The 144,179-nt window shown below is 37.4% G+C and overlaps 2 protein-coding genes across 2 annotated transcripts; one reads left to right on the forward strand and one right to left on the reverse strand.

Annotated features, from left to right (window-relative positions):
- The first annotated feature begins 5,021 nt into the window (after window positions 1-5,021).
- Window positions 5,022-19,783, forward strand: LOC134535384 (dual specificity mitogen-activated protein kinase kinase dSOR1). Its single transcript, XM_063374461.1, has 8 exons — window positions 5,022-5,375; window positions 8,223-8,454; window positions 10,364-10,476; window positions 10,600-10,711; window positions 11,429-11,605; window positions 12,819-13,017; window positions 14,959-15,140; window positions 15,944-19,783. The coding sequence occupies exons 1-8, from the start codon at window positions 5,266-5,268 to the stop codon at window positions 16,058-16,060; spliced, it is 1,242 nt and encodes a 413-aa protein (XP_063230531.1). The 5' UTR covers window positions 5,022-5,265; the 3' UTR covers window positions 16,061-19,783.
- A 1,914-nt stretch (window positions 19,784-21,697) lies between these two features.
- On the reverse strand, window positions 21,698-91,541 carry LOC134535395 (lachesin-like). Its single transcript, XM_063374472.1, has 10 exons — window positions 91,435-91,541; window positions 59,194-59,354; window positions 55,240-55,447; window positions 49,011-49,181; window positions 41,384-41,512; window positions 36,193-36,331; window positions 27,377-27,525; window positions 26,891-26,953; window positions 26,736-26,801; window positions 21,698-25,552 (listed from the first exon to the last, which is right to left on the reverse strand). Exons 1-10 carry the CDS (start codon window positions 91,514-91,516, stop codon window positions 25,395-25,397), a joined length of 1,326 nt encoding a protein of 441 aa, XP_063230542.1. The 5' UTR covers window positions 91,517-91,541; the 3' UTR covers window positions 21,698-25,394.
- Window positions 91,542-144,179: the final 52,638 nt, after the last annotated feature.

Genomic DNA, 144,179 nt, shown 5'->3' on the forward strand with positions numbered 1-144,179 from the left:
TGTATTGTGTACGTAACACTTGAAACAAGGCAGAGAACTCTGTTTCATCTGGAACACTATTAGCACCGCCTGAAGTGTCCTGCAAAACATAATTTTGAAATGCAGCTTCACCTTTTTCTTTTCCACTCAAGTTAGGACAAACTCTCTTTAAATGACCAACTTGTTTACAGTTGTAACATCTGTAACCTTTGAACCTACACTGCACTGTTGCATGATTAGTGTTGCCACAACCCTGACACAGGGACTGACCAGAAACCTGATTTCGGGACTGGCTATGCTCCCTGTTCGATCGACCCCTTTGGGTGCGTACTTTCTCAATGTGAACAGAATCATGCTAATTACGAACGACACACGATCGTGAGAGATCAAGCTTGTCTTGCTCCGATCCCCCAAGAGAAGCATTACCTACCACGGCTTCGTAGGAAACTGCCAGCGCAACTGCCTTCTCGAAAGTTAGGTCATCTGATTCGAGGTACAATATGTGCATAATGTTTTTGTGTTTCAGCCCAACAACAAATTGGTCATGCCTACTGTAATACTTGAAATATGTACGATTTACTATCCCTTTCAGAGCGGTTACTGTCGGTACAGCAAAACACGGTTATACAGTATACATTACACTGAAACCAAAATGCATTTTCCAGTTTACTTATATACTGCAGTTCTTCAATGCCAGACAACTCGCTGTCCCTTTCAGAGTGATTTCTGTCATCATTGTAGCTATCGGTGTCACCTGAAGTGTCAGTTTCTTCGCCTAGGTTAATAATCACTTCCTCCACACGGATATCAATTGCCCCTTCCTGTGTTCGATATCCGTTTTCAATTGTTTGTACATGTGCACATACTGATTTCTTTTTGTCCTGATCTATCTCGGAGAACCGTTGACTGTATAAAGCGATTGCACTTTTAATGTTAAAATCAACATTTTGTTGCGCAACCCATTGTTTAACATCCGCCCAGATGAGTTCAATGGGATTTTAATCAGGGTGGTATGGAGGAAGATGTAAAACCCGGTGAGAGTGCTGTGTCGAATCGGTGGCTGAATGTCATGGCGAAGTCACTCCACTGCATTGCGAATCTGCCCCACATGCTCCACCAGCTCCGGGCGGTCCCTTGCAGCTGCTCGCTAACCAGCTCTATCCATTTGGACTGGTGCGTCCGGCACCCGATTAGGCGCGCCTCACACAGCCTCAGGAATTCCCTCGGGTCCTCATGCGGGTCTCAGGCGATTTTCGGCAGAGTCACTCTGCTGGGTAGCAGAGTTCGTGCCAGGTCCTCCAGGGCGGGTCACACGCATTTGGCCTCGGTCGTCCCCGGCGCGTGCGACGTGTGGTCGGTGCGAGAATTCCAGTCGCTGGCGTGGGTTGGCCGGGGGAGGGGGGCAGTGATCGCCGGTGTGGTGTGGACTAGCAGGGGGATGTTGTTCTTCACTGGTGGTGTTCTCGCCTGTGTATGCATCTCCGTGCTGTTGTGCCACAGTTCCAGGAGCGGTGAGTTGATGTCCAGCACACATTTGCATGTCTGCAGTGGATTAGCCTTTCTTGTCAGCAGGTCTCTGCCCTGTGGCCAGTAGCAGACTCCACAGTTATTCGTTTTGAGCCTGTCTGCCATCGCGTTGTGTGGTGCTTCGGTGTCAATGTTTACTCTGCGTGCGCACGTGGCTCTGTTTATAATCAGCTCCCGAGTGAGGGTTGGAAGAGGGGGGAGGGGGGGCTGGCGGGCGCCCTGATGTGTGTGAATGGGAGGGGAGCGTTGGATACAGGGAGTTGGGGGAGTTGCGCGGGCAAGGATGCTCGCTTATGGCCGGGAGGGGGTGGGGGTGGCGGTAAATGTGAAATTTGGCAGAGAGGTAGCGTGGGCGGTGACGCGCTCTTTGGCGCCGACTCACAAAGGAGGTGAAAGATTCCCTCCCTTGCGAGGCGGCCATGTTCGGCCTTCCACTTTGTTACACCGATCGTTCATTCTGTAGTCACTTTAATATATAAACCTTTTCTTTTTACTTCATTGCTCGACTCGGCGTGTATTTTGCGGGCCCGGGCTTATCCCGACCGCCTTTGTTAGTGGTTCCGCACCGCATCGCGGACCATGCTACGTACGGCACTGGCGAACTCCAGCCAACACACTTTCGATAAACTGCCGCGCATATGCCTCCCGGCTGGAACCACAAGTAAGTGTAATTTAAGGTCATGCTCACTGAGCCACCCTAAGACTTTAGGTACTGACCGTCTCCAGAACACTCGTAACCGCATCCCGTGAGACTGCAGTGTCGAGTTCATTGTGTGATATTAGTGTCGTGTTTTGTTCTGTAAGTAATGTTTGTTCATGTAACTGTACAACGGCTCAGACACCGCATAGCACATTCGTGTAGTGTTTGTAGCGGTTCCGCCACAGCGTAGAGTACGCATAGGGAGTACCGCGTACCCATGCGTACCACCAGAGAAATTCGTTAATTAAACGTAAATCAACATAAGCAGTGTCACTTACAATTATTTCGCGCCACCCGTCCTCCACACAGCTGAGCAGCCTCAGGGGATTTCAGGGTAGACTTCAAACCGCGTACCTGGCGGGGCACGTGGGGGCAGAGTTACCACGACCCACAATCAACGGCTTAGTGTCTCACTAGTCTGGCGCCCCCCGGACAACAGCAGCACCGCGACACCTGTAGCGCCCGTCAGGTACTTCCCGGGCCCTCTACAGAGGCCTGGTGACAGCAGTATCATGAAAATTGTAATACCACAGTTTTTTCTTATTAATATTAATGTGTACTTGACATCACGAATAAAGGTTTAATTTTTTTCTGATAGGGATACATACATCATTACCAATCATTAAATGAATTGTCTTCCATGAATTATGGTGGGGGGATAGAAAAATAAAGGCAGAGAAGAAGTCGCTGGGTAAGAACTGGGGAGAAACACAAGAGAGGCAAGGTATGCGTAAATGGAAAGGCTAATGGACGAAGGGGGAAAGGAAATGGATCAGATCTGTACTGCTATGTGCGAAGGGTGAAGGGAGAGGAAGGAATACGGGTTCTCAGGGGAAGAGAGGGGTAGGAATATACGAAGGACAGGGAGAAGGCAAATTTGCAACAGGAGCAGTAGCTATCTGTATTAGTAAAGGGGGTAGTATGCGAGGATAAGAAAGTAGCAAACATGGTATAATGGTGAGCTTTAGAGATAAGGATTGAAAAGGTGCGAAAGGGGGTCAGGTGTTTGACTGGGAGGAAGGCATTTGGGCCAGAAAGGATAGGGAACATTCACCTTAAATTGGGAATGAAAAGGTATGGAGATACGTAACAATGATGTTCCAATAATCCCTGGACGAAGGGAGTTTGCTAAATCAATAGAAAGAAGCTGTGGGCTCAGTATCATTGCTTAATGAAGCAACCCCAAGCAGCCATCACGACTGTCTGACAGGAATTTCATCATATCCAGTGCCGGCTTAAGGGCCGAGTACCGGAACTTGGCATCGAACCCCGAGGCCCGTGTAGGAGTACCAGGTCGCCTGATAAGACTAACCTCCTGATTTAGTTCTTGTAAGTTTCATTTTGGCATTTTTGTATACAATATTTCTGAAAATATTGCTGCGAAGCACTGGGGATTGCAAATGGCAAATAAAATTTAATTTAATTTCGTGGGATGAATTAATTTTTACTTTAAGATCGTTGTGTTGTCCAGCCCAACCCTTTAAATGTAAAGAACCGCCGGGAGGGGGGGTGGGCTGAATTACGTTTTAGCTGAGCAGCTGGCTTTAGCTGCTCAGGCAATCTTGGTGACATTATTTACTAGCAATTGCTTTGGTATTTTAAAATTATTTTGCTTGTGGGCCAAGGCTGGACTAATTTTATGTGTTTAGCTAGGTTTTGTGTGTTAGGCGAGGTTCCTGAGACCGTGGGCCACTGACCCCCTCCCTTGAACGGGAGAATGGGCAGGCCGGCGAAGGGGACAATTCCCCTCGATCCATAGCTGTCTCGCTGTATACCTAAGGTGGCTCAGCACTGCATCTAGCACTTCTGCCAACTGCAGCACCATGCCGCATGGGACTGGCTGCAGTTCGGTGCGTCCCCAGGCACTGGGGAGTTGCGGACAAGTGTGGGCTGGTTCAGCTGCAAGGTGAATGCCCTGGGTGTCAATCCCGGCCTCCAGGAGTCGAGTGGCCCCTTCTGAGATAGCAAAAGCCAATCGGTGGAGGCTGGTAATGCGCCCTGTCGCTCGGCTGCAGATGTGCCAGCAAATAGTCGGCTTGTGGCTGGCTATGCGCAGGGCAGCCTCTACTTCCTCGGTCGGTACCCCGGACCCTATATCGCCCCAGAGGACAACAAAGTGCCAGGGCACTCGTTTCAGTTGCTGAGGCCACTGGCGTCGCTCCTCAACTGGCTGTGGATCCCGCACAGCTGTGGCCGCCTCCTTCTTCTTGACAGGGGCGGCCTCTGTCGCTGTGCAGGCACTCGGTGTAGGTTGCTGTTGTTGAGGTTCTGTAGCGTCGATGCGAGTTGTGTTTGTACCTTTCTGTGCCGGAGCAGTGCTGGTACCTTTCTGTGCCGTTAAAATGGCTGTTTGAGTGCTCGAGTGTTTCCACTGGGCTGGGACGGGCATTTGATACGGTGTGTGTCGGAGCTTCACTGGCATGTCAGTCTGCTGGGCGTCACGAATGTAGATTTAATTTTTCTGATCGTTTATTCTCGTTTTGTAATCGATATGTAAATAAATGGGTCTGTTTAGTACTTGAAAATGTAATCACTTGTCTTGAACAAACACTAAACTCATTAATCAAATTGCTTCAGCACTTTATACAGGATTAAAAATAACATTATATGGTAGAGAAATTAAGACAAATATATCCCAAACGGCTCTCAAAAAATGTTAAATACGTTTACTGAAAAATACAATGAAAAATACCAAATACAATTTATACTTAAAACTTGTTGAATTGATTTAAAATATTTATTTATTATTTTTTTTGTTAAGTTCAGGAAATAGTTTTTACATAAAATTGGAATATTAATCGAAAATGATGGTTAGTCTTTGATGTTGGTGTTATTGTTATGTTTTTTGTATCTGATTAGCAATTGAATTTATCGAGTGTTTGTTTATATTGTCACAAAAAAATGCTTGGTGTTTCATGTTGGTGACTTTTTTAAACTGTGCTTTATTTTTTAAATTGAAATGAAATTGTAAAGCATTGTTTTTGTACTTTGATAGGGTCTGGAAACATTATTTCACATTGTGTACTAAGCTGTCACCGGCAGAAACCTTGAACTGCAACATGTCGAAAAATAAGCTTAACTTAACACTTCCTCCAGGTTCAATAGAACCCATTCAACCTACTACTCCTTCGGCAGTACCACACCATGGCGATGCGTGTGTTACTACTGAGTAAGTAATTATTTTCCAATGTGGTATTAAGTAAGTATGTAATCTGAGTACAAACTAGCTATTAGAATATATTTTTTGCAGATATTTATTTGCATCTATTATTCATAAAATATCTTTATGGTACAGGGTAGGCTTTTCCTGAAACACCCCCCCCCCTCAAAAGTAGTTATTTTTTTTTATTGTTTTGTCAAGACATACTCCACATTGGTCAGGCCAATGATGGAGTATGGGGCTGTGATCTGGCACCTATACCCAGTGACTGAGGTAAGGGAGCTGGATAAGGTGCAGTGTACAGCAATGAGGTGGGTGATGCATATGTGGAAGAGAAGAGACGGTCAAGAGGGGTATTGCATAGTCCGACTGAAATGATTAAGGAGCCAGGGTGGGAAGCATTACAAGGAAGGAAAGGGGTGGAAAGGCTAGTCAGACTGTATAAGGTGATAAAAGGGAGAGGGGGCTGGGAGCAGCTTGGGACTAGGATACACAGATGTGGGTTTAAAGGGTGGAGAGATCACGGGTGGAATCTCCAGAGGGACTGGAGGTGAATGGAAAGGGTTAGGAACGTTTTTCTTGGTAGGACAGGAAGGGAGTGGAATGGGTTGGATGAAGTGATGCTAAGGGTGAAAGATGCAAAGGATCTGAGGAGAAAGCTAAGGCAGGGAAGAAAGTCAGTGAAAAGGGAGGACTCCTTGCCACTGGGTGAAAGCCCAATTACAAGCATAATATTCAATTCAATAATTCAATTCCTCATTATTGGATTGTGGGTAATTATTGGAAGTCATGGCTTGTTAGAGCAGAAAGAAAAAAATAGGGAAGCCTGGTTTTTCTCATATTACACTCGTCCTTCAATTTACCCCCAAGGAATGGTTTTGTAATTCCAACTAGTTTGTATAAAGTAGGCTTGATACTGATGGCATGATCCTGTGGTAAATGAAAATTTTGTCATATAATAATGAATAATGATTGTAAGTCAAATGAAAAGGATTTTTTTTCCAACTACAATCATAAATCTTTCTTATTTTGCAATTTATTTTATGCACAGTCTCAGAAGAAAGTAATGAAACTGAAGGGCTGGTTGAAAAAGTAATAATAAAACCTTGAAATAAAGAGTAATGGTGCTAGATGTCATGGAACAAAAAATAACCATCAGCTTTTTGATTATTTGCATATTGTGTTTTTTGATTACTCACTTCAGTTTATAGTTGCATATTTAATATAAATATTTGGAGACTGAACACTTTAAACATGTGGAAGTTAACTTTTTCCAAAAGTTTTAGTTTTCTAACCTAAAAATCGACATGTTCCTGCAAATAGTAGATATATTTTGTACCTAATATGTTTAATTTCACTTATTATAATATATATGGATGATCCTGTGATATAAATAACTTGTAAGAAAATCGATCACTCTTACAAACAGGCTTGGAAAAATATTGGTTAAAAAAACCGAAACAACTTTTTTTTTGGTTGAACCATGTTTTTTTATGTTTAGATCATCATTTTGTATTACGTTATTTTGGTTCTGAGAATACAACATCAATTTTCAGCAACTCATTTTGAACCAGAAAAGTTAAAACGTCAAAGAACTGAAGTCTAGCAAATCTGCACATCTGACTGGGACTTATCACAGAAAGAGTATCTCCCCACAGGAAGAGTATTCTTCATAGAATGGGTGTTTCCCACATAATGAGGATTTACAGCACAGTTGTGGATTTCCCACGGAATAGGAATTAACTATTTAATATTATTAATTTCAGAGTAGTATTTCGCTGTGTATAATTTACAATTTATTAAGATAATATAAATGATAAAAATCTCGATTAGTAGCCTATATAATTTTTTGTTCCTGTAAATCATAAGAAATATTAATGCGAAAACTTTTGTTGTTATTAGAGTGGAATTAGACCTTTCTTTATAAAAAAATAGTGTTATGATTTTATAATGTGGGGAGAACTGGATTTGTAAGAGATAGACCCATTAGTTTTTATTACAGAGTAATTGATTACTAATATTTACATCACTAACAAATAATCTTACATAAAGAGGCCTAATCACCAATTACTCACACTTAAAAATGTTTATTCTCAAGTCGCTCAGTATCTGTCAAGTTCCACAGTCCGCACTCACTGGGCTGCACTCCTCGCGGAACTCGTCGTGGAACTTGTGCGGCACACCCCGCGGAACTCTGTCACCGAACTCACCGTGGAACTCCGTCCCGGCACTCTGTTGCCAAATTCTCGCTGCACTCACGGCACTCACCGTCGCGCGACTCTGTTGCGCGACTCTGTTGCCGAACTCTTTCCGCACTCGCGGCACTCGTCGGTCCTCACTGTCCCGAGACTCTGTCGCCCCAAAAACTCTCGCGGAGGCTGGCGTCCATGCTCAAGTAGTCTGTGGCACCCTTATAGAACTGACGAGAGCAGCTGGGGCGAGTCGCGTCATCCCGCACTGACCCGATGCCCGAAGCGTTATGGATAGCGTCACTCAGTCACGCCACGGCCCGCGGAATTCCCAAGGCCGCTCAGCAGTAGATGACAGCGCAGACGCAGGGCGTCGCTTCATGAGCCGGGGAGGGGGGGGGGGAATGTTAGAGACGACCCTCGTAATCCGGCCAGGCTTGCATCGGTGTGCCTTACGTCAGTGGGCCGCACGTGACACTGCGTATGACACCTGCGGCCTGGCAGGGCCGCCAGCCAGCTCCGAACCTCTCGCGCATCGCGGTCCTGTCTGTGTTCGTGACATTAGGATATTCTATTTGAAAATACATTAGGTTTTTTGTTAAAAAAACATTGTTTGAATGAGCCGACCCTGACCGCGAATGAGAAGGACGTGCTGTAACGTTGCCAGGCGCAGCACCCTCGCGGGCAAGACGAGCATAGAGCTGATCCAGGAGCGGCTGGAGGAGCTGGAGATGGACGACAACCAGCGCAAGCGCATGGAGTTCTTCCTGTGCCAGAAGGAGAAGATCGGGGAGCTGAGCGACGACGACTTCGAGAAGCTGGGGGAGCTGGGCGCCGGCAACGGGGGCGTCGTCATGAAGGTCCGGCACCGCTCCAGCGGGCTCATCATGGCCAGGAAGGTGCGTCGTCGACAGGGGGAACTCGGAGAATTTTAAAAACCTGGATAACACAGGGAGGGGTCTCACTATTTAGACATAACATATCAGTAATTTTTTCATAATTTGCAGTATCTAAAATGTCTCACGGCTAGCGGTGGGTCAGATCCCAGTTTTCTCGAATCATAATCTTGAATTCTAATCCCTGAGAATACTTCCAGCATACCCCTCAAATCCAAATCTAGATGTCAAGTGTCAAAAATAAAATAATATATAATAAATGAAAAACTATGGTGTTGACCTTTTCAAATGGTTGTTTCACAAATTAAGTTTCGAGAATCAATACATACTCTAATTTTATTCATATAATTACACGTTAAAAGTAAAATATCTTGGGGAATTGTAACAGGACAGATATGAAGGAAAAAAAATTGGCTTAGTAAATTTTTTAAATTTACTTTATTTCCTTCGAAAATTTTTGTCGAATATAGAATCCCTTTGAACATTAAGGGTTTGATGGTATTTGAGGATTAGACTGGCCCATCTCTACTTAAAACCAAATGTCTTTTAATCATAAATAAATTTGCTGTTAGTAATATGTATCACATTTTCAACAACATTAATCAAGTGTAAGTGATACAAACAACTTACTGTGGATTAGTTTGGATCAGAATCAAATATTAATAGGTGTGGTCTTAAGTTAAATCACAGACGATAATGTATCATTTCAAAATTTGATCAAACAAATGTAATTGTTGTATTCATCAGACTGGCTTTATTGTTTACGTAGTGTTGATCAAGACAATAACAACGCAAATCATGTATTATGCAGCAAACCATTTTATAATCAAATGTTCATGATTTGTAGGTATGTCAAAATGTGTTTGGTTGCAGTTTTTACTTTAGTATATCTGTTATTTTGTTGGATATACTGATGTGACAAGGAAAAAAAAAAAATTACGTGGAACAGGAAAAACTCGGGGAAATGAACTGAAGTAAGAATTTGGAAGCGATTTAATGTGGACATTTTTTTATGTTTTTTTAGGCTTCAATATGCTTTCTTCATGTCTGCATTAATACTTTATTGCCTCTGTCCAATGAAAGAAGCTTGTATGTATCTTGAATGGACCAATGAGAATACAGCAATTGCATTACAGACTGTCTATAATTTGGCTCTGCCATATTACAGACTGTCTATAATTTGGCTCTGCCATGCTGTGGTCTGGGTGGAGAGTGCAGCTCAGTACAGCTGCTACTCGCTGGCTCTGTTGTTCAGTGCTCTGAGTGGGGAGAGTTACACGCCCCAGCTGCTACTTGCTGTCTCTGTCATGCTGTGGTCTGGGTGGTAAAGTGCTACTAACCCCAGTTGTTACTTGCTGGCTCTGTCGTGTCATGCTCTTGATGGTGAGTGCAACTCACTCTAGTTGCTACTCGCAGCTACACTCGCTGGGCCGTCTTAGGTCTCTCCAAGGGTTATCCGTCACCTGCATACAGTATTCGCCACACACTGCACTTGTTCACTCAGCAACTCGCTTGGTAGCCCTGCTGGTCCTGGACTCAAACCAGTGATCTGCTCGGGTGTCAAGGCTTGATGTCACGCCTGGACTTCTACAGTGGAGACCCCTTCACCAGGTGACAACTCTAAGTTCATGTTGGTGGGAACTGGTTCATGACTTACAGTGACAGCGTGTAGCTCCTTGACTCGACTCAAATTCGAAATAGATTGATAATGGGCCACAGTCAGGTTTAATAGCAAAATGTTCCAGGAAAATTGTAACTACAGTGAGCGCCATTAAATTTGTATTTATCTCTTAGAAGCAAATATTAAAGTCAGACGCACAGGTGTATTTCTATGCTCATTACATGTTGATAAGTACTGTGTTCAAAATAGTGTTATGCAGCATTTTGAAACTTTGAAATTGTGTCCTTGCAGCTTATTCATCTGGAGGTGAAGCCAGCAATAAAGAAGCAAATAATTCGAGAATTAAAAGTTCTGCACGACTGTAATTTTGCACATATCGTGGGTTTCTATGGAGCTTTTTATAGGTATGTATGTGGTCCTTCTTTGGCAGTTTTATGTGCTATGTGCATGATGGCATGTATTGTATGCAGTTCCACTAATTTCACATCACTCTTTTAATTCTTCACTGTTCCCGCTTGTCTTTTCAGCGATGGAGAAATCAGTATTTGCATGGAGTATATGGATGGAGGCTCTCTGGATTTAATTTTGAAGAAAGTTGGAAGAATACCTGAATCTATTTTAGGAACTATAACTGTGGCAGTAAGTGTGTACTTATTAAGGAATTCTTTGAATATGCATGTATCAATTTTTTTGGTATTTAAAAAATTAAAATAAAAAGTATTAATAAAATTATAACATATTATAAATGTTTGTTTTACCTATGTCTTCGCTTTATTTACGATTTATTATTTGCTAGTACTTACCTATTTTTTTTTAGTTATTTAGATATGAATTTCATTTTGCCTAAATCAGACACAGCAACAGCATTTATCAAAACTGGGAAAAAAAATTACGTCATATGAGATTTTTGTACTACTCTATAGGAATGGTTGTTGTGGCTGTCGTATTAAGTGTTGAAGTTGTTTAATTTGGTATTTTCACCATGGTGTATTCACATTTTTATTCTTAAATTACCATCCTAAAAATATAAATACATATTCTTTAGGGGAAAATGCGATAAAATTTTTGCTAAGCTTAATTTAACAATTTGATCCAGGTTATTTAAAATTAGTTTTGATTATAATTATCTTTTGCTTTTGATCAAGATAATAGCTAAACATATTTTATTGTAATTTCTTTCAAAGAGAATGCGTAAGATTAGAAGTTTGTAAGTATTATGTATCAACAGTATTGTTTATGAAGAAATACCAAATTGGGTAATTATCAGGTATTCTAGTACTGTTCCACATCCAATCAGTAATGGGTTGGGGATTTTGCTAATGGTTGTGTTTATGTTGATTTGTGATTTGCAAATAGGTGCTGAAAGGCCTCAGCTACTTGAGAGATAAGCATGCCATCATGCATCGCGATGTGAAGCCTAGCAACATTCTAGTGAACAGCAATGGAGAAATAAAGATCTGTGACTTCGGGGTTTCTGGCCAGCTCATTGACTCAATGGCGAACTCGTTCGTTGGTACAAGGAGTTATATGTCGGTGAGTTTTATTTACCAAGTTTCTAAAAACAATAATGGAAGTACTGTTTTACGATATTACTCTATGTCTAAAACTAAATAAAATAAATGATGACGACTTTAAGTTAAACATAAAATTTACTTGTTTGTACATAATAGCTTTACTGTGTTGGTAAGCATTTGTTTAGTGTGACTTGTCTTACATTTGAATTACAGTGTATGCCAATTACTGCATGTTGTAGAGAAAATTGAGTTTTAATTGGATAAAATGCCTTTTAAATTAGTTTCTGAATGTGTATTTCAAATATATTACTTAAGTAAAATTGCAATTTTTCAAACAGACACACTTAATATATGAAGCAACATTCTTTGTTCACTCAGCTGTTAAATGTTGCTATCCGTTGTCTGTTGCAGTTTCTGTCATCATCTCGAACACAATTAGAAAATTACTGTTTGATTAAAATTACAAGATGTGACATTTTGCAATTGCATCTCTTTGTTTTGCGCAGAAGTACAGATTGCATCATGGTAAACAAGCATCATAAGGCCATGAGATAGCTTAATGTAGGATGAGACTGTTTAGCCTCCCACCATTGTTTATAGTTGTGACCTAACCTTAGCAGAGAGTCCTTTATGGGGCAGGTGGTTGTATGTAGATACGCAAATATGTACTGCAAATACTGGTTTCTTCTGTAGATTTTTGCTATTGTCATCCACAGTAATACAATATTTTGATCACCAATTCAGTGGAATACAAAAATATTTTAATTGTCAAACATTATTGACGTGATAACGTCTTATAAATCGATGAACGTCGGCTGCACGCACAAAAAAGTGTCATGTTCTGCCTAAGCCGAGCGTGCAAGAACCGGCCAACCACCGTGCGAGAAAATCTTCTATAATATCAAACAGGTTAAGGTGGGCTTCTTAACTAATTGTTCGTGATTATATTGAAACAAATAATTTAAATTAAATTTGCAAAAACTGTAAATAATATTTGAAAATTAAAAAGTATGCTATTTTTCATCAATGTTTTCTTATGACGTTATCACGTAAAATTATTGTCCGTAAACCGACTTTACAGACAACCCCCTTTTTTACTATAATGCATTTTGTAAAATTATATTTTTATTGTGGTTGTAAATATATATTAATATTCCTTGAAATGTATAATTAATTTAGCATTAAATATGAAATCATCTTGTATTTAATATTAAAGTTTTTTTTTTTTACAGCCTGAAAGGTTACAAGGCACACACTACTCAGTTCAAAGTGACATTTGGTCTTTAGGACTGTCTTTGGTCGAGATGGCTATTGGAATGTACCCTATCCCTCCGCCCGATGCTAAGACACTTGCGGCAATATTCGGAACCTGCGGGATGGAAGAATATGACAACCATGGCCACATTCACCCACCATTGTCACCAACACACAGTAAGTGTACTCTTTAGGCCAATAATTAAAATAGCTTGCATGTTTTTGCTATTAGTGTTTCTGCGTGCATTGTGGCCAAACATTAATTAATATTATCAGCAGTATTTTCTTCACCCGTGTTTATAATTATTTGAGGACAGTTTGAGAAATACCTAATTTTTGCACATAATTAATATTACATTGAGTTGCACCAGTCCAAAAATATGTTTTGAGAAATATAATTTAAAAAAATACAAGGGAGTGTGTATCTTTTGTATACCTACAATGTATTTAATTTTTTTAAAATTTTTACTTTTAGTTAGTCCTTTGCTGTCATATTTTGCTTATTATGGTTCCAAGAAATAATTTTTACATTAAAAAAGAACTTTTTTGACTTTGGCTTCTAGTGTAATGAAGGTTTTGTGTTTGCTTTGCATTTCTAGGGAAAAAAAACTTTTTGGCACCATTCTGATTATATGATTTCCAAGAAAACATTGTTGAGTAAACAACATTGGCTGATATTCTCCTTAAATGAACAACATAAATATAAACAAACCGATTTTTAAAATTTATTTATGCAATATATTCTGTTATCCTTTTGTTATGTAAAAACCATAAGGCTATGCAACAAGTCAAATTTCCATAAAACCACATGGCCATGTGTCATTTTGCTTAAAGATGTTTTGCCTAATTTTAGGCCAAACGCAGTTAGGAAAATCGCCGTTAGGCAAAATGCCGTTGGCCAAATAGGAGTTAGGCAAAATGCTGTTAGGCATAATGCAGTTAGGGAAAATGCCGTTAGGCTAATCGCCATTAGGCAATTCGCCGTTAGGTAAAACACTTTTTCCTCTTTTAGGCAAAACGCCATTAGGCAATTTGGTATTAGGCAAAATGCCGTTAGGCATATCACGGTTAGGCAAATCGCGGTTAGGCAAATCGCTGTTTGGCAAATCGCCGATAGGCAAAATGCCGTTAGGTTAGGTTAGGCAAAACACCGTTAGGCAAATTGCCATTATGCAAAATCCCGTTGGCCAAATCGTAGTTAGGCAAAACGCCGTTAGGTAATTCACCGTTAGGCAAAATGCTGTTAGGCGAAACAAGGTTTTGTCATAGTAACATTTTAGGCAAATCACCGTTAGGCAAAATGCCGTTTGGAAAATTGGAGTTAGGCAAAATGCAGTTAGGCAATTCGCCGTCAGGCAGAACTCCGTTAGGGAAAAGCCGTTAGGCAAATTGCCTTTAGGCAAATAGCCGTTAGGCAATTCGACGTTAGGCAAAAGTCTTTAGGCGAAATGACTTAGGCAAATTGCCTGTTACTCAACCACATTATAATGCAACAACTAGCAATATAACCTGTGAAGACACCAATGTCAATATCTGAGAAGGCTTTCTTGTCGCATATAGTATTTACATTTACATAAAAAAAATATCAAATTAAATTTTTATTTTAAAAACTGAAATAAGGCCTAAATGAATAATATTTATGTACCGTCAAACAATGCTCATTATTACTTTTAGGCATCTATAAGTTCCATTAGAGGATAAAATAAATTAGGTAAACAATAATGTCTTATGCTTGGTTGAAAGTTTAATTTTTTTTTTAGGAAAATTCCTGTAAATGGTTTTTAATTTAGTATCAACACATGTGACTATATGCAATCCTCTTTTCTGGCTCTTCTTCAGCCAAGCTAGGGATGTGTGTATATTATTATAATATTTGAAGCTATGTTTTATGAGAGTAAATCCTCAAATTTTTAATAATGTTTCTGGTATTGTACAGCAAGATTATAAGGAATAATTTCATTATGTATTGTTAAATTTTTATTTGATTTTAATATTTATTCCTTAAAATAATATATAAAAATATTTCCATAGTTTTTTAAAATGTGTTATATATATAGATGTTGTGTAGTAAAACTATATTTTTTACTGTAATTTTTTTTATTTGATGTTTGTTGTTAGGTAACTATCAGCAAAACTCAAATGGACCCAGACCAATGGCCATATTTGAACTGTTGGATTACATTGTGAATGAGCCACCTCCAAAACTGCCAGGTGGTATATTTTCAGATGAGTTCAAGGACTTTGTGGACAGCTGTTTGAAGAAGAACCCAGCTGAGAGGCCCGATCTGAAGACATTGATGGTCCGTACCACAGTTGTATACAGTGAAACTTCATTAATTGAAACCCTGTTAATATAATACTCCTATTAATACAAAGTGTTTTCACAGTGCCTAGACATGAGTATTAACACATGAGTATTAACGCTAACCAGTTTGTTAAAAAAAAATGTTATTATTATGTGATATAAGGTTCTTTTTTATCCCACATTGTGTATTAAAGAATAGTTTTTACTAACATCATAGGATGATGAAATAAAAAATGAGTATTAACTAAAATACTAAAATAATACTGATTCTATTTCTTTAATGTAGGATGGAGAGTACAACTAAGAAAATACATAAAATTTAATTAAAAATTATGGTATGCCACCTTTTAGGTAATTTATGAAACTTTGGTGCATTCTGTTATTGTAAATGTTTGTTAAGAGTTAAAAATGTACAAACATTTTGTCAGAACACTGTTGTACTCAAAAAAAAATTGTATTTTACTATAACTGAAGGAGAAAAAGTCTAGACTGTAAAGGTTATGTGCAAGTTATCTATGAGCACATTATATAATTTAGGGAGACTTATGATATTAGTCAAAAAGGGAAAAAAAAAAAATATTAATAGCTTGAGTTCTTGTTGGAAATTATATAAAATTGGTGATTAAACTAATTGTGTTATAGTTTGGTTAGTACAAACCTCGTTACAAAGTGATTAAATAATGGTCCTTTTATGTTTGTATAAATGAGGTTTGACTGTGTTGTTTTTCTATAGTTTGCGCATCTGTACGTTTTTTTTTCTTAGTAATTTTTGATGAGCGAACGTATTTGTTATTGCAGAACCACCCGTGGGTTCGCAAGGCAGAGATAGAGAATGTGGACATAGCCTCGTGGGTTTGTCGCACCATGGAGCTCCAAGCTCCCAGCACTCCCACACGACCGGCGCCCAACTACTGAGGCTCCTTCTGTTTGCCAGCGCGACTATTTCACTCGTGTGCAGCGCCAGCTCACTTCCCGCTGGGGGTCGTGTGTCTGCCACGTTGGTCCGTGCAGTGCCGGTTGAAAGTTTCAGCCAGTTGGCGAGTGGCGAGCGCAGAGACGGTAGACAAGTACGTACGAACATCACGTTTATCAACATTTTTTTCCTCTTCCTGTGCAGTGGTCTTCGCAATGCACGTGAAACGTAAATGGAAACAATTATGGTTGCATTAATCAATACGAACATTCATAGCTTCAATATTTTATTGTGTATCGGCTTTCCAATTTATAATGAAATGATGTTGGAAAATTGTGCAATGTTTGCTTTTATTTGTGTCACTGGTTTAAAAATCTTGAATATAGTTATATCTTTTTACAGTGTCTTATATTTATTGTACTCTATTAATTTTTTTTTAACAATATCATGTTATCTTTTATCTGTTTGCTGAATTAAATTCACCCACCAAAGTTATTCATTTTATAAATGGCAGAAGGTCATAATGAAAGAACATACTGTGTAAAGCATAAATTTGTATGAACAGTGTCTAGTAGCATTGGTTTTGATGCATGTTGGTAACAGAGTGGTAACTTGGTATTAGTGACCGACCTGAAATGACGTGTTAGTAAAGTTCAAAGAACTGGTCTGGCTGAAAGAGTGTTGTGTAAGGCAGCAGGTAGATAGTTTATGGTGGGTAAACTTGTGTCTACTTGTCACTCAGAAAAGTTACTAAATGTCACTGTACAGTGATTTTCAATACTGTTTTAAGAACCAGCATGTACCATTAAATGGAAACAATGTGCAATCAGTTGTTGATAGTGACAAGATTTTTTTTTGTTGTACTATAAAATGGAACAGATAACATTAACTACAGGCTAAGAACTGTGTATAATGAAATTTATGTTTCCATCAAGCTACAGTAATATTCAAGTCAGTGATGCATAGAGTTCCCTTTCCAACATGGGGATGACATTGTCGCTACATTCCACCAGTTGTATGTTCACACATGCAGAAATACACAAATAAATAATGGTTCAATCAGTGCATGGCTGGATATGAAAATTGAATGTAGTCAATGCATCTTAAAATCATTGTTGTCGAAAGTGATTTTTGTGAAAAGGGAATTTGTTTTGAATGAAGGATGAGGTGGAGGGGGGTTTAGGGAACTCAAGCTACTTAATCGATGAATAAATTCCTGTTAAACTTAAGATTGTAGCTTTATTACACATACAATCGTTACTTTTGAGGTACTGTCAGGTATTAAGTATTGACTTTTCGTGTATATGGACACGGCAAGCTCAATTATCAAATGTTCCATTATTTTAAATAGTTATGTCATCAGGATTACAGATCTGCTTTGGGTTTGGCATTAATACATTTCTTTACAAAAACTTTACACACAGAGAAGAGACACGCTGTTATCTATTATTTTAAAAATTACTTAAATTGATTGTCTCTTCCAATCAAAAATATCAGTGTTTTAACAAAATCCTTACTTTCTTAATCATTTTCACAAAGAGTGGTATCTATGCAGAAGCGGATCCAAAAGGGGGCTTAACGGGCATCTTTACACTGTGACTAGATAAAATTACATTAGCTGGAAAAAACCTTCACGTGCTTTTGGATTCACCACTGTATATTTCTTAGAAATAACAAACTTTTTTTTTGGTATTGTTTGTAGTCTTTTTAATCCCTTGGGTTCACAATTGCAGATAGAATTTATAAGGTTATAACATGGACAGTGGCGGATTTAGATGGGGGGCACTTCCCCCCTCCTCCCAGAAGGGTAAAATATGCACTGGATAATACGACTTCTGAAGTAATAAGCAGGTATTATACTAGGTCCAGACTACCAGTGCCCCACCCATAAGTCAAGTGAAAGATAGGTTTTTTTTTTTTAAATTCCATTTGGAAACCATGGGGTTAAAATTTCAGCCTTGACCCGAAACATATACCTAACACTTCTGCTTGTAAATATGTCATAGAATCATAATTTATTTAAATTCTCAAACTCATAGCATTTTTCCATTAGAATAAAGTTATGTGGGGCAAGATTTCGGCAGAACTAAACGGTCATGTTGGACTGTGTTTGACAGTAACCACTGTTTTTACAGATTCAGTAGAAAACTTGGAAGTATCTCGGAATGTGATTGAGGTTTTTGTATGGCTGCTGCATGTCATATAGATGCCTTTATTTCAGCATGAAGTTATTCTTTCATTTTTGATTTGAGCTGCATTAAGATTTATAGTGTTCACTGCTATATGAAAATGTGTGTTTAGAAAGAAAAACAAATTTGAAGAACTTTTTTGTATCGTTATCATTTCATGCACATTTTCTTCTCACCAAATAAAAGCTGAATGTAATTTTTTATTATTAAAAAATAACCATTCACAACTATTTACTGATCTAGTTCAACCAAAGTCTGAAAGAAAGACTGTCATACCTTATTGCATGCACTCACTATTGTTTATAATCACATTGTTTTAATCATTTATATGTGTCGACAAGTGTACTTTAAGTATAGTAATTTTGTGAACAATTTATTATTTTTTTATGAATCTAATAATTACTTGGTTTTTATAATTGATGCTTATAATTTTTTAACTTTGTTACAATTATTGTGTGGGTTTATGAATGAAGTTAATTGCTGTAATTTCTCCCTGCCCCATCTTCTGCTTATCTCACACATGTACTTTTTAGTGAAGTTTTGTGCAGTGACTATTTTTGGGGGGGTTTTCATTCCATGCTAACTTTTTTACTGAAAAAAGTATTTGTACTTAAATTAGATTTGTATGTACGTATAATGTGATAATTTGGAAGTCATCACAGACTTTTGAGATTTTGCTTAGAATTATTTGATTAATTTGACATGATGTGACTATCTATAGGAATAAGAATATGAAATGTATGATTAACGTATGATCTTAGTCAGTCCAAAGTCTTTTAAATTACAGTAACTATTCAGCTGTAATTATTTACATAAATATACTTATGGTTCAAGACAATCATTTATCTAAATGTAGATTATTAAATTACAAATTTTGTTTGTGAGACTAATATTTTACATTGTTCAAATACTACATAGTATATTTTTCTCTTTGCCCATATAAGCAATAAATTATCTCTTATTCATGTTTATGATGGTCATTTATTTAAGTTTTAAAGTTTAATGTTTGAAAAACAAATATTTTTGCTTGTAAAGGACCATATTTCATGGTCACTTCCATGCCAGTTAAGGTTCAAATTTTTTTATGGCTTTGCTATTAAGACATTTGTAAATAAAAATTTGTCATAAACTGACAAATGTATTTAGTCGTTCACTGTTTTTTGAAATGACATCTAGGAAGATGATTAGTGTACTTGATGTAATTAGATGACCATTTTTATTGTTTTTTTTTTACTTTAGAGAGTTCCTACCATCTTTTTTTTTTTTTCTGTGAGCCAAATGCAAATTATGTGGCCAAAGATTTTTTTTTTGCTAATAATGTAGTAACAAAAGATTCTTTCATTTCTTTACTGAATACATTTGAATTCAATCACGGTAATACAATACATAATTTATCAACAGTGGTCATCTATTTAAATATTTGTAATTTTATAGACTGTATTGTTTTATCATTTATGTTGTTTTATTGTTATGTTTGAGAATTTTGTTTAAAAACATTGTACAATCCTATATTAAATCTGTAAATAATGTACAAAAGCTACCTAGCATATTTTTTTTTGTTTGCTATTTTAACGTCAGCAAATGTTGGGTCCACCAACTTGTTACTCCCATCTATTCTGTGTGCTCTACTTTCTGAATTGAGAAGCCGGGGCTTAACGGGGAACAGTTTTTTTCATGGCTTGCTTTTGTGCCCACTGCAAGTTTACTAGAAGTTATGCTATTTGTAGAGACAAGATACGGTTTTATTATTAATCCAATTTCATTTTTAAAACAGATGATTTTGGTGTTATTGTTTTTATTTTTTATAAAAGCTGTTTTATAATACCTACTTGCTCCACAAAAATATTGGTAAAATTTATATGGTGCATTTTTACAATAAAATAATTGATAATAAATTGGTCCAAATAAATACATTCAGGACAATAAAAATAAATTAGCTAGGATTTGAGGTTTATAAAAATGGTTCAATTAGAGATGCTCGATAAAACAAATGAAATTTTATGATCCATGCACTTTGGTATAGTTCTTTTTTGTCTGAAAATGACATTCCTTGAATTACAAACATTAAAAGATTACTTTTATAATGATTTGAATTAACTTTGGGTTAAGTGCTGGTTAATTCCATGATATAACTTGCATTTCGGTGCTGTATGGTGAATTAACTTGCATTTTGGTGTTGACATGCTTTTAGGTGTTATTTCGGTTTTATTGCAATCGACCATATAAATTTTTCCCTTGCTATTTGCAGTTTTTTTTTGTTCAGTTAGTTTCGAACACAGATGGAAGGTTGTCCTTGCCTCCGATCGTCCCCTGCAAGGCTCGGAAAGTCTGCGGATGATTCAACAGCTGTTGGCTGGATCTCTGGGGCCGGCGGCAATGATTAGTCCAGCCCTGGACCCCGCCCAACCCTGCTGCCACCGTCAAAATGGTGAAGGCAGGGTTTTATGCCACACAGTATGCACAGAGGCTTTAAAGCATGGTTTGAAAAAAAATTAAGTTTTTGTTTTGTTTAAACCAGCTGTTTTTATTATATTACGTAGTTATTTTGGTTCTCAGCATGTAGAACTGAAATCCATACAACATCCTTTCTGTTACTCATGTTGAAACAGAAAAGTTACATCAAAGTACTGAAGTCCATCAATCTGCACATCTGACTGGGACTTCACCGCAGAAACAGGTATTTCCCCACAGGAAGAGGATTCTCCATAGAATGGGTGTTTCCCAAGAAAGGGGATTTCTAAAAAATAGGAAATGTTTTTTAAAAATAATAAATTTATTTATTTCCCCCCTTTTTTTTTCTTCATACTTTGACTACAATTAACTAATTAATTTAATTGTAGAGGAGTTTTATTAGAGTGGAAGTAGACCTTTCATTAAAAATATTAAGATATTCTATTCTAAAAAACATTATTTAAAAAAAAATTATTAGAAAAAAAACATTTTGTTTTTAATAAAAACCACTTGCTTTTAAACTATTCTGGTTTAAATTGGTTAACTCTGCTTTAAAGTGATGGTACCTTTGAGATAATCACAAACGGTGGCTCAATTGGGTACGGACTCTGCGTTCGTTATTTGTGTTGTAACAGAGATTGGTATCGTTCGTTATTTGTGTTATAACAGAGATTGGTATCAAACATAAAATCCTACCTGTTACTTTTACCAGCAGTGATTCTCTGTCAGACAAGAGTAATCTGTACCAGTTCGGAGAATCTAATGCGCAGTAGTTACTGCATTGCCTGCACACGCCTCACTCCCTCGTAGCGGTTGGAGACCTGACTCCCATAGTAAGCTCATTCCTCTGTAGTTCTGTTGCCTTCATTCCATCTTCCCTTCTCTCACTCACGTCATTTAGACGTACCAGACGGTGTTAAAATTATTGTGGTAGTTTCTGGAGGTTTAGGCAGTGGTATATGCGAGATTTGCCCAAGATGGGTGGTTTATATATTTTTTTGAGCTTAATGTACAAGGTGTCTATAAAAGAATATCCTGTTTCAATGGTATATTGTAAAAATTTAATATAGACTATTTACACCAAATCATACATCAAGTTGAAGTTAAAATGACCTATTTTTTTTATAAATACTATTCAATACGTGCACCTTTAGTTATACAGCACACATCCTACCTAAAGTCAAATTCTTAGATTCCAACTACACTTTGGTTAATAGGTCTGAATTTATCGAAGCAATAGCCACTTCAATTCTGGTTCTCAACTCTGGAAAATCATTCAGAAACGGTGGAATGTAGACACAATCTTTTATAAAGCCCTGAAGGAAAAAAAATTGCATGGCGTTATGTCATTTGAACGTGGAGGCCAGCGAAAAAGAGCTCTGTCGTCTCGACCATTACGACCAGTCCAGCGGTCAAGGACTTCGACGTTCAACCACTCTTGTACAAAGAGATTTCAATGGGGAGGGGTTCCGTCTTGTTGCCAAATAAATTTTGTAGGTTCACCCTCTACTAATTGTAGTAAGAGCTATTTGTTTGTGCTGTGAGTGAGAAAACAACAAAGCAGTATTTGTGCATGCTCTTATCTAAAACTGTTTGAGTTGCTCTTTAATTGTGACCTTGAACCACACTCTACAAGGCTTACATTTGATACTATTAAATTTTATAACTGGGAAATTCTTTTATGGACATACTGTATTTTTTAATGAGGTTCTAAATCATCTGCTGAACTAAGACTTTACTTTTGACAGTTTTTTATGACGTGTCATATAAATAAATAAATGCACACACACACTTACACTTATATACATATAATAATCTGGATAGTTGGTATACAACAGTGTAATGTTATGGTGGGTAATTGTCGAAGGAGACTGGGAAGAAAAGCTTTTGACCCCTCAAACCAACTTCTTGTATGCTTTTAGGTGTATTTGGAATATCCTAGGAGATCTCTGTATTGTTTTTGTATATTTTTTATTTATTTGGCACTGTTATGTTGATGGCTTACCTCTTTTTAATGCAGTCAAAGGAATATGTTTGATTGCTTGTAGTATTTTTTTTATGATGGCGGAAATACCACTATCTGTACACTTGAAACTGGCTGTTCATTTTTTTTTTCGTGCTGTCATCCTTTGTTCATGACTCTATGGTGTGACTGAACTCGCTAGATTTTTTTTCTCACAAAAACATGTTAAAATTTCTAAATTAATTGGGAGATCACTTCATGAAAGTAACAACCTAAACAGTAGTTTAAAATTTTGTGTAAATCTGATAGAATCAATTGCATATAATATAATGCATAATGATAGGTGAATTAATTAATTTTCTTGAAAAAAACAATATTTTCATACATTCATCTTGACTTTTGCTGATTACTCCTTACAAGAACATAAAACAAGTAAAATAGTTGGGAAATAGCCTAGTATCAAATCTCTCTTTGCTTTATATTTTCATATCATTTTGAGTTTCAAGTTTTTTATTTAATTACTTATAGTTTGAATTACACTAGAATACACATACTTGTAGTCATTTTCTATATAAACATAACATAAATGAAATATGTATATTTCTTTACTTAACAAAATAGGTCATTTTATCATTAATTACCACATTTTGTTTACAAATTTTTCTGTTAAAGATCAATTAATAGTCATAGGATTTTATTAGGAATCAATTTTTGGGATGTTATTTTGAAACTATTTTTAATTGTTGATGTAGGAGTTGTGAATGGAGAGAGGTAACAATTTGATTATAGACATAAAAAAAAAATCAATTTTTTTTTTAAAAAACAATTTATTTCAGTCCACAAATGAATTATGCTACAACAACAAATATGTATTTTCATAATGGGTGGCCATTCGACTGCAACCACAATGTGATAAGCATTCTGTGGCCAGTGTCGCCGTTCATGTTTCGGTACAAGTCAAGAGGGTTGACATCAGTATGTTGGAAATGAAATATCTTATTAAAATAATTTTTTTTTGCCTGAAAAAAAATTAAAAAGTTATTTGGCACTTTATTAAAATGGTTTGAAATGTTGAAGAGTAAATTAACTGCAGGCTATGTACCCTAAGACTGGTTTTGCATGCCATGTTGATATTTTTTTGGTTTTTTGTTATTACTTTTATTTAAATTTGTAAATTTTAACTCAATGACTTCTTTGCTTTTGTTGTTCTGCCACAAATAATTTCAACAGATAGTCATTAAGTGTAATATTGTGGGTGTAAGAAGTTGTGCACGTAATGATGTTACAAAGACTTGTACACATTTTAACAGCCAGGGTATTACACTATGTGAATATCTGTTGAAATTATTTATGGTGGAACAAAAAAATGCAAGGGAGTTGTTAAGTTAAAATTTAAGAAACATTTAAAAAAAAAAAGTAATGAGGAAAAAAACAAAATATATCAACAAGGTGTGTGAACTCAAGCCTGAAGTAACAGAATTTGAGTTTTGTATGACAATGTGGTCGAATGTGATGTCAGCGTGTGGCTGCTCTGCCCAGGAGCATGTTCCTTGTTGTGAGGACGCAGTATCAACGTCCGTTTCAAGTGCAAGACGTGGAGGTTACAGTAAGTAGGAATTTTAACAGTTTATAGCTCTGGGAAACATGCCATGTTTTGTCTCACCCGGGCACATTTTCACTGCTGTGCCCAAAGAATTTCACACTCAAACAGTACTGCAAGGTCACAGTGTCTCATTGAAATGGGTTATTTAAACTGAAGTAATAAGAAAAAAAAAATTTAATGTTTGTGTGTTCCTCCATTCAGACGTGATTGGACCTAAATATAAGTAGTTAGGTCCACTGCCACGATAATGAATATTGATATGTGTCGGATAGGTAGGCAAAATGCTGGAAGAAACAGGATTTCGGGAAATTTTCAGCTTAATGCTAACTGAATGCTCGAGAACTTTGCATATTTCCACAGCTATTATCTAAAGTTTCATTCTTGACTTGTAGGTTTCAGCAGTATCAAGAGTGGTAAATAGCAAGGACTTTCCGGTCATAATTGTAATCGCGTCTTCAGCAATGTGTCTGCTGAGAGATCAGTGAAGTCCATAAAGTCAATAATTTTCTTTTTTCTTTGTTTGTTTTAGTCATTAAAGTATGTTTCACACATGCACAAGCAAAATATTTTTATAAAGGGGTAGGTCTAGCATCAATTGCAGATATTTGTTACATTCTAGTAGTTTATTCATTTTTCAATCATTGAAGTACACAAGGTGGCGATCAAGGGCAGCTCCAGAAAGAGTTTTGGAAGGGGCTATCTTACAAAATAAAATGATGCAGTTTAAAACAGGATATTAAATAAGTCAGATTAGCCTTGGAATATTTAGAATATTTATGGTCTTAAATACAGAAAATTAATATTTTCATAAAATCTTTTGATGAAAGAAAAGTTTAACACATATTTAAAATTAAATATACCTTATAAATAAAATAAAATTCAGGCTTGGGATGGGCTATTGCCTCTACTCCCCTGCCCTCTTCCCAAGACCCTCTGGAACCATGCTTGTGGCAATAGATTTTGCTGATACTTAAATCTGCAGTTTAGTAGACATCCTGTACCAGGGTCATTAGGAATTGTTAGTCTGGAGATGCGCAGACATTATGACTTGGAGGTGACTGAAACCTACAAGCCTCAGTACGGGGCTCACGCTGGTCGACACAGGAAGGGGGAGTGGCGGCTCAGCGGTATCAGCTGAGCAACAGCAGGAGAGGGACGAAGAGGCCAGCCAGGGTCCGGCAGGCAGCCCCGGAAGCCACGTCCGCTGCCACTTCGTAGCTGAACTCCGGCAAGAGATGGTTCTGCTCCGGCGAGCCTTCCGTCGTCGTCGCCGCCGCCCGCCGCGGATCTGTGCACATCAGGCCCCATCGCAGCGCTGACCTTGATCTTGACCAGGCTAAGTCCTCCACAGCACGGATTCTTCACATTTTTGGCATAACAAAGCATAAAATAAGCAGGACTTTCGTTTTCGGTTCTAATCTGGTATTTGCCAACATGCTCTTGTATGTAACCGCATGAATGAAATAAAAGCTTTCACTATGTTTCCATTTATTACGCTCAAAATCATTAAGTAATTTTTTATTTGTCCTAGTGACATTATATAATTGAACTTTTTTTTTTTCCAGCTAACAACCTTGAATTTTGAAACCTCTTGAGTAACTTATTCACAAGCATTTATCTGTACCTGAATATATTTCACATGGGAGACTACAACTGGCATAATTACCACACCAGTTCACGAATGTTGATTTGAACAAGTTTCCATAGCTATAAGTAATATGCCAATTCGAGCTAAAACATTCAATGTTGAAGTTATGTCGCAACCTGTTAAATAAAGTTTGAAAATCCAAGATGACCTTTGGGGAAGGGGGGAAATTCTAATCTTCTAATCTCCCTTAAACTCTCATTAAGAGGCCATGAGGAAAGTAATGATTTTTTGTCTAGTTCATTTTATAAACATTTTTGACCTTTATGTTAGGATTTGGCTTACACATTTAGCAGTATGAAAACAGGGCCATGAAAATTATCTGTTCCCATTTTGAATCTCACCCATGCACGCTTGTTCACAGAATGGTTTTCCTAATATCTATATTTCTGTTTTTTCAGAGTTTCGGGGTAAATCCAAACCCTAGAGATTTATGAGTTAAAACTAAAATATAAACTGTTCTATGACAAAATGCTAAATACAACAGTTAATTCAAAATTATGTAATGCATAAGTACATCATTCCCTAGTTAATATTAGAGCTGAAATTTATATTGGTATGCATAGTTTCTAAAGCTACTAAAATAAGCAGTTATAGAATTTATTAAACCATTTACAAAAATCAGGCATCGTTATATTATGAATTTAATTTTAATCATGTACAAAAAAAATTATAGAAGAAAATAATGTAGGAATGTACTAACACAATTTCTGTCCATATATGTTCAGTAGTGATTAGAGGTAGGTACCTACTTGAAACAATGTATGAAAAAAGATTTGTAACTAGGGAGATGTTTTGAACCAGTACTCAATAAAGTGATATTTACCATTCGTTGTGGTTACGAAACTGTTGAACTCAAATGAAGTGTAACTCCTGTTTGGCACAGTAAATCCTGTGGAGGAAAAAAAAGAAAAGAAGGAAATTTGAAAATATGTACAGTTTGTGCAACAAAACAGTATTCTGAATCAATTTTATACTCACCTGGGGTTGTGATTGCTTGCTTTGTGTGAGGGATGATTGGCATTCGAGTAGAAACTTTGATTTCTGCAAGCAAAAAAAAAGGCATGGAATTAAATACTTTTTGTAACTTTGTTTTGTTGTTTCTATTTTTACCACTCATGACAATGCAATCCATACTATGTCAGGCTCTAGGATATGAGATAAATGAATAGTGCTTAGTTCTTTTAAGGGGTATAACATACTTACAAAACACAAAGAACAAATCAATCTGTTACTAGCTGTACCTGCACTTTTGTTCCTGTGGAATAGATTTACAGCAATATTTTGGTCTGTGGATCTCAGCAAATGTTAAAGTTTAAATCTTTTACTCCGCTAATATTGAATGTATTTAAAAAAAAAAACTTATATTTGTACTGTTAATTCCTAGTTTTCAGACACACAGGCTTTACTAGTAATGCAATACATGCATGTTTAGCTTTAATTCCAATATCATTTTTCACTACTTACCGTAGAGTCTAATTGTTCCGTCCGCATGTCCTAAAGAATTTGTTGAGACACAAGTGTACGTGCCTAGGTCACTTTTCCCCAATGCCTTGATGATGAGTTTCATGTGTACTTTGTAAGAGCTGCGAATCTCTTCTATCATGTGCTTTTTTCTGTAACAGTAAGAAAACAAAACCTAGCAGGTAAACCAATTACTAAAACAATATTTTAAGGCTAAGCTAAAATTGATTTAGAATAATAAAAAAAAACAAAAACATGCAAAATGTTATACATATCTTGCAATAGTATTTATAGAACTTGTACAGAATTAGCATGATATCAGTGCTCAGGAAGTTTGACACTATACTATAATTCATGTGTGTGGTGTGCTGTTCACCGTGCATAGCCAGTCAAGATGAGGATGAGGGAAAGAGGATATGATATGACTAGTTGAAAAGTTTTAACAAAAATAGTGCAAATGTATGCGAACCAAACACTGTAATATTGCCAGCAGTAAAAAAATTAATTCATTTTCAGTTATATAAATGCAAACATGGTGAGTTGTATCAATAATAACAAAAGTAAGAAAAAATTCAATGTTTTTTTTTCTTTTTTAAATAACTTAAGGATGCCAACTCATTCACGCACAATACATTGTTACGAACGCAAGGGCCTGACACGCGCCAGATTCGGAGCTGGCCGGCGGCCCTCCTAGGCCACTGGAGTCATGCGGAGTGTCACGTGCAATCCACTGATGTAAGGCATGCCACGCGTTCCTGGCCGGATTACAAGGGTCGTCGCTACCTCCCTCCCCCCCCTCTCCCCGCGCACGTCATTCGTCGGCGCTGTTATCCATCGGTGAGCGGTATTGGGTATTCCGCGAGCGGCCGCGCGGAGTGGGGTTGAACAAGCGACGCTATTCTCGATGTTTCAGGCGTCTGGTCGGCCCGGGATGTCGCGACTCGTCACGGCCGTTCTCGTCGGTTCTGGAAAGACGGCCCTCAGGTACTTAAGGGGATTGGTGCAGGACAAAAAACAGTCATTCGTCAGAATTTGTTGGAAATGAGCTTAAGTATTTCATAAATGCTTGTTTATTACTACTGTAAGGCCAGCCAGCACGTATATAAGCTAGCGGGTGAGATTTGGCAAGTTAGTGGCGAGAGAGCTTCTGTGAGGGGAGGTTGTCGAATGTTGCAGCTCTGAGGCCTGCCATCTAGCGGGAATCTTTCGAAGGTCTTCCACAATATCGCCTTTCTCTCTCTCTCTCTCTCTCTCTCCAACACGGAAGGAAAGCGAACCGCGATAACCAGCTTTTATCTTCGCTTCCCATCTCGCCCTATCCTTCATTCTCGGATCAGGTAGCCGCCCTTCCCCGTGTAGACTTTCGTTTTACTCCAGATTTTTGTACTCTGGTAGAGTTGACTGTGCTTAATAACATACCGAAAGTTTACCGCTGTAGACCTTGTGCGTTATAACCGAAAATTTGCATTTAAGTCCTAGGTGACAGCAAATTAAAAACATTAAAATGCTACCCATTTATACAGTTTTTAATTTTGACTGTCCGTAAACTTACCAAAATAATCGAGAAACTGTAATTCACCCATTAATGTAAGAAAAAATTAAATTTTTAATATTTAAGATATGATATAAAGAGATTAATTCACGACATATTTTTTAAATCTTTGCCACCCAGATAAAAATACGATTTACACCGATTTGAAGAGCCCAATGCGATAAAATGTCTAAATAAATGTCTATAATTATACTTTTAGCTTTAAGATAGTATATTTATAAAGAGTCTAGCATAATTAGTTGCCTCATTAAAGCTGCCCGAGCGTTGCAGTGTACTGCGGCCGTACTGATCTTTCACGGTCGGCGTGCTTTGAAACACGCTGCGTACTGCGACACTCAATAAACTTGGTCTTATTTAAGGATTACTTAAAATATATTTAATGCATATGATAGGGTGTATTCATGTTACATCTATTGAGATATACATATTCTTTTTTCTTATATGAATGATTTTTGATACAATAAAATTAACAATAGCTAAACAATTTCTGCTTGGAACTTGTAAATAAAAATTCTAGAGGACCTCTAGTTTTATATATGTGTGTTCGTATTTTGTTACAAAAATTTTATTATTAAAAATTATTTTAATACCAAAAATATAATTATTTTTTATTTCTAATACATTATATTATTTTAGATCAGAACTATGCAAAATTTTAATGTGGCCTATATTATAAAAAATATATATTTAATTGTATAAAATTAGTTTACTACATAACAATTGAAAAAAACGATACACCGTAAATTTACTTATTGAGTTTTGTCACTTTTATAACATAATTCGTATGATAATATTATTTTTTCCAGAAAATAAATAAAACATAAGTTGTGTTGTAAAATGTATTGATAGAATTACATATTTAGTATTTTTTTTTCTAAGTTAATTTATTGGAGTGCTGCGCCTAGCTGACTTCGTTAAATTGCTAGTGGCAAAGAGCGGTGGTGGATGTTTTTGCAAGAGTTTGACCGTATTTTATGACCCTAGCTGTGAGAGGGTGTTTGTCCCAGAAATCTTAACGGTCAAGGAAAATAGCCTTTCTCTGTAGTCACGCACAGGTCTGCTACTCGCGCAATATCGTCAGTTTATCACAACTTTCTGGGAAGTTCTATTGTTGTTATTTATTTATAATTTAGACATTAAAGAGTCGATCATACTAACATTTTTACCTAAGCAAATCGCATCCTGGAAGATTTTGATCTACGTTTGCAGCAAAAATCACTTGTAGTTAGGAAACTTTTATTATTTCAGAGTAAAATTCAGTCTGGAATTACCATACCTTCCTGGCAGTTTAGAACAGGCAACATTAAAGATGTAAACCAGTCTTCAAAAGCATGCCCATCAAACCAACCAGATTTAGTTCTATTGTATCGAGTACCCGAGGGTCCGTTTTCAGTCCAAGTTGTCCAAATCTTCTCCGTCTTATAGTTTACATAAGGTGGTGCTACATCCCCTGCTGCATTTCCACAAACAATTATAGATGTGCACGCTTTAGACAAATTTTGTATCCTCTCAGGCAGGAGCGCAACAATAGGGGGAGGCAAGGGTATTTTGCCCCCCTCCGAAACCTTGAAGTGGGGGCAAACGGGGGCAAAGAAAGTGCTGTGTAATCAATTTTTAGATAATAAAACTGCTTAAATAGCACCATTTTCCACCTTGAAATACAAATTTTCCCGGGGGAGGACCCCTGGACCCCCCGCTTCAATACGGGGGATTGATGATTCTTTATAAAAAGTTATATTGCCCCCTCCTTTGGAAATTTAATTGTTGCACCCCTGCTCTCAGGGTACTTAATTCCCCTCTTCGTGATTATATTTCTGGTTCCAGAATTGTCTACAAGATTTGTTTCGTCGTAATTCCAAATATTCACTTTTGGAATTCCTATCAGCTCCTTTTACAAATTATCAAAAAACTTATTCACAACCTTTTCTTCTGTTGTTGCTCTAGCGTAAGAAATTTATTTGCTGTTCTCTGAGTTAATATTGCTTTGTGCCGTCGCATGAACCCTTCCGCCCAATCATTTCCTGGTAAATTGTTTTAAAAACGTAGCTCCTTTCTTCCACAGCGGTCCAGGTAGGACTTGACAACACATCGAAGGTCAAACATATCCACAGGAAATCCATAGTTAGACACGGCTACAATGTGACTTACAAATTGCAACTACTCTTCATTTGTGAAAACAGGAGCTCGGTCGACAGCTTTAAAATTCTTTTCCTGGTTTTTTAGGTGCAAAGTGTTTTTTGGAATACCATATTTTGTTGAAGCTTTGCGAATCGACAATGTTTTGTTCCGTACAGCTTGCAAGGCTTCATTCAAGTTTTCCTCTGTGTAATTTTTATATGGCCGTGTACCAAGAGCATGTTCGGGATTTATTGGCATGGTTGGTCGCTTTATTCTGAAAAATATGAAGAAAAAATGCAGTAAAACATATTACGCCAACTTTGGGGCAACTTTGGGACAGTTCCAAAGTTACCCCACCAAGTGATGAAAATTTACTATTTTGAGGTTATAAAATAAAATGCAAGTATCAAAAACATTAGCATCACATTAAATGGATGTCAAGGCTTGTACTTCTTCAAATACATACCTGTCTTTCGTGAAGTATTTGCCGTTTTTAAAGTGCGTACGAAAGTTTACACAAAAACAAAAATATTAACAACATGTGGTTGAAAACATATCCACTGCCTCTATCCCACCAGTGCAACTACAGCTTCAAATAAATGCCATGAGATAGTAGCACATACCAGCGAATATAGAAGCGGTGATTGCTTACCACTTCTAAATACATTGCCTTGACAGGAAATCCTAAAGCCAGAACTTACTCACTGTCCCAAATTTACACCCCTAGTCCCAAAGTTACCCCGGTTTACGGTACTGATTTTCGAGTTGTGTTGAGGTTTCACATGCCACTTCGTGTACACCTGCTCTGGTAACAATGACTCATCACAACCGGTGCCGTCTGTACGAGCGTCTTCACAAGTTATCCTGAAATATGTTCTTAAATATTAATTCAAGTGAATTCTTAAAATCCTACACAACTTATTTTAAGTGTCGTAAATGAATCGTTATATTTTGTAAATCCATAATAATATAGGAGCCAGCATGGCGCGAAGCGATGGACGCGATACGAATAATATTTTTTTTTACCAACCACTACATCAGTAAATATTTGTGGTTTCCATTCGCTATGAATTCAAACATGTAACATTTGTACTGCTTCTTCAATTCGGCTACAGTTAAATGGGAGGATCTGAATCACTGAAAACTCCTCAACAAAATCAACGATGAATCACAGGCATTACAACAAACAGTTGTCACAAGTCAAGTAGCCAATGAGCAGGTGACATTTTTCGAGTCCGTAGAGCATTGTTGAGACTATCGTACAGGTCATTGGCAACGCGCCCTTACGCGCATGGTTAATACCCGCATGAGTAGAGTGTAAAGGCGTAAGCATGAGACACATCTAGGTCCTCATCTAACCACGCACACTTAGATTTAACTCAGGATAGGGTGAAAAATGTTTACTAATTTTGCAGTCCTAACAGTCACCAACGAAACGCCAGCAAAATAAATAAATAAAGCCACGAATATTGTTCGTGAATGAAGACAAAGCTGATACTTTGGAAACGTTACCAGCAGATATTAAATTATGTTTAACTATTATTTACGTAGCTTACTTCTTAAAACTGCATTCATGTAAACTGATTTTGTGTGAGACTATGTTGAGTGTTTTCTGCTACACTTATTTTTCTGAAAAAAAGTCTATTGTGGCTTAATAAACTTTTTAACATTGATGCCTGTCATAAAAAAAATTCAAACGTAATTATACGGATACATGTTGAGTATAGTTTATGAATGGTTCACGCATGCTGAAAAAAAAAAAGCATGTTTACAATTTCACACATCTTATTGTTGTCGCATCGCGTCCATCGCGTTGTACATACGCAACTCTGAAAAATAAATGTATGTTAAAAAAGCTATAATAAAATAATCTCTTATCTTTCTTTATTCTTTTTTCTAAGCGCTCTAATGGCTTTCGATAGTTTTGTTCTTTTGTGTACTCTGCTTGGTGGAGGTTTCTTCGGCATTTTATTCCTGAATAAATCTCACGCTTACAACAAAAAACATCTCGCTAAATCACTGTGCTAAATAATAACAGGGAATAACCATTCAATTATACGCCGAGATAGACCAAACACGTTCTCTTATCTACTGAAAATGAATACGTTGACCTTCATATCAGTTTCGCGCGAAATCCCGTCTCCCCTTCGTAAACAGCAGACAGCTGTGGCTGGGTGGGAACGAGAGAAAACACTGGCTGCAAACAGTTGGGGAAACTGTCGCAAGGTGTCACTACTGTCCAGCGCGCTCCATAATTTCTCGTATCCGAGCTTGCACGCTGCTCAAATTTCTACAGCTACATTTTTACTTTAGGTCCGACTGCAATAAGCTAAAGACTAAAATAAAGTCAATCATTCAGCCGACAGATATGTTGGCGTTTGAATTACAAATGAAAACGCGAATGTTATTAAATTCGCAAATGAATATCACGCAATTTCGTAGCAGCTCATTTATTAAAATTCAAATTGTAAATACGTTAAATTAATAATGATTACAGATAAAATAATGGTCACAGTCATATCTCCCGTGTCTGAAAATTTATCTGCGAAAGTTTTACCACTGAATTCTTTATAGTTTATTAATAAAGCTTGAATTTAAAAAATTCCCGAAAATCAGCAATAACTTAATTAAAATAAAAAATAAATAAATAAATTTTACACCAGAATGGTTCAAATCTTCTCTAGCAGCTGAATCATCAACAAATATATTGTTTTTTTAAATACGATGCTGGTGCACCAATCCCCTTAAGCCGCGACGCCTGCCTCCGCGGCAGTTCCGCGACAATTCCGGAGGTCCGAGAGTTCGGAGAGTTCCGCGAGCAAAGGGAAGTGCGACATCGGCGAAGAGAAGAGAGACCCCCCCCCCCTCTCTCCTCCATACGAGAAGGCGTGACGCGCAGTTCGACTGGATCGTGAAAGTGCGGCGCCTGAGTTGCGCGAGACTGCGTGCGTGTACAGGTGCGTGGTAAGGGGCGAACCACTGTTGAGTGCAAACTCTGGAACTGGACAAACATTCAGTGACTTGAGAATAAACAATTTTAAGTGCCAGTGATTCGTGCTCGGACATTTTTAAGTATAATTATTTATTAATAATGTAATAATTAGTAATCAATAAAACTTAATTGGGCTATCCCTTACGAACCCAGTTCTTCCCCACATTAAATCGCATTCTTATCACCCCTCATCACCCCTCATCGTGACTGGTATATACGCCTGACATTGAACATGACTTGTTTCAAATGTTGGTCGCGTATCAGCGAATAGCGCCTCTTGGTTCGGAAACGCTTGGCCTATGGGCATGGTTTTTTACATGTTCTGTTTAAAATATTTGCCGAGTATCGACGAAAAATACCTATAATATTCATTTCCTTTTATTTTCATGATGGTGCCAAACCATCCATCATTCCTGTGCATGTACTATTTTATTTCGTGTGTTTGTCTTTAATATAACAAGAGGCCATGGAGGTCCAGTTGTGAGATTACTTGCCAGATCGAGTATGTTTCCCGGTGAGGGCATACCCGGATTATTCTCAGGTGAGAATCGTTGAGTCGGGAGGGTTTTTATCAGGGTCCTCCCGGCACCCCCATCAATGCCTTCTGGCAATTGTCCACTTCTATATCACGTATCTATTGTCTCTAACAACAAGATCTTCGATCAGGAGCGTATGCAGAATTTTATTTCATGAGGGGGGCATAGAACCTCTTTGCCTGCTATTTGCTTTCAAATTCTTTTATTTTTTGGTGGTAATGTTAAATTATGTACGGATTGGGGGGGGGGGGGACTTGCATATATCCCCCCACGTCTCTCCAATGCCAACGCCCTTGGCTTCGATGCAGACGAGATAAGGTCCTAAAGTTTGTTCTACAATGATACGGATAAAGGAGACGGACTTCACGGATAAGTCGGATATTGACCAAGATATTCAGATGTTTGACCGCGGCCACCTTGTGGAGGAAGGGGGTGGTGGGTTGAGTTCCTTTTTATGTTGACTAATGTCAGGCCAAGGACAAAAATTACATTTTTTTAAATATTACACTACATTATTACATTATTTAAATTGGAAAATTAATTGGAAACCTTACAAACTTATGTAATTTTTTCTAAATGACATATGCAGTTATGGCCATGTAACTTTCAGTTTTATATTTTTACTGTGGTGTTTGAAAAAAAAATTGTATATTAAGTAATGGGGAGGGGCCTGATGATATTATTGGCTCCCGAACGGCCTTGGTTGTCGACGATGGCGGTGGAGCCATAAAGCAAGGAAGTTAAAGAATGACAACTCAACGCTAAAACTAACGTTATTATTTTCTTTGGAAATCAGCGAACTGTGCGGGATTTAGAGGCAACCTAACAACCTAAAAGGTGTAATCTTTTCGAAAGTAAATGTTACTGTTTTTGTGGTCGTTCGTTGCTGGTAATATTAAAACGTATTGCGTTATTACGCATTGGACAAATTATTTTTCAATAAAGAGCAACTAATAAATTTGGTTATAATGCTTTATATCTTGTTTCAAATATTAAAAACTGTAAGGCCGGAAAGTTTTATTTCTATTGCAAAAAATACACACGAGCAAAAGCAAAGTACACACAAGATTTTGTTTTGAAGACATGCTTAATTCATTTCTACCAAAATTATTTAACATAGGCAAAAACGGTTCCAAAATTTAATATTTTGACATTACGATCAATAAGTACGCTAATATACTAATACACCATTCCATAACTTCTGAACTAAGAAAGCTCGTAAAAAAATTATTATTTTTTATTTATATTATGTTTAAGAAATTATATAAAGTTTTCTCTCATATTTAAAACTTAAAATTTTTGACGTTGGCATTTTTTCAACCATACAGTTCTTTTTTTAGCGGCTCCTGTCAAATCTCCGTAACGTAGTCGGATGCACACCCGGCAAAAAAAAAAAAAAAGCGAGGGAGTCGTGAGTTCGAGTCCCGGGTAATGCACATGGGTGTAAAAATTTTTGAATGCCAGTATTTGATTGACAACGATGTGATAAAGAGATTCAAATAACGAAAAAAAAAGAAAAAGAAAAAAAAATTAACCACTGGCCATTGGCCCAAGATGTAGATGTAGGTAATATAGTCCAGAGAAGAAGTTGCCCCCTCCCCCTCAAATGCGGGCGACGTACTCGCTGAGCAGCATCTCCTGCCTGTTCTTGAGCCAGTAGTTGATGGTGTTGGGGAAGGCCTCCACGTGGCACTCGAGCTGCACGTCGGTCCCGAACGGCGCGCCCAGGAGCTGGTTGGGCACCTTCACCACCGGCGGGACTGCGGCCGCCGGCGAGCAAACACACACACACACACACACGCGCGCGCGCACTTGGTTAGTCCACGTCCTGACAAGAGTCTGCGAGACTGGTCAGGGTATCAGGGGGGTCGCGCAGGGACGTCGGAACAGGGGGGGCAGCAGGGGCGAGTCGCCCCCGTGCTGTTAAGCATGCTGGGGGGGGGGCGAGGGGGGGGGGGGGCGAGAGTAGCTATTTCTCCCCCTTCCTTTCCCCAGAATAAATGTTTGGTCCTAGTAGTATATTTCTCAACCAGTAGTTACAAACGTTGCATTGGTGATTACATTGATTAGAAAATCAAATTTATGATCGTCAATATACTGTAAAATGATTGAAAAATTCCTGGATGGCATTTATTATATTTTAATTGTACTACATGTACTGTCAAGAGTATCAAGCCATTCCATGGCCCAGAACAACAGAGAGGCGATTTGTCGAGAGGTCAAGATCTAGGAATGAGCGTTAATATTTATTACATACTACGTCATCAAATTCTTGGAATGGTATATTTAATATTTTGGTTAGGAAACTCATTAAATAGCACAATTTTGCATCCAAAATTCCAAATTTTTCCGGAGGAGGGCTCTAGGACTGAGCAAGTGTGATACATCTTTTCGCCCCCCCACTCATGAAAACGTTCCGACGTCCCTGAGTCGGGTTCAACAGTAGCCCGACGCCTCACACCTCCCCAACCTAGCGATTCACAACATGACTTCATCCGTCCGTCAGAATGTCCACCTAAAAAATAACCTTTGCCAAATATCCGTAATCATCTCTCAGAGACTTATACCAACGCGTTTTAATGTTATGTCGTGTTCCTGCACGTATGTATCTTGCCAGCAAACCCTCGGAAAAATTCAGAGTCGTGATTGGATTGACTGGACGTGAGTTTTAACAACCACAATGTTTTACACTATGCAAAACATCTGAACAAAAAAAATATATATATATACAAATCACACAGGTTAAGAGCTTGCCAGGCTTTCGAGGACGGGTGGCTAGGATTGGCCCAGGTCACGTGATCGTTGGACGATGACGGAAGGACGGAGGGAGGCGACGGGCTATTATTGTATTTACAGCTGAAGTCAGGTAATCAACTTTGGAATCCTGGAAAAATCATGAAAATTCTCCAGTGATGATAATTTGAGAGAGGAAATGTACTCTGCCATCAAGCAGACTGTGAAAGGATGTTTTTTTCAAGATGGTTATTTAGTGTTGTCTTACGCACTATAACATGACTTAAGCAAGGTTCCATTTGGATTTTCATATTTTAATATTATTCTAGGCCAAATATGGGGACTGTGAAGGCTTGATTCTATGCATTTATATAATTAAATAGCAAATACGTAAAGTATTAAAAGCGAGCGATTATTCAAGAATTCGTCAGTGATATATAACATATAACCTTGGTAACGAGCAAATTCATGTGTTATTATGTTGAAAATACACTTATAGCTAATACGAAACTCGAGCACGAAATTTAACGTAGAATTCTTTCAAATAATGCCGACTGTGATAAATATACGGAAACTGTGTTTTCAACTACGTTTCTGGACTTGGTTTCCGTACCCGTCGCTCTAATTCGCTGCCAGAGAAGCTACGTTGACTATCAAATCATCCGATTTGCAGAGCGAAATTTTAAACTATATAATAAAATGGCTTGGACAAAGGAAAAAAAAAAAGTAGAATAAGAATAGCGTTCCGGGCACATGGATTCAAGTGGAGGGGTCAATGACCCACCACCCTGATATCACGATGACCACAAAATTACTCAAAATTTCTAAAAAATTATTCAAAATTCCTAAAAATTTCCCTATTTTAAAGGAAAAAGTCTTTTTTTAAGGAAAATTTCCCCTTTTATTTCCCGAAAAAAATCTGGAGAGGCAAAAATTCCTCGGAGAACAATACTCCTAGGAGATAGGCAATACTACTCAGACCTCTACCTTGACCGTAAAATTTAAATCTTTAATTTTCAACCGAAAAATGACGAAATATTTTATAAAAATATAAAAAAATTGCTTACTTCATAAATTTAGCTACCCAATCCACCCCGGTCCTCGGTTAGATTCCGGGCGATAAAACTTTAATTCGTATAAAACATTAAACAAATTCTTAAATATAATTGAAATAAAAATTTAAATAAAAATGGCTTATGTCATACCCACCATATTGGATTATAGAAAATATGCACTTTTCGTTACGCTCGCTATCTTGAAAATCCGTAATTTTTATTCTGTAAAATCGGAAAAAAAAAGAAATTAATAAAAAATTTATTAATAAAATTTTTAATTGAAATTTTTGTCTTCCTGTGATCACTCCGTGTGTACTGTGTGTTCATTGCGTGTGTAACATGTGTCCTGTGTGTATATTGCGTGTCCAATGTGTGTACCTGGTCTTCAATGCGTGTGTACTGTGTGTTCTTTGTGTGTGTACTGTGTGTCCTGTGTGCATTGCGTGTCCAGTGTGTGCATTGCGTGTCCAGTGTGTGCATTGCGTGTCCAGTGTGTGTACTGTGTGTTCATTCCTTGTGCACTGTGTGTTAATTGCATGTGTACTGTGTGTCCTGTGTGCATTGCGTGTCTAGTGTTTGTATTGCGCGTCCATTGCGTGCCCAGTGTGTGTACTGTGTGTTCATTCCTTGTGCACTGTGTGTTAATTGCTTGTGTACTGTGTGTCCTGTGTGTGTATTGCGTGTCCTGTGTATGTCCTGTGTGTTCATTAAGTGTTGTGTGTGTGTATTGTATGTCCTTTTCTTTTGTCGAATGTGCTTCCTTTTATAAAGTTTTTCCTTTTTGTCGAATGAACATCGACAAGCCTGTACACAGTAGATGATTGACCTCGTGTTTAGGAAACGACTGGTATATACGCCTGACATTGAACATGACTTGTTTCAAATGTTGGTCGCGTATCAGCGAATAGCACCTCTTGGTTCGGAAACGTTTGGCCTATGGGCATGATTTTTACATGTTCTGTTTAAAATGTTCGCCGAGTATCGACGAAAAATACCTATTGGCCACTGACTGGATGTGTTTGACCACCTACTGGATGAGCCTGGCTACCAACTGGATGTGGCTGGCCACCTACTGGCCATGCGTTCCTGACCACTGTATAGACGTATCTGGCCACCGTATTGGCGTACCCATCTGGACGTGATAAACTTTCCAACCGACTGGTATATGCCTGGTCACCGTCTTTACATGAATAGATTACAACAAGACGTGGCTGGTTAAACGACTGTCATGTGGATGTGTCCTGAAAACACATGTCAAGGCATGCACTCGCTTCGCCTTCTAAGACGACTAAAGACTTCGAGAAACGGTTGTAATTTTTTTTTGCCCTTGTAGAATTTATGTAGTTAATTGTTTTTGTAATTTTGTGTTTTTCCTTGAATTTCCTGTCATTTCCAGGTATTTTAATTAAATTATCTTTTTTTTTTTGCATTGAGTAAGGATCGAACCAAGTACAGATATCGATCGAATCGCTCAGCAAATAAACAAGTATTTTTTGATTTTTTTTTGGAATTTCTTGCTTAATAATTAGATAATTTCAAGATGGCGCCAAAATGACAAGATGACAAACGCCATGTAATAAATGACTCCTGTACTATAGCGGTCAAAATTTAAACTAATGTGTCGGTAGCGCACTCTAGCAGACGAAAACATAATCAAATATGGCGGCCTCCAGAAGGCGAAAACAAGATGGCTGTCATGACGTTACATGGCGTAATATCTATCTTGGCATTAGTGGTGGGAGGTCAGTCTGTCGGGTGTCTTCCCTGGAGGAAGGGTCCGTTGCGATTTTTAATTCGCCCTCACCAGGTTCAAACTTAGGATGCAAATATATTTATTATTAAAATTAAATTAAAATTTTTATTAATTTAAATTTTTTCTCGTTAAATCGGATAATAATTACGGATTTTGAAGAGGGCAGCCATAACGAAAATCGTCAAATTCTACAATCAAAATGGCAGTCGTAACGAAAAGTGCAACGATATAATACACATCCAAGATGGTGGGCATAACCAAAAGAGTAACGTTACTAGAATCCAAACTGGCGACCATAACTAAAAGTGTAACAGTGACGTGTTAGTTCAAGATGGCAAAAATTTTAATTAAAATTTTATGAAATAATTTTTTTCATGAAATTAATTTTTTTCCTATTTTTCTAGCATGAAAATTACAGATTTACCATATTATGGGTTATACCCAAAAGTGCAACTTGTTTAGAATCCCAGATTGGGGGTGTGACATAAGCTATTTTTTATAAAAAATTTATTTAAATTGTAACTAAGAATTTTTTAGTTTTTTATACTTACATTACAGTTTGCTATCCATGGGAATCAAACTCAGAACCGGGGTGGATTAGGTAACTAAATATTTGAAGCAAGCAATTTTTTTTTATAATTTTTGAGCTTTTTCGGAATTTTTTTTATCGAAAATTAATGATTTCAAGTTTATGGTAAGGATGGGGCTTCTGAGAAATTTTGCCTCTCTCCGAGGAATATTACCCCTCTCTGAAGAATATTGCCCCTCTCTGAGGAATTTTGGCCTCTGGCCTCTTCAGAATTCTTTGGGAAATAAAAGGGTAACTTTTCCCTAGAAACGGGAATTTTTAAAAATAATTTTTAAGGAATTTTTGTGATGTTTTGAGTAATTTTGAGTCCAAGATGACCGCAGTGACGTCAAGGTGGTCGGTCATTGACCCCACCTCACACCTCCTCCAGACTCCATGTGTCCGGACCGTCATTTTTATACTACTAATTCCTATAATACTAAACTCCGGCTTTGGACCTGATGTTTGCCAATTTTTTTTTATTAAAATAGTGCCCATCTTGTTAAAATTCATTAAACAGTTAATACTATAAAGTTTTGCTTTGTCTTTGTGTACTTTGGTTCGCGCTATCAGCCACAGATGGCAGCATCGTGATTGCACATTTACGCTTCATTCACGAAATTACTCCAACCAAATTTCATGTACCGAGACCTACGATGTTAACTCATTAAAAAAAAAAAAAGAAAGATTAATTCTTGCTTACAGTTTATGTGGAGGGAGATTCTCTTGCTGACCGCCGGCGGGATGTCGTTCGATGCTATGCACATGTAGGCGCCCATCTGGGTGCGGTCGATCTTCATGAGGAACAGCGTGTCTCCGCTGAACATGTCGACTGCAACAAGGACGTAGTAGGTGCTGGCAACCATTCAAAATGGCAGCCAGTGTTAATTAGAAAGTGTTGGTGCACGTGCAACACCACGGGGCTGGTAGCTGTTACGACCACCTAAAATTAAATACAGTGGTGGACCCAGGTCAGAATTTCGGGGAGAGAAGGATGTGGATGGATGGCCATTCACCTACTGCGGACCAGCTACGACCACCCATAGCGAGGTTTACTTAGGCCCGTTCTGCAATGGCTCGGAAAAGGATACAGATCTCCCGGACCATTTCACTATCGCGTCTGCTGCTTACACAATTCACGGAAACGTAAAAAAATGACATCCAATGAGAGTGCATTGCAAGGTTAAGGTTACGAAATAATAATGTAGAAAATATATAATATGCTTTGAAATCATAGCATGGGCAGAATTAACATAAAAAATAAAATAATAAACTACATAATAATAATATAACACTATGTTCTTGTACTTGAATTTTTTTTTATCGTATTTAGAACATAAACAAATACGGATACCACTGCAGCCAAGTACTCTGCTTCTATTGGTCGCACGGAGCAACGTAAAGGGAAGAGCTAATCCGTACGGGTCCGTTTTCGTCTGCGTGCTATTGTAGAAACTCTCTTCCGTGAGATCCGTCGCCGTTTATGTGATCCGTCTCAGTTTCCGTGTCATTTTAGAATGGACCTAAAGGTAGTCAGTCAAATTTAAAAGCTTTATTTTTGTCCACAACAAAACACGTAATCTTTATACACTTAAACTATGAAAAAGAATAATATTACCATTAAAAATTTATAAGTAAAAAAAATCGTCATTTTATCAGACTTACAATACAAAGTGTGGGTGTTTATCATTTTAATTAAATAACTAAAATACCCATTCATAACACTCTCAGCAAATTAAAAAAAAATATCAAAATGGCAAGAATGTTTACGACTACTTCGAAAATTCTTTTTACGGGTCAAACCCGCCTACAGATCCAATCAAAGGTATTTGTGGGCCGTTTCACAAAAGTCGATAAAAAATAGGGGCCAAATAGATTCATTTTTGAACCTAGATAAAGCTTTTAACGTATATTTTTTATCCGAATTATGTGGCGTTTCGCCGACAGTTAAAATAATAATTGGTTACTGAAATAACAAATGAAGTGTGTGTGAATAAATATATTGTTACAAGTGGAGAAACCAGGTCCCGAAAAGATAGCCCAATTAATAATTAATTTCAATTTTATTTATTAACTAAAAATACTTTATTCCTTAAATCACAAAAACCTTAAGTCCATTTACAAATCAACCGCACCTTCGTAAGGACATCTTTTTTACTCTTTACACTGGAGCTCGGTGTGACTGTCGCTATCTTTCCTGTTCGTCTCGGTCCCAACACTGCCTCACACTACTCACTCGTCCGCGGACACACAACACCGTGCCAGATGCTCCGGTCCCCGATGATCCAATCTTTGTGTACGAAGCCCGTCGCTCGTCGCCCGCTATCGCTCGCCAAGGGACCGCTCACCCTCTTCACGTCACTCCTTCGCAGGTAGGCCTCGCCGTTTGAACACGTCTCAGCCCCGCGCTAAAAAGGTCTCGCAGCCCTCCGAAGTGTCGCGTCGACTTAACACCCGAAGTTTCGAGAATAATGGCGTCCGTAGTTAAGTAACTTCACGCGGACGGGGCTCTGAGGTCGTGCCGAACGCCCGAAGAGGGACATACAGGCGCCGCTCTAATAGGTTTACCATGTAGCGGGGTGAAGAACGTTACATGTGTCCACTAGGTGGGGCCTCCCCTGTTGGTCGGCGGGCTTGGTTACGACTGGCCTGCCTCTTTGTTTCGTCTCTAGCATCCTCGTAACAGTATTAAAGCCAAGCGTATTTTTATGCATTCAGGCCGTAAGGGACGATGAGGGGTGATAAGAATGGACTATTGAAGAAATGAACGGGCTGGGGAAGGGGAGTATTACGAGAAAACCCAACGTCTTGTGGCAACGTTTGCTAAATTCTAAATTTACCAATTATGAAAAATCCGGGTTTCACCTCACCGAGAATCTAAACCGTTTCGCTTTGGCGGGAGGCGCGTTTTGATCACTCGAACGATGGCCTTATAAACGAGCACCTGACCTCTGGAGCTTCATAACGTGAAAATTCAGCAGATCAATATAAGGAATATCTGATGCAGTGCTGCCAATTTCCAGGCACAAACATCAGTAATCACATCCATGCATACAATTCAACACGCGCCAAACAAGCGCTAAACGGCGATATCTTCTCCTTCGACGCGGCTACAACCCAGAAGCTAAGCAGCACCAGACAATGGCCTCGAAAGCCTGCGATCTTTACAAACGCTATTAAGTTTACGTTGAATACTAACTCTACAAAAAAGCTAACACCACTTGTATTCAGTAACTAGATAAACCATCCATCAAGTATTTTAAAAAATTACATAGGGATGGAAACCCCTTAGTAATTCAAAAGCAAAAATAATTTTCACGATTCATACTTATTTTAAGCACTTCATAAAATATTTACTTTCTTTATCACAATAGATAAGACTATATGAGCGATGTTTATGGTACGAAACAACGATTTTGAGCAGTCCTTAAGTTTGTATGTTTTTTACATAACACTACGTAGTTACGTAACTGGACATAAGTAATAATTCCTGAAAATCCATAATATTTGGTAGTACCTACTGCAGGCAATGGCGAACATCTGGGGTGGAGGGATAGGAAGAATTACGTTTATCTTTCCAGTTTCAGTTACAATTTTACAAGCGCAAGCGGCCAGTCACCCTAAATGAGGGACTCTCAACCGGCTCCAATTTGTTTCGAATGCAAATGCAAGTTGTTCCAAGTAAAGTTCACGTGCATGCGATTGTAATGAAAAATAAAATCTCAACTTAAATATATTGCGGTAAGAAATACGATCTGAACTGATGATTTAGAATAGTAGAACCAAATGAATACTTAAATATAAGAAGAAAAAAGGTTTTCTGCGGTGCAGAATTTCGTTGAATTAGGAAGGGGGGGGGGGGCACAAGAAATTCTGAGACCTAACTTAAAAAAAAAGAGCAGCTTTCTACTCAGAAAATAACGTTCAATTTCTGTGTTTAGTTTTCTTTTTACAGTCGCTCATTTGCAGAAAGGAGAGGCTTTCGCCGAGTTTCGCGCGGAGAATACAGGAAGAGAAGAAAGTACAAAAGTTTTGTAATTTTTTTTTCTCCATCCCCGCGGCATGGTGACGGGTTGGGTGAAGGGGGGGCGGAAGGGCGAACGCTCTCACCGGCATATAACGAACGACCTTCTCTTCACAGCCGCGAGACCTCCCACAATTCATAACACAATTTATAATTATTTTTTTTTCTTTTCGTCTCATCTCCCTGCCCACGACGTGGACTCGGAGCTCCGTGAGCGGACGAGCGTAAGTGAGAGTTCACGTTAATTATTTTCCCCCCCTTCGCAACTGTGCTTCCTGCTGCCTTTCAAGAGTGCACCGCGTCACGGGCATAACTACGGGAGCGGCCCAGCACGCGAACGGAACTCAATAAATCGATTTATTCAAACGATCGGGTAGAATCATCACGGTGCGACTTCCAGAAAAAGTGTACGTAGTTTTCCGCTCCGTGGTCCCTAGACCTTAACACCACCGGCAACTTTATGACGTGTAAACGTCTTAGCTCTCGGTACACGGCATTTAATAGGAATAATTTCGTAAAAATGGAACGGAAGTCGATGAACGGAAATGTAACACAAAGATGGCAGACCCATGTGTAGCAACATAAACCCGTATAGAGTCACTTTCGTAAACATTAGTGTGCATACCAAACTTACTGGCATGCCAAATGAAACTTTATGATAGCGAAACTACCCTTGAATACATTTGGCAGACTGAAATAGCCATAGAAAAAAGGAATCTCAAGTTTTAAAATACTAAGAAAACTGGCTGAACATAATAAATATTCTCATTTTAGTAGAATATAAAAGGGCCTACTACTACCGGAGTCGGAGTATGGTGCGTGGTGCCGACCGCCATCTTGTATTGTGACTTCACGGTGGCCATCTTAGCCTTTGACCTTGACCTTTAACGTGTAACATTTATTTTTGATGTGAAATATCTGATCTCTCGACATATGGCATGTGGTAGGAGTCATTTAGTAATTGGAAAAGAAGTCGCATGAAACGAAAATGTGTAACCACAGTGCGGCCAGCTGTGGCGGATGGCGTGAATAAAAGTTCACAACGACAAAGGGAAACTTTATAGGATAAACTGTTTAGTGAATATTATCAATATGGGCAGTATTTTAATAAAATTCCATGTCAAAAGTTAGGTCTGAAACCGGGGGCTAGTATTTTTTAAGTAATTTTTGTTTTATCGGAGTCGTTTCACTATATAGTTTAAAACTTCGGTCTGCGAATCGAAAGATTTAATAGTCGAAGTAGCTGCTCCGGTAACGAATTCTAGCGGTGGGCGCGGAAACTACGCGTGATTCGCGTCAAGAAATGTAGTTTAAAACACAATTTACGGAATAATTTTTTTCACGCTCAGCATTTTTTCAAAGTATTATAAGTGTATTTGCAACATAAGAACACATTAATTTGCTTGTTACTGAGGTAAGATGTTACACATCTCTGGCAAGTATTGAAAGATTAGCTCACTTTTTTTTAAAGAGATAAATTGCTTGAATGAAAGTAGTTTCAGATATTCGATAAACGGTGTTATAAAAATTGATCATCAAATAAGGAAAAATTGTAAATGTGTTTTTAATGTATTTTTTTTGCCACGTAATCACCTGCAACGAGTTTTCGACGTAGTACTGAATCAGTCGGTATCGCGAAACATCCGCGGTGATTGAAATCAAACATCATCATCGACGTGGGAAATCAATAAATGAACCCTCACGAGAACAGCATGGAGCCAAGAAGGCATTGGCGTGACGTGTCTGTGATTGTAGGCGCCATTATGGAAATACTCGCTTTATATATATATTATTGTTTGCAAGAATGCATTTAGCCCTTTGTTAGAAATCACTGACTTTCCAACGAAGAATGCACAGTTAATTGGATCTCCGTGGAAACTACACTTTGTTGCAACCTCCAGAGTTGCGCGGCCCATTGAAAACAAAGTAAATTTAAAAAGGGGAGTTGAAGAAGATATTTTGCTTTGGACTGAACAAGTTATTGAAGGTTGTGTTTACACCCCAAGGATGATTTTGCACGTTTATGTTGAAAGAAAGAAAACACTTTATCAAGGAATGTACGAAGATCCCTGAATAATTAAAAAAAAAGTGTTCTTTTTAAAAATTATGACCGCCGTTTCAGAATAATACTTAATGAAAATAAGCTGACCCTTCTTGGCATTCGCCTTACCTTTAGTAGATATAATTTAGACGGAGGATATGTGATACGCCACAGCGGCTCAAACTCTAAGCCCATAGCCTGAACAACTCTTCCAAGCGAAATGCGGGTCGCTTCAACGTTTTTCCCCTTCAAGTCGGCCTGAAGACACGTGGACAGTCTCTCACAGATGAATTATGATTCGTCGTACACACAGGAGTTTACCACAGCCTGCGAGGACTTAGAACGGGAAGTGACATGGGCTGCCAAGTTGGATGTGCGCTGTCTTCACCAGTCCCCCTAACATACCTGTAAACTAATTTTATTTGGGAGTTTGTCTATGTAGGCAATACTGTGAGTGCGTCTCAGGTCGAAGCATTACATGCCTAATCATGCAGGGTTTCTTCTGTGTAGGAGGGGATTGGATAGCCATGGCAGCAATTGATACTGTGAATAACTCCTCTATCTTAACTGTAGACAGTAATTAGTTAATTCGGGCCCAGGTGAACCTGCGTGGACACATGTGGGGTGCCGAAGTCACGCACTAAGTAAGCAAGTTTGATTACAGGAAAAAAGAGGTGGGAGCTTTTTGTCCGCATTGGTTTTGGGCTGTGCTGGATTTCGTCGTTTCCTACCCGGCTGCCAGCCAGCCAGGCCCAAACATCACGTAACCCGATTACTTCCCAGACCTTTTGTTGCTCAATCTCATCGGCTAGAAACCACCTGTCCGTCTGGGAAGATCATTTATCGCCGGAAGTGCTAAGGGATACTGAAAACAGACCAGAGGTTCTTTCCTTATCGGAACCAACCAGACAAATCGCTCCACCAACTAAGAACGGCCATGCACCGCCACCCGCCGAATTAAGAAAGAGCTGTCAATCCTCCTGGTGTCTAGGCCTGGTGATGTTTCCTGTGTTGAGTCAACCTACCCTGCAGGCTACACTCCTGGCGATGCCCTTCTGTCAATTCCTTTAAGTTTCAGCTTTGCAACCGTACTTCACTCGGAACTCAAAAGTATTATTTACAAATTTTTGTTTGTTGTTTGTATGTTTGTTTCGGCAATAATCTAAAAATACTTTAGGTATTTTGATGAAACCTTTTGTTTATTAGTTAAGACGTAATTACACTAGACCGTCGCCTCCGTCCGTTGGTCATCCGTCCTCCAGTCTCGTGACCGCAACCAATCGGATGGCCTGAAAAATTATATCAGTCGCTCCGTCAAAAGCCTGATGATATCTATGGTTTTAGTTGTGGCAGTCAATTGTTACCAGAACGCAGGCCTGTGGTGTTTGTATTGGTCGTTCAGATGTTTCGTGTGATAACACTGCGGTTCTTAAAACTCACGTCGAAACAAGTTAATTACAACTGAATTTTTCCGAGCAAGTGCTAATACAATACGTACATAAATAGCAAACAAGCAGCAATTATTTGAGAAAATATTCTGACGGATGGATGAAGCGAAGTTTATAAATCGATTTATCGATTTGGCTAGATGTAAAGAGTGACGGGCGGAGGAATGCCGGACGGTGGCGAAGGGGGATTAGGTCCCGCCATCTTGGAGTTTACAAATTTTTTTCTAAAATTCTAATTTGATATTTTTTCCCAAATTTTTGCATGTCAAGGCATGGATCGTACATCTCAGACCACACATCCACCATACAGGCGAGGGAATGACTTATTATATAACGCGGGCGACTACAAATGTCACGATGACGACACCAACGTGTGGCCAAAGCAGTTACGTGCTGTGTAAAACCACAACAAAAAAAAGAAAGAGCTAGCAGAGAAGCTTCATCGCAAGCGGCACCTCGATGCTCGAAACGTCGAGATGGCGAGGCCCGAGTGAGCCGGAAGGGAATCCTTCTTTTCACAGACGAGAGAGCCAAATGCCCGATCGTGCATCTTCAGTTTTTTTGTTCATTGCAAAATAAATATGGCGGTGTTGATAAAGGGATACGAATGGTCAATTAGGTTAGGTTAGCTACATTATAAATACTTCAAAAAAATCGTGGACGGTTTAATTGTTAGGATAGCTACATTTAAAGATACCGAAAAAAAAAAATGAACTTCGGGGAACTTCGGGTTTTGGCTCTCTCGTCTGTGAAAAGAAGGCTTCCCGCGCCCTGAGGAGGGGTGGATGGAGGAAGGGGGAAGGGGCGGGGAGCTCACCCTTGGCCACGTCGCGCGGGCCCTTCCTCAGGGTCAGCAGCTCGCCGTCCTCGCGCCGCCACATGATGCGCGGCGGCGGGCGGCCCTCGGCCCGGCAGCGCAGGGTCGCGTTGTCCCCCTCGCGCAGCGTCGCGTCGCTGCTCGACTCGGCGTCCACGATGCCGGGCGGCACTGTCGGCACCAACCACGTGACCCCCGCTCCTCCCGAGCCCACCGGAGATCCCTCTGGGAAAAATGGCCAGGGCCGCAACTAGGGGGGAAGGGGGCAAGCGGGGCATACGCCCCGGGCGCAAAGCTGTGGGGGCGCCGAAATCGCTTGCATTGTAATTCCTTCCTACTACAACTGGTAACTGGTAAAAAGTTTTTTTTTAACTTGTGTGCGAGGAATGTCTAATCTGATTTACGATATAACGTTTCAACATAGCACCATTTTTCCGTGGGAGGGCCCCCGGATCCCCCGCTTTATTGGTGTGGTATGTCCAAAAAAGAAGGGGGGGGGGAGGGCGGCGCATGAATCCATTCATGCCCCGGGTGCCAGAGATTCTAGTTGCGGCCCTGACCATGGCTCACAGTTCTGCAATTACACTATGGCTAGATTATCTTTTTATCCATTAAGAAAAAATAAACTCACGAGAAAAAAATAAAGGTTTTTTATTGACAGTTTTAGTTTACTACATATCCACTTCACTCACCCGCTTAATAGCCGTTCAGTCCTGAGAACCTTTTTTGTAACGATGCTACAGTCACACCTTTTTTAACACCTCTCCATGAAGTTCTCCGCCTGGGAATTAAACTACGCGGCTTCTCGCAGTGCAGACGAGTGAAGCGGGAAGCCCGCACACAGGGGAATTTTTTTTGTAGCAAGCCTATGGCATCTTTGAGAGTCGCACTCCTGGCAGGCATGGCTTCTCGCCGGCGCGGCGACCACAGGTGACAAGGCCACACGCACTTACTTGAACCTGCCACTCTAATGTTAAATTAAATTAAATATATATTTTTGACCTGAAATTATATATATATATATATATATATATATATATATATATATATATATATATATCTATCATCGAGCAAGGGTTGAACAAAAAACAGGAATCAATCGAACGAATCAGTGAATTAATATTTGATTTTTTTTGAGAATTTTTAGATTTTTCCAGAATTTCTATAGGTACCTATTAATAATTACGAATTTACTAGATGGTGGGTAAGATAGGATCAACAGCTTATTGGTTGGTGGATGATGAATCTAAGCAGTTTTTATGGTTTTTCACAATGTTTCATTAAATAAGTTTTTTCTCTAAAACAATATATTTTTTTTTTGTATTTACCAAGGATCTAACCAAGGACAGGAATCGATTGAATAAATCAGAAGCTGGTAGATGAGGAAGTTTAAGCCGATTTTAGGATTTTTCACCATATTTTATTAAATTAATTTTATTTGCCTAAAATCAATTTTTTTGCATCGATTAAGTATCGAAAAAGCGATGGAAATCAATTTAATAAATGAGTAAATAAATAAGTGATTTTGTGATGAACTTTTGAATTTTTTTTATGAATTTATAGCTTAATAATTACGGATTTTCAAAATAATGGATTCCAAGATGGCGGACGTGGAGTCATCTAAAATTGCCGCCGACCTCCTGATCATAGGCAACGAGCGGTGGAAATGCCGACATATAGCCTATACCTCACGATTGGCAAACCACCACCAGCAAGCTACCACTAAGCTGTAGACCAATAAGAAATACATTGTCCCACCTTCGGAATATTTCATCTACTCATACGTAATAGAAGAAAAAATATGAAGTAACATTTGTTTCAACGTGTATTATGTTATTTACTGGGTATATATAATTTTTTTTTTAGTTTACGATTTTTAAGTTGTCTTAAACCATACTTCATGTTTCCATATAAAATCTTATTAAAATTACATCACATGTTAATAAAGAAGCTCGCTATAAAAGAAACCTTTTAAAGGAGGTGACTGTCAGGAGATAATGCGATATTGATTATCAGGAGGTAGGTAAAAGCTTTTAGATGAAAGGGATATTACCACTTGGGGCTGTTATTATCATCTCTTCTTTGTCAAACTTTTTATGAACACTGAGATTAAAAACCTCCGTACGTCCATCGCAAAAGTTATGTTCCGTCAAGTACAAAACGATTTAATCATAAACGCAAACTTAATTTTTTTTAAATTTAATGGCGATAATTTTTCAAATTAAAAATTTAGTGGTAAATATTAAAAATATTTAAAAAATGGAAAAAAAATATAATCAGTTTTACTTTAAACATGCAATGGAGGTAAGTGTTACATTTTATAAACAAATTGCATTTTGAGTCTGACATCAACTCTTTTCACTTGTAAACTTTAGCACAGTGCACAAAAAGGCATATAAAATGTGTTTCTCATCGGGTTCAGCTGCCTGTGTAAAATGACGTTAAACTTGCTGCTTTGTTTATCTCGATTTCATCTGTTCGTTAACTGACTATTTTTTATGGCGACAATTCTGGGTCGCATACCATTCATCACTTCTTTGGTCGTAGATGTGTGATTGGCTAAAAAGATCTTCAGGAGATGAAACTAAAGTATGGCCCAACTGCTGAATTTTCATTGACACGAAATTACTCCACTGTATGGTTTTATGTTCATGTGACTAAACGAATCAAACATAAGTGAACCGCCAGTATTATTACGGAAAATTACATTAAATGCATTATTGGATACGTGAAATATGAGAGGGCATTTATATAACTAGCCGTGTGCCCGATGGGAAAGTATTTGATCCTCATTTTTGATGAATTACCTAACACACTGATACAACTGAGTTTTATTTACAAAGCCTGAACACAAATCTCCATATTTATGACTTCAAAAAATGAAAAAATTCCATACACATTTTCAACATTTCTTTCTTAATGCTCACCTACGTTACATAAGTTACTCCTCTGCAAAATTTCATGCTTATAGATCCACCGGTTTAAGGTGTACGTTGTCTGTCATTCAGACAGTGTTAGAGTTTTATTAAGAAGATAAATAAATACTAAACAAATAAACATGCTAGTAAATTCCCAGATGGTTTCATTCCCAAGGTTTACGAATCTTGAATATGATGGAACACGAGTTCAAAAATCAGTAGCTTGAACCACTTTGATATAAGTTCCATACGGAAGTGTGATAACGAGAATAATTAATATTTATAAAATGGATGGTTTGGTAAAGAAAATTTTCTAGAGAAAAAAAAATTGAATGTTGCTGCTTTGAGAAAAATTATTTGAAGGAACCAAAATTATGTACATGTTTTCCTCTCAGATTGATAATTTAGATATAGCAATTAGTTGGTTTGGAGGTACCTTATAACTGTTCCTGGAAATGATATAAACTATAGTATAGAATACCGGTGGCTAAATTCACTCTTTTCTTATTTTTGAAACTAATCCGATTATTAGATTTTTTACAAAAAAATATTTTAATGTCGCATTATGCTGAAGGATAATCAATAAATACAAAAAATGTGATATTTGCTGAAGAAACAGTAACCATTCTCTTAAGCAGGTATAATAATTAGAAAAACTAAAAAAAAAAAAAAAATAGAATTCCATGAAACATTTTATATGCGAGGTTATAAATTTATATAATATTATTCAGTATTTATGTGAGATTATCATGGCTTCGGAACAGTGTATGTGAAAAACTTGTTATACATGCATGCTAACAAAGACGGCTTGCACACAACAGTACATGTGATAATTTTGTTTATTTCGTTGAGTGGGTCCTAGTGAACGATACCAGTTGATCATCGCTGGTATAGAATGTCTTTCGTATGGATCATTGTGTTTCTGGTTCTGAAGTTTGGTTAGTGCTAAGAGGTAAAGCTATTATTTTCTTCAGTTATTCCAGATCAGAATAACTACGTATGCATGAACTATAGGGGTGATACAGGTATGCGCGGGTCACCCTTCAAGTCTAACAGGTGACACTATTGCAGTTTACACAAGAATGCCGAAGTATAGCGCGCGGGCGAGGCTGTGCAGGACCGAATTTCCGTGGCAAACATTTACTGTTCCTGCAAGCACGTGGCACAGCCTTTGACTAATCAGTATCAAGGATTCGTGCCGGAAAATAAAACGGTGGCGCGGATTTTTTTTTTTGGACGTGTAAAAATCTTAGCTCTTGGTCTACGGAATTTAGTAGGAGTACTTTCGCGAAAATGGAACGGAAGTGTACGAACGGAAATGCGTCGCAAAGATGGCGGACCCACGTGTAGCAATATAAACCCGTATATAGTCACTTTCGTAAACATTAGGGGACATACCAAACGTATTGGTGGGTCAAATGAAACTACCCTGAAAAATATTTGGTGAAATAAAATAGTCATAGCAAAAATTAACTACAACTTTTAAAATACATAATATAACTGGTATTACACGCATTATAATACACATTCTTCTTCTAAATTCTTAAAAGGCTTAGCAGTGCAGTGATAGGGCGCGCGTTTGAATACTTTGAGGGGCGAGGCTCGAATCTCGTCACTGGAAAGTAGTTTTTGCTTTTTTTGTATAACATTATAATATAATACTACTGTTTGATCAGATCAAAAATGTTCATTATTTGTTTGTAGGAAGTATTTACAGGCTGATTTAAATTGTTTAAGCAAATATAAGTATTATTTTAATATGTGTTTTAAATTTTTTCATGTTAATATTATAGTAATTATAAAAAAGTATAACTTTTTAAGTTTCAGAAACTTTAAAGTATTAACTGTTTAGTGAATCAACAAGATGAGCAGTATTTTAATAAAATTCCTTGTCGAAAATCAGGTCCAAAGCCCAGGGTTTTATCGGAGCCACTGCTAATAGCTAAAAATTTCCAATGGTTTCGGGCTGCTAATTGCTAACTGCGTTTGACAGTAGTAAGCAACGTTTACTATTTTAGCAGCCAGTTCTAGCGGCGGTCGCACAAAGTTTGTGTGATTCACATCCAGAAATTTTGGTATTTGATTAGCGGCTATTTTTATTTATCAGTTAATTTATCACGATCGGCATTATTTAAAAGAAATTCTAGGCTAAATATCGTGTCCAAGTTTCGTATTATAAGTTTATTTACAACATGAAAAACATGAAAACGCACGAGTTTGCTCGTTAACGAGGTTTGATGTTTACACATAACTGGTGAGTACTGTAAGACGCACTCATTTAATAAATCAGGGGGTTGTAATCTGGGTGCTGCAATTAAAACCATCCATTACCAGAATACTAGCCCCACCTGTGATGTTTGGGTACTTTCTCTGCACATAATTCTCAGCGTCAAAGAGCATCGGCAGAAACCTAGGGTCTGGAAACAAAAACAAATTGGTCGTACCCCCTTTCCCTATTATCTAATGTACACACAAGAAGTCCGTCACTGTGCCCATAACTGTAAACGTGATCTGTGGAAAGTTTACAACACTGTAAACGTTTTTGTAAATGGAACAAAAATATTCATGTCAAATTGCATATATTTATAGATTTGTACATTTGCATGAAAACAACTGTATTACTACAAAATCGTGTTCGCAGTAATACTGGGTTCGGATTCTTACCCGGCCATTTACGATTTGTGTTGTCCAAGTATCTCCAATAGTTATAAAGTTATTTGTAAACCGTTCCCTGAATACTTTCCAGTATTAACTGTACTACTGTACATATTTAAAAATCATAATAAAACAAAATAAATTATAATCAATGAATATTCTAATACCTTTTAAATGGTTTAAAATAAATATTTTTGAATGAAACATCAATAAAAGTATAAAATTAAACGGCAATTTTCGTAAGCCGATAGACGTATTCCATATATGCAAAAAAAAATTAACCATAGCCATGAGTTGTTTACAATAATATCTTTCTTGCAGTATTAAATAATTATTGGCAACTGGTAAAAGTACAGGATTTTTTTTTGTCTGTGTGTGAATTCTGTTAAAAAATAGACTTGTCATGATCGCCCTACAAGTGTAAACACAAGCATAAAAAAAAATCTCGAAACCCAACCGGGGACCCCCTGGTGCCCTGGCCCCAGAAATGTTGTCCCCCGCCCCCTCTTCTTGACGGCCCTGCTCAGTGTGCGTACTACCAAAAGTGAAAAGTAAAAAGTTTAAAGTGAAAAGTGAAAAGTGATAAGTGAAAAGTTAAAAGTGGAAAGTGAGAAGTGGCGGTGGTTCCGGACAGTGGCGGAGGACTCGGGACTCACCGTGCACGTCGACGCAGCCGACCTGCTTCTTCATGACGCTGGTGTTGATCTGGCACATGTAGCAGCCGCGGTCCGCCTCCTTCACCTGGCGGAGGTGCAGCCTCCAGGTGTGGTCGCCGTCGCGCGACACGCTCACCCGCGAGTTGTGCGTCACCACCTTGTTGTGCAGCGTCAGGATGGTCTGGTCCTCCGCCTTCAGCCAGCCCACCTGCACGGTCACCGCCCCGTTGATCGCGCGTCATCGTGTCTACATTTTAGCTCTCGGCGTACCGCTTTGGTGGCTGTTAATTCCTCGAGAAAAATGGACTGGAAGCTGATGAACAAGAAGGTGACACACATGCAGCAACTTGAACCCGGATATAGTAACCTTCGTAAACATTAGGGGACATACCAAACGTATTGGTGTGCCAAACGAGACATTATGATAGTGAAACTACGCTGGAATAAATGTGGTAAAATATAATAGTCATTATAAAAAATAATACCATGTTTTAAAACATTTTAATGAACATTCTCCTACCAAATTACCAAAAGCTTACTAGCACAGCGGTAGAGCGCGCGCTTTTTAACCTCAAAGGACGTGGTTCAAATATCGTCCTTGGAAGTTTTTTGATTTTTTTAATAATATTATAATATAATAACGCGGAATCAGCTCAATAATGTTGTTTGTTTACAGGAAGTATCTACAGACTGATTTCAGTCATTTAAGCTCAAACACTTGATGTCGCTGGGGCTGGGTGGTAGAGGGGTTCGAGCCTCGTGGCCTCTGGGATGACCTTGATCTTACCCTGGCGGCCTTCTTGGATCCGCCATATTGGATACGCCATCTTGGATACACCATCTTTAAATCGAGCGCCCCACTCATGATGGAATTTTCGTCTCTGTCGCCATATTAATTTTTTTCTGTTCCGCTGAGGCCGCCATATTGGATACCATCGACATAATAGCTATGGTAGGTAATGGAACATCGACGTTATGTGATGAGACAGAGCGACGCTGGCGCTCTCTATGAACAAACAGCAGAAACAAAGTCGATGGTATCCAATATGGCGGCTTCCAGCGGAACAGAAAAAATAAATATGGCGACAGAGACGAAAATTTCATCATAATGGGTGGGGAACAGGATTTAAATATGGCGGATCCAAGATGGCGGATCCAATATGGCCGCCGGGTCAAGGTCAAGGTCAAATTTCAAGGTCAAGGTCATCCAAGATGGCCGCCGTGACGTCAGAGATGGTCGTGACGTCACATTCAGAGATGTGGCTCGGCACCAGGCACCGGACCCTGGACCCTGGCGCCAGAGCCCCCAAACTATACTACTCATCTTAAAAATTTTAAGCTGTCTGTTTTGCTTAAAAAATATCGTTTTAATGAGTTTATATTTTTTAATATGCTGGGAGAGGACCCTCTATTCTTTGACAAGACACCCAGAGCCATCGGTTAGGATACCAGGTAACCCCCCCCCCCTCCGCCTTCAAGAGTTTTAGGACAGTCATTGTTCCTACCCCCTTCCCCTCCTTGGGGTCTCCGGCGGCTCATGCGGGTTCGATTCGATCCTACTAACCGGGCATCACTCATAATTCATGAGCACCGATTCGGTAGGCCTACCCAATTGTGTCAGCATGCACAATAATTTCGACGGGTCGTGCGTAACAGTGTGACGTAAAACAATGCCAGCTTTTATTTGGCTGTTAGGGATATTATGATTTTCAAAAATTTCCGAACACCGATCTCAGTGCGTACAATCTTAGCGGGCACCACTGCATTATCATTTACGTTTCAAGTAGTGAGAAAAAGGTAGCTTGGTGTGATGTGTGATTAATAATTTCCTACGACGTACTTAACTCATTCATTTGGAAAATATAGACAATGAAATAAGAAAAAAAAAAACAACAAAATACTTCAACAAATCAAAGTGAGAAACATCCTTAGGCTCTAACTTGACCGTAAACTCTACTCTGGAGTGTTGATTTTATGACCCAGCACAGAAACTACTACCATGGACGTTATTAGCGTCACTGCTGGCAGTCACTGCCAAACATAGCGGTCGGTAGTTCCAGTAACATAGTACCTTAAGTGTGAATGACTTTTCACAATCATACATGTATCCATGGTACACGTTAAAAATTTGGGTAAAAAAGCAGAACATGTCGAAGAGGTCGAAATGTCCACGATCATGTAACCAGAAATGCTTCTGATGATTGCTAGGTACACTGGATTCGTGTTACGTAAATTGCCGTATCGGTAAGATACGTACGGCGTGTTGTGTACCGTGCACACGATCGCCTATCACTGCATTCCTCACGACACGACAGGGATCCAGTGAATCCCATCGCACACTTGAAGGCTCTAGCAATAAACATAAACATTTACTGACGCAAGTTCATTGATATCTTTACCTACTCTACATGCCCTGTGCCTGTGCCAAATTTTTTTGACTTTATTTGGTAAATAAGCTGTAATAACACAAATTATGCTAAAAAAAACCCTTATAATATTATTGAGTTTGAACAAACATTAGATCAAATATAGTTAACAATTTTTGGTTCTCTAAGTCATTACGAACGGAACGTTATCTTTTAAGAATTTCTTAAACTAAAAGTTGCAGTCCAATATATATATAGGCCTATATATATATAAATAAACGCGAAACATTAAAAAACCCATATTATAACACTAAGTATATGTATATATATGGTTTTGCTTAAAAGACAGAAATCAGTTTGTAAATACTTCTTACAAACAAACCTTAACCTTACTGAATTGGTTTTACATTTAAGATTTAACAGTAAAAATTTAATCGCGAACTTTTTTTAATAAACATGGCGTTGAATATATTTAGGCTAACAATTTGTTGTGTTTCTACAACATGACGAATGTTGCGCCATCTCAAAATTGTAATGCGTATATTTTAAGTAATTTCTTTTTAAGACTACAAATTATAACATTAATTATTAAAGCATAGTTGTACTATTAAAAAGTTTAGTTTGGCACACCGATATGCTTAGTTCATCGCCCAATGTTCTCAAAAGTTAATACAAACAGATGAAACACGTGGCTCCGCCATCTTTTCGAGATTACTGTGACTTCTACAGATGGCAGCACAGTGTTGACACGTTTCCGTTCCAATCTACTTCCATTCCATTCACGAAATTACTCGTACCAAAAGCCGTATCACTAGAGCCAAGATGTTTACACATAAAAAACAAGAGACAAGTGTACAAGGTGTACGCATGAAGGACATGCATACTGCAAGTATACTACATGGGTACTGCATGGATGCTGCGTGAAGACGCTCTTTGTCCAGAAGATGATCTGCGCCATGCTTGCGCGGGGCAACCAAACATCGGGTGAAGTGCAGCATTTGGATTGTGGAAGAAATATATATATGTTTATATGTATATCTGTATTTATATGCAGCGACCTTGCTTAACGACGAAAAATATAATAAATATTTTAAACCATCATCAGACGCCGTAAAGCCTCACTTGCTCAATGTTTTAGGAGTTGAGGTATGGCGATGGCGGGGTGAAAAGTGACTTCAATTCAAGCGTGTTACCACAATGCTGGGGGGAGGGGGAGATTTATAGCTTCTCCCGAGCCTGATTTTTCTATCGATTTTTTGATAGTACATCCTATACGTTTAGTTAAATTAAATAAATAATTAAATATTTGTGTTGCGTGGGGGGGGGTTGGGGGGGGGGGGTAAAGTGGTTTTATCACATTATCCCCTTCTCCCCGTCCGAAATGAAATTCTGCTTACACTCGTGAAATAATAAAACCGTTAAGGTTTAGTGTTTGGCGCCATGAATAAGTAAATATTCCCAGGCCAATCGCTGACTTATTTAACGTCACGTCTCGAAACTGCAGATTTTTCTCCCGGGAAGCGTCCCTGGAGCCGCCTATGCCTCAACAACTAAGCGCCAGGTTCCAACTCCGAGCCAGGTCGAGGACCTTGTAGTTGCCGAGATGAGCGACGGAGCAGGTGAGCACCGCCTCCCTCCCCAGCGGCACGGTCACGTTCCTGATTGGCTGGCTGAAGTCGGGGGGGTCCCCGCCGGCCGCGGAAAGGTAGGGCTGGCCTGGAGCCGCGGACTTCAAGTCCACGACGGCGTCTGCAACACAAGCCAGTCCGCCAGTCCGCCTTTCTGTTCATCGCAGTCTTTCGGCCAGGTCTAAGGCAAAAAAAAAAGGTTGTCTGTAAAGTTGGTTTACGGACGATAGTTTAACGTGACAACGTCATAACAAAACATTGATGAAATGATTGCATACTTTTATGAATAAAATTGAATAATTTTTATTGAATTATCACTATTTTGTGTGGATACATAGGAGTGAAATGAAATCTACAATTTAATCGATAAATTGACTTTTAAATGCACTCATTAATTCAAATATGTTCATTAATTTAACGAAGAGATTATTTTAACTATAACTTTTATACATGTTTGCTATTTAACTTCTTCCAATCTGTGTTATTCTGTTAAGGATAGGACGATGATAGGAAAAGTAGGAAACGAATGGGAGTGTTTCAAGTTTAACGTGCCTCGAAAAAGTAAACTCGATGGTTGTTCCAATCGAGTGGAAGAGAGATAGACGCAGCGCAAGCGTACAATGAGCGTAACGGGACAAAGCGTAACGGGACAATTTTTCGTGCGTGCAGCCGGCGTTCATCGATTTATTAGACGTTGTCACGTCAAAAAATAATAATCTTAGCGACAACACACAAAAAGCTGTGGCGGAGGAATATTTTTTTCCTGTAGCGTATTGGGAATATATATATGTATATATGTATATATAAAAGATATCCCAAAACTCAACGTCAAGCCGAGAACAGTATATAGAACAAATTATTGTGATTATGAATCAAAAACTAAAATGTAAAAAACAGTTGTAGTTTTAGAGTTATAGTTATATTTATTTAAAAGTTTTTAAATCCCAAACCTCACCCAATTTATTAAATACCACGACTAAAATATTTTGCTATCAAAAATAATCCTACAATTGATAACAATTAAAAATAGAATAAAAAATGCTATACTTAAAAAAAAACAACCAATTCTTTGCATGACTTATGAGGCAAAAATTTTTAATCGGGTAATTTTGACTATTTACACCGTAAAATTATTACTTTGCTAAAAGTTACTTAAAAAGTTAATTGCTGTATTTCGCCATATTTTTAAAATAAAATGCTAAGTTAGCAAAGTAATATTTTTACAGTATGACTAGTCCAATGAACCAGATTAAAAAAGGTTTGCCGCATAAGTTTTCCAAAAGATTTTTTTCTTAAAGGTATACATAGAATGTTTGATTTTATTTTGAATTGTTATTTATGATTGCGTAAAAAAGTAGTGTATCTAATACATTTGTGCATGTTAGGGATTTAAAATGGTTTTAAGAGAAATGCCTATAAACGACACTTTTATAATTTTGGTATTTTGTTTAAAAATAGTAATTAATTGGCCTATCAAATGTTCTGGATTTTACTTAGAGTTCTGGGACATTCTATAAGTATAGTTTGTGTATTCAAAAAACATGTCAATATGAGGTTTGGACAATTACATTATCATTCTGAACTTCATATCTTCGTGTGTGGTTTGTAGTTCCAGGTGTTTTAACAGCAACCTTGCATCACCAAAAATAACAACTGCCTTCACCGAGAACTCGCAAACTTATTCATAAATTCAAGGGAGATATATATATATATATATCTCCCCCCCCCCCAAGCGACCTCTACCGCAAACATGGTTCTAACAATGGCAATTATTAAAGAGCGAGAATAATATCTAAACAGTGAGAGCAAGGTAACTTGTTGTGATAACTAATTACCTACTACGTACTTAAATCATTCATATGGAAAAAATAGACCATAAAATAAGGAAAAAAAATTTCTAAAATAAATCACGTGAGAAACACACATAGGCTTTATATTGACCACAAACTTTATACAGGGGTGTTGACTTTATGATCCAGCTCAGTAATTATTACTACCACGGGCGTTATACAAGCGATATTATTACCACAAACACAAATAAAGGTTGGCCAAACTTAATATAACTTTATTAAATTTGCTAGAGGATTTCAATGTTAAAGAAAAATTGTAGTTTTTTCATAATAGTTTCTCTTACAAGAATGATTAGGACGACCTGGTCTACAATACTACAAAGGTTTAAGAAACACTTATGCTTTAAATCAGTGCTCATAAATAAATTAGTCATGCGGGGTATTGGTATCAAACCGCAGACCAATTTACCGTCAAATGAACGCGGACATCTTTAATAAATTCGCGTACAACGATCAGCGGCAGTGTAAGTTAATTAGCGTTACTTCAACTAATCAGGTAAACCACTAACAGTCTGTGTGCCTGCTCGTAGATCTTCTACCGAGCTAACAGCCAAAACAAATTTATTATTCACCACTTAGTAAATTCACCATGCCACGTGTTTAGTAGTAAAAACAAACTGTTTTCACAGTGACCTATTACTTATTTGCTAGTGATAAAAATCTTATGTATCAAGCACAAAGCTGTTTCAAGGGGATCCTACTGTTCTTTGAACCCCAATTTCAGTCGTTTGGATAAAGCGTGTTCATGCACATTTATATTTGTTTTTGCTACTGCAAAGGTAAAAAGCTTCTTTTAAGGTTAGGTGGGTTACATAAATAAACACCCCATAAGAATTAATTCTTTACGCCTTCCCCGGAGGTACGGCATTCGCACGTCCAGGTGATAGTAACTAAAATGACAGGTTGGTCAGGTTACAGGTCAGGTCATCGAGATTTAAAATACCTTAAAATCGTGGCAATGCATGACATTCCGCTAATATTATTATTATTTTTTACTCTAACCGCAAAGTTGATCGAGCAAGAGGAGAACTTTAGAAATATGTTAGGTCTGTGAAACTAAGCTTATCGTTTTAAAAGTTGTGTACGATGAACAGGTTTAGCAATTAAAAAATATTATATAGGCTACAGAGATACTTGTGAACTAAAATGCTTCCCAAGTCTGAAATACGTTTTGAAAGTTGGGGCTGAACAACATATATTATAGGTAGAGTCCCGGAAATTTCGCGGATTATTCTGGCCTCAGGATAGAATTCAAAGTTATAGGTGTGATCGACACATGTTTACTTTCCCATTGGTTGATTTCTTAGCGAGAACATTTTTATCCTTGTTATTTGGCACTAACTGATTCGCTTACTTCTCTCCTAGCTGGACATCGTTGGCTTACGATCGTAGAGGGGCGTGTCCAGATAACTGCGGTCCAATCATGAACACAGTGCGACAGTGTGGAGGTTTGCATTCTAGCTTGCGACTAAATGAATCCGCGAAAATTCCGTGGCTCTAATTATAGGTAATAGATAAAATATTGTTACGAACGCGAGAGACCAGACCGCGATGCCAGGTTCGGAGCTGGCTGGCGGCCCTGCACAGCCACTGGAGTCATGCGCCGTGTCACGTGGCCGCCACTGACGTAAGGCATGCCACGCGCACCTGGCCGGATTACAAGGGTCGTCACTACCCCCTCCCCCCTGCCGCCCAGCCTCGGTGCTGTTATCTATCGCTGAGCGGCCTTGGGAATCCCGTGGGCCGCCGCGCGGAGTGGCGTGAACGGGCGACGCCTTTATCGATGTTTCAAGCGTCGGATCGGCCCAGGATGACGCGACTCGTCACAGTCGCTCTCGTCGGTTCGAGAAGGGCGCCTCAAGTACTTAAGCAGCGACGCCGGCCTCCGCGGCAGCTCCGCGAAGGGGAAAGCCGCGAGAGTGCCGCGACAGTTTCGAGCGAGTTCCGAGAGTTCGGAGAGTTCCGCGAGCGAAGGGATGTGTGACATCGGCGAAGAGGGTGAGAGACATCCCCCTGAGAGTGGCGCGACGCGGAGTTCGACTAGATCGCGAGAGTGCGACTACTGAGTGGAGAGAGAGTGTGCGTGTTTGGACAGGCGCGAGGTAAGGGGCGAACCACTGTTGAGCCTAGCTCCATCGAGGAGTGCGAACTGTGGAACTTGACAGACATTGAGTGACTTGAGAATAATCATTTTTAAGTGCCAGTGATTTGTGCTCGGACAGTTTTAAGTACAATTATTTATCATTAATGCAAATATTAATAATCAATAAAACTGTAACAAAACTTAATTGGGCTATCCCTTACGAACCCAGTTCTCCCTCACATTAAAAATCGTAACAATATTTAAGATGGCACACAGAGCGTCTGAATTATGTTTCATGAAACGAAGTTCTGCATCCATCGTGAATTTTGTCGCTGTCGAAAAATTGTTTCATTGAAATAATTGAGGATAACACCTTTATTTTTAACATACTCTTGAGACGTTTTAGTATCTTCAATGAAATAATTTGCTACAGCCACAATATATGCGGTGGTTGTAGAATATCGTTCAATCAAACGCAGTTCAGACGTTCAATGTTCTAAATAAAATATTTTTTCTATTATATACGATCAAAATGTGGTTCAGCCCCAACTTCATATACATTTACCAGACTCTGGAAGCACTTTATATGTCGTGTGCAAGTTTTCAACTTATTTTGTCGTGATGAACCTGCAGCCAAAGTTTGTCGGTCGAATTCAGACTCACCTCGTACATTATAAATTACTGGATGGCAGCGACAAAAACTGTCATTTATTTAGTTATTAACTTTTTCTGTGTTAACCTAGCAGAGCGAATAAGCACTACGCAATTCGCACGAGTTGATCGTAAAGCAAAGTGTTGGCATCCACTGGCAAACCTCGCTAACCCCCCTCCCCATCCCCCCTCTCATGGGCCAATAGTCACTGCAATGAGTTTAGAGACCTAGCTGCGTGTACGTAATTTAAACAAATGGAAAATAAAAGGGACTAGTTCGCCGAGCGAGCTTTTACGTCACAGTGACGTTCATTAAGTAACCTTCGCGTGAAAAATTGCTTAGTCGTTTTCAGATAACTGTTTGACTGCACTCCAGCGTGTGATTAAGATTAAGTGACTATTTCACACAAAATGATCACGGTATAACTTTTGTAGCTCTCGTATCTGTGTTTTAAAAAATACACTATAATTAGATTTAAAATAAAACGCAGTATTATCTATATACATCACACAACATTTTTTTATTTAAATTTAAATACCGTATAGTTATACATAGGGTATTTTCAAAATCATTTCGATAGGGAAATGATTTTAACTTTTTACTAGAAAAAGTTACATCCAAGAGAAAACCCTAAATGATCTGAATTCCTACAATATAGACACATCAAGTACATTTATGAAAAATACACAAATTTCAGAAAAAAAAACTTATTTATTATTGAAAAACTTCATTCAGAGCTCCGCCTACCTGACGCCTATTAGTATTATTGAGGAAAAAAAATCAATTATTATTTAAACAACTGACAAGGCTGAAGCGAAGCTCTTCATAGTTTCGCAAGTCGGCTCATGATATGGTCGGTGTCACACGCCGAGTTCTTTATATTATTATCTTTTCATTAATATTATTTCATGGCTTTTCCTGTAAATTTATCACAATAGTTATCTTGCATTTTGTGTTCAGCCTCCAAATTTCTGAACAGATATTTACTACATATAACATAATAGCGGTCAAAAGTTACTAAAAGCTCATTATTATAATTACTTGCGTGACCTGTTAAAGTTTTAAAATAACGTTTAGTAAAAACCTGGTGAGAAGTATTGTAGTCCAAAAGGAAAATGCATTAATAAAAATAAATGTAAATTAAATTAAAAAAAACAACTTGGCTTATGATACTGAGCCTTAAGAAACAGAATCCTAGTTTCGAAATGCATTTGTCTATGCTAGAGGTCTACAGCGTAGTTTTTATATTATTCATAAAGTCACAAAAGGTAAATTTGTAGTGTTCTGAAGAAACTTTCCAGGTGATTTTAGAGAGAATTATATGCACACTGCACGATCATTGCGGTTAAAATGATGACAGAAACTTTGATAGAAAAAAAATTAGATATAAAACACGTTTATTTCTTCAGACTACATAACTTAAGAATGAAGAGTGATGTAAAAAAATATTATTATTTAATCAACAACATGTTGTTTATTTCATTTTATTGTAATTGTTATTATCATTCATTGAGACGGTTTTCTGTAAATTTATCACGATATTTCTCTTGCAGTTTTCGTTTCGTCTAAAATCTTTCAACATATATGTACTAAATAATATCAAATAGCGTTAAATATTCTCGCAATCATAATCACTTGCTTGGCTTTTTTTCCAGCTCGAAAATAACGTTAGAAAAATATTAGAGAGTTGTTGATGCAACAACAAATGCAAGAACACTATCAGAATTAATTTGCAGTGAAATCCCTTAATTTATAGAATCGACAAGAAATGAAATCACCAAAAATGCGCGTGAGAGCGAAAGTTAAGTGAAATGATGATTTTTTATTAAAGCAGAATATTATTTTTAATTATTCGCTAAAAAAAGGAAATTAACTATATATGTTTTAACATGGCAAGAAATTCGACTGCTCCCCGCACGCTCGTATAGTATGATGTGCGACTAGAGACGATGTTTCCACGAGGAAAGACGTTAGGAGAAAATAAGGACGACGTCTTCCTCAACCTTGCAATTTCTGAAAACTTCTTCCATTTGTTCCCGTAACCCCAATTCCCAAGGTTCACATTGACTCGCAGACAAATGAACAAGCGCGCCTCCCTCAGAGGTCCTTCGCTTCCTCCCTCCCTCCTTCTCTTCCTTAACGGACCTTCCTCTTCGCCCGAGCCGTCGCTGAAGAATAGGCCAGCCGCTTCTTGCAGGAGACGTCGTGTCCTCGCAGTCGGGAGAGACGTTTCATTAAAAAGAGGACATGTTTGCGCAACAATCGAGGGAGAAATTTCAATAGAGAAAACTTTTTAGTGAGCTTGTATTTTTATTTTTTTTTTAACCAAACCGCTGGCAGGGTTGTTATTACAATGCCTGGCACTGAAAAAAATTCCACGTTAAATTTACGAAGAACGCTGGTTACGAATTATCCAAGTATGTTAACGAATTTGACGAATTTATCGATATCTTCGTAGATTTACGGGTGCTAAGCTCACCTACTTCGAAAATGAATACAAAATATTTCAAGACAAGCAAAATATTTCAAAACTGGTAAAGACTACTGTAAAAAAAGGGTGTTGTCTGTAAAGTCGGTTTACGGACGATAATTTTACGTGATAACGTCATAAGAAAACATTGATGAAAAATTGCGTACCTTAACCTGTTTGATATGATAGATTTTCTCGCACGGTGGTTGGCCGGTTCTTGCACGCTCGGCTCAGGAGGAACGAGACAATGAGTCATGCTTTTTCGTGCGTGCAGTCGGCGTTCATCGATTTATAAGACGTTATCACGTCAAAAAAAAAACACGAGTATTTATTCCACTGCATGTCTACCCTATTTATAACAAAAATTACTAAGTCGAAAAATACGGCGGGGTGGCTATAGGTATTTAATTACGAAGAATACTCAATTCTTCGTTTCAATGCCTGTAAATTTCCCGATATTTTTCACAGTTTAACAGCGCCGTGTGAACTCAAAAAATAATCAGCAAAGTTGAATATATATACGAGTGAGTGTTTTAGAACTAACCAGTGATGTTTAACATCTAACCTCGGTAACGAGTAATTTCATGTGTTCACATGTTGTTCATGTTGGAAATAAACTTATAATACGAAACTTTGACACGACGTTTAATGTAGAATTTTAAAAATAATGCAGAGCGTCATAAATATACTGATAAAAATATTCGTTTTTCAAGTAACAAAATTTCTGGACGCCAATCATACACATGCGTTCTGAGCCTGCCGCTAAAATTCACTTCTGGAATCAATCGTAAACGTTGCTTGCCACCATTACGCGCAGATAGCAGCACGAAACAAGGAAACAGCACGAAAAATACTTAAAAAATTCCTAATCCTCGGCTTTGGGCCCGATTTTCGGCACTGAATTTCGCTAAAATACAGTCTTTATTGTTGAAATTCATTAAACAGATAATACTATAAAGTTTACGCACATGATAGAAGTTCTACTTCTGTGGAATTACTAAAATATTAACCTGAATAATTTTAAAACACATAATATAACACTAAGTATATGTTTGAATATTTGATTTTTGCTTAAACGACTGAAATCAGCTTGTAAAATACTTCCCACAAATATACCTTAACGTTATTGAATTCATTAAACATTATTATATAATATTATAATGTTATAAAAAGTAAGAATAAGAGTTTTTTTTACCAATGACAAGATTCAAACCACGTTTTTTGAGGTCATCAAGCGTGTGCTCTGTCGCTGTGCTACTGAGCCTTTTGTAAATTAAGAATGAGGTAAAGATCGCAGGCTTTCGCGCCCATTGCTTGAAGTTGCTTGGCTTTTGGGTTGTAGTCACGTCGAAGGTAATGATGACTCCATTGACGTTGCAGTCGACATCATCAGGAAGCAGTAGGTATACTGCCTTCGCAGCAGCTACAACCCAGAAGCCAAGCTATTTCAATAAATTAAGAAGGAGAATATGTATAATTACATTATAATGCCAGTTTTCTTACGTATTCTCAAATGTGAAATTAATTTTTACTATGACTACTATAGTTTATAAAATATATTATAGGGTAGTTTCACTATAGTATAGTTTCGTTTGACACACCAATATGTTTGGTATGTCCCCTAATGTTTACGAAAGTAACTATATACGGGTTTATGTTGCTACCATCTTGTTAACACATTTACGTTCATCGACTTCCGTTCCCTTTTCCCGAAAAATATTTGTACCAAATGCCGTATACCGTGTTCTAAGATGTTTACACATCAAAAATTAATGTTTTGTGTCTTAGAGAATCATCGCATTTGACAGTGGCACACCTCATTAGCATCAACTAAGCTGGTTGTATCCTCGGAGGCAGTGGTTATTATGACTGCGTTCATGAGACGTGCACGTCACTGAAATTCATGGAGGTATTAGTCTATGGATTTAGAGTCTGATCTAAACAGGGAGTGACCACGTCTGCACGATTCAATGATAACCGGCTGAAGCAATTATTATATTACACCTAATAGTCTGCATCATGTTGGCTAGACGTCCAAGACATATGCTGAAGTGTAGTGTCTGCATTGCGGAAACGGTTTTGAATGAACCTACCTAGTGGAATTGACTGTGTTTAACGAAGGATATTCTAGTTCATACTTCAGGTATACGTATATCACCAGACGTGGTAAAGCACCATTTCCGGAATGTATTTGGCGTGGCAATATGGCAATGACGAGGTAAAAAAAAAAGTGACTTCAACTATGTTACAGCATGTCGTCTCTTGACAATTCCTAACTTAATGGTCCTGATGCTGAAGTCACTCTTGAAAGGAACTCACTAGAAAGAATCGTAAAAATACCATCACGAAGTGATAATTGTATGTTATGTGTATATATATATATATATATATATATATATATATATATATATATATATATATATATATAACAACAAAACAGCAAGGAATCAGCATTAAACTCCTTTATAAGGATGCAGAGGGGTCGTTATCATTTGACTTTAGTTATTAACATAGCAAAGTTTTCCGTAGAATCTTCAGCACACTTAAAGCCTATGAGTTGAAATAGTCATTCTTACACAAAAAGTTAATTTATGACCAGATAGTCGTAACATTTTCTCGCTCTTATGACTGGAAGAGTTATTTTTAATTGCACGATGTCGTCTCCCGGTGAATCACGAACGTTAACTTACACAACACCTACAGAAGCAGCAGCAGTAGTAGCAGCAGCAGTAATCGTTGTAGTAATAATTTTAGTAGTAGCAGTAGTATCAGGAGTAGAAGTATTAGCAGTATCAGTAGTAGCAGTAGTACACTGTTAAATATATTCACCTTAAATTTGCGGCGAATGCTGGTTACAAATTATCCAGGAATCTTCGAAATTGTACGGGTATCTTCTTTAAACTACGGGTTCTAAGTTTACTTACTTTGAACATGAATCCACAAGGATAATTTTGGTATAGTAGAAAAACATTCTAAAAATTGTTAAGATTCCTACAAAAACACTTATTTCTTCTGCGTGTTTTCTTACCCCATAAACAGAACTCGAAAGTCGAAATACGGTGGCGTAGAAGATACAGTTATTCGTTTATTTGAGGTAGAAAAGTCCGTTAATCTACTGTAATTTCTAACAGTGTAGCAGCTTTCTCACTGACACAATCACGGGCGTAACGAGCTTATACCGCCAGTCGGAGCCAGCAAGAAGTCTTCTTCGCAGACGCGAACAAAGTGCATACATCGAAGCCTTACTAACAGTCAAATTATCTCGCGATGAATAGCTCTTCTTCACTAATGAGCTCTGATTCTGGTTGGAATCCCGGCCAGATCTACTTCCGGGTGTTACGAGGTTTCCCGGAAATGGGTCAAATGCTGGGGTGGTTTCTGACAACAGGCCGGACATCTTCCTTCCACAATTTTCGTGCTTTATTTTTTGCGTTTCCGTCTCAAATGACATCGTTGTGGAAGAGGGGTTCAGCTCAATGAATAAATTATACATACAAACACACAGACGCAGCGATCTGCAAAACTCACTTTGTTTTGGGTGAACCATCTGGAAAGTAAATATGTGTACCCCTGAACGACACTTTTCATTGGATCAGGAGCTATTTAACACACCTCGGAAAAATTGCTTCCAAGGAAAGCTATGGAAGCATCTGGCCCAATCATATGCGACCCGGAGAGAAAATGGAATATTCCAGCAGCCAATGAACACACGACATCGATTTATCATGTAAATGTTTGTGGATTCTAAACTGGCTCCAGGAAATAACATGAATTTTTTAGCTCTCTCCTGATTCGGTGACTACGGGTCTGGCGTCAACAAACTCAAGCCTTCAGACGGTACAAAAATCATAAATAATTATTAAATTTTTTCCTTATTTTGTAGCTAGGGAATTTTTTTTGGATGTTTAAAGAGAAGGCAAAGCCAAATGTAAGAACATTAATTTGACAACCATAGCGATAAATAAAGTAAACTTAGGCCTATATGTAGAGACCCGGAAATTTCGCGGATTCATTTAGTCGCAAGCTAGAATGCAAACCATCACACTCTCGCACTGTGTTCATGATTGGCACGCAGTTGTTTATGACCGTGAGCCAACGTCGCCCAGCTAGGAGAGAAGTAAGTGAATCAGGTAGTGCCAAATAACAAGGATAAAAATGTTCTCGCTAAGAAATCAACCAATGGGAAAGTAAACATGGGTCGAGCACACCTATAACTTTGAATTCTATCCTGAGGCCAGAAGAATCCGTGAAATTTCCGGGTCTCTACCTATATGTATATTTGACTCAGTGATTCATCGGTAGGGACATATATTTTTCATGATAATATTTCGAGACAAGCTGAGAGTTAAAACACTGAGTTTATTTCAGGTACATAATAACAGTTCACACACGAAAAACAACCATTCAGTGTGTAAGCAAACGCGTCCAAAATAATTGTCTGGCCAAATAAGGCACTGGTTTCTCTTGTAGAAGGTCACCAATTACAAGGAAGAAATTGGTGGTGTGGCGTAGATATACCTTATTGCAGTATAATAGCGTTTCATTTAACCTAACTCGAATCCAGAAGACTGTGTTATTCCTAACTAATTTTTACGCGAGTATTTTCTATAAAAAACGCAATAAGAAAAATTATCAGATAAATATCTTGAGATTAGAAATTAAATTTAATGCCAGCAATAATCTGAAATGAATACTGAACACTGTACACCCCAGATTATAGTAACAATTACGTTGTGACCCCTAGTCACCAGTGGTCGCTAGACATGAATGGTTTTAGACTTATAAATTGAACGTTATTTAAATTATATTATTTTTAACGCAACGGCAACATATTAAAAAAATATTGTGGTTATTATTTTCATGTAATTAAATTTCAAAATTTACTGTAAGTTACGAGTCTTACATTTCGTTAAGTTGGCAAACAAGTTAGGCGTTGGTTACTTGTGTAGGTATATTCTATAAATATGCACATTCATTAGTTTTAAACATTTGTTATGAAATGTAAGATAAACATGGCAACGTAAAATTAGATAGGATCTGGATTTGTTTTAAAGGCTTTATATTTACGCAGCCACTGAGGTCCGCTTATATGCCGCTAGAGGTGGGGACGTGAGGAGCAGTGACGTCACAGAGTGTCAGCTGTGAGCGAGTGGGCTATGCCATAGGCAAGGTGCTGTGGCTTGTATGAAGTCCACGAGCATCCTCTACACGAGCAAGCCCGTCTACAACAGTCCGAACCTGTGGGCGGTCCGTTTCCTTATCCTAATGGGAAACACGTCTTTTTGTCTACAATTGTGACGTCCGATGTCCAGATATGCTGAATTAATTACTTATTTAATTTTATAGGAATTTTATTAGCCATTTAAATTATATTTTTAATATGTTTGTTTGTACTATTTTTGTCAACGTACACGCTAGTAAAGTTACTGTATTTGAATGTTTCTTTTTAGATATATTTAGCAATTTTTATGGTCAAGTAGATTCGTTGCCTTATAATGCTCAAGATCTTGACATTAAAGTTAACTTTGTAAATTTTCATTCTAATAGTTTGATTTCGCCCCTTCTTCAGGTTTGTTTAACGTCTTTTAACACCTTGGTTTTTAGGGCATCCCTTTGAGATTAGATGTGTATTTAAGAGTTATTTAAGTAAGTATTTGAACACGTAGACTCTACTCCCAGCGGGATGTTCAGAATGTGCTTACTGTCTCCGGGAGCGAATCGTGACCACAAACTGCGCCACCCTGCTTGGAGGAGTGTATATGGGTTAGCAATAATCGCGGTGCTGCAGTGGCAGCTGTTTGTTACCTCGGGTTACCACAACTGTAAAGCGACCTTCACGGTGTCCGACTGCTACTCGCACGTTCCCGCGCAGTTTCCCCGGCTTCACCTCCGCGCGACAGTTTCCAACAAACTATTCAACGGACCCGAGGATCGGACCCCACCCGGCGTGTCCGTGCCCACACCGTCGCGAGAGGCGCGGTTCGCGACGGGTGTGTTTGATGTGGTCGCGCCACCGGAACTTCTCGCGCGCACGCCGAACAAGGCCGCAGCACGGAACAAATCACGTCACAGGGAGCGGAATGACCTGGCGTATCCTTTGACGCACGCTCGGCCGTTGGTTGGCTGCGTGGTTACTGTGTCCGGCAGGTCACTTCCACCCTGCGAAACTCCCCTACATTTTAAATAAATATATATTTTTTTTGCACGAGCCAAACTCCTCGAAATGTTTGACGCGTGATCACCTTAGCTCTCGGTATACGGAATTTGGTGGTACTGATTCCGTGAAAACGGACCGAAAGTGTGTTGTCACAAAGATGGCGGACCCACGTGTAGCAACACAAACCCGTATATAGTCACTTTCTTGAACATTAATGGACATACCAAACGCATTGGTGTGCCAAATGAAACTATACGATAGTGAAACTACCCTGGAATATATTTCGTAAACTATAATGGTCATAGTAAAAAGTAATCCGAAGTTTTAAAATACCTTTTAAAACTGGCATTACAATGATTATAATAAATATTCTCACAACGGTAGAGCGACCGTTTGGTAACTTCAAGAGTATGGTTATAATCTCGTCACTGGAAGTTTTTTTTAATTTTTTCAATAATATTATAATATAATTATAATGTTCAATCAAGTCAATAAGGTTAACGTTTTTCTGTAGGAAGCATTTACAGATTGATTCAATTCGTTTGATAAAAACCAAATGTACAAACATATACTTAGTGTTATAACATGTGTTTTAAAATGTTCCAGGTAAATATTTTAGTAATGCCAATATAAATATAACTTTTAATGTGTGCGAAAACTTTATAGTATTAAGTGTTTAGTGTTTCTTACACGATGGACAGTATTTTAATAGGTGAAAAGCCGGGCTTTTATCGGAGCCGTTTCTAATAGCATAAAACTTTCGGTTCTTTCGTAGTGCTAATTTCTATTTGCGTTTGATGGAGGCAAACAACGTTTACGGTTTAGGCAGTGAATTGTAGCACAGCTGGCGCAGACATTATGTGTGATAGCCTATAAGCATACCAATGTTTTGGTATTTGGAAAGCGAGTGTTTTATTTATCAGTTTATTAATCACGCTTTGCATTAGCTTAAAGAATTCTAAATAAATTTAGTGTGTAAAAAAGCGGTAATCTGAAAGATTTAAAATTACGTATTATACCACTAATTATTGGTATGTATATTTGTTTTCGCTTAAACGACAAAAATCAGTCTTAAAATACTTCCTGCGAACGAACTTCAACCATATTTACCTGATTCAACATTTAAAATTTAACAGTAAGAATTAACTACAATTTTTTTTCTTTTATTAAACATGGTGTCGAATATATTTAGGCAAACACTTTATTGTTTCTCTATACAGTATGACGAACGTTGCGCTACATCTACTTTTCAATGATAACTAAGAATTGTCAAAATTGTGTTACGTGTATTTTTACGTTGTCATTTTTCTTTTTATGACCATAAATTATAACTTTAATACGTTTGGTATACCCCCTAATGTCTACGAATGAGACTTTATACGGGTTTATGTTGCTACACGTGGGTCCGTTATCTTTATAACACATTTCCGTTCATCAACTTCAGTTCCACTTTCACGAAATTACTACTACCAGATGCCGTATACCCATATGTTTATATATACATATTATATATATGTATATATGTATATATATATTATTGCTGCGATCCTTTCGTACCCCTTCCTTCAAAGCAAAGTGTCGCCACCGCGCCGTAACGGCGTGGAATTGCGAAAACGATGAGGTAGAAGGGGGGGGGGGGGAAGCGAGCTGGCTGGTGGCGCGATCAGGTGAGAGAGTTGGAAATCGATACCCTGCTTCTAGGAAGTGGCGCGCCTACGCGGTGAAAGCGAGGAACTACGCGGCGTAGGCGCCGGCAACTTCGAGTTCACGCCTACCTTAAGAGAAATTATACTTCGCCTTGGTATTATTTCGGCTTTTTTTCTTAGTTGGATACTATTCCTGTATGGACTTATTACTCAATTTTATGACTTTCAAATTCACAGGACTTCGCTTTGACCACCTGCCGAAGTCAAAATTCGTGACGTAGTGGAAATATTAGCTACGTAAACTGCTGCCGCTGTCACAATAATACGTTATTAACTCAGTTTATTACATTATTGAGCCTATTCTTTAACATTAAAAGATAGCGCAAATAAGCTCGAACAGATTGTATTTATGTCTGGTCATGCCAATAAAAAAGATTATATTATCTTTAAAATAGGAATTTTTTAAAAAATATATACCGAATTGAAAATGGTAATGGGGAGGGGGGAGGAAGGAGGTGTTCCTACTTTGCCCCGTTCCACAATGGGAAACGTAACAACAGATGAGTACCCACAAGTTATTTACGCTTCACTATCCATCTGTCGCTTTCATAATGCACGGAAACGTAACGAATGGCAACCAGTAATATTTAATTTCATAATTACTAGAAATTAATTGTTTGAAAAAATAAAGTGACCTACGAGAACATAACATGGTCAGGATTTGAGATATGTATAATGAAAATTAATCGCATAATAAGGATAAAACACTAGATATTCATGTTTTTGAAACAATTTTTAACGTATTTAAGACGTAAACAAATATCGCTAACACCACGGTCAAATACACGTCTTCTGTTGGTCACACGGAGTAACGTAACCGGAATAGCTGGGCGTTGCCGAGCTTATCCGCGCGGTCCCGTATCCGCAAGCGTGGCATTGTAGATAATACTTTCCGTGATATCCTTCTCCGTTTACGTGATCCGTCTCCGTTTCTGGATCATTGTAGAACGGCCCTTAAGGGGCCCGCATAGCCAGGAGTGTATTTGTGTTAGTGAAGCGGGAAGATAAGTGCGACGGTCGCTGGTGATTCTAGCGAGGTTTCGCCTCTAAGAGCAAAGGCTATGGTCTGGCGCGCAGTCTTTTCGTCGTGCATTGAGCAGCTATGAGATTTGAGCGGTTACCATAATACAGTGCCTGAAAACTATTACGAAATAATGCATTTTTAAACATTTTAACTTTTTAAAAAGTAAAGTCATAAAACTAATAACGTTAACAGAACTACTCTTCCGCACTAAGCGAATTTCTAAATGGTTTTCGTAAACAGACACCACTCATATATCTAGAGCAGTTTTCAGACCACGTGTTTTTTTCCGAAGCTCTGCACACAGCACGTATGCCTAGATGGGCGGGGTCCTTAAGGGCGTATGTCCCGGTTTAGGTCATTCTTTTATATCGCTTAAACTTGTATACTTTTTGATTAACGGGACTTCAACAAAATAAAAAAAATAAATTGTGCACACTTTTTGCATTATTAACTGGCAAAGTTGAATTTTTTTTAAAACATTTTTGTTCAGTATAGATAAGGAGAACCAAACGGAATAAATAGCAGGAAAATTTTGAGTTTAAATGAAATGCTGGTATATACTGCGTGGCATGGTTTAAATTTCTTTCAGAAAATTTAATTTAATGTAGCACTGTAAAATAATAACACTTCTGAGGAATTTAAAAGGCTTAAAAAATTTTCCTGGAAGAAATTAAACTAAATCAAATAGTGGCCAGTAAAATTTACTTTAAAGCTAAAAAGTTACAGTTTTATATTCCATTTCAATCTCCTTGTCCATACAACACAAAAACTTTGCAAATGAAACTTTGGTAGTTAATTGTGCAACAAAAAAGTATGCGATATATATTTTTTAATTTGGAAAAGTTGAGCCACTTAAAAAGTCGGAAAATTTAACCGTTATGATCTGTAACGGGACATACGCCCTTAAGGAAACCTCGCGACAAGCATCTCACCACCTCTTAGACCAAGTGTCTGGTCGTGCTATCGTCGGCACGAGAGAGCAACATCCCTGTGGTAATTCAAGAGCATCGTTTTCTGCATGGGCTTTGGAATCAAATAAAAAAAAAATATCATGGCCTATCGGTTAAGATGTAAGTCTAGCCACGTGTTCCTCCTTAAATATTAAACTTTATTTGGACTTTTTCAGCAGTCATTTTGAAAGGTACATATTCTATATTTTATGAGCAAAATATATTTGAAGAGTTTGCAAATAAAGTTTTATATTGATTTTATAACATTGCACGCTCGTGCACCCTTTTAGCATTAAAGTATTTTGAAGGTATTTTTAGTAATTATGTCGAACGTAATCCCTTTTTCATTACAATTTATATTTTAGTGACCAACTACTCTACAACTGCCGGATTACCCCTTGGTACTTTTTTTTTTTAATCGTATAAACTGTACATAACCTTACTCTTCCCTTTTTTATTCTCGCACTCGCAGGAGACAAAAATTTCACCGAAGATCAATTTTCACTGTAGAACAGAATGCATAAAAAAATATACGTTTTTGACACACCCTACATGTGTAAGTAGATTTCGAACTACCTACTTATTCTAGAAATGTTACCAACGATCACCATAACTGACAATTTTCTGTATTACAAAACAAACTTACTTAAGGGGAAAACATTTTTCTTAGGAAAATTTCCACTAATCACATTTGTGACGGGTGTAACTTTGTGACACTTAAAAATCAATTCTAAGTAGCACATTATATAATTTTAATTCCGGTATGTATGTGACTATCATTTACATTTGTATCCAGGTGCAGTTAACTTTATTGTATGGTAGTTTGCCTGGGGATGTTATGTAGCACTACCATAAATAAGGAAAGAAGTATTATAAATTGAGATATATTATTATCGTCTGATTAAATTTTATGTTTTAATTAATGTAAAAATCTCTAGGCTCGGTTATGTCACTACAATATCGCACAAGTAAAGAAAGACAAATTGTTTAGATTGAGTCTATAAGTGGTTAGGTAATAGGAAGGGAAAATTAACTTAGTGAACAGAATTTGTATGCATAACCTAAAATGAATGCAACCGTGCCAGAATTCTTTATTTAATTCGATAAAACTGTCAAATAATTTTCAGCAATTTGAGTGATTTCTACCATGGCGATAGATTTATCTTCGTAATTTTAATTTTTTTTTCTCGCCTTTAAAAGCATGTATAAATGATCGTAACGGTCACCAATTAAGGAACAAAGTCATTTAAATGCAAAACACAACTGCATTTAACGAGGCAGTTGTAAAGAACCGCTCTTCATAAATACTTAACGAGCCATGCGTAAAGCAAAGTAGCCGTGAATAGTCAACACGGATTATTATTTTTTTTCCATCCTACCAGGAAAAGAGAGAGAAATATAGAGAGAGACAAATAGAGAGAGAGAGAGAGAGAGAGTTGAAAGACAGAACTTCTCTGCAGTGCGCGACGTACATAAATTATTAATGCAACGTGACGCCTGCGAAATATAGTCATTTATAATACACACTGCGGCCTAGGAATGACACTCCGTGGCTGAAGGAATAATAAGCGAACTGTCGCAGGGAGAAAATACATGTAAATTGAACGATTAGAATACTTCAGTGGCACATTACGTATTCCTCCCGTCTAGGCATGCCGGCTCAGATGTAGGATTTTTCAAGATTTTCGAGATGTAAAAACATTTTATTCAAATTTTTTTTCCTTGGGGAGACTGTTATTTTCAAGGTAGGAAGAAAACCGCTGGCATGCAAATTTCTTGCTTTCGGTTTTTTCAAAAGTGTTAAAACGTAGGATCATATAAGCCAATAAAAATTTTTATTGCTCAAATTCAGTCAAAATCACGTTCTTCAAACCTTTGACATTATGCATTAAATCCAGAAACTTCTTTTAAACGCTAAAGATTTTTCAATTCCAGAGTCTAATATTTAGAGTTCACAAACAATCAATTTCTTCAAGCATAAACCAGAATATAAGTAGAAGTCGTCCGTCCTATTCTGAAAGTCGTCCTAAGCGAAAACACTAAAAATATCAGAAATGCCATAAAAACAGTAAAAAAAAATATTTAATACGTGACTAAAATCTAACATAACATAACATAACATAAAATAACATCGATCAAGTTTGAACAATGTGTATCTTGTACGTTTACTTTTTTTAAATATGGTACTTATACCTTTTGTTAACACACGCTATGTAACTAACTTATTTTATTGCTGCTTCGAAGATATATTTAGAAAAAAGGATCTTACAATAATTATATTTCAAGCTTTAAATATATGGCAAGCTTGGCCTGTTGATTACGTTAAAATTGATAAAATTTCTTTATAAAAAGTAAACATAAGTATTATTGAAGTTGCATTTATCCTTTTCCCCAGAATACACGCAATAACGCGAGACACAAATGCACGGCTAACGTACCCATGTTGTTTCACAATCGGGGCTATTGATGGTATCATTACACCTCACATTAAATTGGCCACATATGTGCAGTAACGAAAACAATTACATGAACAGATAAATATAATTAACTAACTATGAAAATATATAACCGAGTGTTTCAGTACTTGCCAGTGATGTGGAAACATCTAACCTCGTTAATGAGCATATTCATGTGTATTCATGTTGTTTATGTTGAAAATATACTTATTGTATGGAACTTGGACACAAAATTTAAAGTAGGATTCTTAAAAAAAAGAATTCATAGCGTTTTAAGTATACTGATCAATAAAATTTTCTCTTTTATAATATCAAAATTTCTAGACACGAATCACATATTTAATTTTTGCGCCTCCCTCCTCTCCGGCTAGAATTCGCTGCCTGAATTGTAAGTAAACGTTGCTTACCACCTTCACCCGAAAACAAACAAAACAAACTATAATTATTATATTATATTATAAACGGTTCCGATAAAAGCAAAAACCCTGGTTTTGGACCGATTTCGTCAAGAAATTTTTTTTAAACACTGATCGTCTGGTTAAAATTCACTAAACAGATAATACTATAAAGTTTCCGCACACGTTAGGAGTTATACTTCTATGGCATTGCTAAAATATTAACACGAAACATTAAAAAAATATTATAACACTAAGTATGTGTTTGTAAATTTGTTTTTTCTTAAATGATTGAAATCAGCCTGTAAATAATTACTACAAACAAATATTAACATTATTGAGCTGATTAAGTATTATTAAATAAAATGATTATATTATAATGTTATTAAAAATGGCAGTGACGATATTTGAACCACGTCCCTTGAAACAACAACTGCGCGCTCTACCGCTGCGCTACCGAGATTATTTATTATAATCGTTATAATGCCAGTTTTCTTTCATATTTTAAAACTTTTTCACCATGGATATTTTAGTTCACCAGATGTATCCCGGGGTAGTTTTCTTACCATAATTTTTCATTTGGCACACCAATTCCCGAATTACAAGCACGTTTACTGGGATTATAGAACAAGAGAAGGCTCTTACATTTGGAATAAAGTTGTGATAAATCTGTTTTTTTCCTCTGCTTTCTGTTTATATTAAAACTTGAGGCAAAACCTCAGACAAAAAATATACTGTCCGAAAAAACTGTCTGAAGATTGATATAAATATATGTTTTTCAGTGAACACAAATGGTATACTGAAAATAAAAAATAAATAAATCATAACTTGCTTCTGAACAAACTAAGTTTAAATAAAGTAAGATATTAGTCATTGTCTGTTTTTGGAATTGCGATGCCTCAGGACTTGTTTTTTTCCCATACTATTTTGAATTACACAAATACGGCCTAAGGCAAAAATAATTGATTAAATTCTAAATGAGCAATCCCAAATGAATTATTTGTTGATTTGATTGTAATCAACTAGATGATTAAATATAATTAGAGAACAATGAACTTTTTGCCGCATGAATATTTATATGTTAAATCAATACTTTTTGGCTTATTACTTGAACAATATAAATATATTTATCTTAGCTAGTAAATTGTTTGCAGGAATATTTGTAACAAATATGAATTTTTTATGGAACTAAAAAAACTAATGTTTACTCACCTTCATGTTTAAATATTGTTAATTGTGTAGGTCAAATTAAAATTATTATGTTAAGCGCACATTGTTTTTTGATTGCTTCCTAATGCACGTTGTTTATCTTTGCTGCAAAATAATTGGCTATGAAGAATTTATATCTTATTTAAATCCATCTTACATGTTATGTTAAAACAGTTTAATTTCTACTACACCAGTCTTTCTCTACAGTACGTACATAAAACTTCAGCTTTTACTGCAAGGTAATATATTTTCACCTTGATGTTTTTTTTATTACGATGTAAAATAAAACTTTCTGAAACGCTTTAAGACTTAAATTCTGTACTGGTTTGGATATTAAAATTTACCATTTTTGATGAATATTGTGAAAGTATGAACGGTAGAAAAATAATGATAAAACATGAAAAAGAAAACTCATGATTTCACAATCATACGTCTGAAACCTCTGAAGGAACTATGAATATAATGAATGCATAAAGGAAAATGGTGAAATATGCAAAGAATAAAGAATTTTTTTTTGCAGTTTGAAACATCTGAATTGAGAAGTGAGTTTTTGCCATTGACTTCTTGCTGAAGTTAATGTGTAATACAAAGAAATATTTTTAATTTTTATTCTATCATAGGAGAGCTAATTTATTACGGTTTTTGACGAGAAGAATTTTATCATGCACATTTCTCGTCCAGCGAGTTGTCTATAAATTAAATGGAAACTGAATTATTCACGAGCAACTTGGCGGCCGCGGTAGCGATCTTCATTATGCCTACTCGCCGGCGAGCTTGAGAGACACAAGCCGAGTGTTAAGTTCCGCAAACGTCACAGTTTAAACTGACATGCATAATTAAATGTTTAAGCCCGGGACGGGAAGGGAAAATCCGGGCGGAGTGGTAATAAATTTCTCTCTTTAATTCCGACGCGCAGTCACACGGGATAAGTACTTCGTGGAAAAAAGGGACTGAACTATGATCTTTCCCTCTGGGCGGGCTTTAATCTCTCTTGTGTCCTGCCTGCCGGTGGTGGTGCGGGGTGGGGGGAAGGGAAAACGAGACTTCCAGCAAGTCTCGAATTATTTCCCCATTCTAGAGGATTGCAAATTTAATGCGCGGCCCGGCGGAGCAAAGTGGACAAGAAGCGGCTATGTCAAAAACGGCGACCACGAGGGGAAGGGGGAGGGGGGACACCATGGAATGAGAACAAAGAAGAGAGTTGGACCGTGAGCAAGGCTTGGGATGAGCTCACAAAGCAAAGCAAAGGGTCGCTTTCTGAGACACACTCTCACACGCGTTTGGCACAAGTGACCACGGCACCAGGTTAACATCAGCACTGAAGCGGCGCGGGTCAAAAAGACTTTACCTCAAGGGCTCTTGTACCGTTCCAGATCATTATTTTATTTTTAAGTTTAACACACACATATAGTGCATACTTTTTTGCATAATTGGCTGGCAAAGTTGAATTTTTGACATTTTTGTGCAGTGTAAATAAGGATAACCAAATGAAATACACCACTAAATTTTTTTGTGTTTAAAGGGAATGATGGCGTTTAGAAAAAAAAGTTTTTAATTTTAATCAATCTTTTAAAAGCACAAAACTTCTGATGATTTTAAAGGCCAGGTAAAACTGAATATTTTTTGACGTGACAACGTCTAATAAATCGATGTACGCCGGCTGCACGCACGAAAAAGTGTCCCGTAAAGCACATTGTCCCGTTACGCTGTGTCCCGTTACGCTCATTGTACGCTTGCGCCGCATCTATCTCTCTTCCACTCGATTGGTACAACCATCGATTTGACTTTTCGAGGCACATTAAACTTGAAACACTCCCATTCGTTTCCTACTTTTCCTATCATCGTCGTATCCTTAACAGAATAACACAGATTGGAAGAAGTTTAATAGCAAACATGTATAAAAGTTATAGTTAAAATAATCTCTTCGTTAAAGTAATAAACATATTTAAATTAATGAGTGCAAATAAAAGTAAATTTATCAATTAAATTGTAGATTTCATTTCACTCCTTCTTTGTATCCATACAAAATAGTGATAATTCAAAAAAAATGATTCAATTTTGTTCATAAAAGTATGCAATCATTTCATCAATGTTTTGTTATGACGTTGTCACGTTAAACTACCGTCCGTAAACCGACTTTACAGACAAACAATTTTTTTCCTGAAAGAATTAAAATTATTCTCACATAGCAGCCAGTAAAATTAACTGTAAACCTTAAAAGTGCTAGTTTTATATTCCAATTCATTCTCCTTATCCATACTGCACAAAAACGTAGAAAAATAAACTTTGGCATCTTATCATGCAAAAGGTATGCGCTATGTAATTTTTTCTTTTGTAAAAGTTCAGCCACTGAAAAAGTGGCAAGTTTAACCGTGTGGAATCCTACTAATATTATAAACGCGAAAGTATGTATATGGATGGATGAATGTTTGTTTCTCTTTCACGTAAAAACTACTGAATGGATCTGGATGAAATTTGGCCTACAGCGAGCTCATAACCTGGATTAACACATAGACCAAATATTATTATGAAATTCTATCCCTAAGGGAGTGAAAAAGTGATAATTTAATTTTATAATAGAAAAAAATCATAGGTCATAGACATACAAATAGTGAGTGAGTGTCATTTCTCTATGTCTGACACACGACCATACACATAGTAAGGTCGGGAAAATTCATATTTTTCTCCTTGGTGAGACCAACCCGCTTAGTGGAGCTCGCAGCAGCTATAAAAATAAAGGCGCTAATAACAGTTTTGTTCTTAACTTCGTCAATAGATAGAGTTGCCTTGAATTTTAAACGCACCGTCGTTTGATGTGTTTGTCATGTCTTTAATTTTCGTTTGTTTGTGTCGTATACGTTTCTATACCATTCATCCGATTGCGATGAAATTTTGGTGATTTGTTATGCGCATGCCCATGAAGGTTTCTGAGACGGTATAACTATTTTGCAATAGTTGGAGCACGAATCGTTTCAAAAAATGTGTTTATTTCACATTATATAGCGGCACTTCGTCTGTTTTTGTTGTATAAGTGCGCACGCATGACACAATTTATTTAAATATAAAAGAGAGTGAGAGATAGAGTGATATAGAGATAGACAAGTTGAGGTAGCGAGGTATAGAGAATGAAATGGGTTAGATAAAGAGATATATAGATGTATAGAGCTATATAGAGATTTATATATATAGAAGAGATAGAGATAGTGGGAGGTATATATGTATATATGTAGATATAAAGATATATATGTATAGATATAAATAAATAAATTTATATATATATATAGAGAGAGAGAGAGAGAAATGGATAGATGATTTGTATATGTGTAACTACTTCAAACATATTAAAAAAAACTTAATGAGGCATTGCAATGCATGCCGAGCATTAGCTAGAAAATGGAATCTTTTCAATATTAGTAATCTCATCTCTTATTTTTCAGCTTTTTTCTAGAGTGCTTTATAGAGTATAGATTACATACAGACCACCAATTTTTAGATATATACAGGTAAATAACTATACCCTGGCAGAACAAAGTCTGTCGGGATTTGAAAGTCATATAACTTATTTTGAACACTTGACTATCAAATTAAGAAGACTATTATTACTAACTACATCTGATTTCGAAAAAGGCCCCCTTCACCCTGTGTTCAGCCCGGGCAACGCCGGCTACTGCAGCTAGTGTAAATATAAAATAATGAACTGGAACGGGTCATACACCCTTAATTATTTTCTCTCAGTCCATCACGGCTTATTACATTCACGGTTAGATATTGCAGCGAATTTACGGAATTCAGAACTAAGAATGGATCTGAAATAAACGAATTATTTTTCGTAGTTTTTGCTAACTGGAACTTCGGAGACACTCCGCCAGATTCCGTCTTCCGAGTTCTGAGTTGTGTTGGGTCAACAGGATAAACATGCACCCGGAATGACTAAGAATTTTTTTAGTGGTATAATTAACAAGAGTTAAATGATTTGAATTCTCCAGTATGATTTTTTGAGTTTATTTTTAAAGTAACTAAATTCAGTATCCGTAAATTTACGATCTACTTAAAACTATAATGCAGACTGATTGACACACAACGCACAGCTTAAACCAGTAACCTTGATATCTGAAATTTGGAGAAAATATTACTTGAGTATCCTTAGAGTACACTAATGAGGGCATTTTTGAAATTTCCATCCATATAGAGGTGAAAAGGGGTGGGTAAGTTTGTATGAAGCAAAAAACCACTCACTGACAAATTCATCACGAATTCTCGGGAGCTATAAAACCTACAGGCTTTAAATTTGGCACGTGAATTCCTTTTGCTACGCAGACATCCGCTGAAAATATATTTTATGAAAATTAGCTCCCACGGCGGGTTGCGGGGGCTGTAGAGATAAAATTTCCCGTCTTTCACGTACATTTCCTACAGACGTGACTTCGTATGTAGCCCGGGTCAGCTGGGTACTTCGGCTAGTCAATGATTAAACCCTAACAAGTGTTTTTTGTAGTGCTTACTTAATTTTAGTGTAGAAATTTTGTTACAGTGTATGAAATTTAATCTTAATGATTTACCAACCAGAGTAGTGTTTTTCTGAACAACAGAATTTCTAATTAAAAAAAAAACAACAAACAAACAAATAATTCATATTGCACACGATCTGAAGCGTAGCTAGAAATTGTTTTCGATGATGAGGAGGGACACCAACTTTAATGTAAATTTGTCAACTTTAATGCAGTATTTACTATTATTAATTTATTTTACGACTCTAATACATTTAATTTAATACGTGATGTGTTGTGTGAATTTATTAAATGAAATATTAAATGGTCCATAAAAACCCTTTGTAGTGAAAATGACAAAATATTCTTTTAAAGAAAATATAAATCTCCCAATCATTGAAATTGAACGCAATTTGACGAGAACGAAATTCATTCTAGGGCTACTCTCTGCTCCTTGGCGTTTGCAATTTTCATCAATTTTTTTTTAGGTAAATACGTTCTTTGATGTCTTTAGATGAACACTTGAACTACTGAAATAAAATGGAAACTTTTGAGAGAATGAAAAATACAGGAATGCATTGTTACGGTAGTAAAATAATTTAAAAAAAAAACCGCCAGTAGTTATAAAAAAGTTTTAAAAAAGTGGCAGGGTGTTTTTTGTTTTGTTTGGTGCGTTGCAGAAACCAAAACAGGAATCATTGAAAATATTTAATATCCTTATTTTTATTTAAAAATTATAAAAGCGAGGTAATTCTTCTTTAGATGATATGTTCACTTTAAAATGCTCTTACTTCATATGATGTTTGTTGTTTGTAAGTCGCACACAAAATTTTCAATCTCACATTCTGCTGGCAACATAAATATTTTTACCCTATTTGCAGTCAAAAATATAAGACAAGTCATTTATAAAATTAACTTAAATATTCTCCAAAGTCAGGTCATGAAATTAAGCCACGTTCACTTAAGCAAACAGCATGAATAACACATTATTCTTATGTAGATGATGTTCATAATGGAATATCCCAGTTTCAAAGATATAACAGTTTCATTTAGACTGTTAACAACAAATCATACATAAAATTGAACTTTGTTTTTCTTACAAAAGTTTAATACGTGCACCGTTAGTTATACGGCACACATTCACCTAAAGTCCAATTCTTCCCACACTTTTGTTAACACGTCCGGAGAAATGGAAGCAAACAGCCTCTTCAGTTCTGTATCTCAAGTCTGTCAATTCTTTAGATAGCGGCGGAATGTAGACACGATCTTTTATAAAGTCCCAAAGGGGGAAAAAAATGGCATTGCGGTGTCAAATGAACGTGGAGGCCAGCGAAAAAAGCTCTGTCATCGCGACTATCGGCAGATGTTTTTGCCACATGGGGAACACAATTAAACTTTAAACGAAACGCACGTTTAACTGAAGTTACAGATTCACTCTTAGAAAATTGCAGAACACAAAAAACATTTTGCGTAGTTAGCGCTGCAAGCGAGAAAACAACAAAGCAGTAATCGCGCATACGCTTATTCAAAACTGTTTGAGTTACTTTTAAATATGACCTTGAACTAAAACTCTACAACTCTTACAGTTGATATTATTAACATTTATAACTGGAACATTCTTTTATGGGCATACTGTATTACGATAAATAAATATCGCCGGATAGCATCCTGTTAGTAAAAGCTAACACCCACAGAACTGACACTACTCGATTTTGATTTGCTATCTTTTTATGTCTTACTGTTTTGCCCAGAGGCTTAAGTGGGTAGTATCCTAAATTATTTTGCTTCTAATACATAGCATTTTTGACGTGATAATGTCTTATAAATCGATGAACGCCGGCTGCACGTATGAAAAAGCCTGACTCATTGTCACGTTCCGCCTGAGCCGAGCGTGCAAGAATCGGCCAACCACCGTGCGAGAAAATCTTCTATAATATCAAACAGGTTAAGGTGGGATTTTTAACTAATTATTCGTGATTATAATTTAAACAAATGATTTAAATTAAATTTGCAAAAACTGTAAATAATATTTGAAAATTAAAAAGTATGCAATTATTCATCAATGTTTTCTTATGACGTTATCACGTAAAATTATCGTCCGTAAACCGACTTTACAGACAACCCTCTTTTTGCTCATGATTTTAAATAAATTCAAAATATTAACATATTTCATTATTAATAATAGGATATTTATACTAAACACGTCCTAAGTTACCTAATGGTTTTTAGTAACTGAATGGCAAATATTCGTCAGTCCTACCTTGCTAAGGCATGAAATAATATGGCATACAGTTTTAGATTACTTGTTCGTATGCGGAATTCATAGTGGTGATATAAGCAATACTTGAAAAAAGTATTGCTTATATGCATGCTTAAGTATGACATTAAATTCATAGCGAACAAAAAGAGCACTGCTTATTAGGACTACTTCAAGTAATACTTCACGAAGCACTGCGTCAAATAAGTACTGCTCAATACGAATTCACAGTCATGAAATAAGTTTGCCTTGTTTCGCAAGTATTCATAATCAAATAAGCCTTGCTTATTCATTGATATAAGTAATACTTCATGAAGTCGGCTATCTAGGCGACTCAAGTACCGGTACGGATTTGTTTGTTGTAAGGAAAAGGTTATGTAAGGTATTAATTCCCGTTAATTTTTCCATATATTAAATTAAAATTGAGAGAGTAAACTTCAATCTGGGGAAAAGAAACGAAACAAATCGTTGTCGCTTAGTTTTGTAAACAATACAGGCTACGTACATAACCTCTTCTGCAGCTAGCGTGATGGATTTTGGTGAGTGGGACGATTTTGAACAACTTGCGGATGAAGTTTACGAGGACCATGTCAATGTACGGACACCAAAGCGCTACATACGAGATGCATTAAACCCTTTCGAATGGTATAGTGATACTGAGTTCAAGCGACGTTTCAAATTCAGCAAGAACACATTCATCCAAATTATCATGCCGTTAATTGAACCTTCACTGAGGAAAGAAACTATTGCTTTGTATTTTAAGACCAACTGCTTAAACAAAATTCTTTCCGAATAAGTATAATGTTTTCCTCTCTTTTCTTTTTCACTAGCCATCACGAATCACGATAGTTGTTTCGCTACCACGTGGTTAACTTCACCCGCTTATAGATCACATACACAAGATGGCCAACATAATTTAACAACACAAACATTCAAAACATATTTATTTAGTTTTAAATTCGTTTTTAATATATGTTCATATTTATGTTATTCAAGTTCACTATCAAATAAAGTATAAATATCATCTTACGTATTAATTTCATTGTTTTAATCGCATATATGGTTTGAAACGAGGGCATTTTTATTTTCAAACAGGTAAACTATGTATTTACAGCGGTATATTTGCTTGCGTTACGTTAACACAAAATTCATCCTTTACTTTTTGAGATACTTCATCAAGTTCAGCATGGCCAATATAAGTAGTGCTTGTTCAAGTATTACTTCGTCAAGTATAGGTTTTATATTCATTCATTGCTGGAATAAGTACCTACTACTTGAAGAATAAGCACTACTTTATAAATTATTACTTATTCGCCAAACAAGCCTTCGATTATGAATCCCGCCCTTAAAACACTTTATTTTTAGCCTATATTTCGTTAAATCAATAAAAATTAAGTTTACACATAACCCCGAAAAACTCGGATTGATATAGTTTTGGGAAAACCTAATTTTTATTTATTTATGAGTGACAGACTAAAAATAAAGAGTTTTAAGATGAAGGCTACATACGAATGGTCAATCCAAACCTGTATACCGAATGATTTCATGCTTTCAGTAGCCTACATGCTATGACTGACATACAAATTTGCCTTCAAGTTCATAAAAAACAAACATTGAGTAAGGACTTGTGTAGAAGTGAAAAACTTTTATAAACAATTACATATGGTTATATTATGAATGTATTTAAAACTAGCTAATGCCCGGCATGCGTTACTATGCCTCTTTCAATTATTTTTTGTTTTGTGTTCGAAGTAGGTATACATATACAGAGCATCTCTCTCTATCTCTCTATACATGCTCCTCTATAAATCTCACTATATTTCTCTGAATATAAAAACCTCTGTATATCTCTATACCTCTATCTATATATCTATTCCTATATGTCTATAATTTCCTATATGTTTCCTTATATTTACAAAACAGAAGACGAACACACAACCATTCATTCATATATATTTACCTACCTATATTTTTATCTCTCTTTTTACCTGTCACAGATGTGACATAGGTAGCGTATTCGCATGCAACGCTATGTCAAAACTTCACAGCAATCGTTGAAGAACTTTCGGAAGATTTAAGATTTCGAACGAACGAACATTTACATTTTTATTTATACAGATCTTGTGCAAAAACACTAAATAGTTGAAGCAAAATAATGTAGGACACTACTTTGTCAAGGCGACGGAACCTCCAAGACGGTAGTGGGTTCCCAGACGGCATGACACCGACTAGGTGCCCACGAACCTGCGTCTCGCCGGGGAGTTGGTGACAGCTCTACACGCAGATTAGCCACGGTGGCTCAGCTGCCAAAGCACTCGCCTCCCACCAAGGCCGTTCCGATTCGATCCCCGGCGGGTTCCAGCCAGCAGTGAAAACATGACGGACGATGGCTTTAGGCGACGGGTTTTCTCCGGTCGCTCCCTTACTTAAATTTGTATTATGGATAAATATATTTAATACTGCCGTAAATTAATAAAATACGTAGCTGTAAGGGGTCTTTGAGTACTCGACTAATATTTTATATTGGTGAATAATTTGATATTCGATTCTAAATTTAAAATTAAATACTTCTCTAACTATTCGTTACCAAAAGATAGGTCCTCACCATGTTGGAATCATTCACAAAAAAAAAAAAATACACTTGTATGAGACTAAGATAATTTATTGAGAAATTTAGATTTATTTACTGTGGCATTATTTACACATTCTTAACAAAAAAAGGAATGACTATAATTTTAAATTATTAGCCGTTTTGCGTGATTTTGATTTCATACCTGGAAAAAAACAAAAATAAATTCTACTTGTGCACAATCAGATATAGTTTTATTTATTTATTTATTTGAGTTGTGACATGCACACATTCATATTGCCTTTTAGATTTCATGTGTATGGTAATTTTTTTAGTTTTTCAATTTATGTGCACTGAACTCGGATATCCTTAAGGTGGCCACCTGGCTAGGCCACCAAACTGTTTGCAGAGCCTCAGGCGTTAACACGCCTTTACAAACCGTTCACAATTTACTAAACGTGTCTGATTAAAAATAGCATTTAAGAGTCATTGCACTTGTCTGTAAAAGTTTCATTCCATGGTTAACTCTATAAAGTTTATTGTTTGGACAGTGAAAAAAAAAAAAAAACTAAAAGGGTTTTTTGACGGGCATATTTAGGCATGAAAAATTCTACACAGAATTGTAAATTTTATTAGGAAGTTCAGGGAGACTTCGTCTTTAACATCCCAGCATGAAATTATAGGGTCACCGCTAACGTTACATAGAGGTATGTTACCGACTCCAAGACTGCGCGCCAGTTCGGTGCTTAGCGCGTAGAGGCGAAAAGGCTATTGATGCGCGGACCATTGTCGCCCTTGGCGCCTCCGCGCTTTAAGACCTGCTCTACAATGAAACGGAAACGGAGACGGATCTCACGCAAACTGAGTTTCTACAACGACACGCAGACGGAGACGGACCCGTACGGGTTAGCTCGGCAATGCTGAGTTCTTCCGTTTACGTTGCTCCGTGCAACCGATAGAAGCCGAGTACTTGGTTGCGGTGGTAGATATGTTTTTTAATATTATAAATATGTTGAAAAATTGTTTCAAGTGCTAGAATATCTGGTTTTCTATTATTATTTGATGTTTATTTATATTATATATGTAACTTTTTCCCGCGCTGTAATCTCAAAGCATAGTATATATACGAGACGCGATAGACAACTGTTTTGGGAGATCCGTCTCAGTTTACGTGCTATTGTAGAACAGGCCTTAAGTCCCTCACACACTGGCAAGTTTTCGCTTTAAAACCTTCAAATATGTTGCGTAAAATAAAATTGGAGAGTTATGACGTCACCGAAAACGTCACTAACGCAACCATGTTTGTTTGAAAAGTTGGATTACTCGCGTTTCAATTAAAAACATTTTTGCATACAGTACGGTTTCTAAAATAAGTTTGATATTGGATGAGATCGGCAAAACAAAATGACATCGGTTTCCGCCACAATGTTTCTTTAAAATTGCGAGAAGACCCTGTTAAAAAAAATTAAAAAACCAAAATAATTTTGAAATGAATGTCGTATGCGAAAACATTCTATGCATAAAAATGAAATTATGTTTCTATAACGTTAAAAAATATCTGAAGATTAATCTCTTTATCACGAATATTATTGTGCTTAAAATTTTTTGTATGTACAAAAAATTTAAAAATGCACAAACATGATGGCAAGTTAAAAAAAAAAAAAAAAAATCCGTCCAGTACTGTGATGCATTATTAAATTTCAAAATTGAGAAAACAACAAATTGAAAATCTTGAGTTAGCTCAGACCCAAAATGAACTTTGATAGTGTTACATGATTTAAAACATACTTGAGGGTATCTGTCCAAATATATTTGATGGAGAAAGTTGGAAGCTATTTGCCGTCCAGCACTACCCCTACAACTCTAACTGTGGAATGTACAGGAGACACATGTTTGGCAGTGTGACAGGAGGTGGAGGATGCGGAGGAACACTGACCTTGAGGGCCGGCGCCGCGGCAGCCGGCGGCGAGCAGCAGCAGCAGCAGCAGCAGCAGCGAGGCGCAGCGGCCCCGCGACATGGCCTCTCCCCGGCTAGCGCAGCGGGGCGGGGGCTCGGCCTCCACCGCCGCCCATCACATGCCGCCGCCGCAGGGGCGGGCGCGCCGGGCATCCGCCGCGCGGGGGCGGCGGGGCGCCGTCTTCCCTCGCCTCCTGGGCAACAACAGAGAGGGAGAGAGAGTAAGAGGGAGAGAGAGGGAGAGAGAGGGTGAGAGGAGAGAGGGTCAGAGAGGGTCAGAGAGGGTTAGAGAGGGTGAGAGAGGGTGAGAGAGGGAGAGAGATGGTGAGAGAGAGGAAGAGTTGGGGAGAGAGAGGGTGAGAGAGAGGGATAGAGAGAATTGCGAGTGAGTCTTCCAGTACTCGACAGTGATGTGGAAACATCTAACTCGGCAACAAGCAGATTCATTTGTTATAATGTTGTTCATGTAAATGAACTTATAACATGAAATTCGAACACTAACATTTAAAATAGAACTCTTTAAAATTATGTTCAACAAAACTGATAAATAAAATAAGTCGCTTATAAAATCCAAAATTCCTGCGCCCGCCGCTAGAATTCACTGCCTGAATGCTTGCAAACATCACGAGCAGACAGCAGCATGAAATATCAGGAAATTTTAAGCTATTAAAACGGCTCCGTTAAAACCCTGGCCTTTGGACCTGATTAAAAAAATAATTTTACTAACACAATTCCCATTTTGTTAAAATTCACTAAACAGTAAATACTACATAGTCTCCGCACACGCTAAAAGTTATACTATTGCATCACTGAATATTAAATTTTGTCCCCTAACGTTTACGAAAGTGACTATATTCGGTTTACACGTAGGGTCCACAATATTTGTTATACCTTTCCGTTCATCGACTTCCATTCAATTTTCATGAAATCCCTCCCACCAAACGCCGTATAGGTATCGAGACTCAGATGTTTACACATCAAAAATAGATGAGCGCAACACCAGTGAAACAAGCCAACCCGATTATCGAGCGCTCCCGATCATCCGATACCAACAATTATTCCATCCCACCGATCTATTAGATACCACAGCTTATCAAACATCATAGATTATCAGATACCACAAACTACTCGAGACAATTACGCACATGAATATGATTATTCTATATAAAAGATTAAACAAAATTGGCTCTCAGTGTTTGTGCACGTTCGCATTAATTTGCAAAAGTTCATCCTTCTCTTACTCTCATTTGTCCAGCTGCTCTAAACACATGTCGAATAATACCAAGCTTTAAAATGTTAATATTATGACATAAATTATAGCATAGGCTTTGTAATTGTCATAGGTAAAGAGTTGTGTTGAAATATGAACATCAGTATACAATGTCAAAATAATTACACTTAGAATTTATACTAGTCTGTCATCTTGACTGCATATGTGACTGAAATGGTCCAATACATAACGAAATGGCGAAACTTCCTTTCAACAAGATTTACGCTTTATAGCCTTAAAATACCTATTCGAAAATTAGAGGTGGTAATAAGAAATATATCTAGTAAAGTACACCGAATTTCTATACTTATTTGTGAGTTAAGGCCCGCCTACAACAGTTTGAACCTGTGGGCAGTCCGTGTCGTTATCTTAAGGAGAATGACGTCACATTGTCGCACGGAAGACTGCCGTGTCCACAATTGCGATATCCGATGTACCATATTTACTGATTTCTAAAGTAATCACCAGAGCGCAGTACATATATGGCACCAAAATGTTTTTGATATTTTTTTGGGTTTGTTTTACTGCATTGTAAATAATGAGTATGCAGCTGTTTTGAATATACATTTATAATGTGAATGTTGTGGGAGTTCAATAATATTTAGTTACTCGGTAATACAAAAGCAAATGCTTATAAATGAATTCTAATCACACTGCCAGAAATGAATTTGTGAGTTCCGGCCTTTGAAAAACGCCCGTCGCAAACGGACAGCACTAATAAATAATTCATCCCGGTCTTCTTGGCTTCCTGTTCCTACCACATTGTCCGTTATTTTCTGTTTACCTTTTCGAAAAAGGAACCGAAAACCGCAAGTATCATCAGGGCTTCTATGCTAACAAAGGAAACAGATTGGGACCAAAAGTTCAAGTTGGCCAATGTATTCAGATCAAGGAGATTAGGAACATCAATGACGTCAGAGGGTCACGTGGACCAGCGATCAGTGTCCGTCGGACACAATTTAGGACATTGCAATTGTAGACGGGCCTTGAGTGTTCAGCCACGGCTCAGCCACCGAGTTTGACTCGTCTGCACGTACCATATTGGATTTATTTTATTGACTACAATTTGTAAAGAAACAAGCTGACATACCCGTTCTTCGCCACGAAAGTCGACAGGCAGAACACTCTCGCACTGCTAGTTATATATATAGGGAAATTTTTATTTAATGCAGATTTTTTTTGGACATACGCCAATGCAGTTTTGCACTGTTTGTTATGGAAAAATTCTGAAAATCAAATAAAAAAATACAAATTTTACAGAAAACAAGACTGAATCAGCTGATGTCGGACAAACGGAACAAACGATGAAACAAGTATTATGGACAACACAACGACGACAGCACAAAACAAAAATGTTCAACATATAAATATAATATATAACATATACATAATAATAAACATTTTTTTGTTTTCGGAATTTTTCCATGACAAACAGTGCAAAAATGCAATATCGTATGTCCAAAAAACTGCATTAATTTAAACTGAATCGGATTTCTGAATTTCCCTAATCCACCCCTATTCATTCTCTTGGGAGTTAATTTCAGTAAAAATAAAAAAAAAATTCTTAGTAAATGCTCGTAGAAGCATTAGGAACATATCAGATAAATTTCAAGATTGTTTGTCTTGTAGCTAGGTATAGAAATTTTGCTGATAAATTTGCTCGCAAGTTAGAATGTAAACCTCCATACGTTTGTACTGTGTTCATGGTTGGACCGCAGCTATTTTGGATACTCCCCTTTATGACCGTGAACCAACGATGCCAAGCTAAGATAAAGAAAGCCTATGAGGTAGTGCCGACCAAAAAGAAAAAAAAATATTCTTACTGAGAAATAAGACAAAGCAAAGTAAAGGTTGGAGTTATGGCCGATGCCAAACGAATTCGCGAAATTTATGGGTACCAACTTAAAGTTCTAGAGAACTGGTGATATGTCAGTGTGTTATATTTATATATAGATTATACGAAAATAAGACCTTATAAATCGCATGTATTATTCAAATTTGGCGAATTTACTTAAAGTGAGCGAACATTAAGCGATTATTCAGGCGAAAAATTGTAATTATGAATAAAGGAATGAATTTTCACAAATATTAGAAAAAGTGTAGAATATAGCATAAGTCTACAGCAGAACGTCACTTGCAATGCCTGTATGGTAAAAAAAACTTGTAAAAAATTGCAATATGAAATAACAATTATGACGTTAAAACGACGTGTCCAAGCCTAACGGAATTGTTGGGTTTAACGCGTCTCGTTGATATCGAGGTAATCATAGACGACGAGGAGCAAGGAGTTGAGAATGGAGCATTGATGGAACAGTAGGTGGTGCAAAACGGGAGTTCCCCCAGAAAACCCGCTCCAGCTCACAGCAACGTCCGCCACGCTTCCAACTTCGGAAAAAAAAATCCGGGTTGACCCCCCCCCCCCCCAACTGGGAAAGAGGAGAGTGAGCGTAAACTGTTTTTTTTTATTTCTGAAGTGAAACTTCTTTGCTGAGGGGGCCATAATTTTTGAGTTACGAATATTCCGATCGCATGAGAGGAATAGTTAGGTACGTGGTGGGGGAACCAGTAGAGGAGGAGGGTGTGTCAGCGTCAACCGCACTCCTGCGCATGCGCTAGCGGTTGATTGGGAAGATGGCCAAAAAAGGTGGGAGGGGGGGGGGTTGTAGGTATGTAGCGTAGCATGCTACATGCTAGTTGTAAAGGCTGGAAAGGGAGACGGCAGGGAGAGGTAGATATGACGCAGCAGTGATGCTACGGAATTCTCGTAACACTGCTTGTGTTTGTCTACTCCTCAGTTTTGGTATAACGGCTAACGATTGACGCTATCATACTTCTTTTATTTAATTTAGTGTCTACAATTGATTTATTCACGTGGAAAAGAGTTATGGATATGTGTAATAATTTTTAAAAGTATCATTCATTTTTATGTGAATAGTGTGATTGAAAACTTAAAAAAAGACGTATAGATTTAAGAGGTTAGCTTTATGTGTCTAATTTATTTTTGGTATGTGAAACTGTGATTTTAAATGGGAAAAGGACTTGTGAGGCAGACTTTATAAGTGTAATTCATGTTAGATTGGAGTGTTTTTTCGTCTTATATTTTAATCAGCTGGAGATCGTGATTTAACTTTTTGCCTAAAACTAACAAAAAAAGCAGAAGTAGATAAAGGGTATAATCAAAAACCACTTGGGTATAAAATGCCAAAAGAGGCGCCAATAAGTGCCAATGAACGGATGCGAGAGTACGGGGAGAATAAAAAGGCAATTTTTTCTTTTCATTTGAGATCATACCCGCATCCTTACTAATCTCAGTTATTATCTCTTGTTCAAAGAAAAAAATACTAATTATTTATCTCTGTCTTTACCTAATAAGAACTCCACGCACACATTTATTGCTAATGATTGACTTTTTGGCCACCAATGAAGCGTTGACATTGAACCAGGAGAAAGGCCGGGTTTATAAGCTACTCAAGAAACGAAAGACGCGAAACGTTAAGAAATGAAATTTTAGAGTACCGGCTTATAAAGTAAGCAAAACGTAATAGCGCAAAGCAAGTATTGTTCAACTTACAATTTTCTTGCGTTTTGGCTTGCGTTTTACGACGGCCAGATTTCAAGAAACGTGTTTCGAAAACTTTTTAGTGACGTAGACGTTATGTGCATAGAAGCCCACGATTTTCTTTTTATCATGTACATAATGTTTACGATTTTTAAACTTTCACACAGTGATAAAAACAAACTTTTTAAAATCAAACTAAGTATTAAATTTCTTTTCTTTCATGATAAACATGAATTATTTAAAGAACTTGGTTAAAAATAAGTTTCCTATAATTTGAAATTTTTTTAGGTTTGGTGAAGTCTTGCGTGCTTCATAAACGACTGTATCTTCCTCGTGTTGGTTACATGTTGCTCTGTTGCGTTCCTTGCGTACTTTACGTATAAACCCAGCTAAAGGGGGCCGTTCGACGCCACTCTGTGTTTCTCGTCACGCTCGAGTCTAGCACGCATGCGCGGGTTTCACCTCTAAGTTCTTCGGGCATTGTTTCTTACCCTTAGGATGCGATGCATGGTCCGTACCCTCTTGTGCTTCAAAAATTAATGAGTATTTAAGAACCCTCTATACTTCATCGCTCTATCACCACTATCAAGAGGTAAAAATCTATTTGTAATATCACAAAATCCCAATGTTAAGTAGTTAATGCACAACAAAAGATTACTTGGTTAATTGAACTCTTGTTCAGTATTATGACTGGAACATAAACATATATTAATATGTAGCCCTTAAATTTACTTTGATCACTAATTTAATTTACTTTATATGTACGTTAAAATTGAGACATTAAAATACACCTTTTTAATTAAACGTGAGATACAAAATAAAAAAAAATTCAAAATATAGTCACGCGGTTCGAAATTCGCTAAAAGTACTGGACGAGCGCAAAGCGTTGTTTGCTGCAAAGTTGGAAACAGAAGAACGTTAAAATACCTGCGTTTATCTATTATTTGCTCGTCATGAGTAATCATCAATAAGTTTGTAAGGATTATTAATGAAATTTAAGGTCTTTTAAGGCTCCACAATCAATTAAAGATAAGTTAAGGATTTTTTAAGGATATCAAGGAGGCGTACGAACCCTTGCTAAGTTACGTAATGCAACCACAAGCATCACTTCAGTTTGCTTTGGTGCATCTGAAAATTGCAAGACGCCGGTAGAGTTAAGGCCTCCATCCATAGTTTTGCACAAACACTGAAACAGGACCGAGGGGGGAGGGGGGAAGGGCAGGGCAAGCCCAGGGTCCCGTGCTGGCCCGTTCGATTTTTATTATTTTGGACATTAATGGGAAAAGGAAAATCAAATTTTTATTATCTTGTAACTTAACGAGCTGGTCAAAACCTATTTCAATTCATGATTTCGTACTAAAAAAAACTTTAAAAGATTTTACTGCCACGTAAAATGATGTGATAATGCCGGAAATTTTATCTTAAGCTTTTATAAAACGGACCCAGGGATAATTTATAAGGAAAGAATATCAAAAATATCCCGAGATAGATTAGTAATACCACCGTCGAAATTTAAGTTGCAGGTTGGGTTTAAAATAATTGAAAGAGTAAATTTTTCAATTTTTCCGGGGGAAGGCCTCCAATAAAACTGTAATCCTAGGGCCCCACAGAGACAAATTTTTGCCATGAACTACTAAGCAAGGAAGGGAAATCCTGTCCACAATGTTTGAAATACAAAAATTAACTTTCCAATAAACATGATATGAATTTTATTCAACTGTTATTTGCTAAAATATTGTAGCATAACATTTTGTAAACAAATAAAATTTTACTTTAAAGAACCTCCATGTTATTTTTCACATTATGTAAACAGAGGTTACAAAATGAAAATTAGCGCAAAATATAATTTTATAAACCAAAGAATTTAAATTTATTAATGTTTTTTCAAGTAAATAATTTACGCAGTGCATTAAAATAACTTATACTGTGATAGTTCAGTTGTCAACAGTAGATGTCAAACACGAATATCAACAAACAGCAATAAACAAAATATGTGGAATATCTTCAAAGTTTTAAAGCTCCACATGGCATGATATTTATTACAAGAAAATTAATTTATAATTCTATACATAAAGATATTATTGCATTTTTCCATACGCCTTTACTGTCTTTGTAATAATGCAATACAGAAGTTATTCGTCCAACTATGTTGATGATATAGAAAAATTCAAGTGCCTGCTGTGTTTCTATGGAAAAAACTGATGATGTGGGTCTTAAATGCAATTGTAGCAGGAATATTTAATTTCAACACTATTCATATTTGTACCTTAACACCTTCTTCCTGTAACTTTTTAATATTATTTGTTACGATACCTTTTAATTAAAAAAAATTAGAGCCTTTTTGGCTAATGAAAAACCTTTGAGAAAATTACGTGAAACGTTATGAGACTTATGAGCCTTGCGAATTAAAATTATCACGTATAAATAATACGAACGACTGCAAATATAAAAACGTGGATTGTGTTTTGTTGAACAAGCAAGGTTTGTAATACCACTATGGTACATCGTATATCATAATATTAGATGGTAGTAGCTGCCCTATTTTTGTAAGTAATTTTTGTGACCTGTTAAAACATTTTCAAAAGTGAGTTATTAATCAGAATACACTACTAAAAATAAAACATTTTTCCGTTTTACATCGTTTGCGAGTAAATAACATAATTTTTTTTAGAAATACCTGCCACCTCCACCAACATACTGATTATTATTATTTTTTATTTAATTAATACATTCCGTAGAATGTTTATCATGGTAGATACCATAATGCTACGAAAAAAAATCAGCTGTAGTAGTTAAACATAGTTTCTCTCGAATTTTAAAGACTGGACGCTTTTCAGCAAAGAACCATTCAGGATTTTTAATCCCCCCCGGATATTCTTGATATTTATAAATTAGTTAAAATAAAATTCTCCGTTATTATCGCTTCAGTTTTACAAATTAATTAAATTTCTTACTCTTGATATACTTCAGCAACTTTCAAACTACGAATTTAATAGTTCTTCCCGTAACAACTTTGTATTACAATTAGGTTTATATTTACCACAATTATATTGCTGCAAATATTTTTTTAACGCAAACCGTGATATAAAATTAAAGAAAGCCCTTGACGCCGTACTTGTCTGATCGAGGAGGAAATACGGGATGGACTTATGAATTTAATGACTCATCGTTGAAGCTGTAGGTATTCAAATTATGTTCTTATTAAATTTCGGATTCCTTTCTCGCGCTTGCACGAGTGCGACACAGCACCATATTGTTTACATTCTGAGATAAATTCAAAACTTACTTTAATTTAGAAAAATTAATTTGCACGACAAAAAAAAAGAGAATAAATATTGGCTAAGGCCCAATAATAGATTTATCAAAAGATATTCTGCTCACATAAAAAAAAAAAAAACTGGTGCAGCCAACCAACTCTTGTCAGAATTATATCAGTGATAAAAAAATCGAACGTTTATAAATAAATATTTTATGGCTGCTCTCCTGACACAAGTATGCACTGTGATGTCAAAAAAATAATTACCGATATCAAATATCGTAATGACACTATCAAAGACACACTGGCGTCGGAAATTAAACCAGAAAACCTTTTTAAAACTTTGGGATTTACACTGCAGTGAAGAAAACTTTCAAGAATTTTTTTTTGTTCATCGAAATATGTATGAAAAAGTTTTCGCATTTAATTAGATGGTTCATATCCGTGAGAGAAAAAACACTTACCTTCCCTGTGGGCGGTTCGCTGTTCTAATCTTCTATGCTCGGAAATCGTCGAGTGTTTATTTATCTACGTTCTTAAGATATCTTCACCACAGCTGGGAGGCACATGCCGACACAGAGCGCGTTGCAGCTGTTCTCGGGGAAGCACAGGATCGCACACACTCACATACACACGCACACTCCTGCTGCTTCTCACTTCCGGCGGGAACACCGTCACGCACGGTAACACCACCGCTCGGGCTGACGCCTGGAGCCACACTGTCTGATGGGGCACTGCAAGGCTCGCTCCGTCCGGTGCGCCCCTACACCCCCTCCCTTCCAAACTAGTACCATTTCCCCTCCAACGCTCGCGAGGTCTGCGCGCCAGCGCTTCTGCGCAGCGCCGGCGGCTTGAGAAGCCCCAATGTTCACACCGGTTCATTCCGTGGCACGAACAGTTCCGAAGCTCACCGAAGTTCGTCGCTCGCTCGTGAAGCTTCGGCAGCACCTATTATATGCGAATAGGTCTTGTGCTGACTGGCGGCGGAGTGAGTGGTCAGTGCAACCACTCACCACCAGGGGCGCTTGCGTCCCTGGTCACTAAATCCAGTCCTGGATAAAAAGCAAAGCGGACTACGAGTCCAAGTTCCCAACCCCCGCATGGTAGACTCTTTTCTACTCTGTCCAACACTTCATCCAGACCATCCTCTGTCTCCTGTAAACTCCTACACGTAATGCATGCCAATTTGCATCCCGCATGAATGTGCCCAGGGTTTTCCCTGTGTCTATGCAGGTTTTACCTGGGCCCAACCTATCTCTAGTTATAGTCTAGATTTAAGAGTGAGGGGAGTTAGTCATGGCGCCAATCGCTGCCATGGCTGGCCAATCCCCTCCTAGCACATGAAGCATGCGACCCTCTCCTTGCATGGCTAATCCCAGCATGACTAGGCGTATAGGCTTCGGCCTGAGACGCACCTAGGTTTTTATCCCTAACCCGGACCCCTCCCAAATACACTTAGTTTTAGTTAGGTTAGGAAAAAAAAAAAAAATCGAATAGGTCTTGACTTAATTCACCTGTAACTTTATACACCGACAGTTCCTCTATATTTAACTAGTAGTATAGTAGTAGATATTAGAGATTTGTAAATTAGTAATAAGTCCTAGATACTAAGTAATAGTCATAAAAATATATATATTTCGAAATTAATAATTTAAAAAACTAAATAATAATAATAATAATAATAAATAAAATTAAAATAATAAAAAATAATATTTATAGTTATTATTGTAGTTTTATCTTAAGCACTGCACGTCCATCCATGAGTTGGGTGTTTGCATATTTCGTAACGAAATGCCTAGTTTTTAAGTCATTTATATGTTTTCTGTCTTAGTTTCTTAGTTTTTTTTAGGTGCTGACTGGCGGCGGAGTGAGTGGTCATTGCAACCACTCACCACCAGGGGCGCTTGCGTCCCTGGTCACTAAATCCAGTACTGGAAAATTAGTAAAGCGGACCACGAGTCCAAGTGCCCAACCCCCGCATGGTAGACTCTTTTCTACTCTGTCCAACACTTCATCCAGACCATCCTCTGTCTCCTGTAAATTCCTACACGTAATGCATGCCAATTTGCATCCCGCATGAATGTGCCCAGGGTTTTCCCTGTGTCTATGCAGGTTTTACCTGGGCCCAACCTATCTCTAGTTATAGTCTAGATTTAAGAGTGAGGGGAGTTAGTCATGGCGCCAATCGCTGCCATGGCTGGCCAATCCCCTCCTAGCACATGATGCATGCGACCCTCTCCCTGCATGGCTAATCTCAGCATGACTAGGCGTATAGGCTTCGGCCTGAGACGCACCTAGGTCCCTCCCTAACCCGGACCCCTCCAAAATACACTTAGTTTTAGTTAGGTTAGGAAAAAAAAAATAAAAAATAAAAAAAACGCGCGAGGATGTCAATTTTGTCAAGCTGTATTGAACACACTTTTTTTTAAAAATATTTTGAATGGTTCGTTAGGTTAGCAATATTAAAAAATATTATACAATAATAAGACCAAATAGTTACTTTGAATTAGCTGCATTTTAAGATGGTAACGAACCATTATTATTGTTTTACAAATTTGTAATATTTACATCTAACCTAATCACTCGTTAAAACGGTAAACTACTAACATTTTTTGAAATTTTATTTTCTATTTTCAGAAAAAAGGGACCTTTAATTCAGTATTACGAATGGTTTAACCAAACATAAAACTTCTAACAAATTGCAGCAAATACGCTATAAATAGAATTCAAAATTCAAATCCTTGATGTGTTAATTTTAGGCAGAGAGAGAGAGAAAGAGAGAGAGAGATAGAGGGAGAGAACCGAGGAGAATAAAACCGAACATGCACTAACGCAGACGAACGCAGCTTCGGAATAGACCAGTGTGAATCTTAGGTTTCCCGCCGTGGCTTCCCCTACTCCTCCTCCCCCTCCCTCGGACGGCTGGAGGGGACGACGGGTGGCGCTCCTGCGGGCCGTCGCCGCAATCACTGCAGCGTCCGCGGCCCGAGGGCTCGTCCTTCCCCTCGCGGCGCAGTCGCCAGCGCCCCAGGCGGTCCCGCGGCGGAACTAGCAGCCGGCAGCAACCCACCCGTTATGGGACCCCGCCTACCTGGGCTAACACACGGGGCGCAGCGCTTCAGACGAAACCATGCACATACTTTCCTAACACTTTATACAAGATTCTGGACATCGCTTGAGGCCCACAATTCACTCCCATAGGCAGCCTAGTCCACTGATACAGACCCCATGGAGTACAAAAAACTAAAGGTTCACGAGAATCTGGATGAAGTTCACACTGATGAAAATCAGAATTTAAATCAAATATAGTAAAGGACTTGGCCTGACCAACATACTGAAACACTGAATCTATCAATGGAATGGGATATGGGTCCAAAACAATCTTATCATTAAATTTTCGATAATCGCAAACTAAACGGTATTTTCCTGGAGACCTTTTAGGTACTAAGAATGCAGGACTAGCATAAACACTGTTTGAATCCTCTATGACACCCTCGGTTTTGAAATCAGAAATTATTTTCTTAAATATTTTTACCTTAGGGGGAGTTACCCTGTAGGGGACTGACGCTACTGGATTATCATCCATCAATTTCAAAACTATCGGATATTTGTTACAGTACCCCAAACTTGAAGTAAGTACATCTGAAAATTCATTTTTGAGGTTTTCAATCTCCTGGTCCTGAAACTCATCTAAACTAGAAATTTGAACATTTCTATTATGAAAAGATTTTGTCACTAATGATACCGGCATCCCGGGGCAAAAACCAAATTCCAGACTGGTGTTGCGAACATCAACCCTCGCTTGAGTCTTAGCCAAAAAATCAATTCCTAATATTATATCTTGGGATAAAGTTTCCAAGAGCCGAAAACAAACGATCCACGAGAACCCTGCATTTTTAATTTTAACTTTAACTGTGGCACCAGATTTTACTAGCCCTCCATCGGCAAGGGAGAACGACATAACCTCATTTTTAAATACCTTAACTGACCCAGTTGGGGAATTACGTAACAAATGGTTACAGCAAGAGACACTCATCAATGAATTAGATGCCCCTGAATCAATTAATCCAAGAACCTCATTACCAAAAATATCAATGGTTACATATAGTAAACCATATTTCATCGATTCATTATATTGGTTAACATAATTCAAACCTTGCGGCTTTTTCTTAATCGGACAATAATACTGAATGTGCCCTTCTTTACCACACAAAAAACATTTAATTGGCTTCTTTTCTTCAATCCTATTCGAACCATTCCCATTTTCCGGTCTCACATTATCCACTGCCTGAACCTCTGCCTGGGAGCTCGAATCTTTAGAAATGTTAGTCTGCTTAACATTAAAAACTTTCCCTTTCTCGGTTTTAACCTGCTTAGAATTTTGAAGCCGAAAACAGTTCTCTGTGATATGGTTAGTTCTATGGCAAAATTCACACTTCTGAAGTGTTGAGACCTTCGGTTTAGGAGCAATACTCAAACTACTGTCAGCAACGGTTAATTCTACTAGGGCGACCAATATAAGCAACTCAGACAATGTGGCTGGTTTCTTAGAGAAAACGAAGAAACGACTGTTAGCTGGGGCCAGATTATGAAATACCAATTCAACTAAATAACTTTCTTCACAGGGAAAACCTAACACTTCCACCAGACACATTGTTTCATAAACAAATGAACGCATGGATTCATGGGGACTTTCACTCCTATCCAGAATCTGCATTCGGATTTTCTGAATCGCCACACTAGATCCCACATTCCTCAAAACTTCCTGACTTATTTTTGCAAAATCCCAGTTCTTGTGAATAGCTTCACTGAAAATAGGCTGAAGTAACTCGGTAACTTTTAACAATGCCGCAGCAAACACTACTTTATCACTACATATTCCAAGTTTGCTTACTTTCAGAATCTCTACCAGAAATGTTACTACCAAAGACAACCTAAGACTTTTAAGCAGAGGAACCCTTTCTACCACACTACTGGGGAGAGACTTTAACTTTTTCAGAATCGACTCACCCGGTTCACTAACTGCCTCATTGTCCTTTCTGACTAACGAGCGGACCGCGCTTCGTAGACTATCTATGGAGTCGCTCTCTTGGCAGGTTATCCCGGCATCTGTGAGTAACGCGATCAGGGAAGCCTTGCTAAGGGACTGGATCCATGCAGTACGAGGTCCTGTAGACATTGTGGCAAACACCCAGCAACTTTTCCAAACACAAATAAACACTTATCACCACTTTCCCAATGTTATGCCACGCTTACAAAAGAGAAAGAGCAAAGGTGAGCAGAGTTGCGCAGGAAATGAGGCCGGGCCCCATCAGAGTCCCAACTCCCACTGCAAGCACATAACTCCTGTTACTTTCCACAAGGTAAATACTTGCCCAGATGGGGCCTAACCTGCATATTAAATTCAAAATCAAAACAAAATCAAACCTATGCTGAAAAATGTAAGGTGGCAGAACATTGACCGAACATATCAAATATATTTTCCAAAAGTTTATTGTTAAACAGTAACATCTCATAAATAGTACAAAAATAGTTAGATCTATTATGACAAGATATATCTCATAAATAACAAAATATTTTATAATTCACACACAAAAATATATCTGACTTTAATGCTTTATTTGGTGTCAAACTCTAGGCTAGAAGAGCCAACATTTATTATAAGGTACATTTAAATGCTTTATGTCTTTGAACCAAAACATAAACAAACTATTAATCTACTCATAAGGAAAAGGTCTTTGGAGAGATAAAATAAAATAATTGAAAGCAATATGGCCGCCAAAACAAGAAAGAGCACAGAAGGTGCAGCAAATTTAACAAGTGCCAATCCACATTATGAACACCTAAAGCAACACTAAGTTTAAACAGGTGCATCATATTCGCACAAAACACAAGTCCAACAGATACTACTCAAAGTTATTTTCATCATTATCAAAACTTTAAACTCTATTGGCCATTTCATAACAAATAATTACAACACTCATACATAGCTTTCCAAAACACCTTGCCTCTGTCAATCTCTCTCTCTCTCTCTCTCTCTAATGCATCATGATGATGTTGGTGATGGTCCTGCTGCTCCATGCCTAACTGATCAAAATCCCGGGCTTATATACCCATTTCTCACCCCCCCCTTCCCTCCTATTGCCACTCCAAATCTCGGGATTAATAGAGATGATTTTCGAATGTTCAAGAAGGATCTTCATACCAGTTCACATAATCGATAAACAACCAATTTCCGGGATTTATTCTTCTTCTTGCTAAATCCGGAGTTGGTAACACTGAATTCGATGTTGTGTAGGAATGAAGTCTCCACTTTGTCTATGGTATTTTGTTTGAAAGTGCACTGTCTTTTGCCGCACACAGCCGTAGCCTATCTATGAGCCGTGATGTCACAAGATGTCAGTTTATTCCATAGAAAAGAGAGGGAGGGATAGAAAGGCCACTCTCTGAATAACAGCTAGAACGCTATTTGCAGCGCTGTTGTGGCCGTGCACAGTACTAACCGTATAAACATTGGTGGAAGAATGACCTAAGTAGCTATTTATGCTAAAACCACCTATGTCACAAGCTAGCATTTTCGTACACGTGGTGGCATTGTATTTTACTTAATACGTAATTTTATACTCAATTTAACAATGGATCTCAATGAAAATATGGCCACTAAATAATTTAATAAATAAACGCCAGATATTTTCCATTTTCCACCTACGAAGCAATAAGCAAGTAGCACGCAAATAACCTAAAGTCCTAAACAAAAATACGAAAGAAAAATTGCCGCCATTACAAATGAGCCTTGGCAACGAATCGTAAACAAACATTGAGCAGTGAGCACACTAGCGCTCTTACGGCCGTGCACACAAACAAAACGTTGTTCAAGTATCTCTCTAATGAGTGCACATCCCGTGGTTTATTCCTACACGTCAATATGAAAGGTAAGCTTCTTCATGTCCTTAAATGTTTTGTGGTAGATTGTAAATTAACGTCTCGTGACCACACACGGTCACAGTACCTACTTAGATAAAGTAAAATTACAAAGTAATGTTTGAGTACATTATAAAATCTTTTTTCCCAGAATGACATTACGTCAATCAACAGTGGCAAAAAATAAATAATTTATTATATTTTTTACAGCTGTTGATTTCATATTTTTAATCATCGCCAGGGCTAGAACAACCTAATTTTCGTTCTTGTTCCTTTCATGTTACAGAAATGTTTTCTAAGATCTCGGAAAATGCGGTGGTAGATAGGCAAAACACTCAATGAATATTTCACTGAAGTCGTGGCAGTAAATTAAGAGAGCATTTTCTTGGGAATCGCGAGGCAGTGCGCACCAAACTTTAAAACAGCAGAAAATCTACTTCAAAGATGTAGGAGGTTGAAAGTAAAGCACAAATAATTAATGACTCAACCCACTTTCCCACGCTAAACTATCTCAAGAGGCTACGAAACGTTTCGCGCGCCTTTGCTGCGTGATTTTATGGGTCTGAACATGGAGAATGTTAAGAAGGAGTAGATATTGGAATTGAAAAGAAGTTGGAACAATTTTACACAAGTATTTTGCGTGGACAACAATAATTATTAAACACTAGCTGCAATACCCGGCGTTTCCCGGGCTGAACACAGAGCGTAGTTGGTAATTGTCTTCTTAATTTGAATGCCAAGTGTGAAAATTAATTTATATCACTTTCAGATCCCGACAGACGTTGTTATGCCAGTTTATAGTTATTTACCTGGTCTGTATGTAATTTAGACTTTATAAAGCAATATAGAAAAAAAGCTGAAAAATAAGAGATTACTAATATTGAAAAGATACCATTATCTAGCTTATTCTCGGCCTGCATTGCAATGCCTCATTCAGTTTTGTTTTGTAATATGTTTGAAGTAGTTCCACATATATAAATCATCTATCCATCTCTCTGTATATATTTATCTCTATCTACATATATATACATCTATGTATCTCTCTATCTCTATTTATCTCTTTATATCTACATATATACTTCCCACTATCTCTATATATTCTATATATAAGTCTCTATATAGCTCTATACATCTATAGGTATATCTCTTTATCTAACCTATTTCATTCTCTATACCTCGCTCTATCTCAACTTATCTCTCCGTCTCTATCTCACTCTATATATATCTCTCTATCTCTGTCTCTCTTTCATATTTAAATAAATTGTGTCATGCGTGCGCACTTATGCAACAAAAACAGACTAAGTGCCGCTATATAAAATGAAATAAACACATTTTTTGACACGATTCGTGCTCTAACTATTGAAAAATAGTTATACCGTCTCAGTAACCTTCATGGGCATGCGCATAACAAATCACCAAAATTTCATCGCAATCGGATGAATGGTATAGGAACGCATACGGCACAAACAAACGAAAATTAAAGACATGACAAACGCATCAAACATTGGTGTGTTTAAAATTCAAGGCAACTCTATCTATTGACGAAGTTAAGAACAAAACTGTTATTAGCGCCTTTATTTTGCTAGCCGCTGCGAGCTACACTAAGCGGGCTGGTCTCACCAAGGAGAAAAATATTAATTTGCCATACCTTATTATGTGTATGATCGTGTGTCAGACATAGAGAAATGACACTCACTCACTATTCGTATGTCTATGACCTATGATTTTTTCTGTTATAAAATGAAATTATCACTTTTTCACTCACTTAGGGATGGAATTTCATATTAATATGGTGTCTATGTGTTAATCTAGGTTATAAGCTAGCTGTAGGCCAAATTTCATTCAAATCCATTCAGTAGTTTTTACGTGAAAGAGTAACAAACATCCATCCTTCATACTTACAAACTTTCGCGTTTATATTATTAGTAGGATTTCTTAACGGGAATAGGAAACTTAAAACTGCATAATAGTTTTTATGGGTAATACATATCTAACGACGCAAGAAATTAATTGAGTGATTACTACACAATCGTTTCCTTTTTGACGGTTTCAAAATATTAGTTTTCTCACTATTGCATAGGTTAGGTAAGCTATTTATAATCACAGATTTACTTGATTAATTTATATGATTTATTACATGGAAAATATTAGGAGCTACTCCTTAGTTTGTTAATTGACATCTGTGTAATGCACAAACATTTTACTTATATAGTCACGTTTTCGAAATATTTCTTCATAAAAAAAAAGCTTTGCCTCAAGTTTAAGAATTTCTAATTACTTTCCGATTTGTCAACTTCGGTTTCAGTGAGAGAGAAAAATATATTTTATTTAATTAAAACTGATTGAACCTGTAGATATCCACCTAATTAAAACTCCACATAGCTTGGATATTGATGTCTGTTTAAAACATAAATATATGATTTTTAAACTCCTAAATAGTATTTGAAATTTCATAAACATTTTTCGTTATTATTTATAAGCCGCCCCTGCTAATATCTGTACAGTATAAATTTTAGCTTTACAAGTAGATTTTTTCGAAGCTAGCTGCAATTATTTTAAAATATACAAAAAATATATAAAATTTTACTTTTCAAAAATACAACTAATGGGTTTCTTAACAAGCAAGTTCTTAAGTCCAAACAAATTATGATAAACATGGATTTCCAATGCACAATACTTTTTTATGCACCACATCAAAGTAGCGTTACAGTAAAATATTTTGGTGTAATATTTTTTGAAGAAATATCTTGTAAAGCGTACATACATTCTCCACCGTGTGATGGCTAAGGTCGCACCACCAACACAGAGCACCTACTTTTATTCATTCATGCTACTGCAATAGCTTGTCTGTGTTGGCTGCTGGATGGAAGATTGCGATAACAGCACGTCACCAAGTCAAATTGGACGACAGCTCACGACCCGCGATAACAACGAAAGTCCGTAATATTAGTTACCTAAGTGGAATCCTTAATTTTTTTTTTGTCAATTGGCTCCAACTAAATTGCATTACCCGAAAAAATCTGTATAGTTGAAATTTTTTTTTGTAAGTAGTCCCGCTGAATTTAAATTAAAATTGTACCTAAGGTTTTTTTATTTTTTGTCACTCACTGATTCAGTTTCGTCAATGGTGTTTTCAGCTTTGAACGCGTATCGTCATATTCATGACGTTAAATTCGTCCAAGAATCGATTGTCCCGGTGCTACACAAATCTGCTCCCGAAGATCAAAGGGGAAATTTCGCCAGGGCACTTTGTACGCTTTTGGCGATCGCTGGGAATTTCCAGCGGGACCGTACCGTTGGGAGGGTGAGTTGGTGCAGCGGGAAGGGGGGGGGGGGGGGGGGGCGAAGGGGGGGGGGAGAGAGCAGGAGTCAATATGGGCGCAGAACATCAAATAGACATGCTGCGCGAACACAATGAACGAGCCGTGCCGTTGAATAATGCCTCCGAGTGCAAGCGTGGAACATTGAAGTTCTTGCACATTACACCCTAAGTATGACACTTTTAAAAACCGCTGAGATTAAGTGGAATTTCACAGGAAAACAGTTTAAACTGCTCCATTTTCAACATGTAGGGAGCTGTTTGACAGTTTTTTCTGTGAAGTTTCACTGATTTGCAGAAGTTATTTAACTGTTTCACGATCCACATCACACTATTTGACTGAAGATCAGTTTGAAACTGCTCCACATGAATGAGTTGAACCCAAACCATTATATATTTGTGTGATTATATTGAATTTATTAATGCTAAAATATAATGTCTACAACAACTCGATAATCAAAAGTAGCACTTTTTAAAACCCCTGTTACGTAATACGCTACACATAATTATAATGACACATGCATAACAAAATTCATTTTTATGTTCGTATCAAATTGGTTGAATTAAATTTGCCTATCTATGAATAATATTGTATTATATTCAACACACAAATTTATTTTTAAAATATGTTAAATTATTTAAATTAAAACATTAACTTCGAAATAAGAGTTAAAGAACAATCGAAAACATTAACAAGTGTCTTGTATCTTTTTCCCTTAAAAGTTCAATTTAAAATTTTTAACAAAATCTCATAAATTTCTCTTTTTTTGTTTTACGTAAATTATCAAATTAAATTTGTTTATATCTACTGGGTAGACCTATTAGTTACTTTTCATAAGCATACTGAGCCTGGAATACAGAATGATACGCAGATGAGTCCATGAACACGCTTTGAAACAACCAAAAAACAACCCGACAACATCGGCTACGATAGCTAGAAATTCAATAAAACCAATACTAATACCAAGCAAATGGAGTGGAAAGTTTTCATATAGTTTGCACAGGCATTGAAAAAAAAAATACTTATTTTGTTTGTGGAATTTATTCGGTAATTGCAACCCTTTGCACACGCGCCGCTGGGGAAATCTGCAGCGCTGCTATACTAATGAGTGAAACCACGCGGATGGGGGTTGGCTTTAGTTGGCGGTGGAAAAGTGAGCGGTTAGCTGAAGAGTGGCTGGGGGGAAAAGGGGGGGGGGGGGGGGCGCTAGAGGGGAAGGCGAATTTCACGCGAAATTTCCGTAGCTCAGCAATCTACCGGCAGCGCCACGCTCACACGTAATGTAATTCAATATTACGTAGAACGCGGTTGCACTATGGTTGCGCGCGAAGCCGTGATACGAATTCATGTACGGAGAGCTGCGGTGAATTGCATAGCCTTGCCTGAACAGTATCTATGCGGCGCATAGCACAAGAACAAAAGAAGAGCAGGTAGAGAACTCAGTGAAAGATTTTTTTTTTATTCAGGGTCTCTCGAGGAAGGTAACGCCATATTCATTTTTTTCTTGTTTTGTTTGAGTAACGCCCGATTAGCACGTAAGCAGATCAAGCCGGGCGGAAAACTGAACAGCCAATCAGAACGCAGATTTTCCGTACGCAGGTGCCACCCAAAATTTGAGCTCGCTTAGAGCATATTTCTTTTTTCCGCGAGCCACGAGGAAATAATAAATAAGCCATAAGTGATAACTACAGGGAGGTGAATGAATTAAATATATTATGGTAAAATATCTCGTCAACGTCTAAGTGACAGGAAGAGATGAAGAAGTGACGAAATGCATTAAGTATCACAGCAACGTCCGCTGCGTTGTCCGCATGTAAAAAGTTCGAACTTTAACCTGTCCAGAATCGAACCTTTGGCTTGAGGTAAGTTAAACTATCTCATTTTTAAAAAATACTATAATTTATGAATATTTTTCAAATCACCAACGAGACAACCCCCATTTTTTATGACTAATTTTTGACGGTGACAAGTGTTGTAACTTATTTAGGCAATTACAAATTTATACCTATTTCTCTCACGGGACTTGAATTCAGAACTCTTTGCGTCAAAATTAGGCATACATCCAACAGTTGGTTCCAATTAACAAACAGAGATAATGACGACCAGATTCCAGGATGGATTGGCGTAGAGAATTACGTCGGAACGGTCCGTGAGCCGACGCATGAAAAGTGTCAGCAAGCTTACAAATAATTTTAACGCGCAGGGGAAAAACAATTTACATTACTCTAGGATAGAGCGATTAAACCTAATAACTTATTTCACCGGCTCACAGTGAAATACATGACTGCGAAGATTGAGTGACGGCAAAACAGAGCAGTCACATTCAAAGAAACAAGCTAGATGCGTACACCCATACACTTTTATAAAATACATTAAATTTACGGACTTTTTAACGAAGAAATTACCTGAAATAAACAAAGAGTTCTTTGTAATTTCGGATAACCGAATGTTCGTTCGAACAAATATTAATTCTTGTGGATTCGTACCCAATGTAAGTGAATCTAATTACCCTTTAATTTACAAAGATAGCAGAAAATTAACGAAGATCCCTGGGTAATTTGTAACCAGCATTCTTCTTAAAATTAAGGTGAACATTTTTAACAGTGCAGCACGAAGGTGCGTGAGGATTAAATCCTCACCTGGATGACAAAGCAATAATTTACACGGACTGGAAGCTTTGGTATGGTAAAAATGGATATGTCAAGTTATGTACTGTCACAGCGAGACTCACTACGACATAAACTGTTTCCTGTAATGATTTTCACGCGCAGCTCACGTGCTTGCTGGAGGTACAATGAATGTGATCAATTTCCCATATGCGCAGCAGTGTAATAAGCACGTCATTGCTGTATATAGTGTGCTTTTAACTTTCAATACATATAAGGAAACTGTCAGGATTAAAATGTGCAGTAAAATAAACTTAAAATTAAGTTTTAAATTGCCACTGTAATAGGTGTGTCGGATTCTAACTAGTTTAAAACTGACATAACAAACACTCCTGCTATCTACTGACAAATGAAATTCTGATATTTCTGAGTGGTTTAAAATTTATATTTTTAATGCCAGTAATAATAAACACTTACGTTTGACTGTAAACAATTAATGTATTCCTTCAAAATGGTATTTGACATCAAAACATATGCACTTGAAAAACTGGTAAATTATAGTTATTCAATGGTTTTATTCATCTCGTCGCACTCACGAACGATTGCGACCGACGCGTTAGAATTATTGGGGCGTCGATACTCCCTTATTTTGATACTAGAAAAATCAGATTTTCCTATAAATAGCACTTGGCCAATGACTGTTAGCTAAATCGCGGTAGTCGCGTGTCTTAAAGTCTCCAACTAGCCACACACGTGAGGAGACGACGTCTTCTCGCGATGGCCTTCCTTCAGTTCGCTTTCGATTCTAATTTCTAAGCCCTCCTAACTTGGTTCGTTGTAGCAACCAGGGCACAAGGAAACTGTGAGAGGCAGAGTACTGGAGTTAGTGAACCTCGTGAAAAGAGAAAATAGCTATGAAATGCGTGTCTGGTGCATGGATGAGTTTAGAAACGGAATAAGAACTAAAAAAAAGGATATATATATATATATATATATATATATATATAGTTAAAAATCAGAAATTACTTTCTATCAACGTCTAAACCAAGGTGAAATGGAATAGTTTACATTAAGTTGGCTCTCCTTAGTTATGCTTAAATCTATACATTAAAAAATTTATTAACTTAAAAATATAAAAAAATAGAATAATAATTCTAACAAAAAAATAAAACTGTAAAAATTGAAATGGTTACAGTATGAACCATATTAAATTTTAGTTAATCTATCTCAGAGAAAAAACCGGAAAAGTACAGGCGTATTTGTGTTATGTAAGATTATACAAAGAAAACTTATTTTTTTCGTACTAACCCTTGTTATACCTATAGCTTAAACGGTAGTTCGGTGTTTATAGGAACTTCAAACACTATTTCTTTGGACAGAATTTCTGGATTTCAAATAAAAAAAAGTAAATAAATATGTGTGTTACGTGTGTATATGCGAGCAGGTTGTTCAGAAGCTCATACTTAATATTTTGGTAGAAGAGTCTTTATGAAAATTGCTGTATTTTACGTATAACTAACTTAAATGCTTCTGATAGTATTCATAATTGAAAATATGTTTTAAGAAAGGTTTTTGAGCAAAATAAAAAGAAATTAATTTTAAAAAAATTCTGACATAGTGTGTTATTCTATGGAGGTTTTCTTCCCACTAAGAAACCTTTAAAAAGACTTTCTATTTTTCATCAAAATAATATAGGGGTAGCACACTCTCATTGCCTACAACATAAATTGATATTTTATAAAAAAAATTTTATTTGCATAAATTGATGAATAATCATAGATTACCTGTTGCAGTTACAAAGGATGCGCCGTTTCCACGTAAAAATTCATGTGAACTTTTCAGCGCCAATGAGACGACGCCTTGGACGTAGGCAATACTTCCTACTTGTAGTGGGTAATCACGTGGCATGAGGCAGAATTTCAATGAAACGTTCTCGTGAAACGCTTCTGACACAGAAAGGACAGAGAATAGGTACTTGTCCAAATATATGCAAAGAGAGCAAGTACTATGCTATATACGTTGCTTGGGCTCGTTCTCTTTCTTCTCATCTGTGTGATGATTCACCCCTCGCAAAAAAAAAGAAGCACCAAAAGAGATAAATGAACGAAAGAATAAGACATAGAGTGTGCGCATGCGCTTGTTCAGAAAATAATAATAGGTATCGTATACAGTCAGCTGTGAATGCCTAGAATTTTATATTTGCTACCAGCGCGCTCGTGTTCCTCCTTGTTCAACCAGCAGCGTAGAGAGCGCTGTTGAGACAGTCCCTGCATTTCCCGCATAGATAGCGCTACCCGTTATGAACTTCATATTTAGTTCAGAGATTCGGCGTGTTGCAAATTGCATATAATACTAACTAATGCCCGGCATACGTTGCAATGCCTCAATCAACTTTTTTTTGTAATTTGTTTGAAGTAGGTACACACATACAAAGCATTTCTCTATCACTCTCTCTAATTCTCTATCCCTCTATAACTTTCTATCTCTCTTTATTCCTCTATATTTCTATATATCTCGCTACCTCTCTATTTTATACCTATCTCGATAATTCTATCTCTCTCTATCATTTTAGCTCTCTATTTGTATATTATATTTAATTACATTCAATTGTGTAATGCATGCGCACTCATACACCAAAAACACACGAACTACCGCTAAATAATTATAAGAAATAAACACATTTGTTGAAACGATTCGCGCGCCACTTATGGGAACATGGTTGTACTAACTCAGAAACCTTCAGGGGGCATGCGCATAACAACTCACCAAAGTATCTTCGCAATCGGATGAATGGTATAGGAACGCGTACAGGGCAAACAAACAGACATTCATTTTTATTTTATAGATTAGCCCTTTTTAAGCTACGATTTGTTTTTTCTATCCAATTACTTACCGATAAGCCTATTATGTACATTATGTATTGCACAGACCCGAACAAGCCCGGATATCTACCTTCGGCCAACTACGGGATAATTTTTTATTACTTTACAACATTGTGGATGGTTGGTTATGTTAGGTTAGTATAGCTACATTAAAAATACTGTCAAATCATTTTAATGCCGACGTTGACCGAAGGTAGATATTCGGGCTTGTTCGGGCCTGTGCAATACAGAATGTACATCATAGGCTTCCCTTACTTACCAGCTGTCTTTACCTTCAGAACAGAAACCCACTCCATAGATTGATACCTCCATGGATATAACTCGCGTGCTACTATTATTATTCGGGCCATAGAAGAGATAAAATATTTACTGGTGACTATTCTATACTGCTCACGTGCCACCTACTGTACGTTATCTCACCTAGACAGTAACATTCCTCGTGTTTCAAAGATCAAGTGCGCAACATTTCATAGAGATTGGATGAACGTTGCTTTAAAAATGAAATGGTGAAATATATTCAAGCATAATTAAATTCTGCTTTAAGGATTAGGTTTATCGCAAATATAACCTAGACAGACAGTATGCAAAATTTCATCGCAATCATATGAAATGTTAGGAACGCATAAGGGACAAAAAACAAACAAACAAACCAAAATTATTTTTATATATTGATTTAGTTTAGTAGTAGTATTTTCTTTTTTCTTTAATTTTTTTAACTATGTTCATTTTAAAAGGTTTGTGGTTGATAGTCTGGACAACCGCGGCTTCTACCTATTTATATTTGTTTTCTTTCTCATTTTCATTCTATATACATATTGTTTGTATATATATGTAGGACCAGTTTACTTTGTATTATGTCTTCTGGCTGGCGTTTGTTAAATAAATAAACAAATAAATAAAAATATCAGATTTGAAATACATTACATGAGACAGACTTTACAAGTGCTACGCCTTTCATTTTCCGAAGTGAAACTTTGGGGCCTGGTGAGGGGGGAGGGGCGAAGGAGTCGTTTTGGGACGGGCAAAAAGGAGAGGCACTAGGTCGCGACACGTGCTCCATCAAGCCCTGCGTTGAAACGGAATATCCGGGCGAGCCTCTTTATGGGAAAGGAGTTGAGAGAGGGGAAGGGGGGGGGGGCGGAGGAAAAAGGCCCGGCGCTGGGATGAAAAACACCCCCATTCGGCCCACGGCTGCATCAAATTGTGCTTGAAATTGCATCGCCTCAACGGGCCGTGCCCCCTTAACCCCTCCTCTTCGGGGAGCAGACGTTGGCCAACGACCCGTGAGGTGTTTTGGACGCTGACCAAGACGGGCCTTACGGTAGCCGGCGGGGGTCGGCGGGGGAAGGGATTGAGGGGAGATGCTTGCAGACCCTGAGATAGGCACGCGCTGCAGTTTACGTAGCTGTATTTCCCACCATTCGTTCTCGTGTGTCAGTACTCTCGCGATATTACATCAAGCCGAGATGTATTGCTATCGTGGGAGTTATCCGAGAGAGAAATTTTATTCGCTTCGTGCAAACGCTCTATTTTATTATGACATTTTGATAAATAAATGGATTATTTAATACTCACATAAGTTTCCTTGTGAAGTAATGTATTACGTAAATAAAATAGTGTCTAAATTTACTCTGTGCACAAGTAAAACCAAGAACTTGCATGCTCTCAAAACAATTTACAATTCTTAAATTTACCCACAGACTTTTTTTTGCATGCAAGTAATTTAATCAACTGCGGCGAGAGCGTAAACTATGTCCCACATTTCTCACAGGACAGTTAACTATCACGCTGCCTTTTGTTACGCACGGTGAAACATTCTGTTGCAACAGTTATTATCGTCGCTCTCGTGACAGATACTATCCTGATAGAGCTTTCATTGCGTCATTCAGGCTAACATAAATAAAACCTTTTTGAGTTGCTATTCATTTCTCATTCAAATAAGAGTTGGCTTGTACATGCAAGTTAAGTTGATTTGTTGTTTTGATAAAGTAAATATTCTAATGAAGTATTTAGATAGAGGTTTAATGCGTTTGAATGGATTGTAACTTGTTACTTTGTGGCAGCCTATTTGGTGATTTAACGTTTAGCACTACATTGAAAAGCATAATTGCTACATGAAGGTTAAGCTATTTACTTTGGGTTAGCCCTGGCTAGAAAACCAAGACGGAAAAAAAGCCTGTTATTATGCATGCGCGTTAGAAGTTATACTTACTTGGCGTAGTAAAAAAAAAATAGCTTGAATTTTGCATGCAAATAATTAATAGAAATAAAATAATAAAATGACCGGAGTGACAACATAAATTGGGTTGGTAAAGTATACATTCATAAGAACTGAAAATTTAAATAAATACTCAGCATACAATATCAATAAACACATGTATAAAATTAATAATTTGATCTAGTAAGATAATCACAATAAATTTTCATTAATAATGAAAATCAATAAATATACTGAATGTTTATCTAATTTATTAATGTTAACTATTTATTAAATAATAATGAAATAATTTATAATTTTAATGCAAATAAATACGGGAAAATAACATCAATTATATAAATAAACATCAAAATACATCTGAAATAGTTTATTAACACAATTTATATCACTAATATTTACAATAAATAAACGTTTTTAATTATATGGATCAGTATTCATTATAAATTCCTAAAGTATATAATTTTTTTAAGCACATACATAATTTTTACTTCTATGTTGCCTTTATTCATTCTGTCTATTTTTGTTGCTAGCTGCGCGCGCATCGTAAAAATTCATTCTTATTTGTTTTATAACACGTTATAAATACACTTGAAAATACACGCGAAAAAGATTTTAAACGCAATTTCGATCACTAATATTCACAATAAATAAAGTTTTTTAAATGAAATGAACCAGTATTCAATATGAATTACTAAAATGAACGATTTAAAAGAAAAAATAATATTTTTGTATGCCGCCTTTTTCATCCTTTCATGGTGTGGGCGTCGTAAAAATTTACTCTCACCATTTTTTCATAATGCGCCTGAAGAAGTATAATGTCCAAAAAAACTGTTTAGGTTTTTTCTATATTACAGTAACCTGAAATCAATAATTTTAAAGAAATATTTAAAATAAAAATTATAAAATTACAAACGGTAAACAACGTGAAATGTCTATTTTAACGGCGGCTTATTATTACGTGCATTGCGCTTCTGAAACAAGCATTCGAGCTAGGCTGACGTATTTATCAATATTTTTAGGAGCAAGTTATATTTACTTTTATTAGAATTTTACAAGATCGTTCTGGGACGTGTTTATTCAGCGTAACAAAACACACGTGAAAAAATATTATGAAAGTACCTGGAACAGTTATGTGTTTGAATAACAGAGTTGCAGTAACCAAGTTTAGTACTGGCAAGAATGCCATGAATGTTTAGTATTTCCACTCCAGCACAGTATTGTCGTTTCCATGTTCACAGTAGAGAGAAAACATGTAACAATTAATTTTCACTATACAAACAACGAGTTATTTACTGATGTAAAAATAATAAATCAAAATGGAAATATAGAAGTGCATTATACCTATTTAAAAAAAGTATTGTATTGAAACTATTGCCCCGGTTTCCACTTCTGCACAGGTTATGATAGATTTATGTATTACTAGTATTTTTCCGAGATATATGTTGAAGTATATGTTGAAAGACAGTGAAAATAGGTTAAATAAAATTACGACTGTACTTGAGACGTTTAGTACAGGCTATGAAGGATATGCATAAATCATATTTAAAATATTGCGTGGTAAATTCGTTACGGAATACAGATGTGCTTAGAATCGCAAAAGAGTGCATTACTTTGGTACTATAATTGTATACATTCTGTTTCTCCTCAGTAAACAGTATTTTATTAAAAATTCTTTTAAAATTAGTTAAGAAGCACAAATTTGTCCTATCTTTACCACGTACTGGCTGATCTGGCAACCAGGTTAAATGTCCGCGCAAAATAAGTCGCAGGAATCAAGCGATCCCATTATATTTTGGTATAAAGTGGTAGATACGGGTAATTGCTAAATGCACGTAATGTAAGCAGGGTGAAAGGAAAGTATATTTTCAAAACTTTGTATATTTTCATAAACATTTCATAACATTTATCAGGAAAGCATATGAAACCGTAAAAAAAGAAAAAAAAAATAGCCAAGGTAATCTATGATCATAATTAAATTACTAGAAATTCTCATACCACAAATGAGCTATATTAAAAAAATAAAAAAAATTACAAAACAATTTTTATCAGCTTGTGAACTTCTTCTTTTAATCAGCAAGGAAAGATATGCATGAACCAGAATATTTTTGTAATTAAAAAAAAAATTAATATAATTTTGTGATTCGCTGATCTTGACGTAGCAAAACGTGCGTTGGTTTTTTTCCGTGTGAGTCTAGTCATTCCTGTCAATATTCTGTTGGTTTTATTTGTGTGCTGCTGGTTAATCCCGAGAAAAAATCCCTGCATTTTTTTGTTTGTAATGAGAGAATAAATTTTATTGAGAGTTACGTTTGATTAGTGAATTTATGTTACCAAATCACCACTTACAATATTTTTTATCAGGTGGAATTCAGACAAAAATGATTCATTGCCAGATGAATACACTTTGTCTTAAAACCACTGAGAAACACTGTCAGGTGTAATGCAAACAAAATAATTATATTCATAGCTCAGTCGAATACTATGCCTTAAAACAGATGAGCAACCCTATCATGCAAGGCGATTTTCCTACTTCCCTTCCCCTTGAGGTCTTCTCTCACGATTGTTAGTGAGCATCCCGCATCCCACATAACAAATAAATAATATTTTTACCTTAACACAAAGCATGGCGAAATCCGTTGGCAACAATAGGAATTACTAGCAACAAATTGCTTGTATGAGTTAAATTAACTATCGCTGACGAAATATTAGAAATTCTATTTAAGTAATTGTTCCAACTTAAAACTCTCAGTAAGCAGTAACAAAAGTTAATATGGATCCCTGTTAGATGCCTGCAGCATTATCTAAAATACACCACTGTAGATAGCCTACTTCAGCAAAGAGCTTACATTGAGAAAAAATGCTAAACGCGATGAGAGTACCGAGTGTATTTTGCGTCGTTGACAAAAACCATTTAGTGTCAGTCAGTGTCAGAAATCGAAGCTATTTGTTGAATAAACACTGCAAGACCTGTACAACTAAGCTGACTAAAGATTAAGAGGACGGGTTTTCAACACCGAGGAAGTAGAATGAAGGCAAAATATTAGATGGTTGAAATTATCTTGAAGAAAGTTCAAATACTAATGCTAAAAATACCATCTCGGATCTCTTTAATGATTTAAAATTGAAAACTAACGAATAATGTAACATCTTCATGGACAATTAAAAGATATATACACAGAATTCTAGTCGCTTTCATGAAATTGTGAACAATAAGAACGACCGGATGCCGACAAGATAGGAGATTGCGATGAAACACCTGAAGATCACATAATTGAAGACTGTGATGAAGCACTGAGACCAAAACGTTGGAAAAAACGTGTTAAAATAAATTGATCTGATCAAGCTTGTGATGGTCACTGGGACGATGACGATAGTGACTTTGAGGCCGGTGTTAAAACGGAAGATTTCAGAGATCTTAAAAAATATTAATAATAAACACACAACTAAAATTAAAGCAGCAGGAGATATTAATTACACAACATGAGAAGATCCTAACGTATTGATCGATCGTCTGAGACTGCTGCTGGCTTCACTTAGGGCAGGAAGCTTTTCGAATCTCAACGTAGTAGCCACTATCCTTAAAGAACTGAGGGAAACTGGCTACATACACACATACTTGTTTTAGTTGCATGTGTATAAAATTGGAAAAATAAATTATACTTTGGATTTCAAACGTGATTGTTTTATATCACAAAATCTGATTTATAAATATTACTAGTTCTCGTAATACAAAATTTAACTTTAAGATGTAAAAATCGTCACCAACGACTAACTGAATGAAGGGTTATAATAAAATCATTCCAGCAATCGAGGTAAGTTCCATCAATATGCAATTGAAATCAGCTTAAGCCAAATGCAGTTGGAGCAATTGGAGCATTTGAACCATTGGAGCATTTGGAGTTTCGGAGCATTGAAGAACTTGGAGCAATTGGGGCATTGGTGCTTGGAGCACTAGAAAAATTGGAGTATTGGAGCATTTGGGCAGTTGGAGCACTTGGAGCAGTAAAGCAGTTGAAGCCTCGTAACTATTTAGCCAAGTTATAATCTGATTTGTTAATCTATAGAATATATAGAAATATAATTATTACATAAAATACGAATTAAAACTGAATTTTGTTTTGAATCGCGTATTAATGGAATATTGTTGTTTTGGCTCGCGTCTTACACCAGTCGCTGCGAGTATTTATCTGATATCCAGACGACATAGTTCTCAGTTATTCTCTGACCGCGGTGCAATGCGGATCGAATATATTCCGTACGTTTCCTGAGATTTAATTGTATTTTGAATGTCGACCTTGATTGCCAGTTTATAAGTGCAGAACCTGGTGGCACGTTCCACGACAGCGGAGACCTGGATGGTATCGGTTACCTCGATGGCAGCGACCCTGACGGCAGCGCAGATCCTGATGGCACCTGGGATAACAGCTGCAGAGTAGGAATCGACAGGTGCTGTTCCATCGGTTGAAGTTTCGCCAGCAACCTTGGAGACTTCAATGAACGACGGACTTTCATAGCGCCAATACAAATACTGCGGTACGTCATTTACTACCACTTCAAATGCTCTCTGGCACGAAATAGGCGAATGCCTGAATAAAGCACAAAGAATACTGTTTCAGTGCATCAAATGCAGTAAACTAATTTCACGGCTAGATAGCCTAAAGCTACATTATGTAACCTGCTCTGGATCAGTTAAGTGCAAGCAGGAACGTTTTTGTGAAAATTAAACTGGTTGTTGTTTTGACTCTCGTCTCATGTTAGTCGCTACGAGTTTATAAGTAAGAACTGGACAAAGCGACTCTCAATCAACCTTTTGCTGTGGTGCAGTGCGGATCGGCTAGTTTGACTAATCTCACATATTAGTCCGGTATCTGGCTATTATTGAGAGCTCGAAGGCATCATTACCATCATTAACAACCTAGATAGAAGGCCTACCATCAGCAGTGTAGAAAATTGCAACATTGCCGGCAGCTCTAGAGATCCCGATGTCAACGACGGCGACGACGACGCAGATCCTGTTGGCAATGGCGTCAACAGTTGCACCTACTGTTCCAGCAGAGCAGGAGATTGTAACGCCTACAGTGTCTTCAGCAGCAGAACCATGGATGTCAACAGTGCCAGTGACATCGATAAAGGTCTGGGCAACTAACGGTGCTTCATCATCCATCTGTAGGTACTTTGTCAACATCAAAATCTTGGAAATTCATTATTACATAATACACAATTGTAATTATAACTATGAACGCATTAAACACCAGTGCAACAGGTGTTGTAGTCAGTTTAATTTGCTACGGAAACTTGAAAAAGCACATGTGTTTTTGCAAAGGTTCGATTAAGAATTCCTCAGAATCAGACTTTATATTCTGAAGCAAGAAAATGTATGCATCAAAATACAAGGAATCATGAAATAATTCACTGTCCTTTTAACGAAACAGAACTCTGTGCTGTGTGAAAAAATGGGTAGTAAACTGTCATGTGGAACTGCACTGGAAAGACATGTAAAGACATATAAAGGATTTGCTTCGTACTCTAAGAAGACTGTATAAATCAAGAAAATCTAGTAATTTCCTTGTTTTCGTACTTGTAATAGAGTAGAAATTATGTAATAAAATTTGAATTTATAATTTTGATGTTTTATTTCTCGAAACTGTAATTGTTTGGTAATTTTATTTAAATTAACCTGTTTTGCATCAGTCAAGGATCGAAACAAGCACTGTTTGCGTAGAATCGATCATTAATTTGTCAAGCGATTTTTTTGATGAATTTTGACATTTTCCCGAATTTATAGATACATAATTGTTACAGATTTTCAAAATGGCGGCCAAGACGGCCAACAAAATGGCGGATGGCCTGGTAATAAATACTACTGCTCTCTAGCGGGTAAAAATTAACCCAATATGTTGTCAGTGTCCTCTAGAAGATGAAAACAAGATGTTGGCTTCCAGAAAAAGAAAACAAGATGAGAATCAAGACGTCATACTGGCTGACGTAATATCTGCCTTAGCATTAGGGGTGAGGGGTCAGTCCTGCCTGTGGCTTCCTTTTTAATAGAATGACATCACCGGGTTCGATCCAAGTACATTTTTATGATTTTTATTATCAAAATTTAATTAAATAAATAAAACAAATTCCCAATTTTTTAACTTTAAAATACTGATAAAAAAGATGGCGGCCGTAGCGAAAATTGCAACGGTGGCGTCATACACATCCAATATGGCGGCCGTAACTAAAATGGCAAAGTTCGGGGAGTGGGAAGTTCGATTTCAAGATGGGGAATTCAAGATGGCAACTGAGATCAAAAGTCAAGGTCAAGGCTATCCATGATGGCCGCCGTGACCTCAGAATCCAATATGACGGTCATCGACACCGGCACCACGAACCAGAACAAGTCCCCGGATGAACATTTATATACTATTAAGGTGGACGCCGGGAGAATAATTTAACAAAACTTTAAGGAAACTTTACATTCTCTACCCACCGCGAACCTTGCACAAACATCTCACCTAAGGGTTGCTATGGCTTACCTTACGAGTGGTGCAGTGACGCAGAGAAAACTACTTTCACAACAACGGCCAGCGCGTGGTAACTTAAATAGCCAGATATGTACCCAAGTAGTGTTTAAAATGGACACGATAAATAGCGCTACTATAGCTATCTAGATATTTTGTAAATTCATAGCAAATGTTAATAGTAATAACTACCTAATTAATAATTGAAATGTTATGATGAAATTAAATGTATAAATTAAATAGTAGATAGTATTTAGTAAAAACATTTAGTTATAATTTAACACTATATAATACCCGGCATGCATTGCAATGCCTCATTATTTTTTTTGTAATTGGTTTGAAGTAGGTACACTCATATAAAGCATCTCTCTAAATATTTTTCTAAATCTATATCTCTATTAGTATCTCTATATATTTCTCAATATCTCTCTACATTTCTATATTTCTCTCTATCTCTCTATATCTTTCTATATATAATTTATCCCACTATCTTTATGTCTCCTTTATATACTTATATCTCAAAATATGTCTATAGATGTTTCTCTATATTTCTATACTTTTATATATTTCTTTATCTAAATCTCTATCTCATTCTCTATGCTTCCCTCTATCCCTCTATTTCCTTCTATCTCTTTATCTCTCTCATTCACTATATCTCTCTCAATCTCTATTTTATATTTAATTCAATTAAATTTTGTCTGCCGCTAAACTATACGAAATACACACATTTGTTGAAACGATTCGCGTTTGAAGTGTGGGCGTGGCTACACTGTAATTAAATTTTATTTTGTAATTGGAACATAAATAATATACAATTTCTGATATTTGTAAATTTGCACATTTACGTGAAAACAACTGTATCACTACAAAGTAGTTTTCGTAGTAATATTAGGTTCGGATTATTACCCGAACATTTATGCTTTGTGTTGTCTGTCTCAATACCTTTAAGTGTTAAAGCTATTTGTAAACTGTTTCCTGAATAGCTTTCCAATGTTAAATGCGCACATTAATAAACATAATAAAACAAAATAAGTCCCATTATGAAATAGTCGATTATATTTTCCATAGTTTATGCTTGAATGCATATTATGTTTGAATGAAACATAAATTAAAGTATAAAATAATTTTGCTCCAATTTTCGTAATAAATACTCAGCATTATCTCATTTATGGAAAAATATCCTTAGCCATGTGTTACACAAAGTTACAATCTATTTCTTGGTAACTAGTTTTCAAAGCAATCTTTTGTGAAAGTACAGAACATATTTTCCTGTGTGTACGATGGTTGCACGTTATATAATTCGAAATGCGGGTTCGATTACCGACTGGGTCAAACCCTGATCTTTCATGTAGTGGGCAAACGTGGCGGACGTTGCGATGAGCAGGTGTGTTTTTAGTGGGCTCTTCCGTTTCTTCCTTCCCCCACACCTTCACCCGTTAATTACGACAATGCTTCATTCTCATCTCATCACACCTTACGCCTCTAATGACCTCGAAGTCGACGGTTCGTTATGCTCTATTTAATTTGTATTTTTTTAATGAATTCATTGAAATGTTAATTAAAAAAATAGGAATTGAACTAGCAGATTGAAATATACGTACATAAAAAAAAACTTTATTGGAATATTTTGAGGTATGACACACAGAACGATAAGCATACGTCGATTTATCGTTCTTTATTTTCTGTATCCAAAACATTTTTGAACACATTGAAGTGAACTAGCCGTGAGGTGACCTTCCCAATATCCACAGAGCTTAAGCGAGACGTGTTTTCACGTGACGTCACTCCCAGCCCCCTAAAAAAAAAAAACAAAAAAAAACAAAGGGAATATCGGAGTTTAAAAACACCCTTCCGGGGACTATCGGGTTTAAAATTGATATTTATATGAAAGCCATGTTTACGCAGCTTTTCTCTGTCTCTCTCTCTCCTTTTTTAAAAGCGCTTAAGTGCACTCTACACGCAAGTGGTCGTTTACGTATATTTCCCCCCTACCGGCTCTCTAACGGTCTGTTAGACCCACCCGGTTATACGGCAGTTACAGTTCATTTGTGTTATTGGCTGTTCATACATTTTTAAATTTCATGTTGAGAGACTCTCAGAGCACTGATCTCGGAAGCTGAATATAGATGGTTAACGGGTAAAAGGACATTTTAGAAAAACATTGTTTTTAATTTTAAGCTTTCTACTCGTTATGGAGCTGTATAACGCTTCTTAAAATTAAAATTTCAAAAGTATTCATGCGTGTATTATGTGAAGTTATGGAATTCTCAATTATATAAGTAGTACATAATAGTTTATCCAGCACCAGGAGTCGGTGTTGATGTTGCGATCCACCATCTTGGATGACGTTGAGGCCGCCATTTTGGATTACCTTTACACATAATGAACGTTCACGCTTGTTACAAATGCGGTGACGAGAAACCTTCAGAGTTTTACATTTTGACATAATCTCTACTTTATTTGTTGTACTCTCCTACCTCCCCCTTTTCTCACGCGCCTTCTTTTCAAAGCCCGCGTCTTCAAGCAATATCCGTTCCCTCCGTTATTTTACTTCCGTTACTCTGGTATGATGTCATCGATCAACTTACCCTACCGGATGAACAGAAGTTTCACTTCAAAAAGGTTTAATAAATAACACACAAGCAAAAATGAGGTGTATCGTACTTTCAGGCTCGCAAATATTTGTACAAATATACATAGGTATAGTTAATCACATCAGAGATAATTGTAATTGAATATATATTGACTAACAACCAGAAAACGTAATACAAAATCTAAATTTCAAACTAACCTTTATCCACTAAGTACGCCAATGTGTTTATGGCATAAACACGCGCATGTAGGCCTAAGCGTTTTTTTTTTTTACTGCTTTGATAATCCTATAGAACCAACACAGCGAGTTTGATGACCAATTTGGGTATTATTTGTAGGCACTTAATTATGCAAAACTCATAAATTCGCATACGCACTCCTCATTAGCTTAATGAGCACAGCTGTATGCAGCCATCTGGCGCCACTTTATAACACAGTTTACAAGTTAAAAAACAAGAAGTCGCTTGCAAAGTAAACTTTTCCCTCTGGTTCGTTGGTCGGTTTTAGTATCGCTGGGCGAACTGTTAGACATTAACCAAGCCACCTGCAGGTAATGGAAACGAACAATTTGTGTCACCTGAAATTCATTAACTTTAAGAATTTTTTTTTTTCGTAGCGGTGGCTTTAAAAGTTGTATACCAGTTAAGTAAGAGGTTTTGAAATATAAATAAAATACAATTCTTATGATTACTTCCTGAATTAATTTAACTGGCCGTATTATCGAGATTACTGAAGGTTCCACTGGTAACAAATTAAACTGAGTGAGAATTTTTTAATGACGAGTTCTCACAACGCGTAATGTGATAATGAGAAGTTCGAGGATGCATCGTTTTTCCTATTTGGTCTTTTGGACTGAATTGTGTAAAGAATAGTTCCCGAAAATCTAAAAAAAATTAATAAACAAATAAACAGACTAAAGTACATTCTGGTCTATTTCAACACGCTTGAAATGAAGCCTCAAAATATTTCTTGCCCCCAGCATACATTATTTTACTTAAAAAAATTGTGCTTATGTTTAGGGAATATGGTTGAGTGCCCATAACCTTGGGACACAAAACTATCGCTTTCCATTTTCGGGATGAGTAACAAAAATATTATTTTGTACAACACAAACAAATTAAAAAAGTAGTACAATACGTCACAGACCAAGTAAGAAACGACGAGTAAAAGAATCAGCCTTAAAATAAAACTAACAAATCTGAGAACACGACGTAATACATTGAAAACAACCCCTTCCTTCAGAAAAAAAAATACGATCACAGTAAAATAAAATGTTTTCCAAATTACAAAAGTACAATTTATTAATACCATAATCCTTCTGAGTATTTTACAAACTTGTAGCCACGTTAGTGGGTAGGAATAGTCTACGTAACCTCATTTTTTTTTGTGAATGAACCTCCTTTTATTTAGTTTATATAAAAAAACTCATTTTAATCCTACTGTTTAAACCGTACTTGTACGCATTATCCCTGTGGTTATTTATTTGTGTTTTCCTATATCTTCCTATTTTTGTTGCATCATAATTAGAAACAGGCAAAATCAGTTTAACTGACGAAATAACTTAAGCCTTGTTTGACGTGCACATGTATAGTAAATTAAAAACCAAAATAAGTATTTCCCATGCGTAATCTCATTAAAGGGTAATCAGATCTCTAATTTTTTTGGTTGTTTTTTGTTTACATAGCATTAGGAATTGACGCAATGCCTGCTTTTAAATAAAGGGGAATGTTTGGTTTCTTATGCATTCATACCCAAACAGTGTAATGGACCCGATTAAATTTCGCGTGGGTATTTATTTATCTACTAAGTCTTTACGTATCGACAACTGTGAGCAAGAGCCATGCTTCAGCATAATGAAGAGCAATGCAGAAACCACTGACGATTATCTTTAAACGAACAGCCTCTGCCTCTTCCTGGACCTATTTCGAACAATAATCAGGATGTTCGGACTGGAATTCGAACCTGATGCCCATCGTTTACGATTACGTTGTTTTATTCCTGTGCCATGTCACTCTGTTTGAACATTCACGTACGTAGTTTTTATGAGAATTACTCAAGAGTTTTCATGGGAAAAGCCAAAAAGTATTACGTCGTCTAATTTCTATCACATTCATTTTCATTTTATCCTTGGTACTACATTTTTAATATATTTTAAACAGTTACTTAATGTCCCAAATAAATTAATTTAATACACATCATTAGCTCTTAGAAAGACGTGAAAAATAAAAATCACATTCTGTACTAGTGAAGGCCGGCATGGAACAAATATACGGGACTATTGTGAGAAGGTAAAACAATCATAGACATTCATATAGAATTATAATATAATATAATATTTAAAAAAAATTAATCATAGGCTATATGATTTAAAAGTGTCTACTAAACGTTATAAGAATTTTCTGTTGCTCATGTGAATCAAGGTAAATATCTTCGACTGTATCATCTGACAGTGTCCCTGTCAATTAAATGTTTGTTGTTTTATGGCGGAGGTGCCGGGAAGAAACTCTGACATATTATGTTTCATAATTTCACAATAGCAGTGTCAATATTGGCATATTATTAATAAATATCAGTAGTAACAAACATAAAATCGTATGACAATCCAACACAAATTACTGGAACTGTAATTTTTACAGTCAAATTTAGCAGAACTAGCGCTCGAGTTCTTCAGAAACTACATTCAATTGCAGTCTCATTTGTAACGATGGTAATAATTATTATCATATGCAATTCATATAAAAATATGTTTTTATAAACATTAATTCCTCAAGAAATATGCTAAACTCAAACAATAATATAATTTTTATAAAAATTAGGTATTGTGTGTCAAGTTTCACTCTCAGCGCCATTATAATTTCAAATACTATTGAAAATGCACGATGAATGCCATTGAAATGGAATACAGGAGAACGGCGAAAAACCAAAGGCGCACGTATTCCCAAAGCCCCGTGTCTAGTGCCTCACTTGGACCGACCAACCACCCACCCATCATCCCCGTGACCGTTGATCGTTCCAGAAGAAACGACTTCAGCGTCTACCTTGTTTGAACAGCCGTTCTTCATCAGCAGCACGTGATCTCGTGCGCGGCGCAGAGCTGTGAAACGGAACCCCACGTCCGGCACACAACGAGTAATTAGAAGTCGACCCGAGAGGTAAAGTGCGCCGGTATAAGCGCGGTGTGTGCACAGGATCATCCTGTGTGATGAGGTCGGGAAATTGGTTCCCGTGTTTCGGCGCAAGAGGTCGTGGAAGACAACACTAGGACGGGGTCACGGGCGAGACCAAAGCGGACGCGCGAACAACTCGCCGCTCACAGCGGCCCGGGTTCGATCATCGCCAGGTGGGAAACTAGGTGTGCTTTCCAGATTCATCACCATCTCCTCTCAGTTACAAATTTCAAACCATATACTTAATAAAGCTCTAACACTGCCTGACTCACAGACAACGCACAGCCTAAAACGATGACCTGGAGATTTTAAATTTGGAGGAAATATTACTTGAGTACCCTAGGGGTGCACCAAGGAGCGAATTTTTGAAGTTCCACCCCTAAAGGGGTGAAAATGGGTGGTAAAGTTTGTATGAAGCGAAATACCACTCAATGACTCACTAATAACGAATTCTCAGGAACTATAAGACCCACAGACTTGAAATTTGGCTCGTATAATCCTTTTGCTACGAAGACATCCACTAAGAAATGATTTTACGAAAATCATCTCGCTAGGAGGGTTGTGGGGGCGTTAAAGATAAAAATTTCCCGTCTTTCAAGTACATGTCCTACATACTTGACCTGAAGTGTAAGGCCCGGGCAGCTCCGGGTACTTCAGCTAGTCGATACATGAAAACAAATGCTTTTTGTCGAACTGCGGGGCACACACTGACATAGATATTTGCAGAGACTGTTGTGCAACGACTGTTACAGGTAAAGGTGTGGACATTTCGCAGATTCATTTGGATGAAAGCTAGAATGCAAACCTTCATACTCTTGCACGTGTTCATCATTGTACTGTAGTTATTTTGGACACGCCTTTTGACGACCGTGAACCAACGATGCCTAGCAAGAAAAAAAGTAAGCGAGTAAGGTAGTGCCGATTAACAAGAACAAAAAGGCTCCTCATTTAAAAATCAGTCGATGGAAAGGCAAACGTTGGTAGAGGAAACATTTGGCTTTGAGTTTTAGCCTGATGCCAAACGAATTCGCGAAATTTCTGGGTTTCTAGTTTCAGGTAATGTTATGTATTAAAGTTGAAATCATTCTTAAAATGTCAGCAAGTCTTTCAATACTCGCCAGAGATGTGCAAATATCTAACCTCGGCAACAACAAAAAAATAATGTGTTCTCAAACTGCAAATACACTTATAATACGAAATTTAACGTAGAATTCTTTTAAAAGCGCCAAGCGTGATAAATATACGAAAATTGTGTTTTCAACAACCTTTCTGTACGCGAATCACACGTAGTTTTCACACCCACCGCTAGAATACACTGCCGGAGCAGCTACGTCAACTATTGAATAATTCGATTTACAGAGCGAAAGGATCCGATAAAAACAAAAAAGATAGACTGCAAATACTAAACCCCGGCTTCGCTGTGTACGCCATTTTTTTGTTGCGACGGCGTTATAGACGTGACGAACGTGATAGGTAGCCGAAAGTGGGTTGGTTTGGGTTCGACGATGTCGATGTCGCCAGAGACTGGTGTTTGGTGGAACGGGAGATGGAGTGGTGATAGGAATCGTGGTTGGGGGAGCCAGGAGAGCCATGGAAATACACACCGACTCTCGGCTCCATCCGCCAAGTGTCCCACTTGCTAAATAAATCTGGGTTTAGACCTCCGCCGGGAAATCGAATCCGAATCGCCGAGGTAGGAGGTGGGTAATCTGATCGCTATTTTAAAAGATTTACATTTATATATTTTGAATGATTCATCAATATTGTGTAAACCACCCCTCTAATTTTTCTAATGAACTAATGCGAGTCCCCGTGCGAATAATCGCACGGTTGTATCATAAATCGCAAAAAGTGTTAGGCCTATTTATTGAAATATAATAAATAAATTAGATTATGTATGTGGTACATAGTAGCATTGGTAGACGTGGTTGTTTTTTAATGGAAATGAGAGTTCACCGTATATTGTTGCACTTGTTTTTTTTAAAAATTGGTTTTATTGTTATATCTCCGGCTCCCGTATCGTAGCTAGATAAAATTTGTACTAGTTTTTAATTCTAATCAAAGTTTTAAACACAATGCGTTTCATCAAAGTCGGTCCAGTAGTCTTTGCGCTATGTTCGAACGAACAAACAAATAGACAAACAAATGTTCCATAACTAGCTAATGCCCGGCTTCTGTTGAAATGCATCAATAATTTTTTTTGTAAATTTTTGATGTTGGTACACATATACAAATATATCTCTATCTCCCTCTAATTTTCTATCTCTATTTATAAACCTCTATATCTCCCTCTATCTCTCTATCTCTAGCTACATATATAACTACCTCTCTCTATCTATCTCTATTTCTATATCTCCCTCTATATATATATCTATCTCTTCTATATACCTACTTATATTTCTATGTAACTACAGCAATGAAAATATTAAAAATATAATTTTTACCATTCGATATTTTTATCTATTTTTTTACATGTCACAGGTATGACACATGTATATAAAATCATGAGCGTATTCCAATGCAACGTTGTGTAAAAATTTAAAAGTAATCGGTGATGAAATCTCGGATATTTAAGGTTTTTGAACGAACGAACATTTACACTTTTATTTGTATAGGTTATATAGACATTCAATAAAAAAATTCGATTATAAACTATTTTAATTCTTTTAACTCAATAATAAAAAAATAATCTTTATAATCATGTCAAATTTATATGAATTAATTGCGTGTTTTTTTTTGCTGGAAAAGTAATAAAGACATTTTATTAATATTTATGATAATAATGTCTGACAAATTCACTTTAACAATTTTAGCGTCAGTGACAAGGATGGAGCGGGACTCCAACCCAGGACGGCCGGCACTGCCCAAGCACAGCGGCCCCTGGTTAGCTGGGAGACTCGGCGACGACCGTCGCGGCCTCGTGCGGCCATCGTCCGAACTGTCCTGGCTTGTGGGTCGCAGCCTGCGTGTCGCCGTGAGGTTTCGACCAGCTTTGCCGTCTGCCACCGGCGAACCCACGGGGCCAAGACAATTCATACTTGCTGGAGGAAAACCAATGAAGGGAGTGAAACCAAACCTACAGGAAGGCGGCAGCTTACAAATTTTGGGAGCCAGGGAACATTTACAATTTCTAAAATTTTTTTATTAACCTAGCCCGGTATTCCAAGACAAAAAAATAAGTGTCTAGGTGTTGAATATGCTACAATTTGTACCCTAACTGTATTTCTACTGCACCATAGTACACGGTCAGTCCCTTATTTTTGGGTCTGATTTTCTATGTCCTATCCGTAAGCCATCTGTTGTTGCTCAAATTCCGCGCATGCGTAGAGCTAACTGTTCCGATCATTTCGTCCTTACGGCGGACCCGCGTCTGGCTCCATTAACTCGTATATATTCAGTTTCGCGAATATCGGGGCACGTCGCAAACGTATTGGTGTGCCCAATGAAACTTTATTACAGCAAAACTATCCTGAAGTACATTATGTACACTCTAATGATCATAACTTAAAAATTTAAAAAGTAATTGAGAAAATTAGAATTATATCATTTAATTCGTGCGACGGTGCTGTTATCTATTGTATTTTAGTCGTAAAATTTGTATCAATGGTTGCAAAACACTCGCTAGAATGCGTTGAAACCAGTTTCTAGTCTCGTGCAGGGCACCGTTTATCAAAACGGTTACCGATGTGATTCTTTACTGGAATACAGCTTAGACACGTTCTGGAATACGGCCCGCGAATTAGGTTAAAATTGTATCCCAATAAGGTAGTGATTATTCGCTACCTTACCCGAACGTCTTGGAATACCATCTTTAGTGTATTTTTTAGGAGGTTTTCGGGTTAGGGAGGGAACCTAGGTGCGTCTCAGGCTGAAGCCGATAAGCGTAGCCGTTTGCACCATGTGCTTTGTTCGGGGACTGGCCAACAATGGCAGCGATTAAAGCCATTACTAACTTCCCGATCTTAACTATAGACTATAACTAGCAACTTCAGATAGCCTATAAGTAAAACCTGAAATGCGCAGGTAAAACTCCGGGCAAAGACATGTTGGTTGCGATGGACATGCATTAAAAGCGTGGGAGAATACAGGATGGATAGGATTTCTTAGATGAAGAGTTGGTAACAGCAGTAGAGAGTCTACCATGCGGGGGTTGGTGAACTTGGAAGCAAGGTTTGATTTAATATTTTTTCCAGTTAAGTAACAGGAGGCGCGCGCACCCCTGCTCTGTCAGTCAACACGAAGATTTCAAACGAGTGAGATGAGTTACAAAAAAGGAATAAATGTAATTGAATAACGAAAAGTTACAATTTGCTAACATAATAATTCAGCGAGGTGTTTATAGATTTGTGCTGTTTCCGAATAGTAAGGATGCATGCTTTACCAATGCAGCCTTAACAAGTGGATCATTTAAATTAAAGGCTTAAGAAATTAAATTACACGTGAAATGATACACAAATTCCTTTTGACGCTAACACAACCTGGTGTATCATAAAATATATACCTTTTGGAAGTAATTTGTTTGCGTTGAAAAAAAAAGTATTCACTAAAAATTGCCTGGAAATTTTTAATGTTAACTAGTTCAAGTTAATTATTTTTGCAGCAGTTAATAAACATAAACAAACATAATAAAAATTGAGCCAGAAACGTGTTGGCTAAAAAACAAACAAAATAGCCTCACATCGTCACTAAAATGTAGCACCACAAACCCCTCAAAGGTCAAAGGGACGTGAGCGACACATCCTTTTACGAAGGGCTCATCGGCGATTCTGTGAGGATCCTTGCAAGTATTCGGAAGGTCAAAAAAATGGCCGACGTTGTTTAAAATGCTCTTTTCAAGTATCCTTTAGGCTGAAGGGTCATTTGAGAAGGTATTTGGAAGCAGCCTCGGAGTAATACTTTATATCGGAATCCGAACTGAATGCGTGACGTTCGACGGTAGCGGCACACCATCTTAGAAGTCTCCAGTGAACAGCCTTGACGAGTCAGCAAGGCCAGACTCATAGGTCGATGCGTTTGGCCCCTTGCACCAGAAGCCCTGGCCTGAACTGCAAGTTGTCCGGTGGCCATAACCACTGAGTTAGGGATTGTCGGGAGACAGCGTGTTGTGACGCAGTTGGTCACTTTCTTACCTGGCCATCGCCACGTTGTTCCGCCCAAAACATTGCGGACATGTTACTTGACCACGTCTCATGATGGTTAGTGAGCATGAATTAGAATCTTCGTAGTTGAACACGTTCACTTCCATAGAATCCAGTCGTTTGAAACTGTTTCCACAATGCAAAAACACATTACACTTCAGCCAGTGTTTTGGTCGTTAAACCAACTGGGTACCGGGTTAAAAAGAAACGGCTTCACCCGGTTAACAATGTAATCTTGCAGATGTGGTCACCACTTGGTTGGAAGCACACTGTGGGAAATTACAGAAAATTTACTGACTTTTCAATGAAGAATTTAACTCAAACGAAAACTTTCGCAATTTCCAATAACTGAATCTTCGTAGAGACTATGCCGTACATCGACTTCCGATTCTATGTTTCGTTCTAGACAAAGGTAAACACACACACACTGACAAAATAAGAGTGTTCTTTCTGGTGATGATGCGGATATCCGTTAACTATCCGATTTCCGGCCTATCCGGTTGAATACAGGATAATAAGCGAGTGTCCGACCGGATATAGGATTAAAAAAATACGAAATATAAAATTTAGGTACTTTATTTAATCCACATAACAGATATAATTATATTTTCATTTTAAAACAAACAAATAATTAGTGAACGTACTGCACTGGGGGCAAATTACGGGGAATGAATACAAATTTCTCTGCAATAAGAGGCAACAAACGGTTTCGCTTGTCTTCGTAAACACAACCAGCTTCAGAAAAAAAAGTATTTCGCTGTAAACGCTGCTGAATGGTGCTTGGATATTTATAGCGCGGTAAAGCTTGTTCTTAAAATTTGGCGAATCTGGTTCTTTCTACTATGTATAATGGCTCGTTGTCTAGTGGAATAATTTATGATATTAAATAATGACACTTCTTAGATGTACTTCATTTACGTCCCAAATCAATTTCCCTTCGAAGATTCTGTCATAGTAAATTGCCTTTTTTTGTCGATACTGAAGAAGAAATTGTCTCTGGGATGGCTAAAGGCATTGCATGTACGACAGCGGCTGGATCTTTATTCAGTGCACAGAATTAATTTGGATGTTTTGTTTTTTACATGGATTTTCATGGCCGAAGTAACTAGAAAAAATAGGATACCGTCAACAAAGTTCTGCTACAAACGTGCCTTAGGGTATTCGGCTAAAACATTCGTATTCGGCTAAACAGCTATCCGTTTAATTACTAGTTCTTACCATACACATAACCAGGTTTCTTAAGTTTTGTTAATATACTGGAAATATTCTTTTGGATTCATGTTAGAAGTAAGTGAACACAGTAAATTTACGAAGAAAGACGTAAATTTACGAACACCCCTGGATAATTTGTAACCAGCATTCTTCGTAAATTGAAGATGAAAATCTTAAACAATGCATCAACACACAAAACTCTTATGGCCGCTTGTTTCGAATTCATGTTATCGCACCATTTATAAAACCACTCAAGACTTATTTAAGGTGTCTGACTACTAATAGCATTTAAGAGTCGTTACACTTGTCTAATACAAGTTTGGTTCCATGGTTAGGTCTATAACGTGTACTTTTTGGACAGCGGGGAAGTTTAAAACGGGTGTTTTCACATACTTTTTTAGGTATGAAAAATTCTGTACACAGTATTTGAAATTTTTTTAATATGTACTTAATTAAACTTCAACACTGATTGACAGACAACGCATGCTTTAAATCGGTGGGCCTAAAAGCATGAAATTTTGCAAATAAGGTCATCATACAACGCAAGTGAGCACTAAGAAAGGATTTCTGAAAATTCATCCCCTAAAGGGGTTAAACAGGGGATGAAAGTTTGTATGGAAGTTTGTCATTTGTGAATAAATATGGAAATTGGTGTTGAGGCTTCTGTTTATAAATAACAGTCAGATGTATCAGCGGTTTTTTGGCAATTCATCATAAATGAGGATCAAATAATTTCCCATCGGGCACACGACCATATAGGTTCACCGCTTGAAGTCCCATAGAGGCGAGATACCGCACTGGTAGGCGAGGCCCCCCTTCTACACGGTCTTAGAGCTCGTGCGTCCAGCCAGGCGGCCCCCTTAACCCCCTGCTCAAGCGGTCTCCGCTCCAAGGGGCGACCAGCTCCAATTACAGGGTCCCGCGGCAGACACGGTGCGAGTTGCGCCCCCCCCCCCTTCTCAATGCTCTTAGGGGAAGAGGAAACCTTTTATTCATTGACCCCGAGTCAGAATCCAGTATGCCAGCTTGAAAAGGGGAGTGAATGGAAAATAGGATGTATTTTGAAATATTAAATATAAACTGGATTTAGTACATTAAAGTTGTGTACATATGTAGATAGGGCAAGGAGCTACGCGAACGCCATTATACAAATTTTTGCTGACGTCACCCGGTCTAGTACGAGTGCAGGTATTATTACTGACAAGTGATATGAGTTCCAGTTATAAGCATTTTATAAACAGTTGGTTGGAAGTAGGTTTTTTTTTCTCCACATTTTCCCGACGTTTTCATGTTGAAAACACGAGCGGCCATGTCCCGACACAGCCTATCGGCAATTCATTTTTATATTTATTTGCGGCCGTGAAAATTGCGCGAGCGATCGGAGGAGTTCGGATAAGTTCGGGAGCAGATTCGGGGGGTCAGTGAAACACGGGCTTCCCGCGCGAGGGAAGGGGAGAAGGGATCAAGCCAGCCATTTCGCGCTGGTTGCCAAAAAATGAAGCAAAGGAAGAGCGAGACGCGCAAGGCTGCTTTCACGCTCCGCAGCGCCACGCAACCTCCCCCCCCCCCCCCCCCAACATCTCTCGAGGGCGACTCGGACCCCCGGCTTGCTGCGCCGTCGACCAATCAGCGCCGGGATTAGAGCTGGTTGCGCTGTCTGCGTGAAAGCACTCGCCTGCCCTTTTATTAGTACTCACCTGCGCGGTTCACCACCCTTGAGCGTGAGCAACACCAGAGAAACTAAGCTCTGGACCCGAGTAAGCGGTTTAAAAGCAGCGAAAACACAGCAAATGAAAATTATTATGCCGGCGAACAAATCTCAGGCTGGTGAATCAGCGGGTTTCTCTTGGGAATCCGTCCTGAAGACACGAGACATTCACTGAAACTGCTGGGCCCCGCCCTACAAAGGAACAACTTCAGTTACGTCCATCTGAACTGTTGTTGCCCTTGCTCCGGCTAGACTCAGGGTAAAATCACCAGATTGTGGTTCCGCGACCATACATAAATAAAACGACAGTTGAATTAAAAAAAAAAAATAGTCCACATTGATCTTGGCTTCCGGGAGGTTCAGTTAACGACTAAATGAAAATAATAATGGTTAATTTTATATTACGATTCTAGCGAAAATAATGGGTAGAATTATGGTTCAGTGATTAAAACCTTCTCGCGCCCTCCAAAGGTCAAGACAAGTCCCTGACTCCTCAGGCCCCAGAACTGAAACAAACACCAAACAGCGCCGACCCTTCGAAGTCCGGGCACGTCGTACGCCTTCGAGGCAGCATCCAGAAACTTCTCCGCGCATTGTCCCTCGAGCCGGCCAGTCCACCAACCAGCACTCGTCGGACAAACCCAAGCCCCGCCCCCGCAGCAAAATCTCGCGTTTGTTGACATAGCTTTATCGCGATCAATTTTTATTTTTCATATTTGTAGCATTCATACAATGGTAGGTACATGAATTTCTTGAATCATAATTATAATTTCGTTGATGTTTCGGATAACAGTTATAAATTTGATGTACGACTGGCCTCGAAGTGCAGCTTCCCCATTGGCCACTGGGAAGAAGGAAACGGGTCAGTCACCCTGGCTGGTACCGCTAACCCAGGCCGTGCTGACCCAGTATGTCGTACCTTCACAATGGGTGCTTTTCCCGCCGCCGGTTCCTTTGAAGTTTTCCGTGTGGCCAAGCTGTAGCACTTAGTTATTATTACTGAACACTTAAGAAGTCTTGAATTTTAACAAATGATGAATTCATTCATATATCATACAAGTGTAACAACAAATAAAATAAATAAAATGTGCTTATTACACTGCTGATAGTATAGTGGATCAGCTGTGTGTTAATACTTTGTAGCAACGCCTGTGTTCATTTGAGGTGCACAGATACTGTCAGCACACCAATCACAGCCATCCAGTGAGGAAGCAAACGCTCCCTGAATGGCCCGGCCGAATAGGACAATGGCTTCTCTCGCAGACGGCCGCCAATTACAAGGGAAAAATCGCTAGCGCGGGCATACCTGAGCAGTGTACTGAGCGATCAGATAAGTTTTTTTTTCTCGGAAAAATATATGCTCCTGGAATAGGTCAACTCAAAACTATATCTAGCCTCATGATAGTTCACATCCTACAGTAACGCTATTTTCATAAAGATTAATAATATCATTACTCCAGTAGCTCATGCTTTGATGTACTTAAAATGCAAGGTGAAGACTTTTCAAGAGAAGCTATCGTACAAAGAAAGGATGAATTTGCATTACTTGGCATTAAATATTTCAGAGTTTGGCGTCAGAATATTTAGAAATGTAGGCATGGTCTACAATACAAAACTTGAATAGTTTCATACAATTTAAGAGTTTAAATAAACATAAATATACCCTTAAAAAATATTGGTTTAGAAGGAGCTATCACCCCTACCACCGCCCCGCCCCCCTCTGTATATAAACTTGTTTTTAAAATATCAATGATATGTAACATGACCTACATGTAATTAAATACACGCACGAATATTTATGCTCCATTTTCGTCAATTGTTCGTATTAGTCAATCATTTATTTACATCACGCGAAATATGTGTGATCCTGTTAATCGCGATTTATAATGTTTGGTGTATGACTAATTTATTGCTTGAAATAGACCCTTGACAAAGAAGTGTGCAGATTCAGGGGCGCAACAACAGAGGGGCGGGCAAGGGTATTTCCCCCCCCCCCCTGAAACCTTGAAGTGGGGGAAGACAGGGCAAAGAAAGTGCTGTGTAATCAATTTTTAGATGATAAAACTGCTTAAATAGCACCATTTTCCATCTTCAAATACAAATTTTCCCGGGGGAGGACCCCCGGACCCCCCGATTCAATAGGGGGTATCGATGATTCTTTATAAAAAGGTATATTGCCCCCCCCCCTTTTTAAATTTAGTTGTTGCGCCCCTGTGCAGATTCAAGTAAAGCCGTTTAACATTCTTTTTTTCATTCAACTGTACAATCAAGACTCCGTGTGAAAACTGCAGACGTGATCATCCACCGGCTCCGCCTCGGATGCAGAGCTAGTGAGATGTATCGCCTCCCACAGACGCTGCGCTCCTGTGCATCAGATATGCAAGCAGTCGCAAGCAGGCAGGCGTGTTGAGTCCGTGCCGTGGGGATTCCGACGTGAAAACGTATATTCGCTCGTTGCAGCGATAGTCGGCCGAACTGTCTTGTGTGACAAAAACACCGCCAGGTTTGAATAGCTGGTGACTACGAGACCGATAATCCGTCAACGATGGATGGATATTGTCTGTACGTGTTTGTCGCGCAGTAGTTGTTTTGCCTGTGACGTCATCGCACGAGTGTAGGCGCATGCGCACGATCGTGACAAAAATTCCAGTTGTCGTCTCATACAACTCGTAAATATTCTCGGAATGATAGACAACGCAAGTCGTATTAAAGAGAGAGGGAGATTAAAATACTTATTAATACAAAACACTTGTTAAGATTTTATCCCGATGTTTTTACGAAAAATCTACGTACGCCGACCGAAACTGCGCCATTATATAGGTATATAAATAATTTTCAAGTCAGGGGCAAATCCGTAAAGAAGAGTTTAAAACCGAAAACAACACCAAATTCATAGTTCTGAATTTAAGAGGAGTAAGACGATAATGTTCATTTAATTAAATAACTTAGTCCAAAATAAATATTTTATTTAACTACGTATATGACGTTTAAATTTATTTATACTTAATGCAATGTTTCAACTGTTTCGCACCTATTTTATTCAGTGTCCATAGAGTATATAAAAATTATATTTACTATAATCCATTGCGTGGTTTCAATGACCTGTAGGATAAACTCCACTGTCCTACGCTCAAATGTCACCTGTTCGTTAGCTTCTCACTTATGAGACATTTCAATTAGGTTGCCCGTGGTACGATATTTCTTTGGTTAAAGGTCTCACATTGGCCTAGAGACATACGGAAAATACGTCAGCCAGTAGCTGAAGCATCTCGAAATAAAACGCCAATTTTTCCAGTTCTTAAAAACAACCCTTTGATCAAACGTTTTAATAGACAGCATTGAGACTCTAATTTAGATAAAAATATTTTATTTTATTCATATGGCTTTAAAAAACATTCGCTCGAGAAATTTAAAATTTGTAAAAAAATTACATAAAAATGTTATTTGAATGAGATTTTAAGTCTCGTTCTCAAGCGCTCAAAATTTTTATTTGAATAATTTATAGTTATTACTAGTACTTTAAAGCTATTACAGTTTATTTATTACGACAGTTATCTGCAATTTGATATTTTCTATAAAATTATCTCAACCGATATTTGCAAATGTTATTTGATAGCGATAAAAATTCACAATAGTGATTATTTGCGTGACATTACACAGCTCGGAAATAACATTTTAGCAAATATCAGGTGAGAAAATATGAGACTAAAAAACAAACCCTAGAGAGTTATCGGAATGAAGTAACAGGGAAAGCAAGTATATAATAGTAGCACGGAAATTTCGCGAATTCATTTGGTCGTTAATTAGAGTACAAACCTTCATATTCTTGGACTATGTTTGTGATTAGGCCGCAGTTAATTAGTCACTCCGCTCTGCCACCGCAAGCCAACGATGTCCATCTAGGAGAGAAGTACCTAAGTGAATCAGGAAGTGCCGATTGACAAGGATAAAAATTTTGTTACTAAGAAATCAAACAATGGGAAAGCAAATATGGGTTGAGCACACATATGAATTCTTCCCTGAGGCCAGACGAATCCGCAAAAATTCCAGTCCTCTTATTATCTTAATGACAAGAAAATCAAATAAACATAATTGCGTGTATGACCAAGTCTCAAGGATCAGTTTCCAAATACACTTTTTTTCCTCAATAATTTTTTTTAAGAACTATTCCTCAAATTTTAACAGGATACCTCCTTTGCATTTGTTGATCTGACACAAATATTTTCATTAGAAATTCACAGTGCAATGCAATGGATGTTGAACGAGGGGTGTAATTATCATTACTTGCGCGACTTTTTTTAACACCCATGATACAACACCAAGCGAATATCTATTGAAAATATTTGGGGTAGAACAACAATTAAAAAAGGGAGGTATCGAGTTATTATTATTAATTTTTTTAGAAATATCCATTTAAGTAGTATATAATAGGGGCTCCGAGATCAGGCCTCAGGCGGTGGAGCCGAGAGCCGGTCCGCCATCTTGGATTGTGACATCACGGCGGCCATCTTGGACGAGCGTAATGTGACAATGTGCGTAACGTGACACTTTTTCGTGCGTGCAGCCGGCGTAACGGGACTCAGCGTAACGGGACACATCGTAACGGGACATAATGTAACGGGACAAGTATATCACAGCGGCCATCTTGGATCCGTCATCTTGGATCCGCCATTTTGGATGACGTCATTGTGTGTTCTAGAAAATTCCGGTGATGTGTTTTCCGCCATATCGGATGATGACGTCACCGTTGCAATTTTCGTTACGGTAGCCATCTTGAAATTTGGACGCCATCTTGAAAATCTTTAATTATTATCCGATTTTAATGAAAAAAATTCCAAAATTCATCAAAAAATTAACTTATTCGAATTCTGATTGATTATATCGATCACCGTCCTCGGTTCGAACCCGGTGAGTGCAAAAAAAACTAAAAATGGCGACAGGCTCCTTCCTCAATGGTGGATGCAGGCAGACTGACTCCTACCACTTTTTTTTTCAAAGCATATATACCATCAGGTAGTATGATGTCATGTCCGCCATCTTGAAATTTGGACGCCATCTTGAAAATCTTTATTTATTATCCGATTTTAATGAAAAAAATTCCAAAATTCATCAAAAAATTAACGTATTTGAATTCTGTTTGATTATATCGATTCCCGTCCTTGGTTCGATTCCCGGCGAGAGTAAACATCAGATCCTTCCTCCATGAAAGCTACCTAGACTGATCTACCACCACCAGTACCAAGGTATATATCATCAACAGGTAAGACATCATGTCCGCCATCTTGTCTTCATCCGCAGGAGACCACCATCTTGTTTTCGTCTGCTAGAGTGTGCCAATACCATATAGTATAATTATCTGGTTACAATACTTTTGTCCTCAACAATTGACATTGAACATTGACCTTGGCCTTTGACCTTGACCTTGGCCCTTGACCTTGGCCTTTGACCTTGACCTTGGCCTTTGACCTTGACCTTGGCCTTTGACCTTGGCCTTTGACCTTGACCTTGGCCTTTGACTTTGACCTTGAAATTTTAACTTGACCTTAAAATTTGAACTTGACCTTGAACTTTGACCTTGACCTTGAACTTTGACCTTGATCTTGAACTTTGACCTTGATCTTGAAATTTGACCTTGACCTTGAAATTTTACCTTGACCTTGAAATTTGACCCTGACCTTGAAATTTAACCTTGACCTTGAAATTTAACCTTGACCTTGAAATTTGACCTTGACATTTGACCCTGACCTTGAAATTTAACCTTGACCTTGAAATTTGACCTTGACCTTGAAATTTGACTTTGTCCTTGTCGTCCATCATGGATCCGACATTTTATGTTCAGTACATGCTACCAGGAGCTACCACCTGCTGGAGTACGCCATCTTGTGTGTGTACTTGTATTATAGAGTACATTTCCATCTGGATAATTTTATTCTAACCCGCCACAGTGCAGTAATCATTTATTACGGAGGTGCCCCCCGCCATCTTCAAATTCGGCCGCCATCTTGAAATCATGTAATAATGTAGCTAGAAAAGCGGGAAAAATTCCAAAATTCATTAAATAAATCACTCATTAACTTACATATCGATTCGATCCGCTCCAGTCCTTGGTTCGATCCTCGATCGATGCAATAATGTTTAATTTTATGAAAAAAATAATAATTCCAATAAACCATGTTCATCATTCTTAAAGAGACTTTAAATCATCTACTACCATCATCCTATCAGACATCAAGACCACCATATTGGAAATTCGTAATTGTAATGCTAGATATTCGGGAAAAAGTTCAAAATTCATTAAATAAATTTGTAATCCATATAATGATTGATTGGATTGACTAAGGTCCTTGGTTCGATCCCTAGCCGATACAA

The sequence above is a fragment of the Bacillus rossius genome, chromosome 1 (assembly GCF_032445375.1).
Source record: "Bacillus rossius redtenbacheri isolate Brsri chromosome 1, Brsri_v3, whole genome shotgun sequence".
Lineage (NCBI taxonomy): Eukaryota > Metazoa > Arthropoda > Insecta > Phasmatodea > Bacillidae > Bacillus > Bacillus rossius.

Excerpts from the sequence above, each read along its gene's own strand:
- LOC134535384 (XM_063374461.1), top strand. The coding sequence starts at position 5,266 with ATGTCGAAAAATAAGCTTAACTTAACACTTCCTCCAGGTTCAATAGAA. Across the intron at positions 5,376-8,222 it reads GATGCGTGTGTTACTACTGA|GCGCAGCACCCTCGCGGGCA; the intron begins GTAAGTAATTAT and ends TAACGTTGCCAG. Across the intron at positions 10,712-11,428 it reads TAGGAACTATAACTGTGGCA|GTGCTGAAAGGCCTCAGCTA; the intron begins GTAAGTGTGTAC and ends ATTTGCAAATAG.
- LOC134535395 (XM_063374472.1), bottom strand. The coding sequence starts at position 91,516 with ATGTCGCGGGGCCGCTGCGCCTCGCTGCTGCTGCTGCTGCTGCTGCTG. Across the intron at positions 49,182-55,239 it reads CGGCTGCGTCGACGTGCACG|TGCCGCCCGGCATCGTGGAC; the intron begins GTGAGTCCCGAG and ends TGGTGCCGACAG. Across the intron at positions 41,513-49,010 it reads CCCGCGCGACGTGGCCAAGG|TCGACATGTTCAGCGGAGAC; the intron begins GTGAGCTCCCCG and ends TCCTTGTTGCAG.